Raw genomic sequence first — 144179 nt, forward strand, 5'->3', positions numbered from 1 at the left:
AGCAAAGACCTCACAAAAACAGAAGCAAAAATGGGTGGAAAATTTAAAAAAAACAACAGTGAAAACAAGACAACAGCAGCAACAATTTTTCTCTCCTTTTTACTATCTCCCTAATTCAAGGAATAGATTTCAGAATCATCTGAGTCTAGGTATACTTGCTGTCGTAATGAGGTTTTATCCCACTGCTTTCAAATTATTTTCAGATGATGTGCAAAGATGATAAAAGGTTGTAGTTTCATCAGTCCCATAGAAAGTGGTGGCATGACTGATGTAGGTTGTGTTTTTCCATGAGCACTTTTTGTTCAGTGTACTTGGACTTCCTGGTAAATCACTGAGAATGGGAACATTAAACGGGGAACACACTGTCACATCGTGGCCTCTGCAAGGCAGAAAGAAACCGAGTCTCTATGAAGTCATAATGCCAGTGGTAAATCTTTTGTTGATGGTTTATTAAACTTTCTGAAAACACAGAATATGCTCTTGAGAGATTCAAGAAAAAAATATCTTATAGACCAGTGGTTCCCAACCAGTGGTTCATGGACCACAGGTGGTCTGCAAGAACCAGAAAAGTGCTCCATGGGGGTCTTTCCCAGAAAAACTGTGTTGGCGTAGTGTGGCTGCTGAGGAAGTGGCCCCAGAGGTACAATTCCCCTCGCCCAAACACACCCCCTTCTCCTGCTGGCCCTCCCCTTCTCCTTCATCCCAGAGCCCTGGCTCCTGTTAGCATTCGGGCTTAGTGTTCCTCTCTCCTGGCCCAGCCAAAGGGAAGCGAGAGTGCCCACATGCTCGCTTCCATTGCTTCCTCACAAGGAGCCAGTGATGATGGAGTTATCCCTGGCCCCCATCTTCACTTCCTGAGTGCGTCAACTGCCTCCTCTTCCTTGCAATCCAGTCTATGAATGGGGCTTCCTTCCTTGCCACAAGACCAGGTAAGGAATTAAAAATACAACCCCCTCCCTTTGCTCAATGTTGTTTTCTTCCTGCCCTGCTCTCGAGGAGGCTGCTACTACCAGAGCCATGTTTGCAGTCTCCTTGCAACCCAGTCCCCTGCTATCTGGGCTTGCAAGGAAGGATCCGACATTGGGCAAAGGGAGGGGGGAAGAATGGAAGTGTTGGGTCCTTCCTTTCTTGCCTGGGCTTGAAACTGCTGTTGCCAGAGCCACATTTGCAGGACCAGGTGGCAGGGGGCTAGGTTACAAGGAGATTGCAAATGGGGCTCTGGCAGTAGTCTCCTCAAGCATAGGTAAAGAAGGGTCCAACACTGAGCAAAGGGAGGGAGCAGGAATGGTGATATTGAATCCTTCATTCCTTACTTGCTTTTGAAGCAAGGAAGGAAGCCCTGGATTGCAAGGAGGAGGAGGAGGAGGAGGAGGAGGAGGAGGAGGAGGAGGAGGCAAAGCCTGCAGTTCAGTGAAGGTGAGAGCAGAGAGAAGCTCCATCACTGGCTCCTCATGAGAAAGCAATGGAAAGGAAGCATGTGGACACACTTTCTCCCTTTGGCTGAGCCAGTGGAAGAGCTCTTGTGAGCCCATTCTCCCAGATCTTGGAGCCTAAGAACAGGAGCCTAACATTCGGGTTTCAGAAGCCAGTTTGGGAGTCTACTACTATCAAGATCAAGTCTACTATTACTCGATGCCATGACATGTGCATGGCATTGAGCAAGAGCATTGATCCAAGAATTCCCTGCCTCTTGAAAGAAATTCAAACTAAAAAATCACATTTTTTTTCATGAAGTCTCATGGTGTTTTGTCTTTATATCACAAAATTAAAAATGTATATGTGACTGTTAATATGATGAAGACATTCTGGTTATTTTAAAACTTCTTAAATTTATTTTTATCCAGGTGGTGGGGTGAAGGGTTGATTGATCTCAATAGTCCACGATGTATCCAATTTTTGTCTCAGTGCTTCACGGTCTCTAAAAGGTTGGGATCCACTGCTATAGATGAATGTATACACTATCAACCATGAGCAAAATTGAAAACAATGAAGCACTAGGTTTCTAAAGATTTCTGCCCTCTACTTAGCTAGGAAGATCACCTCATAAAATAAAAGGCAATGAACAGAAGGAATAATTTCTCGTGCACTTCTTTTGTCGGCAGTACTTGCAATTTCAAGTGGTTTGGGAGAATCTCTGTCAGTTTATTCTGCCATCTGTCACTGCAACGGATGTAGTGGGTGGACTAAAGGGCTTAATAACTTAATAATGAGTTGTATTCACCCAAATTAAAAATGTGAACTAGTAAGTAGAAGTGGTTGAAAGGAGAGGGTTCAGATGTACATTGGGGTATAGAAGAGCAGAAAATGTAAAGAAACTACTTGACAGTTAAAAAAAGTAAATCTACCAGTGATACTGGAAGAACTTTAGGCAGAGGCTGAAGGGACCTCTTCTTTGGCATGTACTATCCATGAATTGAATGTTGGACTGTGACTCTGGAGACCCAGGTTCACATCCCCATGCAGCTATGGAAGCCCACTGAATTATAGTATCCTGGGCAAGTCACACTCTCTCAACTTCAGAGGGAGGCAAAGGCAAGCCCCCTCTGAACAAGAAAACTCCATGATAGCATCACCATATGTTAGAAATGTGAGCCATCCGAGTCCCTTTTGGGAGAAGGTAGAAGGATATAAAGTTGTTGTTATTATTATTGGAAACCACTTGAAGACAACAATAATAGGATAGATTTCCTGCATCAAGGTGAAGATTTCCCCAAAATATCTGGGTGACCATTGTTAGAAAGATCTGTGTAATCCAATATTCTTTTTATAACTACTCCACTGTGGATCTTCTTTTGTCCTTTCCACAGATGTGGTAGAGAAGTGTAGATAAATGCTGAGCCTTTATAATTCTTTGCAGAGGGCAGCACAGGTATTCAATCTCATTCCAGGGAGAAGGGCAAAGTAACTTAAGCATTTGAAAAGAACCAACATCCAAAAGTAGAGAGAAAATTAAGCAGAAATGGTAGTAACAAAACATATATTAACAAGACACCTTGTTTATTTACAGAGGCACACACAGAAGTCTCAGAATCGATAAACAACCCTTCCTTAACCTGGTGATGTAGTTCAACCAGATTGGCAAGCATCATCATCGTCATCCACAGCTATTCTGGCTCAAGATGATGGCAGTTGTAGTTCAACACTGTTGTGTGTGCCACTTTGGAAAAACTGTTCTGAACTACTCAGAATATGTAACAGCAGTTACAGATAAATGTCAAAAAAGCTATCACATTTGATTAACTTCTTTGCACCTGTCACCCATGTAGGTTTGACTTGAAACTGAAAGTATGAAGAAATCAGTAGACAGTACCAAGTTTTAAGTACCTATCCAACAGAATGCAACATCTTTCCCTTTGCCTCAAAAAGTTAGATACAGGCTTGTAATTACTCAGCTCAGCACTGGTTACTTGTAGAGATGTAACTGTTGCTCAAAATTTTAAATAAGATTTATATGATGTGGTTATACATTTCATGTCTATTTGAATGTTTCTATATATCCCTATCTCCCTTCACGGCCCTAAAAAGCATGTCAAAGAAACAAGACACCATTTTTTTTAACTTATTCCATATTTCAGAGAAGAAAGGGATGCTTCCTATGCAGTCCACCTATGTCATATTTAAGATAAGGGACACTTACTATTTTGTCTTATTTGATCATAAAGCATGGCCGTTTGGCTTTCTGAATGTGCACTTAAAAGACAAGTCAGAAGGGGAAGAAACACAGACACAGAGGCGCATTGACAATTAGACTTGATAATAGCTTTATTTACTTGGTACAAATTTCCCTTCAGGCAGAATCTCCCAGTCCCATCTCCTTCCTGAAATAAAGCTGAACATAATTTTCTCCAAGAACCTGGCCCCTTGAACAACATCGAAACTAAGCATACTGCCATGATTCCATGTACCAGTCAGCTGCACATTCCCTCCTCTTAGGTTACATACTGTCCATATTCAAAGATCCAGATTAAAGCCACCACCCCCAATAAACCCCTACATTTAGCCTAAGAATCTCCTAGATCCCAGGGCACAAATCCCCACTTCCACTAGAAACACTGGATCTGTCAGGCTTCTGAGTTAAGTATCGAAGAAAAATATTTTAAAAACTAGGCTTGAAAGCGAGCATATTTTTACACTATAAAGTACATGAAAGCATTGCCTTAGCCAGTATTTATGTAAGCTCACAAGCCTCATAAGATGCAAGCAGAACATAAGTTTTTTTTGTTTTTGTGCAGACATGCTTGTTTGGGGAAAGGCTACAAAACTGATAATTGACCATTCAGGTGCCCCAAAGATTCATTCATGATGAAATCTCAGCTGACGAGATCATTGTATTATTATTCCCCCAAATGGCAAAGATCATATTTCATAATTAGCTTTTGACCATTTGATTAAATAAGCAATATTTGTAAATCTCAGGCCCCTTCTAGAAAGGGTGATTCATTAAAGTTTTGATGACTTTCTGGAGGAAGGAGAGGCATACTTGTAGCAGCAGCAGTACAGGTGGACAGGGCAAATGTAAATACCAGTTTTGAACCCAGAACATTTGAAAAAAGAATCATAGAGATAGATCTATATAGACATTAACAGAATTACTATTACAATGGTAATGCATTAGTGTCAAGCTATTCTACCAAAACCAAAATAAGTATTTCCTCGTTTTGTATCTATCCACTCAAAATTATGAAAAAGACTCAGACAGTAATTCTAGACACATTTACCTGGGAGTAAATCCCATTCAATTATGTGAGGCTTATTTCTGAGTAGACATACATGAGCTTGTTCTAACCTCTTTATTACACAAACATTAGAATTTTTATTACAAAATACTGTGTGGCTATTTCACCCAAGATTGAAACATCTCAACTTTCCTTCAGTGATTCTGAATTCTATGCTACTGTTTGATACGAAACAGAGGTTAGATTCACTGCAACAATACATTAATTTTGAACTTTCAGTTTTAGCTTTATTTTCAAAGCAGTGACTAACAACTGTGTGCAAATAATCACACATATTAATTTAACTGAACAGTTGTATTAAGATAGTTGTATACACATTTACTTGGTCTTAAGTTTTCTTCAGTTTGGAAGAAGCACTGGTTTCTGCCTCCATGGAAAAGACCATCCTGAATATTGTCCAGATTGATCTCTAGCACTACTCAAACTAAACCTTTAGCTATTGTGGAGTGTGTAAATCAATGCTACTCTGTGCAACAGCACACCTTTCTGAGTTAGGGGTTTCCCTTCAGTCCACCCTTCTAATGCTACCTTGCAGCTGTTGGATTACTACATCCATAACTTCTGGCCAACACAACTGCACTATAATGAATGAGGACAGTGGGAGCTGGAATCCCAGGGATCCGGAGGAGATCAGGTAGGGGAAGGCTTCTTTAATCTACTGTCCAACTACGTTTTGCATGATAAATAAGACAGGAACTTTTGTTTCCTCAGCTCAGTTATGAAAGACCTAAACTATCTTGAAAGCTCAACTAACTATACAGCTTGCTTGGATCCATTCGAGAGTTTAGACAATGGAGAATTCAAGACCCACCTTGAAATTGAAAACATTTCCATTCTAGCCTAATAATCTTCAGCAGAAGCACAACTAGAAAGCAGTTTTAATTGCACAAGTCACAGAAACTGGTATTTGAAATTTTTAGAAAATTACTACTCTCACATGGTTTGACAGCACAAGGAAGCTAAGGGAAAGGATGACTGCCTTCATATACAACAGTTCTCTCCGCTAGTAGCACCAATGGAATGTTAGTAATTAAGGGGTTGCATACAGAGGTACAGATTTGCAGCAGTAAGCCCACAGCAGAATTGTGACACACAAACATATTCTCTTCTTTTTCACATAGGGGTGCAGGGAGCCTATTTTAATAATCTGAGGCAAAGCGGGTTTTCCACAAGCGTATCATTCATGAAGGTATTTCTCTCTTCTGAGGGACAAGTCAGAAACCCTTGCCTCTTTTGTTTTTTTATTAGTTTTGAAGAGTAATACACAAAGGAACAAAAAATATTTTCAGAAATACCAAAGGGTCCAAGCAGATAAAGATGAAGGTACAAGAAAGCAATAAGGGGAGGTATAAAAGCAAACTGGATAGCCTGCCTGAAGCCAGCGGAGCAGGGGGCCTGGGGAGAACAGAGAGGCAACTGTTGATCCAGTGCATGTACCTGTGGTCAATAAAAGAGCAAAGGCCGCTGGGTAGGGGGTGCAGACCTCAGCCTGCAGCAAAACAACCCCCCTTGCCTGTTTTCAAGAATGTCTCTATGCATCTTGTGTTTATGCAGCCTATACAAAGAGAACCAAAGGTAATGCCAGAAAGACAGAAAGGGGGGGGGGGACAGGTGGCAGGTAGGAGGGGCAGGCACAATTAGGAAGAAAAAGACCTGCTAATGCCACTTGTCTGGGTGAACACTGGATTCTGGGTGGGTTCAGAAAGAAAGAAAGGGATTGTCTGGATGCACAAGGTTGCTTAGCAGGAAACCTCCATCGTCTGAGGGGTGCCATGGGCACCAGCGGGTTCAGGCATGCCATGTTTTGCCTCTCCGTGGTTGCTGCTCTGAGACCGTGTATGGCTGCTTTCTCCAGAGCCCACGCTCGAAGATGACTGGGTCCGGGAACGGATCAGCCTGGTCATGCTAGCAGATGGCACTGTAAGGAGAGAGACAGTGAATTTCGGAATAAAAACCATTTTGTTCATTCTCACAATCAACAGGCATGAAGCAGAAGAAAAAGAGAGGTGCTGCTAAAAAAACAAATAAAAGAGATTGCTTTCTTGGTATTGTCACAAGAAGGGATGAACATAGTCTCATAGATGTGGAGGTATCTGTACAGGAGTGACAGCAAGTGGAGCTGAAGGAATAACACATCTCTCTTTCCCCTCTGCATAGACAACCCTCTTCCAAGTGTATTTCCCTACTCGGTTTGACTTTGTTTGCATCTCTTCGACATGCAAGGGGTTTCCTTCCCTCCACATTTGCTGTAGGAAAACCCAGGGCCAAGAGCTCTGTGTTTTCCTGAATGTGTCATCCACTTCCATATGTGAAAATAAAAGTGTATATGGTCAAATGGCCTGAAGTGCACAGCTGCCAAACTCTTTGCAATGAAGTCATGTTTCTCATTTAACTTTTTAAGAAAGTTAGAAATTACAAGCTTCACTTTTGGATTACTACTGAATTGCAAACCATGCAACGGTCAACCGAATGCAGATGAAGCTACTAACGAAATTGTGGTGCAAAAAAGTACAACGGGGTGGCCTAGATTGCAGAATGTTACCAGGCCATACCATAAGCAATGTGGCACATCAGAAAAGAAAAATGTAATTCAGCCAAACTAAACACACACTTGTAGATACCTGACTCAGTGCTCAGATGACTGAGCTGCACATAAGGGACTGGAAACAGAGACAAGAGAGGGAATGGGAAACACAGTTAGTGCAGTCATGACATGCCAGAAACAACATACGGCTGGGACCACTGAGTGTGAACCTCTAAACATTTGCTGCATTCATGATCCTAAGCCTTCAGGGCCCATTAATTTGTCAGGTGACTTTAAAACATAATTTTTAGTCTTTGGGTTTTAACAGGTCCACTTTTTCTGACCCCTAATTTCTATGTCAGAGAAAGTATATTACTAGGTTAACTGTACTACTTTGTTTGCAATCATAGCTTACATTATAGCAATTAACAGCTTTCTCTCTGCAATTCTGCCAGCATCAACACCTCTAAAACTGCAAGAAATCAAATGAATTCATATCTGTCCAGGAGAGGCAAATTTAAAAACTAAGGACTTTATATTGTCTGTTGATTATCACATGGTGTTGTAACATGGGATGGCTCAGGACAATGGTGCCTATATGATAATAAACAGATATGTCTCCCTACACTTTAGACATGGGTGGGCAACTGTGCAGGGGGGCCAGGACCAATTGTCCACCTGGCCCCCCTCCTGTTGGGCCACGCCTCCCAATGTGCATAATAATAACTCTCATTAAATGATGCCAAGAAATGAAAGGGAAACTATATATTTATTCATAAGAAGGTATTTAAAAGAGGGCAGGTGATCTGGGACAGTGTGGGGTATTTAATGTGTTTGCATGCATTCAGGGGGGGATCTATGTGCAATGTTATGGCATTGAGAGTTTGCCATCTTTTGTTGGAAACTGCCCTGTGTCCCCCAGGGAGATAGGGTGGGTGGGTTATAAATAAAGTTGTTGTTGTTGTTGTTGTTGTTGTTGTTGTTGTTGTTGTTGTTATTATTTCTGGGTGATTTCCCCCCAAAAGTAATGCCTTTTTTTAAAAAAAACAGAATGTAGGGTTCAAGTACCTTGAGGGGCTGCTTGTGGGGTCCAAGAACTACACTTCCCACTGATATCTATGAAAGATGCTAGATAGCAGTAGATACTAGATAGTGGTAGGCTGAGTGGCATCTGAATGGAAAGGAACTTCCGTTCTACCACTTTCCAAAAAAAGACAGTATTGGCCTTACTTACTGTAGCCCATTCCTTGCACAAAGTACTTGAAGGCTTCAGTCAGTTTCCCAGGCTAGGAGGGAAAAAAAAAAAGAACTAAGTGTAGGTGGTGGCACATTTGTAACTATAAAATGTACAAGAACCAGGAGACAGTTAGAGCTCACCTGCACAACCTGTGGAAGTCCTCCACAATCTGCCATCTACAAGAGAAAACAATTTCAAACCAAGGTAAATGACATTCAGATTTTGAAAAAGCTAACTTACAAACCAACCCTAAAATTAGTCCATTTAGTGAAGGACTGCAGTGTTGCACAAACCATAACCTCTTTTCTCCCAGAACATATAGCTTTAGAACTGAACTTTTCTCAGGGAAATATTGTTTCTAGTATGCTGAGACAGAAAGCCAACACAGGCATTGGTGAAGTAAGAGAAAAATGTAAAGCAGGCAGGAGTCGGAAGCAACTGAACAAATAAAACAACAAATGCAAGCTTATATGAACTCCCATTTCTGGAGTTGGTTTCCTGAAATGGGAAAAAACCCCAAGGCTTGCAACTATGCATATTTCAAACTGCTGTGTACTAGGCTTGTGCATTTCATCTGAACCTCAAGCGGTTTTTGCCATCTGGATTTTGGGGGACCTGCATATATGTTTTTGCGTCCGCAGCCATATAATGCGGCTAGATCCCTCCTATTGGCAGCAGTGAGGGGGCTTCACAGGCTCCCCTTTCCTGTCATTTTTAGGACTATCAGGATGAAAATGGCCACACTTGGAGGACACATCTGCTACTGCTGGCCCACTAAGTTTCACCACTTTTGGGTCATCCCCTGATTTTTAGGAATTTATTTTCTTTCTAGAAATGAAATCTCCTTTAAAAATTCCCAAAAATGTATCCCACCGCTGGCCCTGCAGCAGGGCACCATTCTTTCCTACCAAATGCCAAAGATGCACTTCCACATCACACAACCTTGATTACACTTTCTTTACTAATTCAAAACAACAACTTCTTCCAAAGCTTTTGCATTTTTTTTCTCACAGTATTTTGGAAGAGGCCAGCAGCCCACCATCCATGTTCCCTTATTAGAAAAACACTCCTGGATGATCCACTGGGGGGGGGGGGGGGGAATCAAAATGTATTGTGGGAAATCTAGCCATGCTTGTAAAAAACTATGTTTTTGAACATATTATTATCAAAATGAAATAAAGAAGGCAGAGAGCACAGAGAGAAATATAATAAAACATCTGAGAGAACTTGTGATGAGAATGCAAAGGAAATAAATTATTAGGTATCGGTGGTAAGTTTAGGTAGATAAGTAGGTAGGTAATTTTTCTGAGAACGAGGCTTTGATGTTTGTTGGAATTTCTATGATTATTAACAATAATGTTTTAAAAGTACTAATTTCTGAAGTAGAAGTGGGAGGAGAAATAAGAGAGGAAGCTAAAGGCTTTAATAGAGGCTAAAAGGTGACTCAAAGCTCAGTCACCCTAAGAGAAAAGCACACTCAGCCACAAGTCCCCAAACGTCACCCACCCACCCACATGCACATTCCAACTACCAGTCCCACTATATAAAGAATCAAGAAAATAAAGGGAAATAAAGGAAAATAAAAAAGATTCAATGCTAGAGAGAGAGACCAAGCCAAGTCAAAAGCTAAAGCTGAGAGCACATGGCAAGGCAATAGGACTGAAACACCTCTCTCTAGAGCCAGGATGCAACTGAGCGATGCAGCTTGCCCCATTAAATAGACAAAGCTTAGGTAAGACACACCACAACTTTCTTCTATTCTGATTGCCCTAACAGACAGGGCTCACACAGGGAAACCCCATGCGAGCACCCAGCAGGGATTCAATCCCTGGTCTCCAGAGTCATAATCCAATGCTCAAACCACTACACCACACTGGCTCTACTTAATAAACTGCAACAATAAACAGGGAAGGAGAATGCAAAGTTTTGAAAAGATAAACTACTATTTCCAGAGTCTTTCAGGAAAGGCAATATACTGGTGGGAGAAAGACAAAAGAAAAAAATAACTCTCTTGATAATAACAAGCAATTGCTAGTCACAGAAATGGTTTGGTGGCCTGTCTGAAAATTTTATCTGCCTCTACATTAGAAAGAAACTATACAATACATAAAATACATACATTAAAATATATATAAAAATACATACTGCCTCTAATTTTCATTTACCTTCAAGAGTGTCGTATTCATTGGATCCAGCCGTGAATTACATTCAACCTAAAAAGGACACAGGATTATTTTAGATTTTCTCTATTATGCATGTAAATGTACAAGGTATAATTCAGAGTCCACATCAAGAATCCAGTGGGTATAGCAAAAAACTGTGTATGTTTGTAAAAACGCAACTGTGTATGTTTGTAAAAACGCAAGGGAATAAGAAATATAAATGCAGAAAATTTTGTGAATAACCTGTACAGATCCCATTCATTAATAATGACAAAATTCCTATTCTAGCTATGATATAGGCAGGATTTAAAAGTTTTCTTGAGCATCTTATTAAGCAAAGCAAAATTGCTTCTCTGAAGCAGAAAACATTCAGTTAAAGGATGAACACACTCACAGGCTCAATATTATAGTTTATGTTCACATTAAAGCTTGTTTATATGGTAAGGTATAAACATTCCCTCTCAGCCTTGAAGTTAAATAGTTAAATCACTATTTTACAACCTTATCTACTTCACAGGGTTCCTGCAAGGTTATATTAAAAGAATTCAATGTACACCACCCTGAGCTCCTTGAAGCAACAAAAGTATATGAATGTAATAAAAATCTTCAGCATAATCTTCAGGAAATATAACAGGTACAGCACATGCTGTACAAGTTACTGAATATGCAGGGCTGACCCTGAAAGTGGAAAAGGAGATTTCATTCATTTTAATGCTTTATCTGAATGTTTAAATTTTGTTTATGTCTTATGTTTAATGGTTTTAATTATTTTAATTCAAAGTTACATGTAGTAATTAGCTATTATGATATCTTTGTGTTACTGTATGTTGGCATTGCGTTTTTGCCATTAATATGTTGTAATCCGCCTTGAGTCCCCCCAGGGGTGAGAAAGGCAGTATATAAATATAGTAAATAAATAAATAAATTGCTAATTATAGCAGCAAGCGAAACCATATTAATGATAATGTATTTGATCTGGAAACAAACAACAGAGAATATGAGAGACAGAGAAGGAGAGGGAGAGGTCAGAGTAAAAAGGGTCATCCAAATCTCTCAGAGCTGTGGGCTCTTGCCTACTTGCACTGTAGGAAGAGCAGAAGAAAACGGATAGAGAAAAGGGGAAATCACTTCACATACATTGGCTACATGGCTCTGTTACCATCTAATCCACATCCTAACCTCTTGGATAATCAATTACAATTAAGATTTTATCCTCATTTACGGTTGAGGAGCATATCTCCTACTTGATAAGTACGACTTCAAGTGGAAATGTACGGAGTTGTTTTCATTGACATTTCACAGCATGCAACAAAAAGCAAAATGTATGTAACAGAGTACAGAGAACAATAACCTGGTACACTTACCACAGCTTCAACAGCAGGTGAGCTGTCTCCAACCACTAATAAGACAGGGCACCTATACAAAAGACACAAGATACACATTGTATTTATTATTATTTATTTATTAGATGCACTTATTGACCGCCATTCTCAGCCCTTACGGGCGACTCATGGCGGTGTACAGTACACATAAAAAGACAGTTACAGAGGCCAGTATCAACAACATATGACTATACAACAAATACAAACTACATAAAAATCCGCTTCGTCTCTTAGTAGAATCATAGCCAGTCTCATTTTCCTTATACCATTCCAGTTCTCATTACCGTAATGTTGTTGCTTAGCACTTAATTAAATGCCCTCTCGAACAGCCAGGTCTTAAGGCTTTTTCGAAAGGACATGAGGGAGGGCGCCTGTCTGATGTGTGCCGGGAGAGTGTTCCACAGCCGGGGGGCCACCACCGAGAAGGCCCTCTCCCTCGTCCCCGCCAGCCGTGCCTGTGATGCAGGCGGGATCGAGAGAAGAGCCTCCCCAGATGATCTCAAGGTCCTCGTGGGCTCGTAGGCCAAGATGCGGTCAGAAAGGTATTTTGGGCCGGAACCGTTTAGGGCTTTGTAGGCCAAGACCAGCACCTTGAATTGGGTCCGGTAGCAAATCGGCAGCCAGTGAAGCTGGGACAACAAGGGCGTTGTGTGCTCCCTGCTACCCGCTCCAGTTAGTAACATGGCTGCCGCACGCTGGACCAGCTGAAGCTTCCGGGCCGTCTTCAAGGGCAGCCCCACGTAGAGAGCGTTGCAGTAATCCAGGCGGGATGTGACAAGAGCGTGTACCACCGTGGCCAAGTCAGACTTCCCGAGATACGGGCGCAGCTGGCGCACGAGCCTAAGCTGTGCAAATGCTCCCCTGGTCACCGCTGAAACCTGGGGATCCAGGCTCAACGATGAGTCCAGGGTCACACCCAAGCTGCGAACCTGCGCCTTCAAGGGGAGTGCGACCCCGTCCAGCACAGGCTGTAACCCTATATCCCGTTCGGCCTTGCGACTGACCAGGAGTACCTCTGTCTTGTCTGGATTTAGTTTCAGTTTGTTCGCCCTCATCCAGACCGTTACAGCGGCCAGGCACCGGTTCAGGACCTCGACAGCCTCCTTAGTAGCAGGTGGGAAGGAGTGACAGAGTTGGACATCATCTGCGTACAGATGACACCGCACCCCGAAACTCCGGATGATCTCACCCAGCGGCTTCATGTAGATGTTAAACAGCATGGGGGATAGTATGGAACCCTGTGGCACCCCACAAGTCAAAGGTTGTGGTGCGGAACAGGAGTCCCCCAATGACACCTTCTGGGTGCGACCCTCCAGAAATGACCGGAGCCACCGCAAAGCAATGCCTCCAAGACCCATTTCCGCAAGGCGCCCCAGAAGGATACCGTGGTCGACGGTATCGAAGGCCGCTGAGAGGTCCAGGAGCACCAACAGGGACACACTCCCCCTGTCTAGCTCCCGGCGCAGATCATCCACTAAGGCGACCAAGACCGTCTCGGTACCATGCCCCGGTCTGAAACCAGACTGTGCCGGATCCAGATAATCCGTGTCTCTCAAGAATACCTGGAGTTGTGAGGCCACCACGCTTTCCATGACTTTGCCCAAAAAGGGGAGATTGGAAACAGGCCGAAAGTTGTCCAATTTAGTGGGGTCCAGTGATGGCTTCTTCAACAGCGGCTTTATAATAGCCTGTTTTAGGCTCGCTGGAATCTTGCCTTCCCGAAGGGAGGCATTCACCACCACTGTTACCCACTCGGCCAATCCCCCTCTGGCCTCTCTCAGAAGCCAGGATGGGCAGGGGTCTAGGATGGACGTGGTGGGCCTCATTCCTCCAAGTATCTTGTCCACATCCTCGGGTTTCACAAACTGAAAAGAATCCAACAAAATAGGACAAGCAGGTGCTCTCGTTACATCCACAGAGTCTGCATCTAACGCGGCGTCCAGCCCAGAACGGATCAAGGCGACTTTGTCTGCGAAGAACCGAGCAAATGCTTCACAGCGCGCGACCGAATTGTCAGGGCTCCCACCTGCAGAGGCGGGAGTTAAAAGACCTCTGACAATCCGAAACAGCTCCGCCGGACGGTTCTTTGCAGACGCAATAGTGGCCGCAAAGAAAGTTTTCTTTGCGGTCTTTATTGCCGCGGCATATGCCCTAAGAAAGGACACAAACCGTGCTCGGTTTGACTCGCTCGGTTCCGAACGCCACACGCTCTCTAGTTCCCTCTTCCTTCGCTTCATAGCTGCCAGCTCCTCAGTAAACCAAGGGGCTGGTTTAGCTCGGCTACTTGAGAGGGGACGTTCCGGAGCAATCATGTCAATAGCCCTGGTCATCTCCCCATTCCAGAGAGCCACCAAGGTTTCGACATGGTCACCTACCGAGGTGGCGGGAAAATCCCCAAGAGCCGTCAGGAATCCATTCGGATCCATCAGTCTCCTGGGGTGGACCATCTTAATGGGTCCTCCACCTTTGCAGAGGTTAGGGGGCGCAGTGAGCCTAAATCTGATCAGGAAGTGGTTGGTCCATGGCAACGGAGAGATGGACAACTCCTCCACACCGCCACCCTGTTCCCATCCCTGACAGAAAACCAAATCCAATGTGTGTCCAGCACAGTGGGTGGGGCCAGATATTTGTTGGGACAGCCCCATGGTTGCCATGGCAGACATGAAGTCCTGAGCCGCGCCTGTGAGGGTCGTCTCGGCATGGACGTTGAAGTCTCCCAGCACAAGAAGCCGTTGAGACTTCAATGCCAGGCTCGAGACCACCCCCGCTAGCTCAGGTAGGGAGACTGTAGTGCAGCGAGGTGGACGGTACACTACTAGAATCCCTATACTGTCCCGGTCACCCACCCTCAGGTAGACGCTTTCGAAATTTGCGGTCTGCGGGATGGGGCACCTGGTCAGATGGATGGAGTCCCTATAGACCACTGCGACCACTAATAAGACAGGGCACCTATACAAAAGACATAAGATACACATTGTAGTCTGCACACTTAATAGTGACTCCATATTCTTTTATCATTATTGCTGCTCAGTTTGAATCTTAAGAACACAATTGTTTTACCAGTAATTAAGGCCGCACAGCATTGCAATAAAGCAATTCTAAACCAAGCTCATGGACACATATGGTTATCCATCAAGGTCTTAATTTATTTCAGTGAGGACTTAAATCCTATATTTGTTTGTCTCATCTGACCCAATACTCTACCACAAGCCACATGACTATCTACAAGGTCTTCAAATATTTCATCATGCTGTAGCACTGTATTAGAGCACCACTATGTGATAGCAGCCTACATTCAAAGATATGCATGATTAGGGTTGAAGATGATGGGGAACACATTCACATTTTGTTCGTGTACAAATCTCTCTGAGGGAGGAACTATTTGTTCATGTTTTAGGACAGAGGCCAGGTTGACACTTCATTCTTTCTTTCATGGAAGGTTTGTGACACTGAACACCCATCTTCCAGTAGCAATTCTTCCACCTTTTAAAAGTTTATTTTCAAAAATTATGCAAGGGGATTGTGTGCAAATGTCCAAGGGAGGCAGCTTATAAAAATAAAGGTAACTGATTTGCCTAAAGAGTGTGGAGAATAGGAAGGTGGATGCAAGACTCAATTGCTGTTTGATATGATATGATACAGGCTTATGGTGCATGAGAAAAAGACGGATGACATCAATAGTTCCAGGTATGGGATTCCTGGGAAGCCTGTAAAAATAAGGTATTCTAAATCTACAAAAGGAATTCCTCAGTTTCCAGAAAGAACCCAACATTTAACTTACTTGAGTGTTTTTGCTGCCTCTCCATTCACACCCAGGACTGGCCTCTCAATGTCCAGGTCTCTGCGGCTAGGAGACAAATACAGAAGTGTGGTCAAACACTGGGAAGAACGTAGCTGGAAAACACACTTCTGGAGTTAGCATGCACACAAAGTATACAGCTCCATGGCTACTGGGTTTGAATTAATTTTTTAAAATTGACCGAGACAAATTAGATGTCTCCAAGTTCTGCTCTTATCAACATCTTTAGAGCCAACAGCTCAATAAAAGAACACAAATGTGGGATTTGACAAGTAATCAGTTCAGAGAATCCAGAAATCTGCTTTATGAAGTCAAGTGTGAGATAGGGCATAATGTATAGTAGTTTCTAGTTTTAAGAAAGCTGTGTCTGCACGCATGTACTTTTGTGGGTGAGTCATCTCTCTCTCTTTCTCTTAAAAAAAGAAGCTAAAAGTAAATCTGTTTATGAATCTCCTGCGTTACCCTCACTTTTGTCCTAACATCCTTGGATTGATATACAATTTCTTCCTGACTGTCCCTTCCTCAGCAGTGAATGCTAAGCCTAAGAGCTGGCGCTATCCACAGACACTTCCAAGATAATGTGACCAGCATGACTAAATTAAGCACCGTTAGCTTCCTGCCGGAGCGGTACCTATTGATCTACTCACATTTGGATGTTTCAAACTGCTAGGTTGGCAGAAGCTGGGGTTAACAGCAAGAGCTCACCCCGCTCCCCGGATGTGAACTGTGAACTGTCAACCTTACAGTCAGGAAGTTCAGTAGCTCAGTGGCTTAACCAGGGGGCTACTGTAACCACTACTTCCAAAAACTGAAAATGGGAAAATAATTAATCACAGGAGATGTTGATGAAACAAGTGAAAGGTCTGTCAAAAAGAACAACAGCAGTGGATCACAGGACAATAGATAGTAAAATTCTCTAAAGTGTCTTATACAAGAGAAGTTTTTTAGAAGTATATCTTAAATGGTATTTTATGGCACATTGATCTCTTTCAACATTTCTTACCATCTACTGCTGGATCACTAGTTAAACTTTCAAAGCTGGGGACTGGGGAAAGCAAACAGGTTTCTAGACCAAACAAATGCAATTATGTACCTGTTATAGGCAGTGACAAAGAGCTGAAGATTTTCCTGATTGATGTCTTGTGCAATATGAAGTCTGTATGTCTGAATCAGGTCCAGATTAGCTTGCAGTTCTTCCTAGAGTAGAAAAACAAATACTCTAATCAGCTGCCTCGCTAAACCATGCTATTTTGAAAACAATTTAACAGACATTGTAGAGAAAAAGGCAATGAACTCCTGAGTCTCTGGCAGGCCACACTATAGATACGATGAGACTTCATAACATAAAGTTATAAAAGCAGAGTTGGATGGAGTTTGTACAAAATGTTTGATGTGAAGAGAGAAGATCACTTGAAACTGTAGCTGCAACCTGTTCACACATAAATAGAATATCCTCTTGCTGGAATCTTTAACAGTATTTGAACATTATAGAAGATTCAGAGAGGAATAATGGCAACCTACTTCTTCTACACAACTCATCCATAAAAACTAAGAAAGGGACGATCTTGCAAACGGCGGAAGGCATGATCAACAGTAATTCATTGATATATTTCAGATTCTTTGCATTCATTAATTAGCATTTTCAGCATTAGATTTTGCAATGGACTTACATGACCAAAATGGTGTGCCAGAACAATGTCCACAATGTTGGATGTCCATCCTGAAAACTGAAAATAAAACCCTCCATTTCAGGTATTTACATTTACACAGATGGAAACTAAAACCTAAAAGGTAACACAATGAAACCCATGTGACATCTCTAAGTGCAAAAATGTATTGCAGCATGAGTTTTTTATGCTCATACTATAATATATAAACATAACACAATGTTGCAACACATACCTGTGTTATTGTAGGTTTTTCAGGTTGTGTGGCCATTTTCTAGAACAGGGGTCCTCAAACTTTTTAAACAGAGGGCTAGGTCACAGTCCCTCAAACTGTTAGAGGGCTGGATTATAATTTGAAAAAAATATGAATGAATTCCTATGCACACTGCACATATCTTATTTGTAGTGCAAAAAATATAATGAAAAATTAATGAAAATGAAGAATAATTTTTAACAAATATAAGCTTATTAGTATTTCAATGGGAAGTGTGGGCCTGCTTTTGGATGAAGAGATAGCATTATTGTTGTGTGTTTTCAAATTGTTTCAGATTTAGGTTGACCCTGAGTGAGGGCCGGGTAAATTACCTTGGAGGGCCGTATCCGGCCCCCGGGCAGTAGTTTGAGGACACCTGTTCTAGAACATGGCCATACAACCCGAAAAACCTACAACAACCCAGTGATTCCGGCCATGAAAACCTTTGACAATATATATATATGTGTTAGTTTATAGCAAAAATAAATATATCAAAATACTTAATTAGCATCTGATGAAGCAGATAATCTATGGAAGTTTATGCTTCAAACCTCTTTCTCTCAGTCTCAAAGGTGTTACAACATTCCTTTGCATCTACAATATAATTATATAGCTACAATTATATAATAGATATGCTCCAATCATGTTACATATATTATATTTAATATGAAGCAAAGCATAGTGAAGTAAACCCCTGACAATCTTGAAAACACTACTTAGCAGTAGTGCTTACAAGTTTAGTAAGCTTAGGGGAGCAGAGAATTCTTAATTCACTTAATGCAGGAAATTCAATTGCCTGTATTTGATGGGAGGGCTGACTAATCTCAACATGTTGTTCTTTTATTATCTTATTCATAAAATCTACACATGATCACTCAGTCTTCTACTGTTCTTCATTTTGCCTTTAAGAATGGGTCATAAATTGCAGCAATATGCTCATATACATTGTGACAATTTATGGCTCATGGATGAATATCTCATTATTTCATTCGACATGTTCACTGCCTGTTGCATCTATGTGTACTGCCATTTTGGAAAGCATATGTTTTGCTTTACTGTCAGCTTATGGATAGGGATCTTTAGTTACACTGTAAGAAATAAAAATGCATTTTAGCATACAATGTGCATCCTTAACAGTTGCCATTGGTTTCTGTTGGAGGGAAGCAAAGATAAGAATGCAATGCACTAACCAAAAGGTGTTGTTTTACAGAACTTCAAAATATTTCACACAAAATATTTGGAAGTAGTGCTATAATATAGATGAATTTTCATTTGAGTAATGGAAGAGTCACTCTCATCCTACCTTAGATGCTGCCCAGTCAATCCAACCTTTTGCACATGGGTCGATGTTAATAAGCACCAAGCCTTCAACTAAGTCAGGGTGGTTTAACTAAAAACAAAAGGGAAACATGTCGTATATTAAAAGATGGCCATATTTTTCTAAATATGTTATTTTAAAAGGTACATTAGTAGAATTCACTAGTATAAGATTACAGTAATTATAAAATGGCCAAAAACAGGCCAGTGTATTTGGCTTTTGTCTGAGACAAGTTCCTTAATGTCGCTTGGTAGACAGAATAACAATGGCAGATCAACAGACATATTTGGTACTTAATTAATTAATTAATTAACTATATTTGTATACTGCTCTTCTTAGCCCTCAGGCAACTCAGAGCAGTTAACAATAGCAAAATTAAATGCTCAAAACATCATAAAACTGTTAAAAACAATTAAAACAGTAGCATAATAAAGTCAATATAAATCAATAAAACATCTCATTAGCGTCTCATAGTTAAAATCAAGATCCAGTCTCATCATCCAATTGTTCCACATTCTTATGTTCATTACACTGCCTATTCAAATGCCTGCTCGAACAACCAGGTCTTCACTTTCCTCTGAAATGTTAACAGGGAAGGGGCCAATCTAATATCTGTAGGAAGGGTGTTCCACAGCCGAGGGGCCACCACTGAGAAGACCCTGTCTCTCGTCTCCGCCAAACGTACTTGTGACGCAGGCGGGACCGAGAGAAGGGCCTCCTCAGACAGTCTTAACACCCTAGTTGGTTCATAGGAGAAGATGTGTTCGGACAGGTAAGTTGGGCCAGAACTGTTTAGGCTTTATAGGCAAAAGCCAGCACTTTGAATTGTGCCCAGTAGCAATGAATATGCTAATTTCAACAGAGTGCATTCACTCCCAGAAATGGGAACCACAAAGATCTAATTCTATTAAATATACCTGTAACCAATGTCTAATGAAATTCTTTCTTGTTGGGGTATTTATCACTATTGCACTCCTCTGTTTTGTGAGGCCTATTACACAGAAGGACTTTATTTGTTAGAACAAAGGCAAACACTACTTACAGCAAACCTGCTAAGGATATAAGCACCAGCTCCAACTCCAATACCAATTATACTTTTCAGGCTGAAAGATAAAAGGTTCAGAATGAAAACATCTTACAGTGCTATTCTCATATACCAACCCATATGGCAGTTCCCTTCTAACAAATAGAACACAACATGTTTTGTGGTAAAGACCAAAAGATTAAAAGGAATCTAATCATAACCGGCCAATCACACTTCCTTCTGGGGAAGAACCAGCAGAAAGATGTCTAGAACTGGTAGCAAATAATTTAGGAGAACCCTGGATCACTCAGCATACTTACCTGAGGTGTGTAAGAACAGCGGGAAGCATTTCAGCAAGTTCATCAATGGTGGGATACTGGTACCTGAAAGCATAAGCAAGAAATGTTAGTTAAAACTGCGGCTGCCAGGAGCTAACATACACAAACCCTAACGCAAAAGCTGAATATTTTATTCCAAGGTCAAATAATCACAAAGATGTCAGCAAAATCATAACCATGAATGTATATATTTATTTTATTTTATTTTATTTATCTTCCAGCAGGATAGCCAATTCATTATGGCAGGCCTTAGTATCTGTTGGGATTTGATGTCAAAATCCATGGATGCCCAAGTCCCATTATATACAATAGTGTAGTAAAATGCTGTCCCTTGTGTAAAATAGGAAAATCAAGATTTGATTTTTGGAGATATATATATATTCAAATCATGGGTGGTTGAATCTGTGGATACAGAATCTGTGGATATGGAGGACTGACTGTATTTTGGCAAAAAAGTAGGTACTTGTACAACAGAAAGCATACAATTTACAGGCTTAAAGTGGCTCACAAAAGATTTGTGCTGTGCAATAATAACAACGTGTGCCTATTTGCATTCGCATCTCTCCTAGGTCATTAGAGACTTTCTGCAGAGGCAGATATGGCAAGAATTGCCTTTTCTAAATCACAGCAGAATTCTGAGACTGAGGAATCAGGCATAATTCTTATAACTTCCAGACCATATCACGCCATGTTTACAATGAATGCCATTCCTATTCAAACAGTCTGTATTTTTTACGAGCAGAGGGATGTGTGCGTATGTGGCCCCGATTGAACTGTCAACTGATGATAACCCCATAAACTTCATAGGCAAGGAATAGTTAATGCTGGTTTGCCAGTTCCTTTCTCTGAATTGTGGTCTACAAGCTCTTAGTATCCAAGTACAAACCAAGGCTGACTCTGCTTAGCTTCCAAAACCATAGATTGTAAGGTTGTAACCCTGAAGACAAGGAAGTGTGGGATGTTCTTTAACGAAGTGTCGTGTACAGTTATGGTGCTATATGATGATGTTAACAATAACGATAATAATAATACCACCTGACAGGATCTGTTGTCTGTGGGGCATTTCAGCTCACCAGAGGGATAAACTATACATACCCAGAAGGGAAAGGGGGAGCTCCCTCTTGTTGTCCTGGTGCATCAACATGACATACAGCAAAGTGTTGAGTGATCTCTTGCATATCTTCAAAGTTAAAGAAAGCATTGAAACAGGATTTATCTGTAAGAGAAATGCTGAGTATGACCAATTGATCCATTCCAGCACCTGAACATTAATTCCCATAGCTAAGAGAGCATTTTTTTTTTGTTTTAACCTGTATTTTGTTATTGATAGCTGCCTTATACATCTATTCAATGCAAAAATGGGGGAACTGAATAAACAAACACACATAAAAACACATAGATTTAAGCAGTCAGGAAAACTTACGGTTGAGGCCAATATCATGGTATGTGAGGATGACAGGCCTATTTCCCTTTGATGTGCCCCGCATAGTGACATGAACAACTCCACAAGCTGTCTCGATATCATGTTCCTGGAAAAGGCAAAGGCAACCTGACAGTTAGAGGAAACAATTCTTGAAGGGCAGCAATCACTCACTACTAGCAGATGTATTACTTAACAAGCAATTGGAGAAGCATTAATTAACAGACATGGCAAATGAAGGATGACTATCTAAAAACTATAAAAAATTAAGGGAGAGAATTACACATGGAAGGTATCTGAGCAGGAAAAAACACAGCATTGAATTATATATCATTGACACACAAATACGTCTTTTTACAGAGACCTTGGTCTTTAAGAAAACCCATTACCAATATCTTAATGAATGAGAAAACCCTATATATAGTGTTTAGTTATCTTAAATGGGTCACTCTTGGGTGGAGATGAGGAAGGAGGGAGTAGCTTACATCTGGAGGTGTGGCCTGTAAATAAGTTGTGACTCTTGGTACTGGAAATTGCCATTTTGCCATACAGACCAAAAACACAAATCAAAAACAGCAGTGGACAAAAGCAGTCTTCCATTTTCCCTTTTTTTAATCTGATAGTGATCAAATTAAAAGGTAAAGGTAAAGGTTTCCCCTGACATTAAGTCTAGTCATGCTTGAATCTGGGGGTGGTGCTCATCTCCATTTCTAAACCTAAGAGCTGGCATTGTCCATAGACACCTCCAAGGTCATGTGGCCAGCATGACTGCATGGAGCGCCATTACCTTCCCAGAAAAGCAATACCTTTTCATCTACTCACATTTGCACGTTTTCAAACTGCTAGGTTGGCAGAAACTGGGGCTAGCTGCAGGATCTCACCCCTGCTCTCCAGATTCAAACTGCCGACCTTTCAGTCAGCAAGTTCAGCAGCTCAGCAATGTAACCTGCTGTGCCACCAGGGGGCCCTAAATCAAATTAATGTACGCAATTGTATGACCAATCTGGAAAATGGAACAGTATGATTAATGGTTATTTTTAAGATTAAAGAAAAATAAGAAAGTTTTCAAGCTTCCTAGAATACTTCCTCAAAATCTTTATTAAGGGGAGTGAATGCTAGATGGAGGAAATGTTACTGCTGGTGTGGGACATAATAGAATCTCTCTGTCTGCAGTTCAGACAGCAGTTCAGAAAGCTACAGACAGCGTATCCTGTGCAAGAGACCTCAGGGTACAACAAAGAAATCAGAGGGAAAAGCAACAATGGGGAGTTTGAAACATAGTCTTAAGAAATGGCTGGCTTCTATCCCCAGCCTGTAATCTGTTACTGTAATCTTTAGCATAAAATTGTCTTAAACAAAACAGATACTGTATGTCTCTTTGATAAGGAAGATGATAGCTCATTTACTATAAATACTGGTGCAGAACAGATTGTGTTTGTTTGACTGGTTATCACTATATTTATGAAATCTATAGTTTGAACAGAGAAGCACTATTGTGATTCCAAGTTATAATGCAGTGTTCTTTCATGGCTACACTCATATCTTGCTGATTTAGTGAAAAACATTTCTGTGTAACAGATTAATGCACAAAGCCTGCTCTTCCCTCCAACAGCCATCTGGCCAGAATCTCTCAGCTACTGAGTGACTGCTATCAGCGATCATAGGGATAAATGTGCCAAACAAGTACCTCTGCAGGAGTCTACTGTATACCATGCAGCTGTGGACAAGTCTACATAGGGACCACCAAACACGAATCCAGGAACATGAAAGGCACTGCAGACTACTTCAACCACAGAAGTCAGCCATAGAAGAGCACCTGATGAACCAACCTGGACACAACATATTATTTGAGAACACAGAAATGCTGGATCATTCTAACAACTACCATGTCAGGCTACACAGAAAAGCCATTGAAATCCACAAGGATGTGGATAATTTCAACATAAAGGAAGAAACCATGAAAATGAACAAAATCTGGCTATCAGTATTAAAAAAAACCTCTAAACTTATAACAGTAAATAAAGAACAAAACTCAAATACAGGAGAATTCCAGACAAGAAACTATCAGGAACAGCTAATCACCTCTCAACAAAGGATTCTGCCAGGTAGTAACAAACCACACCTGAAAACTGCCAGGCCATCAAATGCTAATCAAGATGGCCAATTGAAACATTCACACCTGGCTCCAACAGACAAGAGTTCTTTCTCCCACCCTGGACAGATCTATAAACCCACTTCTCCTAGTTTCCAACAGACCTCACAACCTCTGAGGATGTCTGCCACAGATGCAGGCAAAACGTCAGGAGAGAATGCTTCTAGAACATGGCCATACAGCCCAAAAAAACCTACAACAACCCAGTGATTCCGGCCATGAAAGCCTTCGAAAATACAAGTACCGTATATATCAAGATACATTGTTGGGAGGGTATTTTGGCCTCACTTGTGCACACTGTGCTTCTCTGTGCAGCAGCAGATTCAGAGACATTAAGGAGAGATTGTGCACCAGAATACCACTTGTATGAGCAGACAGATGCCTTGGCTTTTACCAAGAGTTGAGTATGTGCTTCTTAAGCTAAGTGCACAGGACAGAATTTGTAATCTTTTGGTATACTGTCCACCATGCTGCCCAACAGTTCTCTTATACTAGGCCCAGACTTTCTATTATGACAGACACTGGTTGATCAAAATGCCTTCCTTTGGGACAAAGCCAGAGAAAATTTCGGTGCTAGAAAGGGATAAATTAAACAATAGCATGATATCTTTATCTGTGGGACCAGTAGCCATGGTTTCATTTACTCTGAAAATAAGTATCTTCTCTAGGGATCTCCTAGGTCTTCCTGCACAACTCTATGGTATGCTTTCACCAGAAGGTGACAAGAGAGTTGCACTAGAGGGTGTCATGATGCCAAGAGAGGTATTATAGGCATTTCTAAAGTTCTCCAGCACGAGTCCCATTATATGCTTCTGCCAGAAGTAGTTCATATAGTAGAGTTCCATATTATTTGCAATTTTCACTAACTATGGGAGGCCCTGGAACATATCCCCCACAGACACAAAGGTCATACTGTATTATATCGATAATGATAGTAGTGATGATGATGATGATGATGATAATAATAATAATAGCATTGCATAATGTGCTTGGTTATTTATTTATTTTTAATGGTGTGTTTTTAGTTTTATGGCAGTAATATTGAATTTATAATTTTTATATATACTGTTAATTTCTGACTGTTTGTTTTAAATCACCCGGAATCCCAATGGCGAAAAGGACGGGATATAAATAAATATCAACACAATATGATCTTCCATACCTACAGATTTTAGTTTTAGTACAAGTTGGTACTAGCACAGCTATATAATAATCACTATGCAGAGTTAACTGTGCTTGGTCATGAAATTAGCTCATGTTGTTTGTATTGTAGATAGCCACAACAATGGCGACCACATCATATTCAGAACCTCACTGGCTGGCTTCATGTTGCCTTATACAATGAAGTCCCTATTTAAACAGATTCATGATTTGTGCAGCTCATCCTATGATAGTAATGATTCACGAAATACATAGCTATCACGCTCAGTGCTTTCCCTGGAGGCCTTTTTTTGACTTAAATGAATGAGGCGGAAGGCAAAGAGCAGCTGTGGCTATTGCCATAGGGACACTGTACATATAGTTCACTGTATAGCTGTTTTAACATGGGATTTGAGATAACTGGATACAAGGATTTTTTCTTTACGGGATGTGTATAATGTATTTTGTTATTGTTATATCTTTAACTGACTTCAGACTTTTAAAAATCAATGATATTATAATAGGATACTTGTTTATTTGTGCTCTTTTTATTGTCACGTTTTAGCTCTTTTTTAAACCTTGTTGTCAGTCACTTTGGATCTTATGTTGGAAAAAATGGAAGGATATAAATAAACTTTTGATTTGTTTCCTAGTATCTGAGAAGTGCAGCTAAACAATACAGAAACAGTATGCATTTCCTGGAAAATGAAATCTAAAGAACTCCGGGGGGGGGGGGGGGGGGATAAAAGAAATGTATATACTTAAATAAATGAAAATTCACTGCCTCTACAAACATAGTTTACAAAGTTTCATTCAATTAAAGTAAATTATTGCAAACTCAAATTATTTAAATAAATGCACAATATACAACAGGATAACATCTTTATAAGTTCTGACATGTACTTGTCATTGAAATACACCAGAGCAGATTAAATAGCGTTTCCCAAAAACACAGTGTTTGTGCTGATGTCACCAAAATATTTATGACAAATATGTTAACAGGAACTTAATCAGATTGGGAGCGTATTTAAAACAGCAGATGGCACCAAACTCCCTTTTAACGCCTCCCTCTCCTTCTCTGTCTGGGAGACAAAAAACCTGCCCTAGAAGATTCATTAGGTGAATATGGTGTGAAGTCTGATTGTATTTTCAAGATCAGCCTGCCTTCGATGCCTCACATGCCTGCCACGTGAGGCCAGTGAGAGGCACCTCTGACGTCTGTAACAGATGACTGTGTTTCTTTCACACCCAAAGGATAATCAAAGGGGTGCTTGCTTACACAGAGGAAGATGGAAGAAGTTCAGTTTTCTGTAGGAACTGATATGACTTACAGATTGCCACATTTATATAACTTTTAAAAAAGATTTAATTAAGGAAGTTTTAAAAAGAAGATCAACAAGCATGCCAAATAACTGAAATACTGATATTTCTATCTGGAAATATACTAGACCAAGCTTGAAATGGTGTGAGAAAAATACAAGGGGATTAAATGAGAGAATTCAAATGGTAGGCATTCTATCTTGACAACGCAGGAAACCTACAAACTTCCATCCTTCTATAGTAAAGACTCTGCTAATAAGCTTTCCATAGAAAAGCACTGGAGTGGAGGGGTGGGGTTTAGTTATGTTGTGCATGGTAATTTAAGTGTGACCTTAATCAGCTTCTTTGGCATTACAGTACTATACAAGGACAAGCCAAATCACTCATGGCCACACTGAATGGCTGCATTTGTATAGTGTCTATCGTAGAACTAAAATTCCTATTTTTAAGATGTTTTCTTATGATGCCCCCTTTGGCCAAGGTGTTTTTCTTTTGTGCTATGCCAACTCTCTCCATACAAAATCTTCCTAGCTTTTCACAACAATGTCCCAGAGCTCATTAATTTCAGTAGTATGTATACACAGTTACAGTCCAATACCTCACTTGATTTCAGTGGTCCTAAAGCTCTCTTTCACCTGTTTGGCTTTAAAATCATGCAAAGAGGAAGCAGTCAACATGATATATCTTTGTCACCTCATCAGCAAATGAATGTTTCTAGTGCAACTAAAATCAACCACAATTAAAGAAGAAGAAACTGTGACATTGTACAGTCCCTTGATCAGCATACTAATCCAGCTTGGCAATGTATTCAGTTAATGAAGTAATTTTCAAAACCTAGGTGACCTCCAAACATTGGCAAAAATTACAGGGCATTAGTTGAATTCACCATATTGCCTCACATTTTTTTCTGAATAAAGCAGAGAGTGTTTGAGGACCAGGACATCTGTAGGGAAATCAAGATGCCTGTTTATAAAGCCATTATCCTCCCAACCCTGCTATATGTCTGCGAAACGTGGACTGTCTACAGACATCATGTGCAACTCCTGGAACGATTCCATCAGTGCTGCCTCCGAAAAATCCTGCATATTTCTTGGGAAGACAGGCAGACAAATGTCAGTGTGCTGGAAGAAGCAAAGACCACCAGCACTGAAGCGATGCTCCTCTGCCATCAACTCCGCTGGACTGGCCACATTGTCTGAATGCCCGATCACCGTCTCACAACTCTACTCCCAACTCAAGAATGGGGAACGTTGGTGGACAGGAAAAGAGATTTAAAGATGGGCTTAAAGCCAACTTTAAATACTGTGGAGTAGACACAGAGAACTGGGAAGCCCTCGTCCTTGAGAGCTCTAACTAGAGGTCAACTGTAACCAGCAGTGCTGCAGAATTCAAAGAGGCACGAATGGAAGGTGAAAGAGAGAAACATCCCAAGAGAAAGGTGCATCAAGCCAATCCTGACTGGGACCGCCTTCCGTCTGGAAGCCAATGTCCTCACTGTGGGAGAACATGAGGATCAAGATTAGGACTCCACATTCACCTACAGACCCACTGCCAAGACACCACATCTAGAAGACCATCATCCTTGAGCTATAAGGGATTGCCTAAGGAAAAGAAGGATCACCCCACACAAATCAGCATCCCAGGCTTTTATTCTACAGTAGCAATCTAGTACTCACAGGGCAAAATATACCTTCTCCAAAATCTTTTCTGAACAAACACAGCTTTGTGTTTCCTCTATGTCTTTCTTGATTTTTTCCTATTCCAAATTTCTTACCTTCTACCTTACCCCACCAATTCTGTCCTACCCACTGTAGACTCTGTTAAACGTGGATGCTCTTGGAAATATACTTTTATGGCTGCAGCTCCTTGCTAAGACCATAATGTTCAACACTGCTCAGCATGTAAACTGGTATCAGAACATGGACACTTTCCAAGCAAGAAGACTGCTTCACATGGTCTATGGTTTTTCAAATATTTTTGCTTCCAGATGGAATTGCTCCGCAGAAGCATTTCCAGTGCCATTCCCATGTCAATGGTAATAGTTCAGTAAACCTTCCTCTAAGCAAGGTATCTATAGCAGACCATATCCTATAAACTCTCTACTGATAATGAAAAGAATGGAAAGCTAACAATTCACTCTGTCTCTCTCCCCCCATAGCCAAAAAGATGTAAACCCATTATACCATTACTCTCATAGTTGGTTTCAGTCCCAAAAATTATGTTTTGAAAGAAAAAAAAATGAGGGAAGCTATCTGTTCGCTTATAAACAAGCACACTGATCTAATTTATTCAAACCCACACAGTGCAGACATATTAATAGAAGAACACCATGGTATGCCAGCAGGAACTGGTTTCTATGGTACTCTGTATAAATAGAATAAGGTGTAAATTAGGAGTGAGAGTTTGTGAAATTCAAGAATTATCGGTACATAAATATGCAAGCCAATGATGTAATGTCTTCAAAGATCTAGCATGCATCCAAGGACAGTCAGTCAGCAGTTTTGTCAGCATGTATACCTGCTTTCTGGTTTAATTTTGCCCGGTCCTCAAAACTGCATTTTACATCAATTTTAACTGTCACAGTAGACGGCTGAAATCGAAAAGATAAACCCATAATACACAACATGGGTTCATTGGTTTATGAAATCAAGAAATTACATCTTAGATGAAGTAGTTTTGAGTAGTCTGACACTGAGACTTTTCTGAGTATCAAGGGATCTATAATCAAGTAAATCTGAATGAATCTTAAATGCTGCACTCTTTCAATAAATATCCATTTCAAAGTCATTAAAACAATCAGCATGTTAATTTGAAAACAATGTAGCTAAAAGAATAAACTAAAACTAGGGCAACTAGGAGGGATGATTTTTTTTACTTTTATCAAAGTCAGGAGATCAAAGCTGAATCTGTTTTCTCTGGAAAGAGCACTGATTGGAAGACAAGAGAAGATGAGCCTCAAACATTGCTTATTTACACTCCAATCCTAAATAGGTCAACTTAGAATATCCCTCCCTATATTCAATAGAACTTACTGAATATAAGTAAATATACATCACAGTGATAAAAAAACACACTACCGAACATTGCTCTAATTTCAAGATCAGGTAAAGAACAGGTTTGCAAATATAAATGATTGGGAACCACAAGAATTCTAGAGAAAAAAATTGGCTTTTTGTGGAAACAAAGATTGATGGTAAAGCTGCAATGGAGACACCTTTTCCCCATGATAACTTTCAGGAGTGAATTTCCCTTCCTAGTGGTAGATATCTCTCACTTCCTATTGACTTACCCCTGATGAATAGTTTGTAAGTTGGATACTTGTAACTCAGGGACTGCCTGATATGAGAACCAAGCAGTGTAAAAATAATATAAGGAATAATAATGAGGAAAAAATGCTGATCATAATTATCTTGGTATGGTCCACCAACTACCAATAAACCCACCCAACAGTAGCACCTTTTCTTAGAATCATAGAATCATACAGTTGGAAGAGACCTTGTGGGCCATCCAGTATAACCCCCAGCCAAGAAGCATGAAAAATGCATTAAAAGCACCCCCGACAGATGGCCTTCCAGCCTCTGTTTAAAAGCCTCCAAAGAAGGAGCTTCCACCACACTCCGAGGAAGTGAGTTCCACTGCTGAACAGCTCTCATAGTTAGGAAGTTCTTCCTAATGTTCAGGTGGAATCTCCTTTCCTGTAGTCTGAAGCCATTGTTTCGTGTCCTAGTCTCCAGGGCAGCAAAAAACAAGCTTGCTCCCTCCTCCCTATGACTTCCCCTCACATATTGATTCATGGCCATCATGTCTCCTCTCAGCCTTCTTCTTGGCTTGTTCTCCAGAACCTTATCATTTTAGTCGCCCTCCTCTAGACACATTACAGGTTGTCAACATCTCCCTTCAATTGCGGTGCCCAGAATTGGACACAGCATTTCAGGTGTGGTTTGACCAATGTAGAATAGGGGGGTAGCATGACTTCCCTGGATCTAGACATTATACTCCTATTTATGCAGGCCAAAATCCCATTGGCTTTTTTTTTTTTGTCACCGCGTGACACTGTTGGCTCATGTTTAACTTATTGTCCATGAGGACTCCAAGATATTTTTTACATGTACTAGTATTGAGCCAGGCATCCCCCATTCTGTATCTTTGCATTTCATTTTTTCTGCCTAAGTGGAGTATCTTGTATTTGTCCCTGTTGAACTTCATTTTGTTAGTTTTGGCCCATCTCTCTAATCTGTTAGGACCATTATGTATTCTGGTCCTGTCTTCTGGGGTATTAGCTATCCTTCCCAATTTGGTGTCGTCTGCAAACTTGATGAACATGCCTTCTAACCCTTCATCTAAGTCATTAATAAAGAGGTTGAACAAGACCGGGCCCAGAATGGAACCCTGCAGCACTCCACTCCTCATTTCTTTCCAGGATGATGAGGAAGCACTGGTGAGCACCCTTTGGGTTTGTTCGCTTAATCAATTACAGATCCACCTAATAGATTTGCCTAGCCCACATCTGACTAGTTTGTTTGCCAGAAGGTCATGGGGGACCTTGTCGAAGGAAGGCCTTCCTGAAATCCAGATGCGCCACATCCACAGCATTCCTGGCATCTATCCAGCTTGTAACTCTATCAAAAAAAGAGATCAGATTAGTCTGGCATAACTTGTTTTTGACAAATCCGTGTTGATTAGCAATGACAGAATTCGTTTCTAAGTGTTTGCAGACAACTTTCATAACAATCTTTTCCAGAATCTTGCCTGGTATCAACGTGAAGCTGATTGGATGGTAATTGTCTGAGGCGTCCTTTTTTCCCTTCTTGAAGATAGGGACCACATTTGCCCATCTCCAATCTGCTGGGACTTGTCTGATTCTCCAAGAACTCTCGAATATGATTGCCAGTCGTTCTGAATTAACTTCTGCTAGTTCAACACTCTTGTATGTAGTTGATCTGGCCCTGGGGACTTGAATTCATTTAGAGTGGCCAGGTGTTCCTGGATTACTCTTTTCACTATTTGGGGTTGGATTTCCCCTAATCCTTCGTCCACTCTATGGTTGAGTCAAAGAAGGCATTAAGTAGTTATGCTTTTTCCCTATCCCCTGTCAGCATTACTCCATCTTCTCCTCGCAGAGGCCCTATCGCCTCCTTGTTCTTCCTTTCTCTGCTGACGTAAGCAAAGATGGCCTTTTTATTGTTTTTAATGTCCCTGGCAAGCCTTAGCTCGTTTTGCACTTAAGCCTTGCAAACTTTTTCCCTACAGGAGTTGGTTATTCGTTTGAATTCTTCTTTGGTGATTTCTCCCCTTTTCCACTTCTTGTGCATGTCCCTTTTGAGTCTTAGCCCAGTTAGAAGTTCCAACAGAATGTAATGTGGACATCATTGAAAATTTTGCTGAAATCAAGCTCCACTACATTCATAACATTTATTAAGATTGCACCACCATCAAAACAAGATGTAACTTTAATCTGGCATAATTTGTTTTTGAGAAATTAATTGTGGCTTCTGGTCAGCAGAACACAGTGGTCTAAATGCACATGAACTGACTTCTTATTGATTCTGCAAGCTTTCTTGATATTGATATTAAGCCAACATCAATTCTTACCTAGATTCCCTGTTACCACTCAGCAGTGCAGTGCCTTGGACCCCCTTGTGGATAGCAAAATTTGTAAATGCTCAATTACAATTATTTACAAAGGGGTAGTAAAATGGTGTTCTCTATATAAAATCAAGGGTTGCTTTTTGTATATTTTCGGGGATATTTTTAAGCCATGGATGGTTGCATCTGTGAATATGGAGAGCTGACTGTATTCCATTTTTGCTATTTTCCTTTTGGAAGAAGATGGATATTAATTTGGGTTCTGACAACTTTACTTTCTTATTGTTAACTATTAGCATTTTATCTTTTTCACATAAGGGTTTTCTTGTCTTTCTAATTCCCCTGAATACACACACACACACACACACACACATTCTTTCTAATATTTTTCACAAGCCTTGACATTCATTCAGTCTGATAGATGAGCCACATAGGACTATGTCTTTCCCACTTTAACAAATGACTACAGATGTTCATAGAGCAGCAGCTACTAAAGACATGACCATGGTGTCCTTGAGTTTCTAAAAACAGAACCCAGTAAATCTCTAGAAATATCAATTGCAATTTAGAAATAGTCATATTACCCTGCCCCAGTTTGTAGCTTTAGACATGTTTTTCAACTAACAGTTTCTGAATAACAGTTGTCACAATGTTACCACCAAATACCAATAGCAATTTGTAATTATTTTGAAACACTGAGGACAATGTTTCATAATGTAATCAATTGATATAAATGCTAGCAGAGTTTTCACAAATTCTTTTTTCACCTTTCTATGTATTTCTCCCTGTAAAATCAATTTCTGCAATGGCAAGGACACTGGACAGAAATTCAATTTATCAGTCTCAGACAGGACTATTTTAGTATAACCATAACAGTCTCCCTTCTCCTCAACTTGCCACATATACACACACACACAATCTCTTTCACATTAGAAGGGTTACAAAGTCAGATGTAAAAGATACTGCTCTCAGTCAAAGGACTGGTATTACACGTATTAGTCTAAGAAGCCACTGCAGGAAAAAAATAACCAATGTTTGTAAAAAAAAAATCCCATCAATTTGAGCAGTGTCTGGGGAATATAGAGCATCATTACAATTGATTAGAACCACAAAAACCCAATTCTTTACTCTGTATAATTGTCAGGTAGCGTAACCTTGTTTATGACTTTGAAGTAAATATGACAGATACATTGTTAAGGCTATAATCTTTATTTGAAGCCTCCGAAGTTGTGCATCCATGTGTTTAAATATATCAGGTTCTTATTATTCATTTAGTTTCCTTTCCTTTCCCTGCAAATCTACAACAATTGTTAGACACAGTCTAATCATCAGGAAGGTGTTAAAATTCTATTCAATTTAACAGAAGTTTAACAACACTGCTAAGCATTTCAAGGCTTGTAATGGATTCAGTACCCTTCAGACAGGTTTGGGGGTTCCTTAAGATAAAGTATCCTGCCACTCAAAGCCAGCACAACTGACTAGGAGTCACCCACAGCTTTACTGAAGCTTCTGACTTTGAATATTTGCACAAAAAAATAAACTTTTTTTGGTATGCAAGCAGATGGACTTGGAGGTCGCCAGGTTCATCTGCTAATCTATTGGTGTGTTTTACAAGGAACTCTCCAATCACTGTATTATGGGTGGGGAGTGGCTCTGACTGTTGTCTCACTGAACACCACATTTTTAAAGGCTTCAGACTGGTTTTAGCTATGATGACTCCTGCAGCTCCTGCATCTGCTCATTTGAAACTCCAGAACTAAGACTACTTCTATGTCATGTGCCATTTTCATACAAATCACCCCAGAAAATAAGAAAAGGGGAGAGGAAAACGGCTTCTTTGGCCCAAAACATCCCTTTGATAAGAAATGCTACACATGATACTTCAAAAGCTTTATGGGTCTATTATGTAGCCTCCCCACCCCATGCTGTCTCTTTTATAGCAATGATAAAAAGAGCATAAGGAAATTGAATCCAATTAAATACATGACAGGCGCAATCATGAAACAGATATAGAAGTCCAATGTAACATTAAACTCTTTGAGGGGTGAAAGGACAATAATATACATGCACTTATGATTCCCTAGCTTGTCAGTTACAGACACCATCTGCCATCTACAGACAAGCCCAAGAGATAGTTTAGAGACCATCTGTTCAAGAGATAAGACAAGTTGCTATATTTTCATATTTTGAGTGTAAAAAAGGATACAGAAAAGATATTTAAATGAGCATACATAGTGTAAACTGAATTAGGCTAACTAGAATCAAGTTTAAACTCATACAGATATACTCAAAAGCACATTCATTAATTAGATTAAGTAGCACGTGCCATCAAGATTAGTCAAAATGAGCCAATGAATTAGGAGGCATCAACAATGTTACTGATAATCCTAAAATTTGTGGCAAAATACACACATGCACAAAACAGAACAATGAGGACTGAGCATGCTCTGCAACTTCAAATATGAAGTGATGTTTTTTGGGAGAAGAACAGTACAAGAGAATGGAATGTCCCACTTGGAAAAATGCTTTTTGTTGTTGTGTATCTTGAAGCCGACACAGACCTATGGCAACCCTATAACGCAGTTTTCTTGGAAGGATTTAATCAAAGGAGGTTTGCCATAACCTTTCTCTTTTTGACTTGTCCAACGTCACCAGTAGGTTTCCATGGCTAAACAGGGATTTGAACCCTGGTCCTACTTCAATCCACAAACCCACCACACTACACTGGCTTTAAAAAATACATTAAATGATTTTGTTGCAGCATATATTCATATCACAATAAAATCTGTAAGTTGCACTTTTAGAATGACTTCAATTTGGGAATGTTCAATGGAAGAATGGGCACAATGCTGTGTAAAACCTAAGAGCACTTAGAAGTAAAAGCTACTTCAGATTATACAAAAAGATCTTAACAATTCATAGCTTACATCAAAACGACTACCCAAGTTAGATCTGTACTGAAATATGCTCCTCTACAGATTAAAATTCAGCAACTGTAGGGGGACAGGAGCCAACTTTCCCCTGCTCATGGCCACACTACTGGCAATATGTGTTAGGTTTTAGCCCAAACATGGGTAAACTTTGGCCCTGACATGGGTAAACTTCGACCCTAACATGGGTAAACTCCGGTGTTTTGGACTTCAACTCCCAGAAATCTCCGTCTGGTAAGCTGTTATGAATTGTGGGAGTTGAAGTCCAAAACACCTGAAAGGCTGAAGTTTTCCCTGCCTGATTTAGTCAATGCTAAGTATTTTGAGGGGGTGTTGCGAAGGCAAGAGAAAGAAACTACCATATTTGGCCGACTTTCAGGTACAAAATTGCCAGATAATCAGAAGGGAATAGTGTATTTTTTTCAAGTGTTAAAGAGGTGTTAGAGGGTGGTTAGAGGTCACAAAAAGTGGCTCAAAGGTCACATGTACCCTGTGGGCCACAACTGCCCCAACCTTGCAGTAGACCGAGGATTTCATAGTGAGCCCCCAGGCAAATGTGACTGTAATATTTGTTATTTTCTCTTGACCCAATCGGATTAGGCAGCAACAAAAATGCATCTGCTCTTTTTCCAGCCAGGCAACAAGCATGAGGATATAGTTCTTGATAGGCCATAAGATACAAAAAATCAATATAGTTTTTGGTGGCACAAATTCTGCCATCAATGTTCTGCATTTTGGAAAATGTAATGTATTTTACAATCTCAAAAGAGTCTAAAGGAACTGGCGCCCAGCCAACAATATAAGGATAAGAGGCAGGTTGTGTGGTAAAAGACGGAGAACACCATGAGCAATCACCCAAACAATCAACCTTAACATAATCTGTGTTAAGGTTGATTGTCTGGGGTGCAATTTGTGTATTTCATACTGTGTGTTCTCCTGGAACGCTTGGTCTAAGGACAGAGCTAGCCTCAACAAGTTCTACACAGCCGCTCCAAAAGTCTCTGGAGCTCAATGATCAGTAACTCAGCTAACAGGTGTTTGGAGTGTTTCACAGGGCAGTTTGAGAGGGAGGTCAAGAGTGATCTCATTGCTGCCTGTATAGGACTGAACATGCATGGTCAGGAAGCTGCTGAAGTAAGCCACTACAACTGAACCATGCCTGAAGACGAAAAGTTGAGCTCACACTAACTAAGATTCCAACAGGGATCCAAAATTACATTTGGATCAAAACAATGAAATGCTTAGATATTAGATAGGTGACCCCTGACTTGACAAGAGTATGTATGCAAAAAATGTAATGGTTTTAGTAGATCACAAGCTATACATGAGTCAACAATGTTCAGCAGAAGCCAAAACAGCCAACATAACTGAAGGCTGCATCAACATTTAGATCAAAGGAAATAAAACTACCAACCTATTCTGTTTTGGTAAGATAATACCTCATACAGTTCAAGAAGACTATGGACAAGCTGAAACAGTCACAAGAAGACAACCAAGATGGTAAAAAGTGAGGAACTCAAGCCCTGACAAACAGCTTAAGGAGCTTGTGTTTTTTTTAGTTTGGAGATGAGGTGATAGTCATCAGGGATGTTAAGTAAAAATATTGAGAAAGTTTGTTTTCAGCTGTTCCAGAAACTAGGACATGAACCAATATCTTCAAATTCTGAGAAAAAAAAGATTCCACTTAAACTTAAGGGAAGAAAATTTTTACAATAAAAGTCACCTGACAGTGGAATGGACTACATAAGACTATCTTCATGGGACATTTTTTAACAGAGGTTTAATAGAGGGTGCTTCAGCTGTAGCAGGTAGAAACAGTGCATAAATCTTTCTTGCTATGATGCCCTTCCTAACCTATATTATCTTAACATCCAGAAAGCAGCACTTTTATTGATGTTTTTCCCTGTGAGCATCTGTTTCCTGTAACACAAATATATTGTAAATCACAATATATTTCCAGATTCAGGTCAGAACTATCTTGGTGCACAGATTAACAGATAATGTCTGACCTTAATCCAATACAGCCATTCACTACAGTACAGAATAATCATATGTTCCATAGTTACTATTATCAATGAAAAGGCATCATTCTATAAAGTCTACTCACCCCCCCCCCCCCACTATATATACATACATTCACCCATATGGAACAGAATAAATAGTACTCTCACATGGTTCTTCATCTAGGTACTGACCACATGCAGAATAATTTATCTTCAAGGCTGAAACTGCCTCAGGTGTTTTCAAGACCACATTCTGGGACTGTGTCCTGTTTCCATGTTCACTTGTTGCCGAAAGGCAACTTCAGAGTGCTCCTTGCAAACTAAACTTAGTAGTGTCTTCAAAGCATACATGTTCAGCAGAAATAACAGGTGTTTCAAACAGGTGGCCAATATTACCAAAACATTTCTGCACAAAATTTAATAGACATAACTGCCTGGGAAGTTGGTACTATAAAACTGAAGTCCCTTTTAGATGTTTGCTGTGATTATTGATTCATATCTATGAGGAAGAGGATTCACTAGTTAGATTAGTATTAGATAGCGGAATGTGTTCTAACATAGTCCCAATGCTTGGTTCAGCTACCTTCTTCCGTCTTTTATTACTTTCTTTGTAAGTTATATGTAAACAATTTTAGTCATAGGAGTGTTTACTCAATAGTAATACTACACACTGAAGATCCTCTACTTCCATCAATAAAATTGACATTGAAAAATAGCTCCCAAAATAAATCTTTAAATAGCACTGTACTAATACCTTAGTCATATGAGAAGTAATACATTTCCTTTCACTCTAGTTTTTACTATATTATTCTTGTGGGGATCTGTCAATCTTTCAGAGTTTTTCAGCCACTGTCCAGCATTCCATCCCATCAGACTGTGAGCCTTACTTTTCTCTAATGAAAGTATGCTCACTTTGAGCTTTTGTCTTGGTACATTTCTCCCTTTTGCCCTTTATTCATGCTTCTTCAAAATCCATAGCGCTGTTGGTAACAACTGACCTCCTGTTAGAACATTTGAGGGTCAGGGCTTCTCAGTTCTTGGCGTTAATTTCACATTTTTTTAAGGTTAGCCTTAAGCCTGTCTTTAAATCTCTTTTGCTGTATATTGACATTCTGTTTTTTGTTTTTCACCTGAGAGTAAAGTACTTGCTTTGGGAGATTGTGATTGGGCATTTGGACATGGCCAGTCCAGTAAAGTTGAAGGTGGAAGATCATCGCTTCGATGCAAGTAGTACTTGCTTCTTCCAGAAAGCTAAACATTTTAGTTATGCACTACATATACATATTTATTACATAACTAAAACCACCCTAAATTCCTTCGGGGAGAGAGGTGTGGGCTAAAAATAAATAAATAAATAAATTTTACAGTAAGATAGGGAATGTGTGTTTTTGTTTGCTTCTCTCTTCACAAAACATCAAACAAACATTCTGGGAAAATGAATCTGTAAATTCAACAAATTTCTTCTCCATATTACACACTAACTGCTAAAAATCTGCTGACTTTTAATTAACTGTAGACATTCCCTTCATGTAAGCCAAGGAGTGTTGACAATTAGAATAATAGAATCATAGAGTTAGAAGAGATCTCATGGGCCATCCAGTCCAACCCCCTGCCAAGAAGCAGGAAATTGTTTTTTTTAAAGTGATAGTGTGGGGTATATAAAAGTAAACTGCACAGTGTGAAAATCACTTAAATTGAAATAATGGCAAAAAACATTTTGATTCCATTTCATTGTGTTATAAAGAAGATATATATCTGTTTTTTGAGTAAGGCATATTATAACTTATGTTATTTAGCTTCTCGGAAGCATCCTAGTCTGAAAGAAGTTAGAGTTATGGAAGTTCAGAAGCTTTTCTATGCCTACAGGTAAACTGAATAGTCTTCCAAAGCTGCCACAGGTATTTTACAAGGGTTCTTAATGATACAAAACAATTATTATTAATACAAAAGATTGCCACAGAATTTAGTGTTAAGAGCAAAAAAATTTAAAAGCTATATCCGGGAACATCCTGTTCATTGGTTGCTATGGACACATGTTCACTATTCAGTCTAAACTACTGAGAAGATGAAATGGCAAGCATCATCTGGTCTGTGCTCACTTCACCTCGCTTTTTTTTGGGGCATTTCTTAAAATATATCTACCTTGAGCAGGTGACCTATACTTTCGATTCTAATATGCATGTTCAATCTCTTTCTGTCAGTGTAGATACTTATATTGATTTATGCTAAGACAAATGCCTGTCCTTTGCAAGAGATAAAATGTGTGTGTGTGTGTATGAGAGAGAGAGAGAGGGGGGGAGGGAGGAAAGAAACAGAGCAAGATGAAATAGGTCCTATCAAATCCATTTTAAATTAAAGCCTCTTGCAAGATATGAATTAAATTCGTATTTGCATCACTTTGAACAGCACACCAGAGCCACACATTAGGAAAGGGGTGAGGAAATCTACAAGACAGGCAACAGAATTATCAGCTCTCCCAGCATACGACGCCTTATCCCCATAAATATACACAAGCTTTCTTTTTGCAAAATATGATTTGATTCAATACCTCTGCTACTCCACTTCTACTCCTGCTCATTAAGTGTGATAGCTTAGATATTTTAGTTGTGCTGAGAATCAGGGCCATGTTTATTATTTATTTATTTTATTTCTTGTATTTTACCTCACTTTATCTCAACCCCGAAGAGGACTCAAAGCAGCTTCCAAATTCAGAGCAGCTTCCAAACTGTTAGCAGGCCAGGCTCCCAAAGTTAGCAGTAACTGTTAAATGCCATTTCAGATTACTACATTCAGTTCTGATTAAAAGGGCTACACAGGAGCTCCCAAGGATCACACTTTAAATGCAGGCTACGCAATTTCTACTTCTTGTGTATGCCAAGATAGATGTGAATACAAATTCTTAACCACAGATAAGGCAGAAATTCTCATTTCTGAAGCAAAAGCAGCTGAAGCAAGATGGAATATTAGTCTATGCCACAGTCTGAAAACTGGCCTATAATGCATTACATTTTATGACAATGAAAACAACGCTTTACAATTGGAACATTTCGTTTCACTGATTTCTGAAACCTTAAACTTCAGTGTGGATTTGCAATTAACAACTACTACACTACTTGTAAGAATTTTAGCGTTTCAGTTTAAAAGTCTGCTCAAAACAATATTTTGTGATCTGGATACTGGCAGAGCAGACATGTGTTTTTGAAGATATGGAAAATCAGAAACAAGAGCTTTTTGCGATCTTCTTAACGAATTCTAATGAATTAAGATAGGCCCACTGCTGATTTTTATGAAAACTCTAACAATGTATACCTATTTCAAGCACTGGTTTCAAGCACTTACCTGACAGTCAAAGTCCTGAAAATTCCGAGCCGAATTCTGCCAAAATAAGAATAGAAGCCAATGAACAGCCCATTTTACAGAACAGTCTAATGAACTGTGCTCTGCAGTTGAGTTAACTGAAAATCTGCTTCAGCTTACTACCTATGAAACTACTGTTGGAACTGAAACTTTATATCCAGAACAAGGAAAAAAATGTGCACAGGAGTAATCAGAACAGAATAAACTCCCTCCTTCCTCAACCAGTGATTTGAATTGCAAGAACAGAAGAGGGACTAGAGCAGCAATTAGACATACAGAAACAGATAGCCTCCAAGCTAAGTAGGCCCCCAAAACAGTCTTTTTTAACTTATGGTAATCATGTTGGTGTTATTGGTGAGAGGAGGGATCTTCTGACTTCAAAAATCTATAAACATTCCAGTCTTCACCATGATTTGTGAATAATGCCTTTCATGCATAAATACAGCTATTTCTATGTACAACAGCCTGCCAACATTTTATCTTGTGCACATAAGTATTTGGTGATGTGGTTATTCAGAGGTGGACTACATGCATTCAAGTGATCTCAGATTCAATCCCTGACAGCTCCAGGAAGGCAACAAATGACAAAAAGTGGAAGATCCACTAAAAGGATGAGAATAATGAAACCAAACTGGATTGGACTGAAGAAGCTGATAATTGTGGTATATGGTCATAATTTAGATCTGTTGAAGAAGTGGAACATTGAAAGTCATAAAAAAGCAGGGGATGCCTGTACACATAGATGTGTATTTTTAGTTACCTTATTTGTTTAGGGTGAGATATAATCAACTAGTTCGTTATTGATTATATCTCACCCTAAACAAATAACTAAAAAAGTTAAACACCAATGTGCAAACAAAAATTACACACCTATGTATACAGGCATCCCCTGCTTTTCTACAACTTTTGATGTTCCACTGGTTCAACAGATCTAAATTATGGCCATGTACCACAATTTCAATCCCTAGTTTGCTCTTTTGACCATGCTTGGCTTTCCTTCAACCTTTTCAGTCTACTCAGCAGGCTATTTTTTCTCTCAGTCAACTCAGCACCATCTTTTGTTCAATCCTGCATTTGAAAAGAAACCAATAGGTTCTGCTTTTCAACCATTTATACTTTTTTTAAAACAGCACCCTGATCCCTAACCTGTTAAATAAGCAAGGGATGCCCATATCCACATAAAGTTCAGTCTCCTCACTTTAGTGCATTTGTTCACTTGATGTAGAGCAGTTAATCGGACAGGTTACAACATCTATGAAAAAATGCCTGTACTCCTTAAAAATCAATTTCTATACCAATCTTCAAATTCTGCTTTAAAAAGACTGAAAGCAAAGTGAAATACAAAAGTTGCCATCTTGTATAATGCAAGCTATTTATGCTACTCATAGGAAGGGGCAAGGAACAATATTATTTTTTAATCTGGCTTGTATTCCACCTTTTTTTTCTAGAACTGGGAGCTCTGGGGCATCAAAGCCTTGTACCCTTGCTTTGAACCTGAAATCCCATCCTCCGGTTTTGATTATCACTAGACATTGGCTCGACAATTTATAAACAATCCTTTCTGCTGTTATTTATTCAATCATTATAAATGAATTTATTACATGGATTCTAGTAGAAAACAGGGAATGCCATTTTGCCAGTTTTTAAAGTACTGCATCAATCTTTTACCATTACATATTATGCGTTAAAAAATAACAGATTACCAGGGACCTTTCCAAATAACTTGACATGCAGAAATACAGAACATAATCAGGAGTTATGCCTAGCTAACAGAGAGAATAAAATGGCTAGATTTCTGCTAATGCTTAAGCCACAGACAGGCTTGTAGCCGGGGGGTGGGGGGGGTGGGGGGCTTGAGCCCCCCTCCCTCAATTCTCAGGGTGGTCAGCAAGAAGCTCTTACTGGTACATTATTTAAACTGTTATGTTTATTCATATCATGATCTGATCACCATGCTCAATATATCCCATATGCATGGGGGTATTGGGATAACGATAGAAAAGGTTTGCTAGGGTAGATCCTCAGCCCTCTGGAATCAAACTCAGCCCCTCCCCCCCCCCCCCAAATCAAAATCCTGGCTACGGGCCTGACCACAGATATTACCTTATCATTCAGAAGTGGTTTGATTTCTGTCAACTGGACATCTTGCAATTCTTCCATGTCTACTGAGACCACTGAAGTTAACAGTCAATGCTCCTGTTGGAAAGCAAAAGAAACAAGGTCACAACTTTGCAAGAGATCCTATATCTACAGCATAGACTGAGGTGACTGACCAGGTATTCAAGTTTAGCCATAGGATAGGTTCCAGTTTCCTCAGCTCACAGTGCAGCACAAACAGTATTTATAACTGGCTGAATCATAAAGCTACAAATGAAAACATCCCTCCAAAAGAAACTTCACAGAATTAGGATTAGTGGCTTTATGGTGTAGCGATACTAAGAAAAAATTGTTCAAATGTACTTCATTTATGTGAAATATTTTTGTTTTATTACAGTTTTACTGTTTTTAATTACTACCTATAGTAATTTAACTTTTCAGGACACGTGTGTTTTTAGTGTAATTATGTTTTCTTTAAATATTAGTATTTTTCATTGTCATTTAATTTTTATTTTCTCTTGTTATTATAAGTTATTTATGCTATTTTGTATTGCTTTAATTTGTGTGTTTTTGTTGACTACAGCATTGAATGTTTGCCTTTTTGTATGTAAACTGCTCTGAGTCCCCTTGGGGAGAGAGGGTAGTCTATAAATAAAGTTACGATGATGATGATTACCTTTAATTGCTGTTAACTGTATTTATCCCATTGTAAGGATAAGATGCATTTTTTCTGTTTCTTATTAAGGGAGAACTATGGATGTTTTTTTTTCCAATGATTCAGTTGTTTTCATTTAAAAAATGAGAATTTCCAAATCTCTTTTCCCCACTATTGTCGCTTCCGGCCCTCATGTTACACCAAGGGAAGGCAGGGATGAAGGGAAGGGAACAACATTATATTATCCTGGCAATACAGTGCCATATTGGATTTAATTGGGAAGTAAATAAGCTACCTTTTCCCTGACTACCATAGGCATAAAGCACACCTTTCTAGAAAATGTACATCTGGTGGCTTTTCGGAAAATACTGCCATAGCTCCAAAATATTTTTCCTTTCTCTTCTTGGTTTGTGTGTGTGTGTGTGTGTGTGTGTGTGTGGTTGTAATGAGGGCATCTTTGCAGGCATCTGAAACTATAGGAGCCTATAAACAAGGAGGAAGAGAGAATGCAGGGATTTAATAATGCAAAAAAAAGATTTTTGTATATACAGAAAAACACTCAAAATATTCTGATTAAGAAGTCACTGACTGATCTCCAAAGATACACATTTATTGCTGTTCTATCAGTGTCATCTAGCCAATATACATAACTATTTATTAACCTTTCATAAATAAGTCACTAGAAGAATGAGTGAAATGTTTATATAATAGTTGGGGAGAGTAGAGTGGAAAGATAGAGATCAATGTCAACATTTAAGGGTATAAAATCCCATGTTTTAAAACATCTTTTCCCAATCTGAGAACTTCCCAACCAAATAATCTCCACCCAAGAAATATTATGGGATTTTCAGTAAATATGGAAAAAGTGTCAGAGTGAGAAAGCCAACTTTAAAATTATTTTTAAAAACATGTTTGAAAGAACCAATCAAAATTTGCCCTTAAGGGCAACAATGATGACTCCATGTTCTCTCTCAATTCCATGTCTTGTTCTAACAGCTTAAGTAATTTATTAACAGATATTTCACAATCACTTTCACTTATCAATCTGAATGACAACTAATTAATTACTCACTTCTAATATCCAACACTAACAAATTAGTTTTGAATCCTAATTTTACAAGCACTGTGTTTTACCTTGGCTGTCCCAGGCAGCAAAAATGTCCCGGGTCAGCCCTCTTAATACTGGAGCATATAAAAGCTGTAAATTCTCCCATAAATCAACAACACCCTCCATACTTCTCATGTATATACATGAGTAATGACAGACTGTTTTGCCTTTACAGGTATGATTAATACTTCCACAGTCTAATTGCTTTAAGGATCAAGGAAAGCTAGCAGCATTGAAGAAAGCAGTGTCCAGAAGGATACAAGCCTTATTTGTCACAACTGGTATACAGTCGGCTCATGTTTCCAAGGTAACTGTATGCATGCTCTCTGGATATGGAAAGGAAAATGGCCATAAGTATGACAAAGAAGATCTTCAACAAAAACTTAAACATCCCTTATTCTTGACTGGTATTTTTAATATTCACTATTAAATATCCAAATATATAACTGGGAAATGATACAAGGAGTTGGGCTGCAACTAAATACCACACTTACCTAGATCAGTAAGTCCTTGTATAACTTTTCTAGTTGTTACTTTTGTATAGTGTAATGAATTGTATAAACTTTCTAGTTGCTACATGGTAAAACAAAAGAAGTGTCATTTCCATAAAGAAGCGTTGTTTACTCTTAACGGTACATGAAGGAATTACCAGAAAATAACCCCACTGATCAAAAATTTCAGATTTCAAGACACACTGGATGTCACTGACACAGCACTACTAATGTCAAAAATGTAATCCAAAATGCAATAATTTAATTCCAAAACTTTGAGAAGTAAATGAGCATTATATTTAAGAAGGTTATTATCAGTCATAGTAATACATTTATATCTCAAATTACTAACACAGTTGGCCCTCTGTATCCATGTTGCTCGCCTCTCTTCCATCTCATTGGCTGAATGGCCAAAAGCAGGGCCAGAGCCCTCATTGGATCTCCTGCTGGCTTGCTGATGTCACAGGCAATCATAACAAAGCCAGCTTGGGGGGCGGGGCGGGGAATGGGAATTTTTTTAATCTGAAAGCTATATGTTTTGTATTTCTCTGCCCAGTGAGCATGTCGATTTTGTTGGCAGGCTACTGCAATCGTCATCCATTCCAGATGGAAAGAAATAAAACCTCAGTGGCTTTCTCTTCAACTTGGTGAAATTTATTCTGGAATACTGGCTTCTCTTTCTCACCAGGCAACCCACAATGGCTTGGGTCTCTCTATCCACAGCCATTCTAATTTGATCGACAACACATGGATTTGTAGAGTCATAGAGTTGGAAGAGACCACATGGTCATTGATCATCCACAGAGTTTGGTATCCACAAAGGTTTCTGGAACCAAACTCCAATAGATAACAAGGGCCCGCTGTACATTTGTTTGCATCTCCCTTTTTTTAATTTGAATTTTTATTTTGCATATTTTTAGAAGAATTACAGACTAGCCAATATTTAGTAGTAAAACAACAATTCATTTGTTTAAAGAATTACTGCTATAGCCTACTTCTCAGGGACAGTATTGCTACCTCTCACATCACATTTTTAAAATAGTGATAAATCTCTTTTAAGTTTAACAAGGAAATTAAATAAATACATTGTTTTTTGACATCAGGAAAGCTGAGTCGTAGTCCTAGTGTAGCAGGAATAACACAAGAGCCAATTTTTTGGAATGCAACTGAACTCTTTGGATGTCAAGATTATGAGAAAGTATGCAAAGAACACACAACTAAATAATTGGGGTTTGTGTAACAAATAATTAAAAAGAGCAGGTGGCTCTTAAACAGCATCAACTAAGGAACTGGATAAGATGAGGATAATATTGGAAGTAGATTTAAAAAGCTTCTTCTTTTCAGAGAACAAGCCTGCATCTGTTAAAAAGATTTGTGGGAGCAGCCCAGGTTAATCCTGTTTTCAGCTTGAAGCCCCATTATCAAGGATTGTAAACAACCGAGAACAAATGTAAAATGAAAGAATTGAAAACGGATGTGTCATCTATTAAATTATTATCATATTAGACACCAAAGTCTGAGAAAATGGGAAGCATTCCAATTTATAACCACTATTCTTGAGAAGGAAACATTTAAGAAATTTTAAAGTAACTTATCTTCAAACATAGAGGATGAGCATGAATCCAAATCATGATTCTAAGAATTGGATCTAATGTAAGCATGGGCAAACTTGGGCCTTCCCTTCAGGTGTTTTGGACTTCAACTACCACCATTCCTAACAGTCTCAGGCCCCTTCTTTAAGCGGTTGAGGGGGAAAAGGAAGGGACCTGATGCTGCTAGGAATGGTGGAAGCTGAAGTCCAAAACACCTGGAAGGCCCAAATTTGCCCATGCCTGATCTAAAGTGTTGGCATAAATGCATTTCTGCAAAAGAAATGGACACAGCTGACGTGTAGCCAATTCTGCAAAATGAAGGCAGGATGAGATTGATTGATACCTCCATATAAAAATTGAGGTATTTTCCAAAATTGTCTGAACTTCTCTGCGTATTTATTTCTCAGAATCATAGGAGAAAAATTACTGAGTTCACAAGCTGGAATAATGATGGAAATAATTACCAGTAAGTGTAACAAACCTTCTGTTTCAAAAAGTACTGTATAAAGGAAATTAATACAAACCTAGCATTTTTTCTTGGTTTGCTGGCATGTTTTTGCAAAAGCATGAAACAAAAATATCTGAAGTATTACTATAACAATGACCAAGATACAAAATGAGAAAATCAACAGTTGGTGCTGAAGCCCCTTCCCTGGATCATCAGTTGGGAGCCCCTCTCCCCAACAATAATATAGTAATATATAATACTAATACTGTGCTGTGCTAATATTATAATATATAGTATACATATATAATAGTGATAATAATATAATGTAATACAATATAATGCTAATAATGCAATAAAATAATTATATATTTTATATTGCATGTAATATTATTAATAAAATTACAGTATTGTGGTATAGTACAATATAGTAATATATAATAACATTGTGCTGTGCTAATAATATATTGTATACACATATAACATTGATAATATTATAATACTATATAATATTAATAAAATAGTTTTATATTTCATATTACATGTAACATTACTAATAATACAGTATAGTGGCATAGTACAATACAGTAATACATAATACTAATATTGTGCTATACTAATAACATATAGCATATACTCCTCTTGATGCACTTCTCCATATTCCCAGCTAGTTATTAAGCCCCATAGCTTGTCCCTCCTGTACCTCCCACCAGATAAATTGCTCCAGTTTTCTATCCCATCCTATGTCCACTGTTTTTGGATGAGGTCCCTCTATCAGCTCCAGCTCCTCATGCGGGGACATGAGAGAAGCCTCCCACAAGGATGATAAAAACATCAAATCATCCGGGCGTCCCCTGGGCAACATTCTTGCAGACGGCCAATTCTTTCATACCAGAAGAGACTTGCAGTTTCTCAAGTCGCTCCTGACACGATTAAAAAAAAAATCTGTGCATTTGGCCTAGACAATCCTGATTTACTCCTTGTCTGCAATTGTTATTTCACTTCATACCTGATGTTATATTTCACTGTGTTAACTTTCCTTTACTGTTTTTATGTTATTGGTCTTTTTAATTGTGGTATATTATTTTAATTTAATTTTAGCTATTATTTTGCTGTATGTATTTCATTTGTTTATTGTATTTGTTAAGCTTGGCCTCATGCTAGCTGCCCCGAGTACCTGACGGGAGAGGGTGGCGGGGGGATAAATAAAGTTTATTTATCCTCACTACCTCTGAGGATGCTTGCCATAGATGCAGGTGAAACGTCAGAAGAAAATGCCTCTAGACCATGGCCATATAGCCCGAAAAAACCTACAACAACCCAATAAAGTTTAATAATAATAATGTACATATAACTTGTAGGCCGCTCTGACTCTCCTTCAGGGTGAGAAGGACAGCATATAAATGCTGTAAACAAACAAACAAACAGGGCTCACACTATAATATTTCAACATCCTCAGGCTGCATCTACACTCTGGGCACCAGCACTCTTTCTCAGAGAAATTGCAAAACAAATTGCAAAACAAACCTCAGGATTCCATGGGAGTTAAGCAGTTAAAGCGATGCCAAACTGCTGTAAATCCAGTGTGTACACAACCCCTCCCCCCAATGTCAGCATAACAATAATAATAGCAGAGTTTAAACACCAAGACTATCTCTTGCCAGGAGTCTTGTTTTGTACAGACTCCCAAATTGCCTGGCTAAGGCCCTGAGCAGGAGAGAGGTACCCTTGGTTGCCAGGGCAACGGTGGCCTCGTTACATACCAAATGCACGCGGTAGGGGCGGGGGAGGGGGGGGGTCCCGTTGGCCGGTGCGCGCGCAACAGGCGCTTCCCCTTTGGGCGCGCGCTCTCTCTCTTCCGCAGCTTGCAATTTGCCAGCGCGAGATGTCGCCCTTTTCGGTGTTCTCGCGAGAACAGAGAAAAGGTTTGTTCATTGTCCCCAGCCAGTCTTGGCCTGGCTGCCGTTTGAGCAAGAGTGGTTGGTGTTGGTCCTGTGTTTTTTGTGTGGTAGTCAAGCCAGGCATTCACAAATAGGAAGATTCAATCAGGAGATGGGAAGTAAAATAGTTTTATGCATTGATTTAAGAAGAATCAAGCCATTCACTGTTCTATTCACTAGATTTATTCCTCTTCAGACAGTATTATTTCATTGTTATGTGGCTTCAACCGATAGGTAGTGTCTAAACAAGGCTAAATAATGTAATATATTGAATATACATATAATATTTATAATATTATAATGTAATACAATATAATAAGAGTAATAATACAATATTATTATAATTATATATTTTATATTACATGTAATATTACAATATAATGGTAGAGTACAAAATAATAATAACATAATACTGATATTGTCGAAGGCTTTCATTGCCGGAATCACTGGGTTGTTGTAGGTTTTCTCGGGCTATATGGCCATGTTCTAGAGGCATTCTCTCCTGACGTTTCGCCTCCATCTATGGCAAGCATCCTCAGAGACAAGAATTCTTTGTCTCACCCTGGTCATTCCACAGATAAATAATCCCTTTTTCCTAGTTCCAACAGACCTCACTACCTCTGAGGATGCTTGCCATAGATGCAGGCGAAACGCCAGGAGAGAATGCCTCTAGAACATGGCCATATAGCCCGAGAAAACCAACAACAACCCAATACTGATACTGTACTATGCTAATGATATATTGTATGTATATATATCTTGTAAGCCAATCTGAGTCCCCTTCGGGGTGAGAAGGGCGGCATATAAATGTCATAAATAAATAAATAAATAATGGCATGGGCAAACTTCGGCCCTCCAGATGTTTTGGACTCAAACTCCCACAATTTCTAACAGCCGGTAGGCTGTTAGGAATTGTGGGAGTTGGAGTCCAAAACACCTGGAGGGACGAAGTTTGCCCATGCCTGATCTACACTGTAACATCAATGCAGTTTGACACCACTTCAACTGCCATGGCTCAATGCTATTGTATCATGGGCGTTTTAGATTTAGGAAAAAGCCCATGCCAAACTACAAATTCCATAATTCCATGAAGTGGTGCCAAACTGCATTAATTCTACCATGTAGATGTACCCTCTGCTGTGTGCCTTCAAGCAATTTCTGACTTGGGGCCCTTCCAGACAAGCCTGATATTCCATGATCTGATCCTATGTTTTGTGCTTTAAACTGGATTATGTGAGTCCACACTGCTAGATAATCTGGGATAAACAGAAATCCTGGAATATAGGGCCTGTGAGGGACCCTAATGTGAACGTATCAGAGTTTTCTTGGCAAGATTTGTTCCGTGGGGGTTGTCTTTGCCTTTGAGAGTGGCTTGCCCAAAATCAAACAATGAGTTTCAATGGATGAGAAGATCTAAACCCAAGTCTTCTCGATCTAATACCAGACCTCACTGACTCCCTTTATTTTTAGAAGCAAATTTATTTTTATTATTACAAGCAGTCCCCAAGTTACAAACAAGATAGGTTATTTATTTGTTCAATTGCTTCCAACTCTTTGTGACCTCATGGACCAGTCCACGCCAGAGCTCCCTGTTGGCTGTGGCCACCAGCTCCTTCAAGGTCAAGCCAGTCACTTCAAGGATACCATCCATCTATCTTACCCTTGGGCGGCCTCTCTTCCTTTTTCCTTCCATTTTCCCCAGCATCATTGTCTTCTCTAAGCTTTCCTGTCTTCTCATTATGTGGCCAAAGTACTTCATCTTTGCTTTTAATATCCTTCCGTCCATTGAGCAGTCAGGCATTATTTCCTGGAGTGTGGACATGTTTGATATTCTTGCGTTCCAAGGCAATCTCAGAATTTTCCTCCAACACCACAGTTCAAAAGCATCTATCATCCTTCGCTCAGCTTTCCTTATGGTCCAGCTATCGCATTCATTCGTTATTACGGGGAATACAACTGCTTTAACTATGCCGACCTTTGTTGCGAACATGATGTCTCTACTGTTCACTATTTTAATAAGATTGATCATTGCTCTCCTCCCAATAAGTAAAAGTCTTCTGATTTCCTGGCTACACTCTGCATCTACAGTAATCTAAAAATACAAAGTCTGTCACTGCCTCCATGTTTTCTCCATCTATTTGCCAGTTATCAATCAGTCTGGTCGCCATAATCTTGATTTTTTGGATGTTTAACTGCAACCCAGCTTTTGCACTTTCTTCTTTCACTTTGGTTATAAGGCTCCTCAGCTCCTCCTCACTTCCAGCCATCAAAGTTGTATCATCTGCATATCTAGGTTTGTTAATGTTTCTTCCAGTAATTTTGACTCCAGCCTTGGATTCATCAAGCCCTGCATGTCACATGATGTGTTCTGCATACAAGTTGAACAGGTAGGATGTAGGTTTGTTCTTAAATTGAATTTGTATGTAACATGGAACAGGTACATTTAAGGTGTAACACCAGACAGACAGACAGATAAATAGATAGACAGATATGCAAGCTTTGTATAGCATAGAGAAGGATTAACACCTTTAGGTGTTTGTTTTGCTGTCTGCCCCTGTTCAGAAAACTTATCCTCACTTTCTGTCCCTGTGAGAATTGGATTTTGAAACGTTTGGTTTGTAGTGGAAATAAGGATTGGCGATAAAGCTTCAGTGGAGACACCTTTTTCCATGATTACTCTTTCAGGAGTGAATTACCCTTCTTAGGATTAGATTTCTCTCACTTCCTGTTATCTCACCCATGTTCTTAACTATGAGTCATTTGTAAGTCGAATGTTTGTAACTCAGGGACTGCCTGCATCTATATATATAAAAATGCTCTGTGCATAACGAGTACCTTAAAAACAAAAGAACCAATGAAGAAAATCACACCAAATTTGGCAACAAAACGTCTCACTACACAAGGAGTGACCATCACTTTAAAAAATATGATTTTGTCATTTGGGAGTTGTAGTTGCTGGGATTTATAGTTCACCTACAATCAAAGAGCATTCTGAAAGATGGAATTGAACCAAACTTGGCACACAGGCCTCCCATGACCAACAGAAAATACTAGCAGCATTTGGTGGGCACTGACCTTGGGTTTGGGAGTTGTAGTTCACCTACATCCATAGAGCACTGTGGACTCAAACAATGATGGATCTGGACCAAACTTGGCACAAGCACTCAATACGCCCAAATATCAACACAGATGGAGTTTGGGAGAAATAGACCTTGACATTTGGGACTTGTAGTCACTGGGATTCACAGTTCACCTACAATCAAAGAGCATTCTGAAGCCCACAAACGACAGAATCGATGCAAACTTCCCACACAGAACCCCCATGACCAACAGAAAATACTTAAGGCCACCCAATCCAACTCCCTTCATCAGGGCAAGAAAACGTAATCAAAGTCCTCCTGACAAAGTCCTCTTTAGCTATCCAGCCATAGAGATAGATAGATAGAGAGAGAGAGTTGTAGTTGCTGGGATTTATAGTTCACCTACAATGAAATGTCATGATAGAATTGACCCAACCAGGGCATGCAGGACCCCCTTGACCAACACAAAACACCAGAAGGGTTTGGTGAGCATTGACCTTGAATTTGGGAGTTGTCGTTCACCTACAACCAGAAACCAACACTTTCTCATTATTTTTCCAGATCACCAGACTGGGCCACAGCAACGCGTGGCAGGGGATGGCTAGTTATATATACAAATGTATTTATATCCCCCACTTTTTTTCTCAAAGGAGACTCAATGCAACTAACACTAAAAATTGAAACAATGTGTAAATGTTAGCACTTAAAGCATATAAACTGTTGTTTGCCTTCAGTTGTTTCCAATCCAGAGTTTTCTTGGCAAGAACTGTTCAGATTCTAAGGATGCATAATAAATAGGAAAGGCTTAAATAACCTAAATACACCAGATCCTATCAGAGTAAGGAACTGGATAAACTACTTCTGAGGGTTCCTTGCCTAAGAAAACCCTATAAAATTCATGGGACCGTCACAAGTCAACAAGACAACTTGGGAGGTGCATACAAACATGCAATGAGCTGGCAATTCATTCAAACTGGGACTGTTTGAAACAAATGCATATACTTTTATTTGAAAGAAATCCAGGCACCACTGGAAATCCTATTTGTTTGGCACGTATATTTTTAGACATATTTATATTATTGCTGGATTATTAGCTGAGGATACAGGTTCAAAGAAATAGTCAAAATATTTATACATATTTAAGTGACAACAAGACACCGGTTTTGGGGTGTCTGATCACAAATTGGAATGCAGGTTTCAGCACTCGGATGTAAACAATGTGTTTTATATGCTTATAAGATAACTTAAAGTACCACTTCTTAAAGCAAATCAATCAATTTGGTGATTATTAGCATAAATATTATATTTGTTTGTATCCTGCTTTCCTTCTAGAATCTGGAGCAAAAGTGGCTGACAGTTTAGGTAGTTTTCTCTGTATTTAAGACCCATGGATTGGAAATAGAAGTTCAAGGATGAGAAAGAAACAAATTTAAGAGAGATCAATGCCCTAATACAACAATAATCAATTTCATTTTTGTGTTGTCCAAGGCTTTCATGGTCAGAATCACTGGGTTGCTGTGAGTTTTCCGGGCTGTATGGCCATGTTCCAGAAGCATTCTCTCCTGACATTTAGCCTGCATCTATGGCAAGCATCCTCAGAGGTTGTGAGGTCTGTTGGAAACTAGGAAAATGGGGTTTATATATTTATATATATATAATGGCATATTTCGGACAGAATTTGAAGAGACACTATAGCCTGAAACAGCTCAGTTGGTATGGCATCTGATTTTGATAGTTTATTTCTTCCAAGAGTTTTGAGTGCCTTTTTCATCTTCACTTTTTAAAATTGTGGGTTCATTCTGAAAATGTTCCTTTTCAACAAAATCTGTTTTCTGGTTCTTCTTTTATACAGTTCTTCAGCGTATTGTTTCCATTGTCTTTTTGTTTTGTCCAAATTCTGTAAGTGTCATCTTGGCGATCATATGTCATCCCAGCTCTTGGTTTAAAATTCCCTTTGATTTTTCAGAACTTCTGGAAGAGTTCTCTTTTTCTTTTATGCTGATTGTTTTCTATTTATTTATACTGATTACTTTAATAATTCTACTCATATTTGTGCCAACATACAAGTTGCTGAACAGTATTTTGGTGCCTTTTGGTGTCTATTTGTTTGAAGAGATTTATCAGTCATCAAATAGATTTTCTTGTCTTTCTTCTTTCTCCCGCTGCCTTTTTTTCTACAGAAAATGTATTTTTGCATTTCTCCCTGACAATATCCCAGAACTTTTATGATTGTCTATTAGGCATAGGGCTACAAATATGGTCATCAGCCAATCTTGAAATTAGGATGTTGTCTAGATTATGTTCTGCCACCATGATGTACATTTATTTACACCCAGTAAGCTCCACTAATCTTGTGTGTGGGTACTTCTGAGTTGACATATTTAGGATTTGTCTGCAGAAAAACAGAGTTTTAGACCCATCGTTTCTTCTTTGTGTTATTTTCAGCAAAAGCAGATGGAGCTTTGATCTCCTGATAAAAGGAATAGATTCACACACTTATTTGCTCTAGTTCCAGTTTATTCTCATAGCAACACTGTTCAGATTAATTTGCTAATGATTTTAGTAGCATTAAATTTTATATTTTATGAAACAATATAGGATTGAAGACTTGATCAGCACGTGTTTGCATTAAATATGCCTTTTCATATTCCTGGCTTTTCATGAGAAATCAAAACAATACTTTTATTTAGTGTTTTTTGCATTTTCAATGTTTCAAGCCAAATGTGACAAAGAACTTTTAAAACAAACAAAAAACAGAAACACGCTGAACTTCATTAAAGTAACACAGAGCCATTTTTGCTGCAGATGTAATTATTGGCAGAAGATTTTGAACCCTCTTTTGAACTTGTATAAATACATACATGATCTTATACATTTCCATTAAAATCCCCCTCCAGGATTTATACTGTTCCAATGTGACACTCATTAAGCCTCCATTTTGATGAAAGACTACCATTGTTCAATACAGTAATCTGATTTTCTCACTCCTCCGCATATTTCCAATTCTTTCCTTTCAGTTGCAGTTAACAGGTAAAATATAGGATGCTTCTCCTTTGGTGATCATTTCCCCCATATACTGTATCTAAACAGCAAGAGCAGTAGGCATCTTTCTCTAAAGACCTGATGTGTGATATTGCCTATAATTTCCATAATCCCATCCCAAAATGTACGTACAATTGGATAATAATGCCACATAGAGGTAAGAGCACTACCTTCTCCACATCTGCACTAGCTCATTAGTGACATTCCTTTGCAAAATCTGGACATCATTGAAAGTCATAAATGTGACCTATAATGTTTTTGCACGTACATTCTGTTCTCAGGGCTGAAATGTACTTAAAAGGACACCTTAGCATTTTCCCATTCTTTATTTAGGATTTTGGTGCTTAGATCTCTTTCCTGTACATCTAGGTAGCAGGTCACAATAGCAGAATCTGCTCCGACTTTCACATACATTAAGAGATAAATCCTTCAAACCTTCACTAGGGGTCCCATTGGCATTTCACTATCTACATAACATTTGTCATCAAATCTAGCAAACAAAGGTCATTTGAGTTAATGAATAACACCATAAGTGTTTACTGGATGCTGCATTTAGCCTTATGGCTATTAACCATAAGGGCCCCAGTGTCACAGGTTCTAATGTTTACTGCATGGCCAAAAATGCATATGAATTGAAAACAACTCAAGATGTGTAAGTCTGCATTCTAGAGGTGCTTTTTTGGGGATGATGGAAAACCTGGCCTTGGGGTGGGCTTTCAAAGGCTCCACCAGCCTCTTCCATTTTGCCATGTGTGCCTTATCATATGAAATAAGAGTCACTGCCTCTTTCAAAGCTACACTGCGATTGATGGCCGCTGCAGCCTCTGCCAGCACCCGAGCACAAAGTACATACACCATATGGTTTGTAAGATGCCATCCGCACTCAGAACAGGCAGTTTGGACCAGGCCCAGGAAAACAGTGAAGCCAGCCAACCAGTTACTAAAAGAACAATTCGTTATCTGTTTCACCCCTGCTTCCTAGTTCCTCTAATTGAGGCAGATCTTCTGCCTTCCTTGCTTCAAAGGTTTCAGAAGCTGGAACACATGTAAGAACCATCTAATATATAATCCCTTCTTTGCAGGAAAGGTGAATCCTCAGGGGGGACCACCTGAATCTCAGAATTGAGCTGGTCAAGAAGGAGACTGCACCCCACCCCAAGCTTGCCCCTTTAGAGCCTAGGGGCATGCTAAACAGCTATCTAGTATATCTCTCTTTTGCAAGCCAACTCATCCATGGAAGAGCAGGATTCTATCGTTACAGCTGTGTTCCTATCTCTGCAATTACTTTAGCTGTTTCATGTGCTTGCCTCCCCTCTTTGCTAGCTTTCTCCTTTGGGGGGGGGGGGGGAGGCTTTCCTGGGATGAAAGTATTGGCAACCCCTGGGAGAGCTTGAAAATGAATCTCCTTTGGGATCTCCTGAATGCACTGACTGATTGGTTGCTTTTCAAGGGTTGCTTTTCAATCTTTTAGGATAATAATTCCTGCCGAAGGGCCTCAAACTACAGGAGTCTTGGTGGTCCAACTTTAGTGGACACAGTCCCCTGCCCTCTTCTCTGTTTCAGGGTCCACAGAGGGGGATGGAAGTCGGAATATGTTTATTCGCAATATTGTTAATAGTCCCTTCCTAATCGTTGACCCGTGTCATGCACAATCAATTTTTACTATTACAGCTATTTTAAAAACTTAATAGCTCTAGTTGTTACTCTGTTCCACTCACAGAGTGTAAACACAGTCCTTACAAGGGAATGGAGAGCACAGCACTGGATGGAAAATTCCATTTGACAACATAGTTCAGCTACATAAAAATGCAGTAGCGGTGGCCTTTATCCTACCCAGATCTGAAACTCGGCTTTAACCTTGAAACCTACAATAAGGCATCCTCTTTCAAATTGCTACCATTTAAATAAACTTAATAGCACCAATAGCGCAAGACTGCTTGAGTGAAGGGACAGGTCAATTTACACAGATTTAATCATGTAATATAACGTGATTCCATTATCTGAGTGGGCAATGTGTATTCCTTCAGATATTGTTAGACTACGCCTCTTATCCAATCTAGTCAGCATAGTTGGGAATGCGGGAAGGTGCAGCCCAACTACATTTAACGGTTGCACTTTAGTGTGCCCCTGCTATATATGTATGTATGTATGTATATATGCATGTGTGGATGTGTATATGTATGTATGTATCCTTACGTTCTACTGCAAAAAAGTGTTTTATACACATTATTTATCTGGCCAAACATAGTATGGCTTGAACTTAATTTTATGCCCTGAATCTGTGAAGAGGGAAGCCCATGACTATTTGAAAATACCCACAGTAAATGGAAAGCAATCTGTCCTTAGAATGCAAATTTCCACTATGTAGCTCAAGGAGATTATCTGCTTCCAGAAGGGGAGCTAAGCACACAGGTCTGTTCCCCAAGTGGGTGCATGTGATGCACTCCCTGGGGAACAAGGATTATGCTAATTTCTGACAGTGAACTCATGCATAACCATGGGAAACAGGAATTTAAAACTTCCTTGTTTAGGAAAACATCTGATAATCACTATCTCAGTCTGCTACACACCGGAAACAACACTTCTGGTCTTTTCTCTTGCATGCATTTCTTTACATGGGAGTCAGCATGTTATAGTGATTCAAGTCTCAGACTTTGACTTCTAGAGACCAAGGTTTGATTTCTCGCTCAACCATGGAAGCCATTGGGTGACCTTGGGCAAGTCACACTCAGCCACAGAGGAAGGCAAAGACAATGGCAATCTCCTTCTGAACAAATCTTGCCAAGAAAACCCTACGTTAGGTTTGCCTCAGGGTCACTGTAAGTCAGACGTGACTTGAAGAAATGTTAACAGAAAAGGTTAATGTGTTTATATTATAATTGTAAAACTAAAACATTGAATGTAATTGCATTTAGTGACTTAAGGTGGCTTACAAAAGTTAAAACATAGTTTTTTAAAAACCCATCAAACAACATATAAATATATATTTAATGCATCAATAAAATTAAGAGCAGTTAAAAGTAGACCATTAAAAGAAGAAATCTAAAGAACACAGTCCCTCCTGAGCAGTCGGTCCTCGAGGTCCTGCCAAAACAAAAGGCCCTTCAGCTGCCTACAAAAGGAGAGCAAGGAGGTTCTGTAATTTCCCTTGCACTGTTTAATATTCAACAAATATATGTTTTTCAAAACTAGAAGTGATTTCGGCTCCATCCTTTTTGTTTTTGTCTTTTGGCATTTTTGGCAATTCCCAAAGTCTTTGGAGAATCTCAGGGACAGAAAAATAGCCCCAAGAAATGTCGGTAAAAAAAAAAGCATACCATGGTTCCAAGAAAACAAACTAGGGATCAAGCAAAATTATAACGGAAATGTTAAAAGTCAGGATGTCAGTAAATGTAATAACAGCAACAGATGTAGTAATGGGTGATTTTTGTGAGCCTGAAATCAACATGATAAGACAAAATGCAGAGGGGAGAAGCAAGTACAGATCTGCTTGGAAGCTCCTTGGAACCTGGCAGAATTTAGTAAAAAGTCTATGATTCAACACACCTGATATATGTATTTATATTTTGCTCACTGGGGCTGCTACAGGAAGCAGACAACTCCCCTGTTGAAGCAGCTCCACTGGCTGCCAGTCTGTTACAGGGCACAATTCAAAGTGTTGGTTATGACCTTTAAAGCCCTAGATAAATGTTTCTCAAACTGTGCTCCTCCAGGTGTTTTGGACTTCAACTCCCAGAAATCCCAACCAGCTTGCCAACTGTTAGGAATTGTGGGAGCTGAAGTCAAAACATCTGGAGGAGCACAATTTGAGGTCCAGGCTATTTGACCGACCACATCCCCTTGAATGAACCTGCCCGGGTCCTGAGATCTTCAGGAGAGGCTCTTCTCTTGATCCCACCTCTATCTTAATTTCAACTGGTGGGAACAAGAGTGGCCACCCCTCAATTCTGGAACTCACTGTCTAGGGAAGCCAGAATGGCCCCCTTCTTGCTGTCCTTCAGGCATCAAGTCAAAATCTTTTTATTCAAGCAGGCTTTTAAAGAAGAAGCTTTTTAAGATTGTCAGAGGGTGCTGTGATTTTAAATTATTTCAATGATGTTCAATACTGTTTCAGTACTTGTATATTTATATATTTGAAGTTGCATTGCCATGCTTTAGTTGTGAGCCACTTTGTGTCTCCGTATGGAGAGAAAAAGTGGGATATAAGTAGCATAATAAAATAATAATCATAATTCTTGCTTGCTATGGCTGTTTAAGAAAAGCAGATCTGCCCAAGGGTTTTACATTATCCTGTTTTGGATATATAAAGTAGGTCAAAATTGCGACGAGGAGGGAGATTCTAACTACTCTTCAAGTTAGGTAAAAGCTATTAGGAATATATAATCCTTTTTTGTATATAGATAATGAGGTTCTAAGTCTCCCTTTCCTAAGAAAAACTGCTGGACTGGACTTTGTAATGCTATATTTTAATTAAATGTACTACAGTACATGGATTTCTGTGTATTTCCTACAGGCTTTCATTGATCCTTTTAATGTTAAATCCATTGCAAGTGTTCCAGTGGAGATTATATAATTGTATAGTGTCATTTTGAAATGTCACAACAGTAGATGTTTTGGATTAGGCAAACAACCAGCAGACTTTCGCCTTTTAATGGACAGGAACAGGACAAACCACCTGAGAGCAATGCAGACAGGACACATAATGACTTTCTTTCTAAGGGGGCCTTTTAACACAATGCCATGCTAACTGACTTAGGAACAAGGCCGACTGAGATTAGTGCACTAGCTTTTGAGTAAAAACATATAGAATCCAATTTTAAAACAGAGATTGGTATTTTATTTCTAGAAGATACAGCACAACAGGCTAGATCACATGTGTCAAACTCAAGACCTGTGGGCTGACTCTGGCCTGTCTTGCCATTTTATGTGGCCGTCCAGATGCTGATCTACAACTCTTGTATTCCCCATCATTAGGCAGCACGACTAGAGATGATGCGAGTTGCGATACAGTAACACCCAGAAGGCTGCAGTTTCTTCTGTTTAGTCAGGATAGTGGGGTTTGGATTTAGATACAAGGCTAGTGGATGTGATGTCTGGCTTTAAAACGTCCTTTAACCTTTCCTCAATCTCACAGCCACAAATGCTGTTGGATTGCAATTCCCATCACCCCCAGACTGCATGGTGGACAATCAAACGTCATGGGAGTTGTCGTTCAATAATATCTGGGGACAAAAATTGGGTAAATACTAAAGAGCACCGATTACTGTATAAAACAATTTTAGTTGGTGGGTTGCTGTAGGTTTTTTGGGCTATATGACCATGTTCTAGAAGCATTCTCTCCTGACGTTTCACCTGCATCTATGGCAGGCATCCTCAGAGGTTGTGAGGTCTGACCTCACAACCTCTGAGAATGCCTGCCATAGATGCAGGTGAAATGTCAGGTGAGGGGAGATCCTGTGGGGAGAGCCATACCTTAAAGCATAGAAACAAGTGGGTACAAATAAAATGAGCAGAAAATTACAGTTGTGAGTGGTCAGCCTAGACACCCAAGCCAGGCTGAAGAATTTAATGGTGCCTTCCTGGAATAAATGACAAAATATTCAAAGGAAAATTTAGTAGTTGGGGAACTGATATTTATTGGAAACCAAACTTTATCAAGAATGTAAGGTCCAATAAATTCCTCAATTGCCTTACAGATAATCCTATTGTTCAGAAGATGGAGGAGGCTATAATAAACTACTCTGGATTTAATCCTAACCAGCAGGGAAGAGTGGGTCAACAGAGTGGAAGTCATAGGATCCTTGGGCAGAGTAACAACATTCTCCTGTGCCAAATGTAATTAGACACAGGCTCTAGAGTTTTAAGTAAGCTGATTTCAGAAGGCTTAAGGGAATACCGGTTCAGATCCCATGGTCAGAAACATTCAAAGCAAAAGGGAGTTCATGATACATAGGATTTTTTTTAAAGGAGAGTCAGTGTGATGGAGTGGTTTGAGCATTGGACTTTAACTATGAAAATTAGGGTTTTTGATTTCCTCTCAGAAACTCATTGAATAACCTTGAGCAACTCACAATCCTTCAGCCTCCGAGGAAGGCAAAGTCAATCCCCTCTCAACAACAACAACAAAAATACCCTGTGATAAGTTAGCCTTAGGGTCGCCATAAGAAATCACTTGAAGACACAATAGCAATGAAGGTTCAATTGTGGGGAGGGGGGATCCAAAGTGGAAAAATTGTGATGCATCTAAAGCAATTACGGTGGAGATAAAAAGGATTTTTAGATGGGACGCACCCCAGAATTCATACGAAGATAGTACAGGTATATTTAACAATTCTAAATTAATCCAAATCTTCAGGGACAGATAAACTGCCTTCAAGGATATATTAAAAGAATTGGGAGATATAATTGCAGAACCTCTGTCAATGTTTTTTGAGAATTCTTGGAAAACAGGAGTTGTCCAACAGATGGAAAAGGGCAAATAGAAATATATCATACAAACTAAAGAAAACAATACAATTCTATTTTGCTTTGGTCATACCTCGCCTCGAATACTGTGCCCCAGTTTTGGGTGCCGACATTCAAAAAGACACTGACAAGCTGGGAAGTGTTCAGAAAAGGGTAATCAAGATGGTCAAAGGTCTCGGAACTAAGTCCTATGAGGAACAGCTTAGGCAGCTGGATAACTTGTGTTTGGAGATGAGAGCACAGAGATGATATGATAGTCATCTTTAAATATTTGAAGGAGTGTTATATAGAAAGCACAGTAATCTTGTTTTCTACGGCTTCAGATACTTGAACCAATTGAATCAAATTACACGAAAAGAGACTCCACCTAAATATTGTTTGATGGTGGAATTGGCTACCCCAAAAGGAAGTAGGCTTTCCATCTTTGAAAGTCTTTAAACAGAGGTTGGATGGTCATTTCTTGGAAATGCATGGCTGGTGATTGGCCTGCATGGCCCTTGCAGCCCCTTCCAAGTCAAAATCCCCTCAGACTAAGGATTCTGACTTAGAAATATTTGGATTGTTTCAACAGGAAGCATGCATGTGACATGATGTCTGTCCCATATAACAAAAACATTTCAAAGACTATTTCAGGATTTTTAAAATCTCAGTTGTTAACTGTTCAGACACATCACATCAAAGGCACAAAATGAAGAAAGAACCAACCTACAACACAGACATTACTATGATGCTTGTCTTCTTTACACTGTTTAACATTAATCTAAAGTGGATGGCTTTTTCAAAAAAATTGGTCCTATTTTCTTCCTGCCTTCAATTTAGAAATCCTCTTTTTAGTAAGTGAAATTCAACCAAGGTAAATCTTATCCAATTTTTAAGAGGATCTATGCAACAGAAAGGTTTGTTACAGGTTTATCTGCAGATAATCTGAGATAATGGACATTGTGAGATTAACCTAATCAAAGGTCTAAATGCATTTTGTGTGTCAGTAGTAAATAAGAAACAGGATTAATATCCTGAACCTCCGAAACCCTCCAACTGCCAAAAGGCAAGGTAAACAAGGGGTGCTATTTTGATCTGAACTACCAAAAGAAGCTGCAAAGTCACAGTCAGACCAGTCTTTTAGACAATGTTATAGATATTGTTTACTGCTAACATGACAAATAAATGATTCCAAGTGCAAATCAAGTCTGAACTCTCCCTAGAGGCCAAGAATTATTTATTTATCATATCAGAAACAAATCATGGGTACAGTTTGATTTTATTTTAAAAAATCACAAAGTTTAAAAACTGAGCATTATATTAAATGCCCTTTGACCAGGAGTTGGTCACTGGTGTTGCTATAAGGAGGTCCTCCATTGTGCATGTGGCAGGGCTCAGGCTGCATTGTAATAGGTGGTCTGTGGTTTGCTTTTTTCCACACACGCATGTCGTGGACTCCACTTCGTGGCCCCATTTCTTAAGGTTGGCTCTGCATCAGGTGGTGCCAAAGCACAGCCGGACTAGCGCCTTCCAAGTCACCCAGTCTTCTGTGTGCCCAGGGGGAAATCTCTCCTTCGGTATCAGCCATGGCCTGAGGTTCTGGGGTTTTGCCTGCCGCTGTTGGACTCTCACTTGCTGAGATGTTCCTGTGAGTATCTCTGTAGATCTTAGAAAACTATTTCTTGATTAAAGGTGTTGGCATGCTGACTAATATCCAAACATGGGATGGGCCAGAGATATCACTGCCTTGGTCCTTTCATTATTGGCTGCTACTTCCCGGCAGATGTCAGGTGGTACAATACCGGCTAAACAATATAATTTCTCCAGTGGTGTAGGACGTAGACATCCTGTGATGATGTGGCATGTCTCATTAAGAGCCACATCCACTATTTTAGCGTAGTGAGATGTATTCCACACAGGGCATGCACACTCAGCAGCAGAGTAGCAAAGCACAAGGGCAGATGTCTTCACTGTGTCTGGTTGTGATCCCCAGGTTGTGCCAGTCAGCTTTCATATGATATTGTTTTGGCATATCTTGTGAAGATGCAGCTCAGTTAGAGACAATAATGCTTGGTAAGGAAGAAGGCAGCAGCAAAAGGGAAAGGCTGCATCACAGATGGATAGACTCAGTCACGGAAACTATCCATCCCCCTGAGCCTGCAAGACTGAGCAGGGTGCTGATAGGGTGACTTGGAAGTCTCTCATTCATAGAGCTGCTATATGTCAAAGTCCACTTGACTGCAGTTGAAGCCTCATCCCAGAGGGGCGCCTTGGAAGGATACCATGGTTGATGGTATTTAAATCCCCTGGAAAGTCCAACAAAATCAACAGGGACACACTCCCCCTGTCCAATACTTTGCATAGGTCATTCACAAAGGTGACCAAAGCGGTTTCAGTCCATTGTAATATGTTTCATTATGTAAGATAAATTTCTAGTATCCTGTATTATCTTCGCCAACACAATTGAGGGCGGAGCGCAACACGGTCTAGTACAGCAATAGGAGCATGCCAAAGTCAGCATACTAGAGAACATGTTATGTCACTAAATAAGCAATATCCCATTGGGGACTGGCTGTACTCTTCCCAATCTGAAAGTAACATAACCAAAGCTGGAACTTAATATATGCTGGTAAAAAGATCAGCTAATACTATGGACTTAGAAAATTCCACCTGTAAAAGTTGTCTTGAAAAGGCAACAGTTTTGTTCTTGTATTTGCTCTTTTCAAGCTCACAACATACATGATGTTTACCAATTTACTTGACAGAAGGTTTTTGTTTCTTCATCTCTCTCACCTTCTCTGTCTGGTATAACACATAGAAAGACTTAAATTTATTATTATGTCAGTAATAAGAAGCCCCAAACAAGAAAGCAGAAGAGTCCCTCTCACCGGTACCTGAAGAAAAATGGATGGTAGTAGTTCTGAAACTACACTGTTGCGTCTGGCAATTCAAGAGGTAAGATGACAAATAACATAAATACCACACAAATATAGATTTAGTTTTATTCCTTGAATCTTGGCACACAATTCCAAAAATATGTGTACAGTGGGCCCTTGGTACCCACTGAGTTTGATTGCTCAAGTCCCATTAGATATAATAGTAAAATGCATTCTATTCTATATAAAAATATTTTCAAGTCATGGTTGCTTGTATCCATTGATATGGATAGCCAACAGTTTATGTGCCCTCAAGCTGTTTATCAATGTATGGCAATAACATGAATTTGAGAATGTTTCCTTAGGCAAAGACTATCCAAAGGTGGTTTTGCTGCTGATCTGCATACCTGGTAGGAGTTTTACTGTTTTATGTAGGCATTGTTATGTTGTGAGATGGAGACCAGAGGTGGGGTACTAAATAATTGTATACATTTTAAAAAGGAATACTGCATATACTCAAGTATAAGCCTAGTTTTTCATCCCTTTTTGTAGGCTGAAAAAATCCGCCTCAGCTTATACTTGAGTCAAGGTTATTTATTATTTTACTCTGTTGTTGTTGTTGTTGTTGTTTTTGTTGTTGTTATTATTATACATTTATTATTTTACGCTATTTATTATTATTATTACATTTATCATTTTACTCTTATTATTACATTTATTATTTTACTTTATTATTGTTATTATTACATTTATTATTTTATTCTATTATTATTATTTTTATTATGACATTTATGATTTTCCTCTCTTTATTATTATGCGTCGCCTTCAGGCTGATATGGGCAGGATACAAATGTTGTAAATAAATAAAATAAGTAATTGGAAAGATACTTAAGCACATTTACATCGAAGAAGCTTAGAATAATGGTTTAATCAGAGTTGGACTGTCTTATCTTAAATTTCAGTTTTATGTAAATATTAAAAAAACATTTAACCTCCTGATGTCTCAATTAATGTAATTTTATTTCTATTTTTATTTTGAAATTTACCCGTAGCTGCTGCATTTTCCACCCTCGGCTTACACTAGAGTCAATCAGTTTTCCCAGTTTTTTGTGGTAAAATTGGGTGCCTTGGCTTATATTTGGGTCGGCTTATACTCAAGTATATACGGTATATTGCTAGAAAACAAATACTCACGGGTAGCCATATTTGAAGGAAAATGCATAAATATCTATTTGGAAATTCCTATGAAGTCTATTTATGAAGCAACTCTCTAGTGAATGAACAGAAGAAGTAGTGATATAGTGAATTTGTGATTAGTACAGCTCTACAGAAATCTACTAAATGTTGTCAAATTTGCTTTTAAAGGTAGAAAACCACAAATAAAGGTGCAAAATGCAACTATGAGGAAGACCTGAAGAAAACACGAAGAGAAAGGAAAATGACTAATATGCTTCTATGACTAGTATCAAGGTCATACTAGGCGAAAGACCAATAGGGAAAAACTGCTCATGAGATTATCCTTTTCACAATAAAGAAAGTGTACTTTGGCTAAATAATTTACATTGAATCATCTCTGTAACATAGCATCTGAATAGCAAATTTCTAGTTCAAAAAATTTAGAACCATAATCTGTACACATCCTTGAGCTTACTAGAAAGAGTCAAATATAAAGAGATTATGGAACAGGGCTTTAAGTGTTCAGTGCAACAGTAATTATGAAAATTCCCCACTCAGCAAGAGGTAGGAAGAAAAAGCTCCTTAATTTGTACAGAATCCAGCTCAATTACCTAATGAAGTGTGATTATGTTCATGAATTGTTGTTTTAATTTCCCACAAAATTTTGCTTGAACAGCAGCCAGATGGCACCTGTTCCAAGTCCTATGCAAGCAATCAAATAAGATTGAAAGGTTTCATTGCTGTCCAGAAGTGAAACCCAACTTCCTACACCTAAAACACAAGCTGGCATGTGGGAACAAACAAATCTTACCAAAGGAATTCATTTTTACTGTCTAAAATTAGCATTCTGTATTTTTCCTTACCTAGTAGTAACAAATGTTTATAAGATGCCCAGAGGTAGGACAGTTTTCTCAACTAGGTATTACATTTCTAGTTTCTTTACATAGACTGTATACCTGTTTTTACCTATGAGAAACACCAATAGGATTTATTTTTGAACAGGTATACATTAGACTTTGTTGTTTGTATTTAAAAGCTCATTGCATCATCCCTTATTCTCGACAAGCATTCCGCTCAATTTGTTAACACCTCTAGGAACATTTTGTGCTAAAAATGAACTGCTGATCATCACAACATTGGATTATTTTTGTCTGTTCTCATGAACCTCAGTTCCTAAGAAAACCCTAACTAATTTTCTCCATCCCTTTCTATTACCAAGCCATCAGCATCCACGACAGAGCACTCACTAGTAATAATAACAATAACAATTTTATTTCTTACTTGCTTCTTCTTATGGCTTGAGACAGGTTACAACTTGTGTAAAGTTAAAAAAGACCTAAATATTGGTGAGATAAATATATACACTGATCCAAAATACTCTTTATACCACATTTGGGCAAATATCAGACGTTTGTGTACTTACTGACCCTGGAAAGGGACCTTGGAAGAGAACCTCCCCCCATTTCGTGTCTCCAAATGCTCCCTACCACCCTCTATGCCAGGCATGAGCAAACTTTGGCCCTCCATGTATTTTGGACAACTCCCACAATTCCTAACAGTCTACCAGCTGTTAGAAATTGTGGGAATTGAAATCCAAAACACCTGGAGGGCCAAAGTTTGCCCATGCCTGCTCTATGCACTGATACTGCTTTTATTTATTCCAGTAGGGATTTATTTCCAATGACATAGATGTAAGAGTATAACCAAGTATACACTATATAGCAGGCATGGGCAAACTTCAGCCCTCCAGGTGTTCTGGACTTCAACTCCCACCATTCCTAACTGTGGGAGTTGAAATCCAAAACACCTGGAGGGTCAAAGTTTGCCCATGCCTACTATATAGTGATGCAAAACAAGGCTAACTCTATAAGTCAATTTACTTACAATATGTGTGTGACAGGGATGTTACAATCAAACAGGCCCTTGGTCATCACCTTGTCCAACCTTCTGCTAAATTACACGATCAACAACATAAAATGCTACTACAACATCCCCGATGGATAACTGCCCAGTCACTACTGAGACACTGCCAGCGAAGGGCAGTCCACCATCTGTTGAGCCATGGAGAACGGTGGACAGATGTTGAGCCTAAATCTGATCCTCTACGATTTCCATCCTATGGATTTACTTCTGCCCTCTAAAGCGGGGCTTCTTAAAATTTTTCTGCTCGCAACCCCTTTCTGTCCGTGAAAACATTATGTGACCCCAGTACATATAATAATAATAATCTATATTTATATCCTGCCACCATCTCCCCAAAAGGGACTTGGAGTGGCTTACATGGACCTATATAAAATAGGTATAAAATTCAAATATTTACTGCAGTGATTCTCAGCATTTGGGTCCCCAGAAGTTTTGGCTTTCAACTCCTAGAAATCCTAACAGCTGGTAAACTGGCTGGGATTTCTGGGAGTTGTAGGCCAAAACACCTGGAGACCCACAGGTTGAGAACCAATGATTTATTAAACATAGAGCCCAATTTTCCTTTCTCCTTCATCTAGGGTCAGTGGTTCTCAACCTGGGGTCCACAGAGTTGTCCTACAACTCCTTGAAATCCTAACAGCTGGTAAACTAGCTGGGATTTCTGGGAGTTGTAGGCCAAAAACATCTGGGGACCCCAGGTTGAGAACCATTGGTGCACCACTTATCCTTTTCCTCAACCTGAAACCCAATTCCTCCTTTTTCTTTGTGAGCCCCACCACTCATTTTCCCATGACCCCATTTGGGGTCGCGACCCCATCTTTAAGAGGCTTTGCTCTAAAGCAAGAAACAACAGTCTTTCATATTCAAAAAAACACCATCGTGTTTCCCTTAATCTTATCTTAAGATAGATATACAGTAGAGTCTCGCTTATCCACCCTTTGCTCATCCAACGTTCTGTATTATCCAACGCAGTCTGGGTTTTAATTTAACTTAAGCCAAGGGGAAAATTGTTTCCTTTTTCTTTTTCACCTATCTGTATGGAAGCAATGCTTTCTACAATATGAAATATCTTCATTAACAAACCTAAACAAGACTGCATTTATTGATAGAATGTGCTTTTTGGGGGTTTGAGCTGAAAAGTGGTTTCAATTCTGGGTTCACAAAGAAAGCTGTTCTTAAAATCCACAATCACAACATCCACTTCACAGAATTGTAGAGTTGGAAGAGACCTTGTGGGCCATCCAGTCTAACCCCCTGCCAAGAAGCAGGAAAATCACATTCAAAGCACCCCCAACAGATGGCCATCCAGTCTCTGTTTAAAAGCCTCCAAAGAAGGAGCCTCCACCACATTCCGGGGCAGAGAGTTCCACTGCTGAACAGCTCCTTTTTAGTTAAATTACCTCTTTCTTACAAACACATAAATACACTAACACCGAGCAGCAGTCTTTTAAAAGTGCACTAAATTTGCTGATGGAGGACAATTGCAATAAATATGGGATATTATCAGCTGTCCTTCTGTAAGCTTCCAGTTAAAAACAGAGGTCTCTGTCACAACAGATTAGAGAACTCATTTCTGACATTAACCAGGTCTGATTTGGATGCAAAAAGTCCAACTGTAATAACAATCTACTTAACAGAGTTGATACTGATGCTATACTGCAGATTCAAACCACATTACATGACAGTGTATATGGGGCCCACAATGGTTGGGACCATAGATATTTTAGGTTTTGGATTACCTGTATTTGCAAAGCTGTCCTTGTTCTAGTCAACTATGTGGATGACTTCAGATCAGGCATGGGCAAACTTGGGCCTTCCCTCCAGGTGTTTTGGACTTCAGGTCCCACAATTCCTAACAGCCTCAGGCCCCTTCCTTTCCCCCCTCAGCCACTTAAGCCTGAGGCTGTTAGGAATTGTGGGGCCTGAAGTCCAAAACACCTGGAGGGAAGGCCCAAGTTTGCCCATGCTTGCTTTAGATTCTGGAGAACTGGAGTTGTCATTTTACAAGACCTTCACCACCCTCTACCAAAGTGTGTTGGTACCTCACTAAACTACAGATCCCTGGATTTCACAGCACTGACCACAGCAGTTAAAGTGGCGTAGAGCTGCATTTATTCTGCAGCCACAGACTCACTCTCTTCTCTGAAGGTAAGCCTTCCATAGGGAGCCTCTGCACCACCGTTTGCTCTATGCTTTAATTAACCAGTCACCGGATCTGCAAGTTGCCTTTTCCCTGCACTGGATTGTTTTTCTCTCCTGTTTCTCAGGCTGCGTACAAAGAGATCTCTTGGAGATGGCACTGAAGCCTAAACATGACATTCATGTATATTTCATATACCCCTCTGCCTGACAGTAATTTGAGGGCAAGAGGGCACATCTACACTGAAGAATGAATGCGGTTTGCATGGCTTTGATTGCCATGGCTCAAGGCCATGGAATCATGAGGTTGTCAAAGGGTCTTTGGCCCAAACTACAACTCCCAGGATTTGATAGCACTGAGCCGTGGCAGACAACAAGGTGTCAATGGGGTCTTTAGCCCAAACTACAACTCCCATGATTCGATAACATTGAGATGTGGCAGTCAAAGAGGTGTCAAAAGGGTCTTTGGCCCAAACTACAACTCCCAGGATTTGATAACACTGAGCCATGGCAGTCAAAGAGGTGTCAAAAGGGTCTTTGGCCCTAACTACAACTCTCAGAATTTGATAGCATTGAGCTATGGCAGTCAAAGAGGCGTCAAAGGGGTCTTTAGCCCAAACTACAACTCCCAGGATTCAATAACATTGAGCCGTGGCAGTCAAAGGGATTTCAAAAAGGTCTTTAGCCCAAACTACAACTCCCAGGATTCGATAGCATTGTGCCGTGGCAGTCAAAGGGGTGTCAAAGGGGTCTTGAGCCCAAACTACAATTCCAGGATTTAATAACATTGAGACGTGGCAGTCAAAGAGGTGTCAAAAGGGTCTTTAGCCCAAACTACAACTCCCAGGATTTAATAACACTGAGACATGGCTGTCAAAGAGGTGTCAATGGGGGCTTTAGCCCAAACTATAACTCCCAGGATTTATTTTATTTATTTATTTAATACATTTCTAACCCGCCCTTCTACCCACAAGGGGCTCAGGATTCGATAGCATTGAGTTGGGGCCGTCAAAGGGGTGTCAAACTGCATTAATGCTACAGTGCAGATGCACCCAGAGATATAACATTCCAGTAATATGATAGCCCTCAAAGGCATAAGGCCAGTCAAGGTGATGGAAGGAAGAAGGAAAACATCTCTCAAGGGTGTAAAGGAAATAGGATAAGCCTTAGGGTGCAGCCACACTGTAGAATTAATGCATTTTAACACCACTTTAACTGCTGTGACTCAATGCAATGCAATCATGGGAACTCATCGAAGGACAACTCTCAGGATTCCATAGCCTTGAGCCATGGCAGTTAAAGTGGTATCAAACCGCGTTAATTCTGTAGTGTAGATGCACCTTGCGACCTTCCCTCCTGCAGGGCTGTCTGGCAAGGAGGAGTGGAAATTCCCAAAATCTTCCGTGGCGACTCTATCTATCTATCTATCTATCTATCTATCTTGCTGGTGGAGGACAATCACAAGTATTATGGGATATATACACACATGCAAACACAACTCCTTGCCAAATGAAGCCCCAGGAAACCAACCTCATTGCGACAAGGAAATCAGGAAGGGCAGAGGGACAGAAGAGAAGGAGAAAAGGCAGCGGGCCCGCCCTCAATAGGCATCCTGGCCCGGGACGTACCTGATCCAAGGACACCGCCGCCCAGGTGAACCACCACCACGACCGCCGCTTTCTGGATGAGCAGCGTCCAGCATGTGCGGGGAAGGGACTGCGCATGCGCGCCGAGCCCAGCGGTGACTGCCTGAGCACCCGCGCATGCGCAGACCCTTGCAAACATCCAGGACTACTAATGGAAAGGTTGGGTTGGAAATTGAGTTTGGAGGATTGGGAAACAGAGCTTGATCTGTGGATGTCTGGACAGAGGAAGAAACACTTGCGTGTTTTTTGTTTTGGGATCTTGTGAATACTCAAGATATTGTATATATATTCTTAGTAATAATGGGATTCCAGGGGATAGCTGTGTTATGTGGGGCAAAAAGAACAGAAAGTGCATCTATACCAGTGTAGAGCAGGCATGGGCAAATTTGGACCCTCCAGGTGTTTTGGACTTCAACTCCCACCATTCCTAACAGCCTCAGGCCCTTTCCTTTTCCCCCTCAGCCGCTTGGAAAGGGCCTGAGGCTGTTAGGAATGGTGGGAGTTGAAGTCCAAAACACCTGGAGGGCCCAAATTTGCCCATGCCTGCTCTACACTGCATTATTTGGCAGTGTAGATCCAGCTTAAATGGGTCTTAATGCAAGCAGGCCTGAATTCTCCTTGGAAGAGGCTGTCATACCTTGAGTATATACATTGAGCATCACTTACCTGGAATTACAAAATCCGAAATACTCCAAAATCCCAAACTGATCACATAAGTAGCTAAGATAATTACATCTTTGCTTTCTGATGGTTTAATGTACACAAATACTTACTTTGCTCCTTCATCATAATAATATATAAAGTTGCCTTAAAGTGATGCATAAAATATATATCTTGAGTCCCAATAGGGAGAAAGACAGGATAAAAATAAAGTAAATAAATAATGAATGAATGAATGAATTAAAACTGGGCTGGGCTGTGGCACAGCTGGTTAGTAGCCAGCTGCATTAAATCACTACTGACCAAGAGGTCATGAGTTCGAAACCAGACCGGGTCGGAGTGAGCTCCTGGCCATTAATAGTCTAGCTTGCTGTTGACCTATGCAGCCCAAAAGACAGTTGCACCTGTCAAGTATTATTATTATTATTATTAACTTTATTTGTACCCCGCTAGCATCTCCCGAAGGACTCGATGCGGCTTACAAAGGCTAAGGCCTCAAAACATAACATAACAATACACAACCTAAAACAAATCAAAAACAGTTAAAGCAATATTAAAACAACAAGCAATAAAACAATTCACCAGGACACAATAAAATTGGGCCAGGCCAGAGTAATGGGTACAGATTAAAAGTGCTGATATGACAGGTGATATGTAGGATTATAGGGTAAGTGCAGTGTGCCGGCAATCTTAATTTCTACTAAAGTGCTTCTGGGACTTGTTGTTGGAATTTTCCTATTCTGGAAAGGCACATCGGAACAGCCATGTCTTCAATTTCTTCCTAAAGACTGCCAATGTAGGGGCCTGTCTAAGATCTTTGGGGAGGGTGTTCCAGAGTTGGGGGGCCACCACAGTAAAGGCCCTGTCTCGCGTCCCCACCAGAAGCGCCTGCGACGTAGGCGGAATCGCGAGCAGGGCCTCTTCGGATGAACGAAGTGAGTGCGTGGGTTCGTAGACGGAGATGCGGTCACGCAGGTAGGATGGTCCCAAATAATTTATGACACCATAAAACCTTCCAGCAGTGTGGATAAGAATGAGAAAGTACTCAATCGAGGATTCAATTTCACAAGTGGACGGTGAAGTGGCAGCTCCCCCTATGGTCGGAATCGAGCATACCCTCATGAATCCGGAAAACTGGAATGTTAAATTGCCTCTTTGTCTGTCTATATATGTTGTATGTCTATGGCATTGAATGTTTGTCATGTATATGTTCATTGTAATCCGCCCTGAGTCCTCTGCAAGGTGAGAAGAGCAGAATATAAATACTGTAAATAAACTAAATAAATAAATAAAACTTCGCACCTATTTCTATTAGGTGCCAATTTCAAGGTATTAATTTTAATCTGCATTTTAACAGTAGATTTTAACTCTTGTGTATCTTGCTGTATATTGTTTAATAGTTTTTTATGTGATGTTGTATCTTGCTTCAAGCTACAGGGAGAGGCAGGTAATAAATTCATTGTTGTTGTTATTATTGTTACACTACGTAACACACTTTGAAACAAATTCTGTTCCTGGTTTGAAAGTGTTCTTTCCGGTTTAATTTTGCAGTACTTTGAAAGTAGCTGTTATACGCCAGAAACTTCATTTTTGTGGCTGCCACAAACTATGTTGAATTGGTTGAGAATCTACTGAGATATTAATTGAAAAACTATAACAAAATGTGTTGCAGGATGTCCCGCAAGAGCAATGTTTTTGCAGTTTAATAAACTTTTTCCAGGTGTTTGTGATAGAACCAATTAGGAAATTACATTTATAAACCAGGAACAAAAATTGTGTTACAAAAATTGTGTTTACTATGTTGCTTATTATATTGGCTTTATATTTTATATATTTTATGTTTTGGTTTTATTATGCTTTTGTGTTCTGTTGTGTTTACTGTATTGATGGGTGCGGCCTCATGTAAGCTGCACCGAGTCCCCCTGGGGGAAATGGAGCAGGATATAAATAAAGTATTATTATTATTATTATTATTATTATTACATATAAGCGTCAATATAAGTGCAAATGCAGATCTTGCAAAATCTGAAATTCTGGTTCCAAGCATTTCAAATATAGGACACTTAGACTATATTGTGGGAAAATATGACTTTCTAGGAAAAACATTTGGCAAGATAGAAAACAGATTGTTGGACTCAGCTAAGGAAGCCACAGCCCTGAGTCTACAAGACCTGGTCGGGACTGTTGAGGACAGTATGAGCTGGAGGCCTCACATTCATAGGGTTGCCCAAAAGTTAAAGTGCACCTGAAGATAGATAACAAACACAACAAACAGTAAACCTTGGGCCAATCACACTTTCTTAGGGCCCTTCCAGACAGGCCCTATATCCCAGGATCTGATCCCAGGTTTTCTGTTTATCCCAGATTATCCGGCAGTGTGGAATCATATAATCCAGTTTAAAGCAGAACATCTGGGATCTGCGCCTGGGATATAGGGTCTGTCTGGAGGGACCCTTAGTTTCAGATGAAGACAAAAGTAAACCCCCTCTGAACAAATCCTGCCAGGAAAACCCTGAGACAGGTTCGCTGTAAATTGGAATCTACTTGTAGGCAGACTACAGCAACAACATTGTGCCGAGGAAGCCTCTGTTACTGCCTGACCTACAAAAAGAACCAGATTGTTTGTAAAGGATTAGTGGGTCAGAGCCTTTTGCTGTCACAAGCTGAGCTGCTGCAGTATTATTCAGAGTGATTACCATTAAAGATGGTTAAATTTAAAACCATGCACAGAGTAACATGACTACTGGAGCTCACTCACAAGCAAAGAGGCAACAGGACACTATTATGAAAACATGAAACCAAGACAATACAACTGTACTAAAGAGAGGTCAGAGGCCTGATGTTAACATTAAAAATATTTTGACTCCATGCTTTACATTATTACAAGAGAAGCTTAATATACAGTATTAACTATATGAGAAAAGAAGGTATTCCCCATCTCAATAGTATTTGGATAACAGAATAATTATATGGGATATAGTTGGTGTATGAAAAATAGTTTAGTCCTTCTCGAATTTGAATGCAAACAGTTAAATTCGTGAACAAACATTAACATGCCCAGCAGCACTACAAAAGAAAGCTGCTGCACCACATGTTTTGCTGTAAAAATTGATGGTCACCCAAACTCATAGCAACCAAATGCAAAACAAAACCAAGGGCAGGGGTTGCCTTAGGAGATAAATTTGTTGGTTCAGTGATTATATTGAATTTGGAACCAGTCATGTTTCAACTGACTTATTGAACAGTTAATGAACACAAAAGGGGGAGTGTTGCTTTTAATTAGAACGGAGCACTGTATGTGCTGTTGCACACGATGAATACTGAAAGTTGACTTCTGAAAGATCATAATTTTAATTTTAAATATATTTAATAGAAATTTGGTGCAGAGAAAAACAACAAGTTAATTCAAACTAATACATTCAGATTTATGGAATAGGCTGCTTTTAATTCTCAGCCTGCCTGCTCTGGGTTTGTTTGCCTGACTATTCACAGCACATTATTTCATACATGTAATGATTTGAGATATAAGTATTACTTTTCATTTTAAAAAGACTAAAACAGTTTATGATATTGCAAGTTGAAATCATAAAGTACAATAAAATCAGTTAATAGAGAATGAAGTGGAAATGAAGCCATGGAATTATCACTGATAAGAGTAATTACAATAAGGTAATTGACCAGGTACCAAAATGAACCATATAACAAGGAATGCCTGGACAGACAAACATGTAATTGGGAAACTACCTGATCTCAAGATCTTGTTCTACTATAGGAGCATCACAACAAAGAATAAGAATAATAATAAACTTTATTTATTGTTAATGTTATTTATTAGTTCAGTCGCTTCCAACTCTTCATGACCTTATGGACCAGCCCATGCCAGAGCACCTCCCTGTCAGTTGTGGCCACCCCAACTCCTTCAAGGTCAAGCCAGTCACTTCAAGAATACCATCCATCCATCTTGCCCTTGGTTGGTCCCTCTTCCTTTTCATTTCATTTTCCCCAGCATCATTGTCTGCTCCCAGCTTTCCTGTCTTCTCATTATATAGCCAAAGTACTTCATCTTTGCCTATAATATCCTTCCCTTCAATGAGCAGCCACCTGCTGCAATGCACCAACAAACCACTGACCACCTGCTGCAATGCACCCTGAGTCCTGCCACATGCACGATGGAGGACCTTCTTGCGGCAACCCCAGAGGCACTCCAAGTGGCCAGATACTGGTCAAAGGACATTTAACCAAATACCAAATTTACAACATCTGTGTGGTTTTTTTTTCTTTTTTTTTTTTTTTCTTTTTTTTTCTTTTTCATTTTAATCTCTGTGTTTGTTTTGCTCTGTTAGAATTGTAAAACAGTGGTTGCTGATGACACGATAAATAAATAAATAAATAAAAAAAATGAGCAGCCAGGCATTTCCTGGTGTATGGACTGTTTTGATCTTCTTGCGGTCCAAGGCACTCTCAGAATGTGCCTCTAGCACCAAAGTTCAAAAGCATCTATCTTCCTTTGCTCAGCCTTCCTTATGATCCATCTCTCGCATCCATAGGTTACTTATGGGGGATACCATTGCTTTAACTATGCGGATCTTCGTTGCCAGTGTGATGTCTCTACTCTTCACTAATTTATCGAGATTGGTCATTTCTCTCCTCCCAAGAAGTAAACGTCTTCTGATTTCCTGACTGTAGTCTGCGTCTGCAGTGATCTTCACACCTAGAAATACAAAGTCTGTCACTGCCTCCATATTTTCTCTCTCTATTTGCCAGTTATCAATCAATCTGGTTGCCATAATCGTGGGGTTTAAAAAAAAATCTTTAACTGTAGCCTTGCCCCATCTCCCCGGAGGGACTTGGGGCGGCATACAACTTCCTCCATTCCACAAATGAAGGAAAAAAGGCCTTCCTCCATTCTGCAAATTATTATGTAAATCTTAAACATTATTATTTTAGCTTTAAATAAACTAGAATACAAATATGCTTTGGGCTTTTGATATTATGCAAATTAGTAGCAAAGGCTATAATCTCAAACTGTATTTGCTCACAATAATAACGGTGTACGCATTAACATTTTTGCAGATTAGATTCTGTGGGAAAAAAGCAAAGGAGTTATCTGCTTCCATGCTGAAGAAAACTGAGAAACTCATGATGAAACAAGAAAAGCAATGCAACACCAATCTCAACCATCCTGAAAAACATTTCCTAGAGCTGGCTGAAGTGGAAAGTGGTGATGTACACATTAACCTAGTTTGGTAGCCTATTGTATAATTAGCACGCTGCCTATAGGACGATAGAAAAGTAATTAATTTTGAAAATAGATTTGAAAAGTGAGGCAATATACTGTAAGTAATTGTTATGTTATGAACTTTTCAGACTGAAACAAACACCTTAGAATTGCAGAAATTGTTTTAAAATGTCTTCCCAGTCCTCTGATAGTAAAAGCTCTAAATAGTTACACCATTTGAGAAGGTGAATATTAATAAAACAAGTATGTCTAATAAAACAAGGAAACTCGTGGACTTATACTTGTTGATGTTAGGGATCTGTGAAGGTTTCTTAAGCATGACTGGCTTTGCCAATGGCCAAAATCTTAATGGGACTTTTGACACTTCAGTTTCTCATTTGCTGATAGGTATTGTGTTTGATGTATTGTGTACAAGACTACAAAATATTGTTAGAGGGCTCAAGATGGACCCTGATAGAGTTGTCTAATTTTCAAGCATATTTTTGCATCTGTTTATCATGTGGAAAATTGTAAAAGTTGCATGCTGTTACATTCCATATTGTTGAAATTAGTTTATTACAGTCCAGTGCACAATTGATTTTTAAATCTCCGAGAGCTAGCAACCGATCAATGGAAAATTACAGAACACTTCCAGAACATCAGTTGTTGACTACAGTAGCAGTCAGTGGGGATGTGGGAAGAGAATCAGTGTCTTTGCCAATTGTAGAACTTGAGCATCTCCCTCTGACTGCTTTTAGCGTTTATCCTGCTACTTTCATAGGGTGCATCTACACTGTAGAATTAATGCAATTTGACACCATTCTAACTGCAATAGCTCAATGTTATGGAATTATACATTTCCCTTCATGTTCGTTGTTAATCGCCAATAGCAAGATTTTTCCACAGTGAGATAGTACAGAAGAAGCACATCGCTAAAAATAGTTTTTGAATCTTCCTTTTCATGTTTCACCTTTCTGTGTCACTCTGCACCTCTTGGAGGCTAAAATAAGCTAAAACTCTCATGTTAAAAGCACCCTGATTCAGCTCAAAATATAGCTTGGAAATATTACTTTTTGGGAGTAGAATGCTACAGCTTTGGTAGCTGTACAAAAAAGGGGTTTCAGAAGCTAGCACCTTTAAAAAGTTATGTTGTTCTTGTTTATTCATTCAGTCCTTTCCAATTCTTTGTCACCTCATGGACCAGCCCATACCAGAGCTCCCTGTTGGTTGTGGCCACCCCCAGCTCCTTCAGTCAAGCCAGTCACTTCAAGGATACCATCCATCCATCTCGCCTTTGGTTGGTCCGGCTTCCTTTTTCCTTCCATTTCCCCCAGAATCATAGTTTTCTCCAAGCTTTCCTATCTCCTCATTATGTGGCCAAAGTACTTCATCTTTGCCTCTAATATTATTCCCTCCAGTGAGCAGCCGGGCATTATTTCCTGGTGTATGGACTGGTAGGATCTTCTTGCGGTCCAAGGTACGCTCAGAATGTTCCTCCAGCACCACAGTTCAAAAGCGTCTATCTTCCTTCGCTCAGCCTTCCTTATGGTCCAGCTCTCACATCCATAGGTTGCTACTGGGAATACCATTGCTTTAACTATGTGGATCTTCGTTGCTAGTGTAATGTCTCTACTCTTCACTATTTTATCGAGATTGGTCATTGCTCTCCTCCCAAGGTCTTCTGATGTCCTGGCTACAGTCTGCATCTGCAGTAATCTTTGCGCCTAGAAATGCACATTTTCTCCCTCTATTTGCCAATTATCAATCAATCTGGTTGCCATAATGTTGGTTTTAAAAAAATGTTTAACTGCAACCCAGCTTTTGCACTTTCTTCTTTCACCTTGGTTATAAGGTTCTTAGATATAAGGCTTTTCAGCCCTTCCTAGCTTTCAGCCATCAAAGTGGTATCATCTGCATTTTACAATAAATGGTTGATACTTAATTCAATCTGAATTATGCAGTTAAATAATTTGCAAAGCTATATCCTACATTTCTAATCAGAAATATGTCAGAAGTCAAATTAATGCAGTGGGATTCAGAGTAGGCAGGCACATATAAGATCGCAACGTCTCAGACCCCTTCTACACAGCTGTATAAAATCCACATTATCTGTTTTGAACTGGATTATATGGCAGTGTAGACTAAGATAATCCAATTTAAGTCAGACTATGTGGATTTTCTGCTTTGATGATGTGGGTTAGATGACTGTGTAGAAGAGACCATGGTTACTCTTAGAGCATAATAGATTCCTTCAGGGACTTAAGCTTTTTAAATAATTAGAAGAAATCACTTCTAAAAACAAACCAGTGAAAGGAGAAAGAATGTCAGCTGTTATCACCAAATGGTTATACAATGTGGAATGTTCTTAACAGAATACTAACTTCTGGTTCTGCTTACCATATATTAAAAGTACAAAAGAGATGAGTGGCTGTCCTTTACAAGTAACTCTTTCAATTTAAAAATTCCAAAATGGTATCCATACGAATATTGTAGCAGCAAAACAAATCCAAGTCAGGTGGTACTTTAAATACTACTACAGGTACTTAAAATAAGCTTCAGTAACTTGGAGCTCACTTTGCAATATACATTAAAAGTAGTATTTAATTGACAGATGTATGACTATAGCTCAGGCTTGGGCAAACTTCAGCCCTTCAGGTGTTTTGGACAACTCCCACAATTCCTAACAGCCGGTTGAAGTCCAAAACATCTGAAGGGCCGAAGTTTGCCCATGCTTGCTATACCAGAAGAAGTAAGAATATACCAGTATAACCAAATTGTAGAATCCATGGATATGGCAGGCCAACTGTAGATAAATGGATATGGTTTTTAAGGGGGTGTCCTGGTTTTTAGCTTTTAATATGTTGTCATGGATTAATTATTATTATTAATAATACAAAGTAGGAAATCCAAGTCCGCGATATTATTTGTCCATGTGGGTGCTTAACCTGCAGACAGGTATAATCTCCACCATCTGATTTAGGGAGGCAGAGATTTTGAACCTGAAACACTAGCCAAAATCTAATTGTTAGTTTCCACTACAGTACGCCAAGTGAGTAGCTGAGAACTTGGCAAAGCCACATTATATGTACATTCTATTTACTGAGCAGTTTAACTTTTTTGGGGTGCTAGTTGCTTTTTTTCCGGCCAATGTTATGTTTATTTTGTGGGATAATCACAGGCAATAAAATCTTTACATGTAGGTTACAAGTTCAGGATTTGCATGTATCCTTTTTTTTTTCTGTTTCCTGTTTTCCACTTTCAAGTGACATGCCATGATTAAAAAGGAGAAAGGGAAAGGACAAAGAGGCTGGAGTCCAGCCACCATTTGGTTCCTAGTGCCATCTAGTGTTTAAAATAGAGAAAGACTGAAGTCACTACTCTGAATAATACCTATAGTGAAAAGCACAATATTCAGAGGAAGGCAAGTTCGTCTCCTGCCTTATATATGTCACTTTCTCTTCTTGTGATAACCTGTCACCCTCAAGTGTCCATGCACAATAACATACTGACCATCATTTTGCCAAAGTCACCACACTCAGATTTAATACTGAGAAATAAGTGAACTCTCAGAATTACATCTAGGAAAGGATTTTTACAGTTTATTTTCCAGCTCTCCAATGATCTTAAATAGGATTTTTAGTTATTATTATTAATACCACTGAAAGAAGCAGACACGCCAGTTAACGAAACAGGGTGGATGAGACTAGACAGAGGAATTCCTTCACTGGGTACAGTCCATTTCTGGGCAGAATTAAAAGTACTGATTAGGTCCTTTCAATCTTAATACAGACTATCTGAAAGGCCATCTCTTTGATACAGACTATCTGAAAGGCCATCTCTTTCTATACAAAGCTGCTTCAACTTCAAGTTTGGACAATACTTTCTCTGAGTCCACAGATATTTGTGAGGTCAGAAGAGCCTTCTTGGTGACTGCACCCAGGTTGCTTATTATTTATTTATTTACTTCATTTATATACCGCTTTTCTCACCCCTGGAGGGATTCAAAGCAGTTTCCAGCATATTCACGGCAAAATCAAATGCCTTACAAAACATTAAAACCTAACATTAAACAGTAATATAAAAATAATCAATTAAATCATAACTACATTTAAACATTAAAACAAGGGATGAAAAAACATATTAATATAAACATTAAAATCACATGATCCAAAAGCATGGTCCAGGCTGTTCCAGTATCAAATAAAAATTGTACACAATCTGTGTTTATTTTTTGCCCTGCTAACTGCCCAAATACTTGGTTCCACAGCCATGTTTTTGCTTTCCCCCCCTGAAGGCCAAGAGGGAGGGCGCTCATCTAACTTCAATCTACTTTGCTTTCTGACACCAGGCAAAGATCTTTTTATACACGCAGACCTTCGGCTATTACTTTAGCAAAGGGGATTTTATTGAGATTATACTTTTATCTTTTATATGTTAAACCATTTTAAATTTGTGTTTTAATAGAATCATAGAGCTGGAAGAGACCACAAGGGCCATCTAGTCCAACCCCATGCTGTCATGCAGGAACACACAATCAAAGCTCCCCTGACAGATGACCATCCAGCCTCTGCTTCAACACATCCAGAGAGGAGACTCCGCCACTCTGACATGCAGTATGTTCCTCTACCAATCATCTCTTACCGTCAGGAAGTTCTCCCTAAAGTTTAGGTGGAATCCCGTTTCCTGCACTTTGAATCCATTACTTCATATCCTAGTCTCCAGAGCAGAAGAAAACAAGTGTATCTCCTCTTCCGTGTGAATGGTTAGGCTTTTAAAACTCCTGCCTTTTAAAACTGTGTATATCTGCTTTTTGACTATACTATTAAATTGGCTATAAAGTGCTTTACACAAGGAAAAGAACTCAATATTTAATAAATAGGTAAACAGTAGGCAAAGAAATGAGGGAAGACACAAGAAGCAGTGTATGGACCTGCATAGCCACTCATAACAGGAAGCTTTTATAAGAGCTCATCCAACTCAGGCTTCAAAAACAGCCAAAAATCCACACTCTCCTAAGATGAGCTCTACCATGATTAGGTAGAACAGCTCTTTTAAGAGCTCCTTTAATGCCAGATCCAGCAGGAGACCAACTAAGGAATCAATTAAAGAAATTAAAGCCAGCTATTGTGGAACTCCTTCATTATTATTTTATTATTATTGAGTGAAGAGTAGTGCATGAACTTCGTTCTTTCTTACTTGCTTTGATTTTATTTTCTTTATACTACTCTCTGTATCTGAGTGAGAAAAGGGGGCGTAGGGGAATAAGGAAATGCAGAAGAGTCAAGGGATGCATCTACACTGTAGAATGAGTGCATCATTATAACTGCCATGACTCAATGCTATGGGATTCTCCGATCTGTAGTTTTTGGTGAGGTACCAACACTCTTTGGTAGAGACGCTTGTAAAATGGAGGATCCCATGATTCCACGGTATGGAATCATTATAGTTAAAGTGGTGCCAAACTACATTAATCTTACAGTGCAGATGCACCCTACATCTTCTACTCTTAAAGAAGATCTTCCTAATGACACTGATCGGTCTGTAAATTGTGCATTGGTTTCTCTTATAATCACAAAAAAATGATTTCTTCCCATTTTTGAACTTTTATTCCTAATTCAAGATCCATTGCTTATTGCTCATCAAGAAATACTGTAAAAGTCCTCTTAAAAATAAAAGATACTGAATAGAATTCCTTATTGGATGAAGTGGTGAATCGAATAAACAAACATATAGCATATTTGATCTCTAAGACCTCTTCCACGCAGCTGTATAAAATCCCACATTATCTGCTTTGAACTGTATTATATGGCAGTGTGGACTCAGAGACCCCAGTTCAAAGCAGATATTGTGATTGTCTGTCTTGATATTCTGGTTATAAGGCTGTGTGGAAGGACCTGAACTTAAAGTGCATCTACATTGCAGAATGAATGCAGTTTGATGCCACTTTAAACATGTGTGTTCATTCATTAATTCATTCACTTCAGACTCTTCATGACTTCATGGATCAACCCACGGCAAAGCTTCCTGTTGGCTATGGACACCCTCAGCTCCTTCAAGGTCAAGTCAGGGCCCTTCCACACAGCCATATAACCCAGAATATCAAGGCAGAAAATCCCACAATATCTGCTTTGAACTGAGGCCCCATCCACACAGCTGAATAAAATCCCACCTTTTCTGCTTTGAACTGGAATATATGGCAGTGTGGACTCAGAGAACCCAGTTCAAAGCAGATATTGTGGAATTTTCTGACTTGATATTCTGGGTTGTATGGCTGTGTGGAAGGGCTCATAGTCATTTCAAGGATAACATCTGTAATGTTAATTGGGTTGTTGTAGGTTTTCTGGGCTATATGGCCATGTTCTAGAGGCATTTTCTACTGACATTTTGCCTGCATCCATGGCAAGCATCCTCAGAGGTAGTAAGGGTGTTAATTGTTGAACCCTCAGTGGATAGACTTGCAACCCAACAGAGTCCAGTATCTTGTAAGGTATTAATTTATTTCATGCATAGGTTACCTCCAGAGTGTTTTCTGACAAGCTGCTTTTCAAACACTGCCTCAAGTATAAATACACTGCAGCTATATTCACAAGGGGATGTGTCTTAAAGGCACCTTACACCACAACATCCATCCATCTTGCTCTTGGTTGGCCCCTCTTCCATTTTCCTTCCATTTCCCTCAGCATCATTATCTTCTCCAAGGTATCCTGTCTCCTCATTATGTGGCCAAAGTACTTCATCTTTGCCTCTAATATCCTTCCCTTCAGTGAGCAGCCAGGCATTATTTCCTGGAGAATGGACTGGTTTGATTTTCTTGCGGTCCAAGACACTCTCAGAATTTTCCTCCAGCACCACAGTTCAAAAGCGTCCATCTTCCTTCGCTCAGCCTTCCTTACGGTCCAGCTCTCACATCCATAGGTTACTACGGGGAATACCATTCCTTTTACTATGCAGATCTTTGTTGCCAGTGTGATGTCTCTACTCTTCACTATTTTATCAAGATTGATTATTGCTCTTCTCCCAAGAAGTAAATGTCTTCTGAGTCCCTGTGTGCAGTCTGCATCTGCAGTGATCTTCGCATCTAGAAATACAAAGTCTATCACTGTCTCCACATTTTCTCCCTCTATTTGCCAGTTGTCAATCTGTCTCGTTGCCATAATCTTGGGGGGTTTTTTTTATGTTTAACTGTAAGCCCATCCCATCTCCCCGGAGGGACTTGGGGTGGCTTACAACTTCCTCCACTTTGCAAATGAAGGAGAGAAGGCCTACTTATTTCTTGAAGTATGGACTGGTTGGATCTTCTCACGGTCTAAGTAACTAAGTAACTCTCAGAACTTTCCTCCAAAACCACAGTTCAAAAGCGTCCATCTTCCTTTGCTCAGCCTTCTTTATGGTCCACCTCTCACATCCATAGGTTACTACAGGGAATACCATGGCTTTGACTAGGCGGATCTTTGTGGCCAGTGTGATGTCTCTACTCTTCACTATTTTATTGAGATTGATTATTGCTCTCCTCCCAAAAAGTAAATGTCTTCTGAGTCCCTGTGTGCAGTCTGAATCTGCAGTGATCTTCACGTCTAGAAATAGAAAGTCTGTCACTGCCTCCACATTTTCTCCCTCTATTTGCCAGTTGTCAATCAGTCTCATTGCCATAATCTTTTTTTTTTTTATGTTTAACTGTAAGCCCACCCCATCTCCCCGGAGGGACTTGGGGTGGCTTACAACTTTCTCCATTTTGCAAATGAAGGAGAGAAGGCCTACTTATTTCTTGAAGTATGGACTGGTTGGATCTTCTCACGGTCTAAGTAACTCTCAGAACTTTCCTCCAACACCACAGTTCAAAAACATCCATCTTCCTTCGCTCAGCCTTCCCTATGGTCCAGCTCTCACATCCGTAGGTGACTATGGGGAATACCATTGCTTTAACTATGTGGATCTTCGTTGCCAGCGGATCTGGTTGCCATAACCTTGGTTTTTTATGTTTAACTGCAACCCAGCTTTTGCACTTTCTTCTTTCACTTTGATTAGAAGGCTCTTCAACTCCTCCTCGCTTTCGGCCATCAAAGAGGTATCATCTGCATATCTACGGTTGTTAATGTTACTTCCAGCAATTTTTACCCCAGCCTTGCTGGGGTAAACCTTAGGCATCAAGGCAGAAAATCCCACAATTTCTGCTTTGAACTGGGTTATCTGAGTCCACACTGCCATATATTCCAGTTCAAAGCAGATAATGTGAGATTTTACTCAGCTGTGTGGAAGGGGCCTCAGATAACCCACTTCAAAGCAGATATTGTGGATTATTACCATGAGTAGAAGGCTCCTCACCTCCTCCTCGCTTTCGGCCATCAAAGTGGTGTCATCTGCATATCTAAGGTTAATGTTACTTCCAGCAATTTTATCCTGGTTATCAAGGCAGAAAATCCCACAATTTCTGCTTTGAACTGGGTTATCTGAGTCCACACTGCCATATATTCCAGTTCAAAGCAGATAATGTGGGATTTTATTCAGCTGTGTGGAAGGGGCCTCAGATGACCCACTTGAAAGCAAATACTGTGGATTTTCTGCCTTGATATCCTGGGTTATATGGCTGTGAGGAAGAGCCCTAACTTAGGATGCATCTACATTGCAGAGTGAGTGCAGTTTGATGCCACTCTATGGCTCTATTGAAGTTGAAGTCCAAAACATCTGGAGGGACGAAGTTTGTCAACAAACCACCCTCCCCGAGATTTGGGGAAAGGGGAGGGGAAAAGAGCTCATAATCTCGCGGGAGCCGAGATCCCAAAACCTCGCGGAGCTCGAGACCTTCGCCAAGCCTCGCGATGGCAGGCCCGCAGCCCTCGCGAGGTCAGGCGGCGGAGCAGGAAGAGCGGGCGTCTGCTGCGCTCGCCCAGGCGGACCCCGCGGCGTTTGAGTAGGTAACGGAGCGGAGGTGCTGCGGCTTCGGGCGGGGAGGCCGAGCCGAAGGGCTGCGGAGGGGGGTGTCCTTTTCGGGAGGCCTTTCCCGAGGGAAGGATTCGGGGGCGTCCCTGGCAACCCGGGCCCTCACAGCCTCAGGCCCCTTCCTTTCCCCCCTCAGCCGCTTCAGAGTGGTAGAACGTTGAGGCTGGCCAATCAGAAACCATATGCAAATTAGCAGGTTGAGCTAGCTCATGCATGGGCCAACTTGGGCCTTCTCTCCAGGTGTTTTGGACTTCAACTCCCAGCATTCCTAACAGCCTCAGGCCCTTTCCTTTTCCCCCTCAGCCGCTTAAGCGGCTGAGGGGGAAAAGGAAGGGGCCTGAGGCTGTTAGGAATGCTGGGAGTTGAAGTCCAAAACACCTGGAGGGAAAGACCCAAATTGACCCATGCCTGCTTGCTTCAGTTACTCTTAAAAAGAGTTTTATTATGCACATATTTTATTTGAATTGTTAGCATTATTTCTTCAATATTTTTGCCAGTTGCTTCAGAGTTGTGGTTGCTAGATTTTTTTGTGAAGGAAGAGTCAGCCTACTGTCTACCACTCCTTCTCACTTCTTTTTTGTTCCTCTTGTTTGTGGTTCCAGCTGTCCTGCAGTCTAGAGGCATTATGTACTCGGAGTGGAGGTCCCTCCATCTTGTCATCCAAAATGATAAGGGCCACACCAGTGTACTTCACAGCTACCCAGAGAGCGTGGGCAGGGAGGTGGCCAACGCTGTGGTCCGTCCCCTCGGCCAAGTCCTGATTGCCGGAGGAGAAAGTTCATTGAAAACTGACAAAGAAGTACGTATTTACCTGGCAGATTTCTCGTGCTTCTAATATTGGGTGGCCATCTGTCGACAGTGCTTTTGTTGTGTGTTCCTGCATGGCAGGGGATTGGACTGGATTCTATGACTTTATTCAGTTGTGATTGTCAATGGCTTAGGGTACATCTGTGTACCAGGCATGTTAAACTACGGCTTTCCAGGTGTTTTGGACTTCAACTCCCACAATTCCTAGGCTGTTAGGAATTGTGGAAGTCCAAAACACCTGGAGGGCCGAAGTTTGCCCATGCCTGCTCTATGCTGTAGAATAAATACAGTTTGATAATGGAGAAGGGTATGCAAATTGTACTATGTATAAATTATCACAGTTTGACATCACTTTAACTGCCAGACTCTCTGCTTTGGAATCCAAGAAGCTGTAGTTGTGAGACACTTGCACTCTTAACCCTGTTAAACTACGGCTCCCATAATTCCATAGTAGTTAACGTAATATCAAACACCAATTTGACAGTGTAAGTTCACCCTCATATATTGCATTTAATTGTTTATTTGCCATATTTATACCTCACCTTTCTCACCCCAAAAGGGACTCAAGTGTGACATATGAGAAAGGCTCTGCGTGATTAAATTGCAGCAAAAAGAGCAGACTTATTCCTTGATATTCATATGTCTGATTGAATTATTTATTTTAGCCCATTCAGTTTGATTGGATCTGTAAATGAATATTATTTTGGTGAAATATTACTTCCTTTGTATTGTAGAAAATCGTTCATTATTGCACTGTATATCCATTACTGTCAGGTTTTGATAGATAATGAGTATTCTCCTCTCAATTCTGGATCAGCAGCAACTTTGTCACAACTTGCAACTATATATACTGTATTACTGGTGTTAATTTGGAGGATGCAACCAAATGAGAGACTTGTTAATATGGTGGTTTTTATTTCAAAGGTAAAATGGACCATGGAGGTGGTTTGTTATGGACTGACCCTTCCTTTAGATGGAGAGACTGTAAAGCACTGTGTTGATGTATATACAGACTGGATTATGGCTCTCGTTTTACCCAAGGACTCCATTCCTCTACCTGTTATAAACGAACCAAATCTTTATGTTCAGAGCATTCTCAAACATCTACAAAATCTTTTTGTACCAAGGTAAGAAGATAGCTCCATGTAGGCAGTGTGACTTTTACCCAATAGTTTCAGACATAACTAGTATGTCACTAACTGTAACTAATTAATTTAGTTATTTTGAAATGCTATTAAGAGCTTGCTGTTAAATCAATATGGAATATAGATCATTTTCTGATCTAGAAGATAGATTTTGGTAGGTTAAACTAAGATTGTTTTATATATATAATTGAAGTTGCAAGGAAAATGGGCTTAAAGTGTTCAGTCTATGTTGAAAAGATTTTAAAGTTGAAAAAGAGCTCATTTTGAAATAATCTGAATGTTATGTGCCCATATCTTATTTGGTGGATTGTGTATTTCACAAAATGTTTAGCAGGGGTTTTTTTAAACAGAAAAATTCCTTTAAAAGACTATCACGATTAGCAGGAGTTTGCTAACATAGCAAGAAGCTGTCAGGCCTAGTAGAGTGTCTATCCAAAAAACATAGTATATTATATATCTCGTATTTTGTCCTTGGGACAGCCCCTGAAAAAATAAATCATTTAATACAATTCTGCTTTCTTAATATAACTAAGAATTGTGACAACCTGATAAAAAGCTGAAGAAACAGGACCTTTTTTCAAAACAATTGAAACTGTATATAGCGTTTGAAGAATTTATATACTTATAGATACATCAGTGTATTTCTGCCAAGGACAGTGAATACCAATATTATATATCAGACCTATGCTGGACCCACCATGAGACTGGTAGGCTGTGTTCTACCCAGCAGATCATAGATTGTCCGGACTTGGTCTACTTGTTAAAGTTTTTTCTCTCTCAATGAAATCCCATTAAAGATGTAAAATGTCTATAAGAATACCTCTAAACTAATATTTGCGATTACTTTTTGAAGATTATAATTGTGAACATGTAAGTACTTTTTTGTGAACAGGCAGGATCAAAGCTCCAATCAAATTAAATTGTGTTTGCAAGTTTTGAAAGCTGTACAGAAATTGGCTCGTGAATCAACCACTATGGCTAGAGAAACATGGGAGGTGCTATTATTGTTTCTGCTGCAAATTAATGATATTCTGCTGGCAGCTCCAACAGTACCAGGTTGGTCTCTTAGCATTCCCTCCCTCTTTATTGTCTGTAAATGTGATAAGCTTCTTCCTATAATGCTGCCCTACCACATTTTGTTCAGCTTAGGGACAGTATTGCATTTTTATTTTTAGACTCATATAAGTAGGGGCCCGTGTTCTCATCTTAATTTTGCTTTCAGAGGTCTTGGTACTCCTCTTACTCACTTTGTTTTAGCAGTGATTTCCAAGCTTCAAGCTTTTTGCTCACTGTGGCAAGTATATTGTCCTCTGGGGAATGTGACAAGTGTGGTCAGTCTTCCTTCCACCTTTGAACTTGTTGAACAGGTTGGAAAGTGTTTGATCACTACTCTAGCAAGCTCAGTTCCATCTAAAATTTGAGAACAACAGAGTCCGGGAAACATGGAGAGCTTGCAGGAGCAAACTGGTCTGGACATTGCCACATCTTTATACTGGCTAGTTCTGCTCTGCAGAAAAAAAAGGTGGGCATAAAGGGTTGAATATAGATGGATAAAGGTATTTGGCAATAATAACCACCCAACACATTTTTTCTTCCTGCCTTAACCTTGTGAAAGGCTGGTGGAGAGGGGTTTATTTAAAGATGAAGAGAAAAAAAAAAAGATGAAGAGATGAAGGGACTTTACAGGCAAGAGACTGAGCTGCAATTTTTTTCTAGCTCAATAACACTAGGAAAAAACTATAGATGTTTGGTTTCTGGTCTTTTTCTTAAAATTATGAATAATATGTATTATAGTAATAATTAGTGCTGTAATTTTGGATCAGAATGAAACAGCCCTGTTATATTAGACCAGTGGTTCTCAACATGTGGGTCCCCAGATATTTTGCTTTCAACTCCCAGAAATCCTAACAGCTGGTAAACTGGCTAGGATTTCTGAGAGTTCTATGCCAACACACTTGGGGACCTACAGGTTGAAAAACAATGTATCTTCTTGTTTCTGTTCTAGGTGGTATTGCTGAGAATCTGGCTGAGAAGTTGATTGGTGTGCTCTTTGAAGTTTGGTTACTGGCCTGTTCCCGTTGCTTCCCCACACCACCCTACTGGAAAACTGCCAAAGAGATGGTAGCAAACTGGAGGCATCATTCTGCAGTAGTAGAGCAGTGGAGCAAAGTCATCTGTGCCCTTACTGCTAGGTAGGTGAAAACGTACTATTCCTCCTAGCTTCAGCTAGACAGCATAAAGGGAAAATAGTGCAAGTTACTTCGAAAACTGTAAAAGTGTCCTGCAGTGTCTGAGGAGTGTAGGCATGCGAAGGCCAAGCTCACTCAAGACAAATCCAGGATCACATTATGGAAAAACAATAGAGCTAGATTATGAACTCTCCTCTCCTGCTGCCACTGAAACCATTCTTACATAATGAAAAGAATATGGCTAAAGATGGTCATCAGCTCAAACAGAATGATTAGGGAAGGAGGTTGCTAGTTGGAGAGCAACTAAGAGGCCAATCATAACTCTGAAGCTCAGTTAAGACCCTCGGTTGAGATGAGAAGCAACATCCATGGCACAGTAATCACCTAGACATTCCACAAAGCTGGGTTTTATGGAAAAGTTCCACCAAGAATGCCATTGTTGAAATAGACTGATATCAATAAACCCATTTAGCTTTTGCAAAAGAAGCACATGGGAAACACAGCAAATGTGTAATAATTTTCTTTGGTTGAATAACACCAAAACATTTTCTCTTCCTAGAAAGTGCAAAAACAAGCAGTGTTAATTGTCCTGAGAACATCTCCAAGCATTGTGGCAATACCATATGTCAGGACTGCCTTTTTTCAGTAAATATTAAGAAACTGGTCAGCACTGAGGAAAGAGATGTAGAGCCAGTACATGGGAATTCTAGAGAAAAACCCCAGTTTGCTAGAGACCTGAAACTAAAAGTTCATCTGCTAACAGGATAATGACCCTAAACACGCGGCCAAAGTAAGACGGAAGCGGTTTAATTAAAAAAACCACAACATCTTAGTCAAAGTCCAGACCTCTGTCCTGTTAAGAATGTGTGGCAAGACTTCAAAATCGTTGTTAACCAAAAGTCTCCATGCAATCTGTGACAAGAAAAATATTTATGAATCCTTTTTGGAATATCCTCTTTAGGAACATACTTGGTGTTAAAATACAAGAGTTTACACTGACTTTTTGAGGAATAGAAGGAAGGGTAAATGTGATATCTGCCATTTGATTAACTTCACATTTGTAAGGGAATGATTTAGCAAATGTTTCCATTAAAATATAGATGTGTTAAACCATATAAAACTACAAACTGCTAATTATCTGACTTGTTCTCCAGATTGTTACGTTTTACATATGGACCATCATTTCCACCTTTTAAAATACCTGATGAAGATGCAAGCCTGATACCTCCTGAAATGGATAACGAATGTGTTGCCCAAACCTGGTTTCGCTTTTTACATATGTTGAGGTACAGTGCACAAGAAAAAAAAATACAGTGTTGGTAGTATCTATATGCATATCCGCTGTATTCTCTTGAGCTATAACTTGCTTAAGTTCTCTTGAATTCAGATAATGATCTCAGTTAACAAGTATTCATTTATCAAAGCAGGATCAATACTCTCATATCTTCTTATATATTTCCTTCTTTTGGTGCACTGGGAATCCCAGTGTTCTTCATGTCCCTAGATGACTGCACTTTTTTCAGTCCTCCTTTAAAGGAGGCTTCATCAGTACCAATTTACTCTTTCCTTTGGAATGTTTGGTATATTATAAATTGATTCTTTAACATATATAAATACATTACAGTTTTTATTTTTTCCCTTCCTTTGCTATAGCAATCCTGTGGATTTGAGCAATCCAGCAATTATAAGTTCTACCCCCAAATTTCAGGAACAGTTTCTAAATGTGAGTGGAATGGCTCAGGAATTGAATCAGTATCCCTGCCTTAAACATCTGCCTCAAATATTCTTTCGTGCTATGCGTGGGATCAGCTGCTTAGTGGATGCATTCTTAGGTAACACTTTCCACTTGCATTATCATAAAAGAGTAACAGATGTTAACTTTCTATATTGGTATATTTTCTACTTGCAGAACTGGTTGTATTCTTCTCGGTTTTCTCTTTATCATTTTTTGTTTTTGATATGTGTTTGCATCAGATGGCTGTTGGTTGTTTCTTGATCAGATTGACTGCCCAGCCCTGGTGCTGCTTGCCCCTCCTGTATATCAAGTTCCAGAGTCAAAAGGCTGTCAGTAATGGAGTTTTTATAGCAATGGGACTTATAATAAGTTACCAGATTCTTGCCCACAAATCTCCCCTATTCTCTTTTTGACATGACCCAACAATGTCTAGGGCTCTCTAGTCTTTCCGATTGCTGTTGAACAGTTACGGTCAACAGAATGCATTGCAGTCAAATTCTTGTTTACTACTTCTAACAGAATTTTCTTTCAAGAATTGTCTGTTTAATTAAATTAATATTTTATGTGAAACTGTAAATGTTTTAATAACTACCACACATTATTTTGGTATAGTGTTTTCAATTGTGGCGCATAATATAGTAGCAATATAATGTTTTTCTTCTCTAGGAGTTGCTGTCTTTACAACCAGTGTGTGTGAAAGATTACCCAGATATGGTATTAAAGCTTGTTTCACTCTCCTGGGTGGCAAGAATCTGGAGAGATGGGTGATGATTTTAAAAGAGGTTGGGGTTAGAGACAAATTTTGGAAAGCTGCAGTATTCTGTCATGACAATAGCTATTAAAACAATCCCTTTTCTTTAAACTAAAACACTGCATTTAGACTCCTCTGTGTTTTTTTTAAATTCTCAGCATTCAAACTCCTTGGAAAAATGGGCTTGCTTGCAAAATTGTAGGTTGTATATTTTTAAAGGCACTTCTTCATTTAAAAAACCTATGACACAACTATAAAGGTTCTGATACTACATCTCTATGCAGGCCCTGCCTCATTTTTGTATAGCTCATAATTTCTTGCAATAACACCAGCACTCCCTTTTTTGTCCTGTCATTATGCTTGAAGAATCTGTAAACAGACACACACAAGAAAAGTATCATAAAAACAAATCACAGCAATACTCTTGAAACTTGAATCTCTTAATATTTTCAAGGTAAAGATTAAAAGAAGATGTCTGTTTTGTTCGTTGACAAGCAGAAAACAAGATATTTACCAGATGTAGTACATCTACCTTGTTTATAATTTCAAATAGATGCCAATTTCTGCATCATCTGCTGCCTTACTGTTCTGCTGTTTTATATTGCATTAGTCACCCAATTGACTCAAAAACAAACAAACATGAAGGAGATAGACTGTAATTGAAGCACAGTTTACTGAATCATGTGTTTCAAATATTTTAGCGATTGATATTTAACATTCGTTGCAGTAAGAGAGAACTATTAATAAAGCAGAAATTAAATAATTAACGTTAAAAAGTTAAACATATTCTTGCAAAGATGTTTCCTTATAACAGAATACTGCTTCTTTATATTTATGAAACAAATAGTGCAGTTCCTTTTCAATTGTGCTAATTGTTCCCTTTCAGTTGTGCTAACATATTAGATGGAATAGTCCTACCAATCACACACTTGTATACTGATTCTGTCCTTTGATTATCAATTGGTTAAGATTTTCTTCTTCCTGGTGTTTTGTCTGTTAATTGAGAACTCTTTAAATTACAGCATGCATCTGATAATTGAAATTGTAGGTGGTTTACTAAAAAGTTGAATTCCTGATATATCATGTTTAATATTCCCTTTGAAGATGATGTCGCACATTAAATATTGTGTCCAAAGAAATGTATGGAGAAAGGGGCAGGAAAAAGATGCTTCCATTTTTGTTGGTGGAAGGTGCTTCCTCATGTTGATGGTCACACCTTCTCTTCTATTGTCCTGACACCACAAGTTTCTCCCATCACATTTCCAATACTGGTGGAGCAAGGGCTCCTTAAGGGAGAACTTATTAGGTGCTGGATATGTAACTGGCCTCTTTCTCCAAAGGCGGAAATGGGCAGCTGACACCAAAATGTTTTTGTTTTTGGGTGATTTCTGTTCCAAGGAGGCTTAGCTTGTACAGTTTGCAGAATTAGTAGCACAAAACTTCAGTGGCTTTTACCTTGTTCTCATCTATTTTATAAGAGCTGTGTATTGCTTTTTTTTACATTACAATGGTTCTTGGATATCCATGAGATACTGGTTCCAGGATTCTTTGCAAAGAGCACACAAAACAGATGCTAGAGTCCTTATTAATAAAATAGCATTGGGCAGTAGCAGAGGAGTTGCAAGTCCCAGCTGCCAGGTACACATTTTCTAGGCTTCCCTGCCTTCAAGGAGCAGGCCAATGGCCTGCTTTTGACTTCAAGGCAGCAGTTGCAATGCTTCTGCTTATGTATTTGTAAGGCAGAAGCGGTTGACTGGCCATTTTTATTAATAAGAGGCTTATAAACAAGTTATATAACAGAGACATCATGTAATGTAGTTTGCATCTCATTACTCCTCTCTCCTTTTCACTCTGATGGGGGATGCCACTGCTTTGACACACGCATCTGCAAGGGTTCAGCACTTTCATCTACCTCCTTTCAGTATTTTTTCCACATGTACAGTATCAGCTAATGTAATCAATGCTATGTTTTTCTTAGCTTACGTTAGGATTATCAATGCCTTTAGCATGTTTTTCCAAGTCTTGAACTGAGTATGTATCTTGACTGAAGCCTATATTTGCTACATCAAAGTGAATGGAAAAATGGGTATTAATATGATTAAGAGAAAATATTTTCAAAATTCTTGTGATGTTTCCCTTACTCTCCCCATTTTTCAGATTCAAATATGCATTTTGCTCACCTTTCAAAGGTAACAAGTAATCTTATATGTAGTTACTTTGAATGCTTTCCTTCATCACTTTCCAATCTTAATAGAAAACTAATTCTGAAGCAAGATTTTTTTAACACTGGTGCTGGTATGGGGGAAATGGCTTTGTGAATATCTTGTTCAAATATCCACAATGCATTGGGGTCTGAAAGGGGCTTGATGCTGAGGTACTCCATATTTTTTTTCAGGTATTTCAAGGCCTCGAGCAGATAGTGCTCCACCCACACCAGTAAATAGACTGAGCATGCCACAAACTACTGCTGTCAACACAACACCACCTCACAACCGAAGGCATCGTGCTGTAACTGTGAATAAGGGAACAATGAAAAACAGCACAGTAAGCCTCTATGCTTAGTAAACAATAGAATTTTAATATAATACTGATGATATCTACATTACCTAATGCAATTAAAGACAATACTTATTTTTTGTTATCATCAGGTGGTAATTTTTCTCCTTACTCACACAGGCTAGCACTGGCCATGCTTCCAAAGTGCAACACCAGCCATCCTCCTCTTCTCCATTATCCAGCCCAAATCAGACCTGTTCTGAGCCTCGACCTCTCCCTGCTCCACACAGGCCAAAGGTTAACAGCATATTGAACCTCTTTGGATCATGGCTATTTGATGCAGCATTTGTTCATTGTAAGCTTCATAATGGACTGAACAGAGACAGCAGTATGACTGGTAAATATATCCTATCAAATTTGTATTCTCTCTTCTTTGTTTGCTGGCTTTTCCTAACTGCAAGATTAATGTGTGGCTAACAAAAAATAAAAATCTGATGACATAAGCATGATTGCTTAATAATAATTAATTAATAATAATTATGTCCATTTAATAACATGATTTTATCCTAAACATAAGGGACATATGCAAAGGCATATTTTAAGATTTTATAGAATAAGTGAGCATGGATTGAGTATTTAATCAGATATATGGAGTGAAGTGCTTATGTAAAAATGTTTGTGAGAATAGTAAGAGAAATACAACAATGTGTGGATAAGGTGGTGAAGTGGCAAGTTCAGTTTTAAGGTTTACTCTGAAACAAAGTTGGGAAGAAAGAATGCCTAAAGGCCAGATGAGTACATAACCATATGAATGGTGGATGGAGTTCTTGGAATGCAGTATGATCCTAGCTGGGAACCAGAAATATGTGATAAACTCTTTCAAGTGGGTCCTCATGAGGCTGGGGTAATAACAAGTGTATTGTGTCAGCACACCAGTGTCTCTGATCAATCCACAGTTAATGGACTGAAATTTGTGGATATGTCTCAATTCTTCAGCTTCTTGTTCTAATCTCTCTTTGACATTTTTCTGTTCAAGAACTGTTCTAAACTCTGAGATGAAGTGTTCTGCAATTGGTTTTTGGGTTTTTCCAATCCCAATGTGTTATTTATGTCCATTTGCCCTCTGGCACAGAGAACGACCCATTTGCCCAAAGTCTCTATCAACGCCCCACCTCCTGTATCTTGTTCATGCCTAGCATTATTTTTTAAACTTTAATTACATTTGGCCCAGCCATAGCTTTTAAATATGCACTGTATTCTGTTTAATGTTTATGCTTTTTGTGTATGAGATTTATTTCAATTGCTTTGCATTGTATTTGTTATTGCTTGTATTGCTTGTATTGTTGTATTGTGGGTTCAGCCTCATGTAAGCCGCACCGAGTCCTATGGGGAGATGGTAGCGGGGTATAAATAAAGATTATTATTATTATTATTATTATTATTATTATTATTAGAATGCTGATGGGCATTATGTACAGAGAATGGGAATATTATGGTAGTCAAATTACCTGTAATGTTGTGGGTTAAGTGATTAGGTCCTCTGATTATGTGTTTTTGAGTAGATGTGTTGGGAGATTTGGTGTGTTGATTTGTGGCAAGGTCTTGTACCTGTCTCCCCATCTAGATTGTGTATACTCCTGTAGGTAAATAGCTGTTTGAGATTGGAAAGTTATCTGTGGGCAAGTAAAGGTCAGCGTTATTGTCCAGAATAACGTGTAGTTCATAGATGGTTCGTATGAGTGGTCTTAACTAGAAGCTCTATATGACCACTTGTGAGGTTCTCCCATTTCATGTGTTTGGTCTGTTTTGCAATAGATTAGTCCTGGGTACAAGTCTTGCCTTTTTATGGTGGGTATTGTATTTCACTTCACTTCACTTTATTTCTTAATTAGTCGCTCTCCACCCAAGGTGCTCTGCGCGAGTTACAATCTAAAATAGCATTTACACAATATAAAAACATTCAACATTTGGGGAATGCTTGCTGTAATTCCATGAGTTTGGCATTCCTGTTCTGTTTGTTTGGACATTCCTTCAACTACAGTATCTGCCATATATGAAGTAAAAGAAAATCAACCAGGATTATTTTTTTAAAAACACCCAACTTTATCCCACAACTGTCATCCTGAAATAAAATTGTCACCTCATCAAATTTTCATTTCTATTGCTATTCACACAAACACCCTATTCATGGGTATAAATGTTTGTCCATAGGCACTTTACTCCATGCATCTGATGAAGTAGACTCAATCTATGAAAACTTCTGCTACATATTTCTTTCTCTCAGAGTGCATCAGGACTGTAGAAATGATGATGTTTGACACTACAGTACTTTAATTACCATATTAATTCTGTGGAAACTTGGGAGTTGTTGCTTTATAAGGTATTTTGCATTGTCTTCTGAAGATTGCTAGTGTCTCAAAGGAGTGTCAAACTACAAACCCCAGGGATCCACAGCATTGAACCATGTTAAAGTACCATAAAATGCATCAGTTCTACAGTGCAGATGCACCTTCAGTTAGTCTTAAATCTCCTATAATATCTCTTTGCATACTGATCCAGACTAACAGCTATTTCTTTGAATTATATGATAAGATGCATAATTGCGCAAATTAGGTCTGGGAAATGTGGTAAGGTGGTAGAATGTCTTTGTTATGTGTTTTAAAAATTATTTTTGAGTGCAAACCTCCTTCAAGGGTTCTGTAAACTTGTAGCTTTGTAATCTTGCTAATAGCCTCCCCAATTTTATGTTCCCTTTTAAAATTGTTTTCCTTGCTTCCATATTTCAAGCTAAAACTGCAGATATGGCAGAAATGATGCTTGTTTGGGATAAATGAGTTAACTGCAGTAAATGTGTATTGTGGTGACAGGCTTGGCATATTATGTCAGGGTTGATTCCTGACTGCAGGAATATATGCATTGTTTGTATCTGAATAAAACAATATATGACAGAAAGGGCTGGTGGCAGAGCTGGGACTGTTATATCAGCAAGTCCGGTTAGTGTCTGTTCAAGTTGTTTGGCCAGCTTATTTTTATATATGTAGAAAATACCCGTCGGTCCTGGTAAATGGTGTTTGTGAACCCAGAAAATTTATAGAATATTTTAGTGCTGCGTATGTATAAAGTATATATTTTTTACTTTATAGATTTTATAATATAAAATTTATGTATGTGTACAAACTATATTGACTTCAATTCTGTTGCTTGTCCCAATTGCAATATGATAAATTATGTAGTTTTCATTACTCCACTGGGTTTCTTCTAGTGATTGGATGTAGGTCACCACAGTCTTCAGATATCAGACAGGGCAGTATAAAAGTAGTTAAAGGTGATAAAGTGCAGTTACACAATAAAAAAAACCCAAATGATATCAGTATACTATATCTATCTATCTACACACGTAATAAAAGTGGAAATATGTATGTTTTTATGTGACTGGAGTGTTTACTTATACAGACAAGTTCCTGCCTCCATAAACAGCTATAGCTCTGACTACTCAGGAGACACCAATGGCCCTCTTTCCAATGACATTACAGGTTATAGTGAGTGCTATGAACATGTATAAGAGCCCTGCCAGTGTCCTCCACAAACACAATACTGCCCACCACCCAAGTGAAGGTTTTCGTATAGGGACAGTTCCATTCAAGATTTTATGTGTTTCCTCCACTACAGACATTTCAGTATTTCTTACTCTTTCCATTAGTGTGGCATTTGCATGAACCTGCCCACTGCCTCTCCCTTAACCCTTTCCTATTATTTTCAATGGCACACAGCAAACAGGGGAATTGATCAGCAACTGAACATACTAGAGAGATTTGGGCAGAATTCACCATGATTTATAGGAGTTGTAGGCACTGGGATTTATAGTTCATCTGCAATCTAAGAGCAATCTGAACTCCACCAATGGCCCTGGAACTAACTTGGAACACAGAGCCACCATGACCAGCAAAAAATACTGGAGGTCTTTGGGCAAAATTCACTTTGATTTGGAGGAGTTGTAGTTCACCTACATCCAGAGCACTGTGAACCCAAACACCGATGGATCTGGACCAAACTTGGCACATAGACCAGATATGCTAGAATTTGATTACTGGAGAGGTTTGATTGAAACTGGCTTTCTTTTCTGGGAGTTTTAATTCACCCACAACCAGAAAAACTGTGACCTCCACTAATGATAGACCTGGCTCACACTTGGCACACAGAACCCCCATGACTAACTCAACCTACTGGAGGGGTTTGAGGAGAATGACTCAACATAGTGGGAGTTGTAGTTTACCCTACATCCAGAGAGCACACTGAACCCCACCGATGATGCATCTAAAGCAGACTTGCCCAACATAACAAACTTTAAGTATGGATGGAGTTTCTCAGGGTTAACCTGCCATGATGGGAGTTGTAGCTCACCCACAACCTTATCCAGTTTGTACAATTAAGAATTGAGTTTTTCAAATAACCCAGGCAATGCCCGGAATCCAAGCTAGTATTACATAAAGGTGAAGAAGTGAATGTATGTGTGAATAGGCAGAGCTTTCTTATGTGGTTAAATACTGTCAAATTATAAGACTGAATTGCAAATTATGTGGAGCATGCAGAAGAAGAACAGGGTTACATCTTTTTGTATTAGCTTCTGAGGCAGGAGTCACTTCATTTTAAATTCTGAGAATTGACTACTCTCCTCCATCACTTGCCAGCAAGATATTCAATACTTTTTACTTCTATTAAAAATAATCTTCCTCTCTCTGAAAGAATCATGTAAATATTTCCTGCCTCATTTCTCTTCATTTTAAAAACAACAACTATGAATTGCATAGTCTAGTCTAGAAAAAAGTCTAGGCCTAATGTCAAAGACTTAGAAATTTAAATTTATACAGAATATAAATATAAGACTTATACAAAAATGTAAATTTACTAGATTGATTCCAGATTTAGCCATACTTAGAACTAACTGTAATTATTTGTTACCAAATTGTGTTCAACTTATAATGGGCCAATTGGAATCAATGTAATGTAAATTGGTAATGTCCCTTTTGGTTTCAATAGAATATGACTAAATCAGAGTCAATCCAATGTCTCTAATGACAGAACATAGGCACTTAGATTCTAAAGTTCTGTTATTTGTGAACTTAAGTTGAGCCAATAAATGAAAGATCTTCTTGAGTCCTGGTTATCAAGTGTGCTATTCACATCTTAAGATAATTATTGAAACAGTTCACCTGCAATTTCTTTCTCTTTTCTAACTGCTTTTAACTTTTCTCAACATTGTCATCGCATCCAGTGAGTCTTGTAATCTTACGATAACATATAGCCAGGGTCTCTCGTCCCCACCAACCATGTTTGCGACGGTGGTGGAATTGAGAGCAGGGCCTCTCCTGAAGATCTTAAACTTTGTGATGGTTTGTAACAGGAGATATGTTCAGACAGGTAGACTGGGCCAGAACCGTTCAATTGTGATGGTTTAAGAAGACCAATACAGCAATAGCATGACACTTGAAGTTGTCTTACTGAATTAATACATCATGCTGTAATTTATATCTGCAGGGCGCAGTATTTTTTAGCAACTTTTAATTCTTTCAAAAAAAAATCTTACATGCACCCTGCATTTTAACACACACACACTCACACACTTATATTTGAATAATTTGAGATTAAAATTCCGATCAGCAAATCAGAGTGTGTAAATATCACTAATAATAATAATAATAATAATAATAACAACAACAAATATTGTCATGTTACATTTCTTGTTCTACAAAGTCTAATGCTCCTCCACTTCCCAATTCATGCTTCAAACATTCCACACCCCATAATGTTTGGTGAGCTTCAGATTTTTCTTTTACCTTGAGCACATAGAATCATAGAGTTATAAGAGACCACATGGGCCATCATTCTTTTGACTTGCATCCAGCTCCCTCATTAGAAACGGGGCTGCCCATACTTGCCTTCTGCTCTTTCCCAGTTGCTCATTGAGTGTTCTCTGACCTTGGGGTTTCATTTTCTGGCACTGTCTTTTGTTTCATTTTGGACTGTTCCATCATAGGATTTGGAAGACTTAGGGAGTGGTTTACCATTGTCTTATTATGTGCAATACTAACAAGTATTAGCTATGATGCCACTGCCATTTTCTCTGAGAGCTCCTCCACCAGTGTGTACGTGCACACACTGACACACAGAATGCTGCCCAATACCTGTTTGGCACATTTAGTCTGACTCCTCAGCTAAAGCTTATCTGACATGGGAGACCACACCAGCAATACTGCTACTGTCAACATAGCCTCATAGGAACATCGTTTTACCACCATGGTAAATATCTGACCATATGTGCTTTAATGCAGCTACCAAGCTCCTGTAATTGGGATCCCTGATAAGACTTTTAAAAAGAAGTTGTAGGACTTGGAATGATACCTGGCATAAAATGATATTTGGAGACAGCTTACATGTGCTATACACAGAATTGAGAGTATCTTGTCTAATATGTATTCCAGGTCTTAGATAGGGAGCACAAGATACAATTTTGTAGTTACTGGGACCAACAAGATCCTTTCAGTTTATTAACTTGTGTGATGTTGACTGTTAAAAGGAGCAAAAGCCTAGAGCCTTTGAAGACTAACAAATCTCCTATGTTATAGGCATTTAAATGATGCAGTTTATTTCATTTGATATTTAAAGTGTTCCCAAACCCTATGCTATAGTAAATTAGTCTTCAGGTTGCTACAGTACTTTATTTTTGCTGCCATAAAATAGAACAGCAGACTGAAAAACTTCCTAAAGCACTTATTTTATACTGCATACTTAAATTTAACTCTCAGAAGACGTTCAAAATTGTGTTTATCTGTTTCAGTATAAAAGAGAAAGGAAAATGAGTCTTTTGGCACCTTTAAGACAAGCCAGTTTATTTCAGCATAAGAATTTGTGGAATACAAGCTTGCTTGCCAACCTCTTTACGTCTCAAAGATTGGCTTTTGAGATGCTTAGTCAGCTTTGTTTAATTCAGTCAATTAGCCAGAAATCTCCTTAAAGTTTCTTTTAATCCCCGGGAGTCAAACTATTGAATCCCTTTGTTCTCCCCCATCTTCTAAATTATCAGTTTTAGCATGGACAAATTCTCACAGGTCTAAGAATGTGCAGGAGTTTATCTGACTCTCAGCCTGTTCCTTGCAATGTTTTATAGAACTCCTAGAGCTTAGCCCATGTTTCCTGGACTAAAGTGTTTCTTATTCTCCTGCCTTTAATGACCTTGTTACTCTGTCCTTGGGCTTTGTTGCTTCTGAGCACTCACTGAAGCCTTGTAGGTGTCTTCCGTTCTGCAGCACAATCCATACTATGAGATCGCTTTTCATGTCTAGGACAGCCATGAGCCCTCATTCTGTATATGCAGCCTCTACTTTTGGACACTGATGTTTTATAGGTTCCTTGAAGTCTCGAGAGCCTGTACATTGCAGGAGATTGTGTCATGCCTTGAGTTGTTGATGTTTTGGGAGAACTTGGAAAAAATTAATTTTGGGAACATAGGTTCCAGAATTAGTTACCCAGCATTAGAGAATTTTGGAAGTTATATCCCAGAACAAGTAACCTTTAGACTCTCTTCCTTAAATCCCATGGTTTATATGTTTAGTGGTAAAGCTGAGAACCTTGAGCAGGGATGACAATTTCTACAGGTCTGGAGGATGCACGTGCCTTTACTAGATCTGCAAGGCCAGATCCTTCATGTACCATCCTATATTTTTTTAAAGAAAACTTGAAAAATACCTGTGTTCATTCCGGGAACTGATGGTCTACTCCTCCAGAATTCTTCCCTTTGTTTTAGGCTTAAGTGGAGATTTTTTTTTTTAAAGAATAGATTATCTGTTCTTGAAAGAATGCCTAGCTCAGTTCTAAGGGAAGGCAAAAATGTGATTTATCCCCATGCCCTTTCAATAACTTCCCAGCAATACTATGCTACTTTGAACAAAAGCTTTGAAGTCCAGGCTTGTACTCCTGGAAGTTCCAATTTCACCGTGGCCAATTAAGATGTAATTGTTTATATTCACTTTCTTCTGAAAACATTATATAAACTCTCCCTGACTTTATTTTTTCCTTGTGCTGTTCTAAATCTCTCTTCTGCCTCTACATGACCTGACCTTGTACAACTACAACATTCCTTTATCATGCTATTTCCTCAACACACTCCCTTTTCCTTTCTTTGGCAGCTCACAGAATTTGCCTCTATTTGTTCTTCTCTCTCAACTTTTAAAAATATGTTGGTCTCATGCTAAAGGTCTACTGCAATAATCTAGCCCTCTTCCTTTAAATGTTTAAGATTTTTTCAAAGAGTAGCTTTTCCCTGCTATAGATTCAAGTATAGCAGAAACTCCTGTATCCTCACTATACCCCTGCAAAATATGTTTTGTATCCTGTACTGTCATTTTGAAACCAGCTAAAACAATTCATAACAGTAATTGGCCAAACATAGTAATACAAAAACAACTTTTAAAGCCACAGTAACAGTTTAGAAACTGTTAGAAAGGCAACTTAGAAATATGGCTTTTGTTTCTCTTCCTGAATGTTGAGAAGTGAGTGCCAACTAAAAAGGGAATGCATTCCCAAGCTGGTGCGACACGGAGAACTCTTATGAGTGTGAAAAAGGGGGTATCTTCATAAGGGACTGTCCTGCTAATTTTTAATAACATAGTAGATTCATGCTAAGAAAAAGAGTGATAGATCGCCAGGCATAATCTTGAGTAGATCCCAGAACATAGTTGCCTAGCACCACAGTTTTTGGACAGGCAAATTAGAAATATTTGACTTACAAATTAGAAACATTCAACTTACAAACAACTCATAGTTAAGAATGGGGATGAGACAACAGAAAGTGAGAAAAATCTACCCCTTGGAAGAGTTATCAACTTAAGCTTTATTACCAATCCTTGTTTCCACAACAAGCCACATTTTCAAAATCTAATAATCACAGGGACAGAAAGAGAGGTGAAAACTTCTGAACAGGGGCACAGACAGCAAAACTAACATCACAGAGGTGTTGACTCTTCCCTATGCTCTCAAAAGCTTATATATGTTTGACTGGAGTTACACTTTAAAATGTACCTGTTCTGACTTACATATATATTCAACTTAAGAACAAACCTGCAAAACCTATCTTGTTCATAACTTGGGGACTTCCTGTATTATGGTGATTTGGTCATGGATTAGCATTCTAGCTGCTGCATTTTCTACCAGTTGAAACTTCTGGACATTCTTCAAGGAAAGCTCAATATAGGACACATTGCAATAGCTTCTGTGTTGTCAGATTCATTAAGATCACGTTGAAGTTCACAACCTAAACCATACTTTTTGCTGACCAACATCATCTCCATTTTCTCTGCATTTTATTTTAGCGCGTTTACCTTTATTCAACCCATTGCTGAGCTCAGGCAACACTCAAGGATGCTAGTTGCTTCCTTGGAAGTAGGTAGCAAAGTGCTTCAGAGCTGAGATCAGCATGTTGATGATATCTTACTTGAATGCTGTGGATTACCTTTTATATGTGACAGGGATGGGTGAAATATGTTGCTGTATAGCTGGAACTGATGAGAGGACCCCCCCTTGATCACCTGTGTAACATTTAATACATGCAGAACAAACTACTGTGGAACACACTTTCACTTTGGTCGGTTTTGTTTTTATTAGTAGACAGCTAGTAAATAGACCACATTATGAGTTTGGAAGCAATTCTTGGACATCAGCAAGCTCCTGGATTACTGTGGAGTGTTAGAAGTAACTTAACTCTATATTCCCATAAGATGAATTGGCATTAGTTTGTGTGCAGTAGTATCTTCCTTCTGTCTTAAAACTGAAACTGTATGTTGTTCCGATAGTTTAACTTAGTGAGAAGAGTTGAGTTTTACTTCTGCTAAGCTATCCAGGAAAACTTCCCCCACTCTGTTTATAGAAAATAGTCCAGTATTTCATCACTTTGCTATGTTGTCTAATTGTCTGCATGTACTTTTTCCTTAATGGACCAATACTTATGACAGAAATAGATTGGAAAATTACCAGCCTTATTTTATGTTTTGGAAAGCAGATAGATATCGATAGATACACACACAGAGATATACACGTATACATATACATACACACACACACATACATATACACACCTGTAGCTTTTGCCAATCTGCAAAGAAGGCTGTAAATGAAAAATTGATTTTTTCTGTAAAATGTGTAGCAAGCCACTTAAAAAAGATCTCTCAAGGAAAATATGGAATGTACTGAATAACCTTCCTATAGCAGCTACAGGTTTCAGAACCCTTGAAGTGTATCCTTGCCTCAGTTACTTTTGTTTCTAGGTACTTACCTGGAGGGTTATAGGTAACTCTTTTGGTAGAATACAGATAGGGACTTCCATTTCACACATTATGCAAGTGGTGTGGTTGCTGCAATGGTAACAAAATCTACGGAAGGCAGTTACATGGGAAGTTTTGTGTAGTAGATCCCAACATGTTTGGGGTTCATTTTAACACCATAGTGGTTGATTTGAGCAGTTCCCTGATCCATGTGGAAACTGTTGTGTGCACGTGAACTCTTCATGTCTGGGGTCAACTTAAATTTAAAACCCTGTACTTCTGCACAGGTTGGTATTTTTCATATCTGTGAAAATATATGCTATATAATGGGGTATTCCTTGGTGCCAAACCGGACGCCTAGCTGTATTCTAACTTCAGCAGAATTATTTATCCAGTTCCTCCTTTGGCTCTGTTAGTTTCCAAAATTATTTTCATTCCTCCACTTTGCACTTCTCAACAAAACGATGGCAAACCTGAGTTAAGATTTGTCCACCAATGGTTACATTTCTACCTACATCTCCCTAACTAAGAATGAGAGGTTGGGCCATCTTTTACTTTCTTTTAGAGAAACTGCAAATAAACAGACAAATACAGGATATGTGATAAGATTGTTACTAGGGCATTTCATGTTTAGCCACCCCCTAGATTGACAGCTGATGGTTGTTGCTGTATCTTCAAGTAGTTTCTAATGTATGGCAACCCTAAGCTAAACCTATCATGTAGTGGGTTTGCCTTTGCCTCCCTCTGAATCCCACAGAGTATGACATGTTTAAGGTCACCCAATGGGTTTCCATGGTTAAATGAAGATTTGAACCCCAATTTCCAGAGCCATAATCCAATGTTCATATCACTATACTCTTCTGGCTCCCAACTGATGGTACATTAAATAAAGTAAATTTCTACTCAAACTGGGAAGAGGCAATATTTCTAAAACTCTGAATGTACTATATTTTCAAACCTAACCCTATGGCAGTACATTTTTCTAACTTTTGTTCATAGTTCTGCATGAAATCCTAATTTTTGGACCCTACTGCCAGTTTCCTGTGTGTTTAGCAAACCGGCTAGTTCATAAGCTTTTAATCTGTTTTTCAAAAACCTAAAAGCTGCTTAACTTGTTATTACAGTTTCACCATCTTTAAAGTATTTTATAACTACTGCTGTCCTTTGATTTGTTTCCATTTTATTTCTATTATCTTGCAGCATCTTTTATCCAAATTCTTCTTTCTTATAAATCTTGTAAGTAGGAACTAGTAGCTTCTCTTTAATTGCAGTCATGTTTTTTTTCCTTTTTTGCATAATTCCATTTTTTAATTTGTATCATCACCATCCTTTGTAGCTTTTGCTTTTTACATGGGAAGGAAAAGTAACTGTGTGTGGCTTCTTTAATGGGGAAGATTGTTGGCAAAAGCAAGTTAATCTGCCTGAATCAATCCCATCATTTTCTGTACTCTAGTCTGTGATCATGTCATGAATTTAAGGACTTTGCACTAACCGTGTTTTTTTCTTAAAGCTTATTTTATACAAAACTAGTGTTTTGATTTGTATGCATTTTGCATGTAGTATTTTTCCTAATTTCCTAATTTTGCCGGATAGCTTATTCAGGACAAAAATGGCTCATGGGAAAACACATAAAGATTTGGGTTTAATTGCTTATTCTGTGAAAAAAATCAGTAAAGAAATTGTTTTAAAAATATGATTGACCTTGACTTAATTCTTCTAAATTGTAAAACCATCCAATTTGCAAAGAACATTCAAAACGTAAACAGAGCTTCTGTTTGTAAGACTGTAGTTGTTTAGACTTCAATCCTATGTGCACTTATTTAGGGTAAATTTTATTGAATTTAATGAGACTCCTGAATAAGAATGCTTAGGATGAGTCTACAAATGATCTTTCCCCTTTGTTTACAGAGTTATATCACAGACTTTAGTTGATTTAGTAATGACAGAAAGAGGTGATACTTTTTGTGAACATCTTTCTGTATTATAATCCTAAACTGTTCACCTTTTCCTAGAAATGTGATATCACCTCAGTGCTTTCTTTTGGAAATTTTCCAAAACTTCTAGGGAAATTGCATTCTTATTCTTAATATCCTCTTATTGATTGAGAGAGGTGGAAGAAATGAAGCAAATGTATGTTTGTACAGACTGACAACACAGAATTACAGGAAGAGCATCCCTAATCTGGAAATCCAAAATGCCCTCAAATCTGAATCTTTTTTGCCAGCTGCCCTCTTCCACCTGTGGGGTGGTATATTTGCTCACAAAGCAGAAATGAGTGGCCAGTGGGCTCTACAGACATCTCCTGTACCAAATGTACAGTCAGCCCCTCAACACACACATTCTCATGCGTCTCTTTCACATATTTAATTATTTACAAGTTTGTAACTGCTGCCCAATCTACTTGACCTCCTTGCCCCCCCCCCTTCTGCTGCCCCTCTATTACAGCATGTCACCACAAAGCCTCATCTAGATTTTGAATCCCTTCCTTCCTGGATGAGGCACTTTGTGGTGTGGAAGGGAATGAGAGGCTGGTGCTGTTTGCAGGATAGCAGCAGAGAGGTGGAGGGGCAACAAATGAAGTGGGGCGAGGTTGAACAGAGGGAAATGCTTTTGAAATGGGCTGGGCCTGTAGGCAGGACCCCCACGAATGTGTAGAGGCTGATTGTATTGTATTTCCCCCTTCAAATCAGGCTCCTTATATCCTCAGTCTCTCTCCAGCCTTGTGTCTCATTAACAAGTAGTGAACAGAGAAGATGCGAGGTTTGAGAAAGGACCAATGAAACAGTGGGAGAGGAGACCTCATGCTGAACACTGTGCTTGAATTCCTGCCCTTTCACAGATATTCCTAAATCCCACCCCAGTTCCAAAATCCAAAACACTTTAGGTCTCAAGCATTTCAGGTAAGGGATATTTGATCTGTATAAATACATACAACTTGGCTGGTGTTGAGAGAAATAAAGACAAAGAAAGAGCCAACCCAGTTAGCTTCTTGGTGTATTTAATAAATTATCAGATCTTGTCCTTAACCCGTGACAACCAGGATATACAGGGCAAGATTCCACATGCATACAGGAAGTGTTACCTTCCAGCTTCCCTCCCATCACTCTTGTTTCTTATAAATGCCATTCCAGGTTGTAGGCCTAAGAAATGGCTTCACAGATGTGGAGTCCTTGAATATTTATTTTCTTTATCTATAGATCCCCATCCATTTTCTTGCAGAATGCTTAATCCTTATCCCAAGTTGTTCCTTTTAGATGTTTTGAAGCAGGGTTAATGAAAAAAAGTCTAAAGACCATCCCAATAAGAAATTCTAATCACCTTACTACTCGGTGCTTCCCCTAAACCCACTTTCCATTGTCATCTGATATTTTCCTGTTTCCAGAGCTTGTATAACTACTTTTAGCTTCAGGAGGATAGAAATAATAGACTGATTTCACAACAGTAACAAGATAAAGGGCAATAATTGTGGAATTAATAGAAACTTGTATGATTTAAATGACAGAAATCTGTTTTTGAGGCTCATTAGGAATTTGTAGGGATAGCTAGGAAAAGCAAAGACGTGGTAAAGGGTTTTAGGTATTTAATTGAGGAACCTCTTGCTGATGCACACTGCTGTAAATTTTAATGAACCAGAGACCTCTGCTTGAGCAGCATGGGATGTTGCAGCATAGAGCTGTGAGGGAGACAATTATATACTTGTGTGTAGATAATAAAGACATATAATTTCTCATTAATTACAAAACATACTTATATTCCCTAAATGCATTATAAACAGAGGCAGCAATCCAAATGTAATGAATTAATGGCTTTCATGATGACTAAATTTGACTTGATCTTTGTGTCTAGGATCCCATGAGCCTATTCAATACATTGACAAACGTAATGAAACTCTGTGCTTCTCATTCTTTATTTTAGCTATAGCAACACAAGCTAGTGTGGAGTTTCGCCGGAAAGGATCGCAAATGTCCGCTGACACTATGGCCTCCAATCCCATGTTTGATGCAGGCGAATTTTCAGACAACTATGAAGCAGGCAGAGCAGAAGCCTGTGGAACCCTTTGTAGGATATTTTGTAGCAAGAAGACTGGAGAAGATATATTGCCAGCCTATTTATCCCGGTACTGACTTGATTTTTAATGGTGTAATATTAGAAGGATTAGCAGTTGAATATCTGTAGAAGGGACTCTTCTGTTCTCCAATATGCAGCATCATGTTGTGTTGACATAACATTGTGAAGTTTCCGTGTTTCACAATGCTGTCTGCTATAGCTAGGATAACATGTAACGTGATTACCTATTGACCGCAGTGGTATTGCTTCATGATACTAAGAGGGGAGGAAAACTCTGCTTTATTGTACCATTTTAGTGGTATATGCCTTACTTGTAATGTGTCATTTCACACTTGAAACTAATTAGGAGAAGCCTATTTAACAGGGACATGCAATAATGTTTTACCAGCTACCACATGCTTCCAAATCAGTTTTTCCTATCTTTTTTCATGTAAATATGTTTTTTTTCAAATGTTCAGTACTTCTCTACTGTATGTGTATATGTTCCTTCAAGTCACCTGTCACCATATGATGAGCTTAGAGCAGTGGTTCTCAACCTGTGGGTCCCCAGATGTTTTGGTCTTTAACTCCCAGAAATCCTACAGCTGGTAAATTGGTTGGGATTTCTAGGAGTTGTTGGCCAAAACACCTGGGGATCCACAGGTTGAGAACCACTGGCCTAGAGCATCTGGTTAAGCAAGGAATACTTAAAGGTGGTTGTACCAGTTTTTCCTCTGAAAAACCACCTACAGCACCTAGTATTCATTGCTAGTCTCCCATCCAATTGCTAAACAGGACTAACCCTGCTTAGCTTCCATTCTCAGATAGGATCTATTGCTATTAGCTTATTTAGGCCACTCTTCCTTACTACTGGTCTGTACACTTTTTCAACTAGTGTATTTGCTACTGATGCAAATAAAACTGTAGCTTCAGTCAAAACAAAAGCATATCAAGAGATCTAATCAGTTCTGTGATTCTACAACACGCCCTCGGAGAGCTCAATATTACAGTCTGTTTTGTGGATTGTTTGTGCATAGCCCAAATGGAGCACATTCCTTTGTGTTTGAAGCTCTAAAACACTGTTTTAAAAAGTTGTTTGAAGAATTAGTATCTTGCCTCTGGGATAGAGTGAGCATTTTTTGTTCACAAAACTAATCAAAGTGGCTGCAGGACTAAAAACGACCATGCTGTCTGACCTATAGCTTTTTCTTTAAGTCAAAAACATGATAGACCCTTACATGGCTATTGTATTTAAATGTAAATGCTGATAAATATTGGATTCTGATGTTTCTTTCTCATAACTCACTAAATTTGTCTTTCTTTGCCAGATTTTATATGCTTTTAATTCAGGGTTTGCAGATAGCAGATTCCATTTGCCACCCAGTTCTCGCTAGTATTATTCTGAACTCCCCTGCGTTGTTCTGCTGTGACTTGAAAGGGATTGATGTCTTAGTTCCTTATTTCATTTCAGCACTTGAAACTATTTTGCCTGACAGGTAAATATATATGTGCTTATATTTATTTTAGTTTTTAAAAAAGAAATCTACTTTCTACTCCATATTTAAGAATTACAAAATTAAAACTATAGACCAAGTTGGTAACTTACATAACAAGTAACTTGGAGCAGCAAACTATGTTTGAAAGAAGGGAAGGAAAACAATGTCAATATGCTTCTTTAGTGGTGAACTTCCTTTGTCGCCTAGATGTCATGCAGTGTACAAATTTCATTGTATGAATGCTTGTCCGAAGCCTAGATTTATCTGTATGGAAGGGAATTGAAGATAGGTGCCTTAGACTGACTTGAAAGAGCATTATGGTGCCAGGTTTTGTTCCACAATCTGTTCAGGATTAAAGTTACAGGAGATATGTGCCTGGCACCCCTAGTGTTGGCACATTGAAGGTCTTACTTTTTGGCTATCAGTGTAAAGATGCAGGTACTATAAATCTTAAAGCAGAATAATGATTCCATTGTTGTCTGCTTGCAAACATGAAGTTAATGCTTTGGTACACTCTTGCATCAGAATAACCTAGCACGCACATTGGAAACCAGGTTTGGCAAAAGTAGTTTTCTTTTTAAAATAGGTTTGGTTTTTAAAAATAGAAATAGTTGATTGCAAAATAATGATTTAAAATCTGATTTTTACTTGCAGGGAACTCTCAAAATTTAAAACATATGTAAATCCCACAGAACTAAGAAGGGCCTCCATCAATATTTTACTCTCCTTGTTGCCTCTTCCTCATCATTTTGGAATAATAAAATCAGAGGTAATTGACATCAGTGTTTTCAGATAACCATTTGTACAATTTTAACTTAAGTCTCTTACTTGTACTTTCCAGTCAGCAGTTAAGATACATCACTTGTGTAAAATAGAAATACGAAATAAAATTCAGCATAGCAAAGAGGAACTTTGATTCATAGAACATAGTATAGTATTATTACTGATCCCGTTACTTTAATACTGCTAACAAATCAGTTTATATTGGTACACCAGTTTATGCATATTTAAGATAGAACATACCAATAATGGGAAAATCACCTGCCATACAGTTTGCATACTTCATGAGACTAGATAATTTGTATATTTCTCTTGTGTGGAAAGTGGCAGTGCAGACTTTGTAACTGCAAGTTTTAAAAGCCTAAATATCTGTGGTATTAATTGGTTTGCTTTATATTAAGTGGGAAGATAGTTAAACATCATTGAATTGCTGTTTTTATTTAGCTGGAGTTGCATGAAGGGCAGTTTTCTGTTCTGTTTGTTGACATCATTTAATTCTTTTTTTGTGTCAATTTTTTCTTGAGTCGGTAAGAGTTAATAAGCTAGAAAAATGGTACAAACACATTTCAGGTATCTGTTACACCCGTGGAACAAATATATGCTGGTCCTACTAGTTTCTTCTTCTATTACCATAGATGATGAAAGCTGTTTATTTTTCAGGTTGTTCTGGAAGGAAAATTCAGCAATGATGACAGTTCATCATATGATAAGCCAGTAACTTTCCTGTCCTTGAAGCTGAGGCTTGTGAATATACTAATAGGAGCGCTGCAAACAGAAACAGATCCCAACAACACACAGATGATACTAGGTTGCATTTTCTGTTTATCTCACTTTTGAAACTGCTTGCCCTTGGTAATTCAGGGTTCACAATAACTTGGAGAAGTACCTAAATTGTGGCAGCTCTGTTTCCCAGATTAGGACAGACTGCAGGTGGCTGTAGATGTGGGTTATGGCACAAACAAACCTGAAGCTATAAGTACCAGAGAAATAGCTTAACAGAGAGAGAATGGACCTGATGAAGAAGCAGATACAGGATGCAACAGGCAGCTAGAAGGAAGTCAATGAATAGTTTTGATGCAGGCAGGCAGTTGATTGCTTATCTGCATCAGAGGAGTTACCCAGATTGAGAGAGTGCTGTATGGCACCAGCACTTAGTGCTATGTGATACTCTTAGCATATTGTTGTGAGTCAAAATTCACGATACGATGACTCTTTCCAAGAGGAGTGGGTACAATGTGGCCCTCCAGATATAGTTGCAGTGCTGCTCTCATTGTCTTAACTAATTAGGGCTTATGGAAGTTGCAATCCAGCAACATCTGGAGGTCCCATCCATGCTATAATGTGTTTATATATATGTGTGTGATAGAATCATATAATAATAAAACAATAGTTAGAAGAAACCACATGGCCCATCTTGTCAAACCCCCTGTCATGCAGGAAAAGCACTATCAAAGCAGGCCCAACAGGTGGCCATCCAGCTTCTGTTTAAAAGCTTCCAAGGAAGGAGTTTCCACCACACTCCAAGGCAGAGAGTTCCACTGCTGAATAGCTCTGGAACTCTGTCAGGAAGTTCTTCTTAATGTTCAGCTGTAATCTCCTTTCCTGTCATTTGAACCCATTGTTCTGAGTTGTCGTTTCCAGGGCAGCAGACAACAAGCCTGCTCCCTCTTCCTTATGATATCTTTTCACATATTTATACATGGCTATCTTGCCTCCTCTCATGGCTGTAGCAACATTAACACTGTGCTGTGCAGTTTGAAAGTCTCTCTGCATTCTCCCCCAATCATTGTTAATGAGGAAATTTATGCAAAGTCCTGTTTTGTTTCTATATTTTCAAACTCAGATAAATCAATTGGTCATTATTAACAAAATGGACTTCGGAAGCATAATACATAGGGTATAAGCTTAATTCCATTTGTTTATCAAGATGGTCTTATTCCCTAAAACAGTGGTTCTCAACCTTTGGTCCTCCATTTTCTTTGGACTTCAACTCTCAGAAACCCCAGCTAGTTTACCAGCTGTTAGGAATTGTGGGAGCTGAAGTCAAAACACTGGAGGACCAAAGGCTGGGAAACAAGGATTTCAGCAACAGTACTGCTATTTGACATGTTAGAGAAGAGGAAACTGTAAAGAGCTATAGAGGTGGTGGGGTTCTGCATTCTTGCAAAATATAGTATCTTAGCATTTTGTAAAACAACTTTACAAACATTCTAGCTGTCAGGAAACAGTTTGGATCATTGCCACTATTCTTGATACACATATTCAATATGGTGACAAGATAAAAAAGTTCCTAAGCAAAAAAAAATAAAAATACCTCAGCTTCCTGTTCTAAGGCTCCTCTGTTTTCCTCTAATAAAAGTTCTTTTTCTGACACTTCTGTAAACATTTTGGCTGGCAATAAGAAAGTTGGATTTTGCTGTGTAAGGTGTTCATTTAAGAAATGCCAATCTGTTAAATCCAAAGTGTACAAATAGCATGCACCCTCTTATTTATTTGTTTATTTATTTAAATCATTTATATTCTGCCCTTCTCACCCCGAAGGGGTCTCATGGTGGAGCACAGCATTTATATGGCAAACATTCAATGCCGGGACAAGAATTCATTATATGCATGCATAAACATTAAAAACATTTATCTCAGCATTAAAATACACTGTTTAAAACTGTCTCGATCATCCGCATTAAAATCTAATTGGCCTGGTAAGGCTTCCTCTTCTGGTTCTTATGTACTAATGTTCGATGCTTATCAAGCAAAACAAAGCATCAACATAAAAGGATGGGAAAACCCCAAAGTTAACAAAAAAAATCATCCCCAAAATAGCAAAAGTAGCAGTGGATTGCTGGCCAATTGCTGGTAGATTAAAGTGACAAACTGGGGAGAAATGATAGTAAAAGACAGTAAAAATGTCCAAAAAGAGGATATGTGTTTGGCTGGAATTTTAGACAGGTATACACTATTCTGTGTTGCAAGTCCCACTGGTTTTCCTAGAAGCTTGGTTATTTTCCTCATGTAAAAGTTTGCATAGGATTCAGTACATTAATGATCTTTTGGAGTGTGTGCTTTCCTCACAAACTGTTTTTAGCATCCCTCCCACATCTTCAAATGAGGGCCATTCAGACATAAAAGGAATTTGTCACTTTTAGCAGCTGAAGCATATTTTAGTCAGAATAAAATATCTAGGATATTTATCCCAATTTTTGCTATCTGCACTTATAACACATTCCTGAGAATTATTTGTCATATATCTTTTTACACAACACATTTCAGATGTAAAGTCTATGTATTTTTAATTCTGCAGGTGCAATGTTGAACATTGTTCAAGACTCGGCACTTCTAGAAGTCACTGGTTGCCAGATGGAGACAGTAAGTTTATTTCCTTGTTTTGAGAAATCATGTTGTCATTTTTGATCATAGCAGATTATGCCAGGGATACTTGTCTCAGAGGTGTCAGAGAACACATCTTCCAGCATCATTCTGTCCTTTTCTCTAACTTAACAGAATGGAGGTGAGAATGTGGTCTCAAAAAGCCACAGCCGCACCAACAGTGGCATTAGTACAGCAAGTGGAGGCAGCACTGAGCCCACTACGCCTGACAGTGAGAGACCAGCACAGGCTCTCCTACGGGATTATGGTAAGCAATTGGACTTCTTAAATATTTACAGAAGTGCCCTATGTCACAATCTCAATTTTTTAAATAAAAGACATTTCAGCTGTAAGATTTTGGAATATATGTAGATCTCAGTATAAAAATTAAGAAGGCACAATGTTTTCATTTTGTAATAAATCAAATCACCACTATGATGATGGTGACTATTGAAGACCCTGGCAGTGATCAAAGCTGGTGAAGACTAGGAAGCATCAGTTGGTACAAATAGGAAAACCAGCACACTCACAAGTTCTGCAATTCTTCAAAACAGCCAGATGCTGGATCAGGACATGACAAACCCGGTAGTAGCTAATCAGACCTAGCAATTAAGAGACAGGAAGGAAAAGGATTGACAATGGTGTTGAAATACAGAGGATTATTAAGAACATATGGGAAGTAGTTTTAAATGATCCAAAGGAGAGAAACTGAAAAGTAGCTGGCATGCTGGCTCAAATGAGAGAGTGGGAACAGCCACTATCCTATGAATGTAGAAGAATAGGGAGGAGAAGTATGGATGGCAGCAATAGTGGACACTGTCTGACCTGCAGAACAGAGGTGCTCCAAATATTGCTAGTATCACATGGTGTTCTTATTAGAGAGGTCTGTGCAGAGCCCATCATTTCCCCAAAACAACCAGCCACAAGGCATATGCAGCCAGGACACCTGCCTTCAACATTCTAGTGTCTTGTGGGTTCTCACAAGATGAGCACAGCAGCTACTCACTATTGTTTACTTTCTGTGCAGGAAAGATATTGTCCTTGGTTTAGCTACCAGGGCTAGCAGGTTTTATTTCTGAGAGGATACAGTCCTTGGTTTAGATTAAGTCCTTCCTAAAATGGGAATCGGTTACATGTACTTAATTTCACCCTTGAAGCCTTCTGGAGCTGTTTATTTGCCAAACATCCAGCAGGCTTCAGGGGTGAAATTAAGTACATGTAACCGAGTTGTTTATGTTCTCCCTCCAGAGTGAAGGGAGAAAGGGAAGGAGAGGAGATCTAGGGTTGTGGTTGCTCTGTTGGGAAAGCTGTAGTCCTTTCAGTAGTATATAGTTTGGTTTCATGGGATGGTATTACTTTCATCCTCTTTTCAGCTGCTCCAGTGTCAAAGTACTTCAGCCCTATTTCATCTGAGAGGGAGGATAATATGCTTCATCTGGGAGGGAGGATCATATGCTTGTTTTTTCCCCAGTTCCTTGTTTTTGTCTTCGAGTTTCATGTGTTTCATATGCTTATATTGTTATGGAGGCTAATAAAGTATTAACTGAATCTGTTCCATGTTCTAGTTTTGATCTGAAAAATCTAGAATTTTGTAAACTGTTTGTCATTCTGTTGCCAACATTAACTGATATTAATCTAATGTTCCTGAAATTTGGTGTGTGTTATGTGCTGCAAATGTATTTAAAAAGCAATGTGCTGCATGAGTATTAGAATATTTAGAATTACCTTCTGGAATTGGCGAATGTACTGTTTCCTTTGCAGCAATATATATATATATTTCTTTAATAATAATAATAATAATAATAATAATAATTTTAGCATCTAAATTTAACTTGGAATGTCCTTGTTCACTAGAAATACTTTTGTTTTCTGTACTTTTCAAATGTGTACTGAGTTGTTATAGCTTTATGGTATCTCATATATTGTTTGGGGTGCATCATGACTGCTCTCTTGTAGACCTCTGAGTCTATTAAACCAAAGAGCACAGAACATGATAATTAGAAGCAGTTTAATTGAACAAAGGTTGGATGCCCCAAATGATATTCTGTCACATGGGGGGGGGGGGCACAATACAAGCCTATAATTAAAGTATATAACTAAAAAAAATCTCCTGAAAACAAGCAAACATTTGCCACCATTTCACCTTTCATCTGGTGAACATTGCAGTTCAGTGCACAATTGAAATGACGCTTCGGTATATCTTGGAAAGTTAAAGAAAAAATATTACTTTTCTATAAATATTCATGTACACATTTTAGGAGATAAATGCATTTAAATTCACAAAAAGAGGTTTTCATAAGAAATCTGAGTTACCAAACTGAGTACAGAAGTATTTTCTTAAAACTAAAGAAGATTGCTAGTAATCAAGTACGAAATTCTGTCTTCCACACTGAAAAATGTTCCCTCACAAACCGCAAAAGTCTTACAATAGTTTAACTGGCAAAACCTGCCTGATTAACATTGAAAAACAATTTTGGGGACAACAGGTCCATATATTATGTGTAGAGGTCAGCCTGAGGCATGGAAAACTTCTGTGTTCCCAGGTTCTATGACAACATGAATATCAGTAACTAAAAACAAGTTTTTCTTACTGAAAAGATTAAATAGCTTTAACTAGTATCATGCTGTTTCTGCAAAACAGTTAAATGGGGAGGAAGCTCTTAAAGGAATTCATAACATTTAAAAAGAGTCAGTTTTGAAAGATTGGAAGTTTTGCAGATGTGAGTGGGCAGAACTAATTTATAATTCAAATTTGAATCTAGATACAAAACTTGTGGATATCGGATGACTGGCTTTAAAATGTCCATTAATGTTTTCCCAAATTGGGATGGAACTAAAACGCACCGACCAATATGTTAAAAAATTAAAATCTGTTTCCATGGATTCTCTGTCATGGATTCAGTAGTTTTTTGAAGGCAACCATAAAGCTGATGTGGCCCGCAATGAAAATGAGTTTGACTTCCCTGCCCATCTCTATAAGTGGAAACCTTAGGATAGTACCCAGTTGTGCTTTCCAAATGACCTTAAAGGCTAAATGGAACTACAAGGAGAAAGTGTCTCAGATAATCAGAATTTAAACTTGTCTTGCTAGCAAGTAAGCCGACAGTGAGGTTCTTTCAACAGAGTTTATGTGCTGGTGGTATGTTCTCCCGCTTAAGGAGGCATTCTGCACCCATTCCATTTCCTGGACCAGCCCTTCATAGAGTGTTCTGTAAATAGCTCAGCCTTGGCTTTACTCATTTCTTGGAAGAATATAGTCAAGCTGCCATCGGCCATTGAAGTCATAGCAGGCATACTAGCAAAACCTAAGTCACTTCAATCTACTAACATCTCTTTGGCCTCCAATGGCAAAGATGGATCCAGAAGTATCCCCAGGCTTCAGATTTATCATTTAAATGGAGTATCACTCTGCCCAGAAGAGGGATTCTGCCCCAGAAATGGGGTTCACTCACTCTCAAGCTATTTTCTTTCCATGTTTCAGCTCCAGTTTATCATCCTGTTACCATAGTTGATGGTATCAAAAGACGTTGAAAGATCAAGCAAGAGAAATAGTTGTTCTCCCCGGTCTCTCTCTCAATAAATGTAATCAGACTCATGAAAGCCAGACCCATTCTGAAATCAGAACAGAACTTAAACTGAAATGATTGTAGCCAGTTTTTCTTGAGCTATTTGACAGGCAATTTCCCCCAAATATGCACTCTTTGGCTGCAGATTTTTCTTTCTTTGAAGTTCTCCTGGGACCAGCAGGATATGGCTCAGAGGCTGGCACTGGTCTCCAGATAATTACTTTTAGTATGGGTTTGCAATTTCTCAAGTCGCGTCTGGCATGAAAAAAAAAGCATGGGTGCATAGAAATCAGTATTGATTTAATAATGCAAAAGTGTAGCAGTGGCATTGCTACATTTCTCACAGTAACCTTGAAAAAGTAATGTGTGCAAGTGGACACTGACAGGGATCCTGGGGTACAAAGTGGGATGTATCAGGAGAAATCACATTGTCTCTTTAAGAACAACAACGATCTCTTTTACTATGTTCACGTTCTCTCCCACCTTGAGACTCAATGTGGCTAATAGTATGGACAAGAAGAAAGTGCTGTGTGTTTTTTTAAAAAAAAACTAATGGCAGAGTTTAAAAATCAAGTTTAAAAATTATTCAATGGGCTTATTATTAATTTGAAAGAATTAAAACATTAAGAACATAGTCAGAAGAGAAAACGGACAGCAGACTCCATAAAAAATTATTCTGCTTCAACCCATTGACAGCCAAAGGCCATTGAAAACACTCTTCTAGATATGTCTTTGACTATGGCAGGACCAGGAAAATATAGTTCCCCAAGTAAAAACCTGGGGTCCTTCCACACAGGCATATTAACTAGAGTATCAAGGCAGAAAATCCCCTAATATCTGCTTTGAACTGGGTTATCTGAGTCCACACTGCCATATATTTCAGTTCAAAGCAGAAAATGTGGGATTTTATTCAGCTGTATGGAAGGGGCCTTGGTCTACATTACGATCATAAACAGTGGTATAGCCACTCTCTTCAAGGCATACAGTCTAAAACACAGAGCTATAATTGATTGGAACATCTGAAAATCAACATTTGGAAAACATTTCCTAGTGCATTCATACTAAGTTCTACTGAAATCACTTCGATCAGTACATAAATTCTCAGATATCAATGTGCCATTGGTTTGTGTCCAGTGTTTGGCTGCTCTAAGGCAACCCTGTCATGGAATTTCTTGGCAACATTTGTACAGAAGGGGGTTGCTAGTACCTTCCAGTGGTTGAGAATGTGTGACTTGCTCAAACTCAAACACTGGATTCTTATAGCTGAGTAGAGATTTGAACCCTGGTCTACTGAGCATAAGGGTATATCTATACTGTAGAATTAATGCAGTCTGACCCCACCTTAATTGCCATGACTCAATGCTATAGAATCTTAGGGTGTTTAATTTAGTGATGCACCAGCACTCGGGCAGAGAATCCTAAAGACTTTGTAAAACTATAACTCCCATGATTTCATAGTATTAAGCATAACAGTTACATTGTGTCAAATAACTTTACAATGCAGATGTATCCATACTTTAACACTAAAAGCACTATATGATAGCCAACACTAGTCCCATACTCAAACCACTTTATGACACAGGTTCTCGAACCCCCAGTCTTTTATTATTTACTTGACGTATGTGAGACGTTGAACATGTCGCTTCCCAAACATGCGTATTTTGTTTTCTGTGTGTATTGTGGCCGCTTTAGCTTCTGCCTGATGAACTGCTTTGCTGATTGTTACTAATGCTTAGTTGTTTTCCCTCCCCCTTGGTGTGTGGTATTGGGGTTTATATCCTAGCTCTTCATACAGATACAGCAGCTGGGCTCCTGATCCGCAGCATTCATTTGGTAACACAAAGAGTCAACACTCAGTGGAAACAGGAAATGAGCATATCACTGGCTGCATTAGAGCTTCTGTCTGGTTTGGCAAAGGTGAGTATCAGCCAGGTTCCCTTCCAGAGACTGTTTCTGTTAGATTGTGGGATTTGGGCTCATGCTTTCAATCCTTTACAGCCAGAATTTCATGCCTGATGATATCATGGAGAGCTTTTATTCTCGAGGAATATCTGACTCAGCTGGAAAAATAATTTGTTTTGTGCTAAGGGACCATCACTACCCTGACGAGTATGATACACCCCCCCCCTTCTTGTAAAGGCATATTTGCTTCTCTGTTTGGTAAAGGAAATTATATTGGTTGAACAATCCATATGGAGTAGCATATTTATGGAGGCAACATAAATGGATAAAAGTCAAGAAGACTTTTCATACCAAATAGGTAAAGTAAATGGAAGAGGGCCAAAATTAATAATTCCTTTATGTTGCACATCATGTAACATTCCCATAATTTACATTCTTTTTTCTTAAACTAAGCTGACAACGAAACTAACAGGGATGGTGTGACTTTCTGAAAAGGTTTAAGCTGAATATCGGTCTGTAATATTCATTTCAGGTGAAGGTTGGTGTTGATTCTTCTGACAGAAAGAGAGCAATTAGTTCTGTGTGCTCTTACATTGTGTACCAGTGTAGTCGCCCAGCCCCTCTCCATTCCAGAGATCTTCACTCCATGATAGTGGCAGCATTTCAGTGCCTCTGTGTCTGGCTTACTGAACATCCAGACATGCTTGATGAAAAGGTGAGTGAAACACTGTCCTCTGCCTCTTAGAAACTGAATTATTTTCCCATTAATCATTTAAAATTGTACTGTGACAAGCAATTTCATTAGATTGTAAGGTGTTCCCACGTTTTTCAAAGCCACATTTTGAAACCTGAACAGCAGAAATATAAAATCCAACTTAGAGAACCAGCTTTCATCATCCAGTAGAAACAATTTCCGTAACCAACCACTGAAAAATGCCAATTGAACAGCACATCTTTAGTTCTGTTTTTCTTAATAAAATTGTAGCATGGAGTTTAGAAATAGTTTCGGTGACAGACTATATGTTCTTAATGTTTTTATATACACAATGTCCTTTGCTGTATCCAGTCGCAATGCAGTTCTATTCCCCAGAAGCTAATGAACTCATCAGTGGTTTCTTCTGGCGTGCAAATCCAACTTAACAACAATTTAAGTTGTTTTTAAGTTGGATTTGTATGTAAGTCAGAACAGGTACATTTTTAAGTGTAACTCTGGCCGTTTTAAAAAAAGTTTTGGATGGCATAGGGAATGTTTTTTTGCTGTCTGTTCAGACGATTTCACCTTCTGTCCCTGTGACAACTGGATTTTGAAAAATTTGGGTTGTTGTGAAAACAAGGATTGGTGCTAAAGCTTCCGTGGATACGCTTTTTGCCCATGATAACCCTTACAGGAGTGAATTTCCCTTCCTGGGGTAATTCTCTCACTTCCTGTTGTCTCACCCCTGTTTGTAGCAAGTCGTATGCAATTCAGATGTTTGTAACTCGGGGACTGCCTTTTATGGGCTGGACCTTTTAGTCTTAAGCTCTGTAGGCATAGGATAGAAGAATTAAAAAATGGGCAGTTGGAGGGAAAAGGCCCAGAATAAGAGATAAATGGTTAACTGCCAAAGAGGAAGAAGGAGGCTGGGGAATACCAAGTTTAGAAGCATATCATGGTGCATTTCAAATCTAAGGATTGTTAGAAATACAGTACACTAGGGAAAAAATATGTAAAAAATAATAACATTAAAGAAAAAGAAATAATATTAAAGGAATGGAATAGAAGAAATGTATTACATGCAAGATACCAGGAGTTTATAATGTGCAAAAGGAAAGAGTGGTTGACAAATTAATAGCATGTGCGCAAATTGTTTTAGTGAGGGATTGGAAAGATAGAACAAAGTAGACTCTGACAAATTGGTATAATTATATAGTAAATATGTTAAATGTGGAAATAACAAATTGTAAATTGAACAATATAGACAAAATAGAAAATGTTAGAATAATTAAGAGTATGTGGGGTCCATTAGGAATTATTTAGAGACTGTATTAAGATGTGGAGTGGAAAATTCAAATGTAATTTCTGTAGTTTATTGTATAAATTGTGTGTCCAGGGGGAGTGGGGGGATGACATTAAAATAAAATAAAAACAACCCCCCCAAAACTATATAAAATGTGTTCAAATGGACTCAACTAAAATGTAACAAGATGGCTTTCTGTGAATGAAAAAATAAAAAGATCATCAGGCATTAGCTCTCAAAGGAGTTTGTAAGGAGCCTTTGATTGTGTAGATGACGAAAAACTATGGATCGATTCCTCTTAAAGAAATGGATGTCCTCATTCTTTGGTTATCCTAATATATAACCTGTACTGAGGACAAGAGACCACACTGTTTGGACAGGATGTGGAGAAGCGGAATGGCTTCCAATTGGCAAGGATCAGACAAAGCTTCATTTTATCACCCTGTCTATTTAATTTATATGCTGAACATATAATACACAAAGATGGATTAAACTCTGAAAAAGGGGTCATATAAATTGGAGAAAGGAACACCAACAATTAAAATACACAGATAACACCATACTACTAGCAGAATGTAGCAAATACATGGAATGTTTACTGAAGAAAGTCAAGGAAAAACATGCAAAAGCAGGTTCACAGCTGAACATTAAGAAAACAACAATGATGACCACAGGTGATTTTTATTACTTTAGGGTAGACAATGAAGATATTGACATAATTAAGGATTTCCCATACCTTAACGCAGCCATTAATCAAAATGGGGACTGCAGTCAGGAAATCATAAGACTACAACTTGGAAGGACAGCAATGAAGGAATCAGACAGTGTAAAGATATATAATTGAATGCTTAAAGTCAGTACGATCCATACCATCCTGACTTTAAACATTCAATTATATATTTTTACACTGTTTCCAATTTTTATGTATGGTAATGAAAGTTGGATAGTAAAGAAGCTGAAGAAAATCAACTCTTTTGAAATATGATCCTGGAAAAGAGTTCTGCAGACACCCTGGACTGCAAGAAAGACAAATGTGGGTTCTAGAGCAAATTAAGCCTGAATTCTTCCTAGAAGGCAAGGTGACTAAACTGAGGCTGTTGTACCTTGGACATACCATGATAAGAATGAGTCACAAGGAAAGACCACTATGCTTGGAGAAAGCAGTACAAGATGAGGACAACCCCACACAAGATGGATAAATTCAATCAAGGAAGCCACATTGCTGAGTCTGTAAGACCTGAGCAGGGTTGCTGATGATTGGTTGACTGAAAAGACTGTCAATCATAGGATCACCATTACTCAAAGTAGACTTGACAGTAGTTAACAGCAACAACCATCCAAACAATGTGTGTTTGCAAATAGCATGAGCTATGTTGCATTACACCAGGTCAGGCCTGATAAAGTTTCAGATCCTTATATCTGATGCCGCTATTGTACTCTGTAATCTCTTCTTTCCTCTGGAGCTTTGTTGCAAATGTGCCTTGAATCACTGTAGTTTTTAACACTGCATTTTTTCCCCTTTGGATGTTCATGTTCTATTAGAAGTTATATTAGTGAACCATTGTCTCAGCCCTTGATTATACAATGGCTCTGCTCTTTTAAGTGAATAAGAAGCAGCATATTCCAAATAAATGTTAAGTTTTCAGTGGAAAGATAGTCTGAGGGAATTGTGGTTATTAGTGATAGAGGCTGGTTACAATGTGGAAACATAACTGGTGAAGCTTGCACAAAAGTTGCACACAGAGACTTTAGTCTTTTTTGTTTTATTAATTGCTTTATGCTGTACTTGTATGTAGTTGTAGGGAATTGACAGCTGATTGGTATGGTTCCTTATCTCTAGGACTGTTTAAAAGAAGTGTTGGAGATTGTGGAATTGGGCATCTCAGGAAGTAAATCCAGAAATAGTGAACAAGAGATCAAGTACAAAGGAGACAAGGAGCCAAATCCTGCTTCTATGAGGGTAAAGGATGCAGCTGAAGCTACCCTCACGTGGTATGGAAAGTTACTGACGATAATTCAGCTGTCTTGCTAGTGAATAGATGGTAAAATGTTTAGGTCAGAGTAGTGATAGCCATTAGCCAGTTTTTGTTACTCTAGCACACGCCTGCACAACAACATGCCGCATGCAGCCCGTAATGCAACTGATGTGGCTGGCCTAGTGCCTCTGCCCCAGCCCCTTTTCCTTGTCCCTGTAACCCTAGCTGCCCCTAGAAAGGAAGGAAGGGGAGAACAGAAGGAAGAGGAGAGAGGAGAGGAAGAAAGTAAGAAAGAGGAGGAAGGGAAAAAGGAGAGGGAAGAAGAGGGGAGGGAGAAAAGGAAGGTGGGTAGGTAAAAGAGGGAATGAATTCAGCATTCAGAAAGCGTGGTGTAATGCTTTGAACCTTGGACTATGACTGAACACACTGGGTAACTAACCAAGTCAGAAACTCTCAGCCTCAGAGAAAAACAAAGGCAAATCCTCACAAGAAAACTGTGTGATAGGGTGACCTTAGGGTTCCCCTTAGTCTGAAATGAAGGCACACAGCAACAATAAAAACAATCCTAATTAATCATTAATTATACCTTACCTTTGGAAAGTGAGGTGCTAAAAACCTTTTTATGGCCCCAAGAGGTGTAGCCTATCTAATTTTGGCCTCTTCCTACTCACAAGTATTGCAGGTCTAATCTAACAGTTCAGATTCTCTTTAGCCAAGTTGCTCAGCATGCTGATTTGCTTAAGGCTTAATAGTATTAAGAACTTTTCTTTGAAAAATTAATGTTTATGTGTGTTTTTTTCAAATACTTTACATCTAAGCCAGGCTCCTGTTTTTTCCATTTTTATAAACTCTCATTTGTTTGCTTATGTGTATTAGGAACTGTAGATTTAACTACTTACAATACTAGCTTATGTGACAAGTTGCCCTAAAGCTAACTCTTCCTATCCTCAGCACTGTAATAATGGATTTTTCTGCTATGCGTATTTTGACTAAGCTAATATTATTTTGGTTTGTAGCATCATGCAAATACTTGGAGCTTTTCCTTCGCCCAGTGGTCCTGCCTCCCCTTGTAGCTTAGTGAATGAGATCACCTTAATCAAATATTCCCGTCTGCCTTCTATAAACAAATTCAGCTTTCGCTACTTTGTCCTGGACAACAGTGTCATCCTTGCAATGTTGGAGCAGCCTCTCGGGAATGAGCAAAGTGAGTAAATCCATTTTCTACTTTCTCTGATGTCTGTATGTCAGATATCAGGACAGCTGTAGTTTTTATATGCTGCATTTTACAGAACTTTAAAGTGGTACGAAACTCTTTTGTAGAAACCATTAGTCCAGTGAACACAATCCTATCTTGATCTGAATTATTTAGATATCCTGACTTGTTCTCAAACTGACAACTGTAACTTTTGATTCCAGCGACTTCTTGATTTCCTGATTAGTGGGATTCTCTGAATTTGTTTGTATGTTTATTTACGGTATTTATACCCGCCCTTCTCAAACCTGAAGGGGATTCAGAGTGGCCTTACAAAGGCAACAATTCAATGTCATATTTACAACAGACATAAAATAAACATATACATTAAAAATGAATTTAAAATCTTTTAAAGGAAAGATAATTAAACAATGATATGATTACCTGAATCCATCCAGGGACTACTTGTACAGAGTCCTGTCAGATATTTGTCCATACTGCATGGGATTTCTAAACGTGTGTTAAAACATTCCTGTTGTTTCCAGATGGAATTCTGTTAATAGTGGAATCTTTGGTATTGCTACTCTGTAGATTAATATCTAGTTAGATGGTTGTTCTTTTGATTTATTTGGTTTAAAATATGTATATATTTACTTCTCAGGAACTGGAAGGCAGTTTTCAACGCAAATGTTAAAATATTAAAATAGTATAAACCAATGCTGTACTAAACAGTAATTAAAACTTAATTCAGGACCAACAAAAAACACTAGTAAATACAATGACGACTCATGAGTCAAATAAATCATTAAAGCCTGACAGGACAAAATGAGTCTCTAGAAAGAGCATTCCTCAATTAAAATGTAAAGAAATCTGAATATACAGTGTGTGTTTATATAATTGGGAGAACCACTGAAAAATTTCAAATGCATGTTTTAGCGTTGTTTTTCTTTTGAAAGTAAAAGCTGGAATGATGTTATAGTGAATGTTGGCAACTACATCTCTTTATTTTAAATCAAGCTCTCCGTAGAATAAACTTTCCATGTTTCCTTTTACAGTCAGAATAAGTGATACAAGCAAGACATGTTTTGTTATTACTCTGACTGCAGCTTTTGTAGTCATACTACTCCTTCTTAGTCTTCTGGTCACAAACCATAGAATCCTAGAGTTGGAAGGGGCCACGTGGGCCATCTAGTCCAACCCTTTGCCATGCAGGAAAAGTAGCTCTGGCAGATTTCCTTCCAGCCTCTGTTTAAAAAGCCTCCAAGGAAGAGGTCCATGTCCTACTTCTGACCAACATGAAGAACAGGCTTATGCTCCTAACTTGCAGATTCAACTACTTTAATGACTTTGTAGATCTGTTGGTAATAGAATATACATTTTTCCCTTCTCAATATCGATATGTTATTTAATTTCTCAGTATGTTAAAAGATGGTTCATGCAGTTGTATTTCTTCTTCAGATGATTTCTTCCCTTCAGTCACAATTCTGATTCGTGGGATGTCTGGAAGGCATGCATGGGCCCAGCAGCTCTGCCTTTTGCCAAGAGGAGCCAAAGCAAACCAAAAGGTCTTTATCTCAGCATGAAAACGGCTTGCAATGTTAAACGTGCATGTCCAAACAACTCTCTGATGTCCAGAGTTGTGGAAATATTATATCCTCCTTGACGCAATGAGTTGTTCCTTTATTTCTTATAGTACTCCTATAGTACAGACTTTGTGCAGCATTGACAATTCCAGTCCTAATTCTTTCCATAATGGGCAATAAAGATGGCTAATTTTACTCACTGAAAAGGGCAGAATAAAGATTCTTTTTTTTTTTTTGGTTTTTTCTGATGCTGTAGTTTTTATATATTGCTTTTCTACAAACATCACTGAAGTGGTGTACAACAATAACTCCACTAACAGCATGAACTGGATTTTTTGTGTAATAATTGCCATATTGTGCCAAAAAAATATCAAGCGGGTGCAGACTAAAGCAAAATGTTCCTCATTGGCTTAGCTTTTCTATTACTAATATTCAGTTGCATATGGGAGCACCACCCATCCTTGTTCCAAAAGGTTTCTTAATATGCAGTAAACTGTCAATATTTGTTGCTGATATAATTTTGGAAGAACTAATTTCAGTTGGACCTCTACATTTGTGGGTTCAGCTTTTGCTGCAGATTTGATTAAGATGTTCTTTCTGGGAATCTCTACATCCTCCAAGGTGATTTTGTGGTCAAATTCTGCTGGAAGTTGATAATAATCACCCTGGAGGACCCTAGAGGTTCTTAGAGAGGTAAAAGAAATGTTTTTAAATTCTAGCTTTTTCCACTTTTGTGGGGGACTTATGCCCTTATGGCCTGCAAAAGTGGAAGGCTTATTGTATACTGCTGTAAAACAAGGGTGTAAACCAAGCTGCCATAGGATTTTTTAGAGTTCCTTTCATGTGGTTTAGAATTAGAAGTTGCACCCTTTCAAGTTAACATCTGTGTTGGAAAGTGTATACAAATGTAAGAATACCCATGCATATGTTGGACAAGTGGGCTTATTAACAAAAGACTCTCATAAATGTACAGCAGAGTAACTTATTAGCAGCAGCATGACCCAGCACCAGTAGCCCAAAGTGATAAAAAGAACAAAATCACACAGGCCAATGTTATCCCTTCCATAGGAGGCTTTTCTTTATAGCAATAATATGGTTGTATATTTACAAGAATAACGTTCCCTAACACAAATAAAGTTCTTTATACCCCCTTCTTTGCTTCCACGCTGGGCTTCTTTCTCATGCAGATAAACAGCTTCACTCTCACAGAGCCTCTTCTCAGACTGAATTTACACAGGAGCTTCACACAGTAGCGTTTTACACGCAGCCGCTGTCACACACAATGGCCTTCAATCTGGAGCTTCTCTCTCTGAAGCTTCTCACACCAGGTGTACTCACACTGAGGCCTTTCTTCCACTGAGGCCTTCTCACATTGAGGGCTCTCTCCGACTGATGACTCTCACATACTGAGGCAAACGAACACTGACGCCTTCTCATACTGAGACCTACTAACACACTGAGGCCCTCTTCCTACAGAGACCTCTCACAGACTGAGACAACTAAGCTACAGGCACACCTGCTTATTTTGAACTACTTTTGCACAGTCATGCATCTATTTAACCCTTTCAGTGTTTGACTCACATTTTTATAATTAAAAATACCTAGTTAATTTTTAATATTTTTCATCATATACTTTTATGTGTTTGCCCTGAAAAAGCATTGTGAGACTGAGGTTGGTACAAAACACATCAGTTTGGTTGCTGATAGAAACTAACAACCAAATTAAAAGTAGGATCTTTAATTTGGGCTGAAATAAACCAATAAGGAAACAGCTATCAATGATTCTTAAAGTATTGGTTCAGTAATAGCTTTGAGGAATTGCTGTGTCTTGGTCAATCACTGCAACTCTACCCTACCTTGGGATCTGCTTCAACATTAAATTATTACATTTGCATTACTGTGTAACATTTTCCATTCACAATACTTATTTTCAATTTCTTAAAACAGACATTCGTTCCAGAGCCTCGTCCTGCACCTAAGAATGATGTTGGTCTGAAATATAGTGTGAAACACCGTCCATTTCCAGAGGAAGTAGACAAGATTCCTTTTGTGAAAGCAGACTTGAGCATCCCAGACTTGCACGAAATCATTACTGAGGAGGTAAGAGGTTTCTGGTATTTTGGTTTATTATTTGTGTTTTATGCAAAAAAACAAACAAAACACCACGTTTCAATGAGAGATAGGGACATTGATTTTTAGCCACTTTTATTGTTTTTGCATCTCAGAAAAAGAAGGCACCTGATGCACTGTGTGTGTTTGAGAAATCTCATCTATTGACATTCCCTGCATGCTAGACATTCAGATGAAGCTGAACATTGCTGGAGCAGATGTTTTACAGGAAATTAATGCCAGATTGCAGTAGAGTATGCTATTGTTCTTGTTCCTGCCATATCCTCTGTAGGTGAAAGGTCGGCTGGTCAGTCTGTGCAGTTAACATTCCTTGCAGCTGTTCATTGGTGTCAGGCATAGACTTTGGGATGCCACAGTGCAGGTGTGGAACAGCAGGTGGCTTAAATCTCTTGTAATCTAGTAGTTGTATTAGGTAAAAAGCTGGAACAAAAAAGCAGCAACATTTTCTGGCACTCAAATTTGCTGCCGTTTAGCTTATCAGAGTTGCTGCTACCATTCTTCCGCAGCTGGGATTGCATTCAACATGTCTGAAATGAAGCTGTTCTATACATTTTAGCTGGAGGCAAAGCATGAGAAACTGAGAAATGGTATGGATCAGCAAGTTCTTTATGAGAAGTCTATAGATCAGCAGATGGAAGAAGACTGGAGAAAGAAGAACTTCCCTGATCCTGTCACGGAATGTAAGCCGCCGTCTCCTGCGCAGGAGTTCCAGACGGCCCGCCTCTTCCTCTCCCACTTCGGATTTCTGTCACTAGAAGCACTGAAGGTGACTCAACTTCATTTGATATTATACACATGACTGAAATCAGGGCGACTGTTATTGAATATTAGTTCCAACGCTTACAGTCTGCAGTAGGCAGGGCTTTATGATAAAAACACAATAATACCAGAGTTATGTAAGTTAGTTTCATAAAGAGTTTGCCCTTTTTGTACCATTTGTGGATATATGTTTTAGTATAAATGCTTTCTGAAAAATGGATTCGTATGTGGCAGAGGGGTGAGACATTAGATTTTAAAGCAAGGTCCTTTTCATTTTTCTATGTTGTGTGTTTCTTACTTTCACTATGTTAGTGCAGTAGCTGTTTCGATGAATCACTTTTTTGAACAGAGCTGTGTAGGCATAGTTGGGCACTTGCTGCAGGCTAACCATTGGCAAGCCTTGGTTCTCTTCTTATAGCTTATTTGTTCCTTCAGCTTTGACCTACTGTTTGCTCAGTAGTTCTTTGCTTTGTAAGCAGGCAGATGGGAACAATAAGGAACAATACCACTACTGAAATACTAATAAAAACTGCAAATGCATTTTTGAATCTATTACAGTGAATTTTAGTTTTGTATATAATTTAATGGATTTTAAATATTGTTATGTTTAATTCTGTTTTGGTGTTTGCATATTTGTATATTTTAAATTATGTGGTCATACTTTTAATTGTAAGCTGCTTTGAGCCTCCTTTAAGAGAGAGAAATGGTATAAATAAACATAATAAATAAATAAATAAATAAATAATAGAATGACAGAATTATTATGGCATCACTAATATCATGAAAGTACCAGATCTGGTCTGATCTTGCAAACTAAGCAAGGTCAGCCTTCATGAGAACTTGTTTGAGAGACTGCCAAAGAATACAATGTGCTGCAAGTTATATTTCAGGGGGAGGGGTCTAAGTACCTTGCCTAAGGAAACACTTCAAAATTTGGAGTCGCCATAAGTCTACAGGTGACTTAAAGATACATATGTTAGGGAAAACTACCCTAAAATATAGCGGAGCATCCAAAAATCAAACAGGATTCAAGAGTTGAGCATCAACTCACAAGATGCAGAGTGTGAAGTGCCGTGTGATGTGGCTGTAAAGAATTCAGAGCTTAGGCAGGCAAAGTTGCAATGTTTAAGTCCAATCTTAAACATCATAAAAAGGTTTATTTACAATAACAAATAGGTACAGTCCAACTGTCATTCAGGAATTGGGGGGAGGATTCCCTCAGCCTATTCCTAAGCTATCCAACTGTTTCTCATTGAGGACTGCAGACTTGAGCAGTGTGGGGTTGAATTCCAACAACAGACACACATAAATGCTGCTGCTGCAGCAGCAACGTTCCCCCCTCCTTTTTGGGTTGTTACTGATTTTGTATAACTATTATACTCAAGTTCTGAAAGAATACTTTTTCTGGTACATAAACTATCATTCCTCTCCAATTTCATAGTGCTTTGGCATGACTCCCCCCCCCCCCCCCAGGGGTGAGAAAGGCGGTATATAAATACTGGAAATAAAAAAATAAAAAAATACATTCTTACTAGCCTAATTTATATTTGTTTTTTGTTTACTTGTTTACCTCCCATCTTTTTATAGCATGGGACCAAAAGCAGTTTACAATAATTTACAATGAAATTCGGCTAAAATCTTGTGTTACAAATGTTGGTTATTAATTAAACAATTCTGTTAAAAAGAGGCCCCATTAAAACAGCCCATCTATGTTAGCCTAATCTGCCTGGATGCAACCAGAGAAACACTGACCTTTATGTTCTTTGTGATTTATTTACTTGCTCATCAGCTATGTTCATTATTCTTCCATCATACAATTCAAGGCAATATATAATAATAGGATTTCCACCTAGTTTCTCATTCAGGGACTGACCAGATCCAGATCCACTTAGTTTCAGGACGATTTCCACACCATACTCTTGCAATCAGCTAGTGTTAATACATGTGCCTGATTTATCGAGTACATTGTATATTAATAAACCTAACTAGCTCATCACACTATAAATAGAGATTGTATAAAATATGTAATACATTTGAATACAAATGTAACATTCATATGTCTTCTTTGTTTGCTTAGGAACCTGCTAACAGCAGACTACCTCCTCACCTGATTGCACTTGATTCTTCTTTGCCTGGTTTTTTTGATGACATTGGTTACTTGGATTTGTTGCCATGTCGTCCTTTCGATACAGTTTTCATTTTCTATATGAAGGCAGGCCAAAAAACAAGCCAAGAAGTAAGTGGTGTGCTCATTCACAATTGGTATTATTCTTGCTTAAGTTACTCTCTCCCAATTATGCTAAGAGTAATGAGATATAAAAAACCCTCAAGCCTTGTTGATGACGGTGTCCCAGAACTCTCTTGGCCTCTAAAGTTCCACCAGGTTCTTCTCTCTCTTAGTTATATGTTTATTACTATAACAGCGAGACGTTTCTTTCATAAGAATGCTTTTAAAAAATTAAACCCAGCAACACATTAATTCAGTTCAGTTGAAACTATTTCTGTGCTCATTTACTCCCTCTTCCTTCATGTGCCTGACTTTAGGAATAATACTATGTTCTTGTTAAACCAGTCTTTCACATGGTGTCTAAACTGGGAAACTAGTTTGAGTCCGCTTGGAAACAAATGGTGCCGGGGGGGCGGAGTTACCATGGCCGGTTGAACAGACGTCTTTCCTCCAGCTCTTGTGGAAATATAAGCAAACAAGCAGTGAAAATGGATGGATAATTGTCCTTTCTGGATCAAAAGGGAGGCGAAAGTCTGGTGCATGTGGAAAAGCCTAAGAAGGTAATTTATTACCAATTAATTGCTTTGATTTATGAGCTTTGGCAGAAGTTGCCTGATAGCGAAAGTTGCTCGGAAGCTGCTGATGAAAGTGAAACCAACTTGCTAATTATAACTGCGCACTGACTTGGAGAAGATAAAACAGCTTGCAATTTAAATACAATATTAAAATACTAGAAATATTGGACTTAGTGACTTAATGATCCAGGAAGGCAAAATAAAGATTAGAGGCAGATTCCTCCCTTGAAGAAGGATCGAGCTAGTCTCGTCATATTAAAGGCGAACCCTCTTGGCATTGCAAGGCATATTTGAGTGGGACTTTCTTGTACTGTGTGCTGTGTAGAACGGGAAAATTAAGTAAGTAATCAAAAAATTGATGAAAGCAGGAGGAGTAAAGCTGAGGTTGAATGAGAAGAAATAAACAGTCAGGATACCTCAAAGCCAAAGCCAAAACCTCTTTGGTTGCGTTCCAAACCTTCGGACAGATCGCTTTCAAGATTAGAAAGACTGGAAAGGGCCCCTGAGGAAATGAGCACTGTCAGGAGAAGTCCTCCCCTCCTCACAATTAAGGGAAACCAGCTAAAACGAACACCCCCCCCAAACCCCCCCTCAAATGGAAGGGGGGGCAAAAGGGGGAGGAACTATTTCTACCTCGCTGCCATGTTTAACAGCAGAGCCAAAAGAAAGCAGGATGAGCAGTGAGAGTGAAGAATTGGGGATGGGCAGTAGTCAAATGCTAAGTAAAATAGCAGAAATGATTAAAGGAACGGCTGAAAGACAAATAAAGGAAATGAACTTGAATTTGAACCTGATGTTTGATAAAGAAAGAGAAATAAGGAAGGGCGAAATTCAGGCATTGAAGCAAGAAATTCTGACCAGCAATAAAGAAATGAGAGAAGAGTTGGACGCGGAACGAAAAAGCTCAGATGGAAAATTTCAGACAATAAGAGAAGCCCTGGAGATTGCACAGGGAGAAATACGAAAAAACAAAGCAGAAATTGAAAGAAGCACACAGGAACAACTGGTACTCAAACAACAAACGCAAAAAAATGAAAATAGGCTCTCTGATGTGGAAAGAAAGTTTGTGTACATGCAAGACAACCAAAGAAGAAACAACGTAATCATAAAAAATTATCCAGAAGGAAACAAGAAAGAAGATCTGAAATCTGAGATCTTGAAATGGTTGCAAAAGATTTCGCCAACACTAAGCTGGTCAGAACTGGATATTGAGAGAGTTCATCGCCTTCCGGCTGGAAGAAATAGAATAATTCCTAGGAACATAATAATTCGATTTCACAATTTCGCAAAGAAAGAAGATTTGATGAAAATATTAAAGAAAAATCCAGATCTCCTAAAGATGGGCGACTCAAAATTGGAAATATTTAATGACTACTGTCCTGAAACTAAGAATTGGAGATACTCAATGAAGCCTATTACGACGCAGTTAATGAAAGCTGGAATTGTGTACACCTGGGGATACCCTATCTTTCTTAAATTTCAATGGAAAGGCAAGAAATATAGAATCGACACACTGGAACAAGGTTATCAACTACTGGAGGAGCTTGGCATAGTAAGAAGACAAGAGAGAGATCGAAAGGAAGAGGAGGTGAAGGATCCGGATGGAGGAGAATTGGAGGAATTAATCGGTGCCGTTGGAGGAATCGAGATGTAAGAAGAAACTATACACTGCAATCAAGCTTTTTATTGATTTAAAATGAGCACTCGGGGGGAGGGAGACTCTGGGCCACGGGATGACTTCGCCCCCCCCTCCCCAATTGGGAAGGCCGGGGGCCATGATTGGGACGAGCAGTCCCGAAGATTGGAAGGGGAGGAAGGGGGGAACGAGGGAAGTGGGGGGATTGGGGGGGAGGGGGGAATGGGGAGTAAGGGTAGGGGAGGGAAAGGGACAAGGGTTCACGTTGTTTCAAGCCACAAAAAAGCTTTTAAAGGGAAATGGAAATGATGTCCCATAAATTAAGAATCTCAACACTTAACACGAGAGGGTTGGGGACGGTAATTAAGAGAAGGCGGATTGAATCTTTACTGAAGAAGGACGCAGCGGACCTCATCTTCCTACAGGAAACACATCAAAATAGGCGTGGCTCAAACGAGCTAAAGTCAAGCTGGATAAGGAACTATGAAACACCTTTTGGGTCATCAAAGTCAAGAGGAGTAGCAATAATAATAGCTAAGAAATGTAATTTTGTCACAAACAAGGTATTGAAAGATGAAGAGGGAAGATATATAATAATATATGGGGAGGAGATTGGTAAAAGGGAATGAAAGTAGATATACATATTATTCATCGGTACATAAGGTATATACAAGAATTGATTATATTTTTGTCTCCAAAAATATGACAAGTAAAGTACTAAATGCTGATATAGGTATGATTAAGATTTCGGATCATGCTTTGGTTTCAATTGAGATTGTGTTGAAATGTGATTATGACAAAATGAAAAGGTGGAGGTTAAATACAAGAATACTAAATCACAAAGAGATAGTAGATAAAGTGCAAGCAGAATGGCAAGAAATATGGGGCTTTAATGAAAAGGGGGTGACAAAGGGAGTTCTATGGGACACTATGAAAGCAGTGACCAGAGGGTTATGTATAAAAGAGACAATTAACTTAAAAAGAAGGCAAGAAGAAAGGAAAAGGAATTTAGAAAGAGAAATAGAAGAGATTGAAAAAGCATATGTAATAAAGAGAGATATACGAATTTATGCTAGGTTAAGAGCAAAAAAAGAGGAATTGGATAAAATGGAAATAGACGAAGTTCAAGAAAATTTAATTTATTTAAGGAGGGAATATTTTGAGTTTAGTGATAGGAATTCAAAGATGCTAGCCAAATCAACCCAGAAAAAGAAAATGGAAGGAATGATAAATACGATAAAAGATAAAACAGGTAAATTATGTAGAGCTATGAAAGAAAAATTGAAAGTATTTGAAGAATTTTATAAAGAACTATATCAAACCAAAGCAAGCCCCATAGAGGCAATAAGGAAATATGTGGAGGAAAATTGGGAGAGTAAGCTGGAGGAGAAAGATAAAGAGTTACTGGAACAACCTATTAAGAAAAAAGAAATAGAGGAAGTTATTAAGAAATTAAAAGTAGGGAAAGCTCCGGGCTTGGATGGTCTAGGGACAGAATATTATAAAAGCTTTAGAGAAGTTTTAACCCCAAAATTATTAGAATTGTACAATGGAATAATGAAGGGAGATAAAATACCCGAATCATGGAGGAAATCATTAATAATATTAATACCTAAACCTGATAAAGACTTAACAGACCCAGGGTCATATAGGCCCATATCATTAATTAATCAGGATGCAAAGATATTGTCCGCGATAATAGCCAATAGAATGAATAAATGTATGTATAAGTACATAAAAGAAGATCAGTGCGGGTTTATAAAAGGAAGACAAATGTCAAATTTGATAGGGAGAGTATTAAATAAAATTCATTGGGCTAAAGAGGGGAAAGAAAAAGCAGGGATATTATCGTTAGATATTTTTAAAGCGTTCGACTGTGTGGAATGGGAGACATTAAGGGAAATATTGAATAAATTTGGAATGGGAAATAGAATAAAAGGAGTACTAAAACAATTTTACTCAAGGAACTCAGCAGTGGTAACTATAAATGACGGAGTCACAAACGAAATAAAAGTGACTAGAGGAACCAGACAAGGGTGTCCTTTGTCTCCGATACTATTTGCCATGGTGATAGAACTGTTTGCTAATAACATAAGGAATGATAAAAATTTAGAAGGGTTAGGAAAAAAGGAGAAACAGAAGGTGAGTTTATTCGCTGACGATACATTGTTATTTATAGAAAATATAGTGGAGAAAATGGATAGAATAAAAGAACATTTGGAGATATTTGGGAAAGCAACAGGTTTACAAGTTAATTGGAACAAGTCAGAAATGATGCTACTTAATTATACAAGAGAAGAAGAAAAAGATTTTATAGAACAGAGCAAAATGGGAATAAGAATTAAGAACAAACTAAAATACTTGGGAGTAATAATAACTAAGGATTTAAAAGAGATAGAGGAAGTAAATGTAGTAACATTAAGGAAAGAAGTCCAGAAAAAATTAATAGAGTACGAAGGTATACACTTATACTGGTTTGGAAGAATAGCATTAGTAAAAATGAAAATACTTCCAAAAATAAATTTTATATTTAGGATGCTACCACTTCAAATTACAGAAGAAGAACTAACTAGATGGCAACAAATGATTAATAAGTACTGTAATGGAAGTAAAAGAAACAGACTAAATAAACAATTATGGTACAGATCGCAAAAGGAGGGTGGACTGGCGTTACCTAATATAAAAAAATATTATGAAGCAAGTAGATTAAGTTTGGTTATAGAAGGAATGGTCAAAAAAGAGGGAATAGATTGGCTTAGCAATGATTCAGGAAAAGTGGAAGATGAAACTTGGAATATATTCTTTAAACAGTTTACTAGAAAAGAAATGAGGGAAATTAGAAACCCAATGCTGAGCAACATACTGAAAGTATGGAATAAATATAAGGGGAGGTTAATAAAGGAGGGATCAATTATAACCCCAATAGTGATGGAAAAGAAGTTCCCAAAAAATTTAAAAAAAGTAATGGATAAAAAGGTAAGGGAAATAAACTTAGATAGGATAGGGGATTGGATGAAGGTGGAAATGAAGAGGGAAATGATGTTGGAAGAGTTTAAAGAAATAAAATTGTCATGGTTTCATTGTATACAATTAGAACAATGGTTAATAAACTGGAAAAAAAATAATAGAAGTGGAAGCCAACTCAATCAATTCGAACAAATAATACAGAAGGGAAGGGCTGTAGAAGAACATGAAAATTTGAGAGGTATAATTAGCAAAATTTATAAGATACTAATTGAAATGAAGGATGAAAAAACAAAAAAGTGCACCCTTAAAGAGATTTGGGAAGAGGATTTAGGGATAAAAATAAGTGAAATAGAGTGGCAACAATTATGGGGACAAAGACATTTAAAAAATTTATCGATACGAGTTAAAGAAAACTATTACAAGTTAATATGGAAGTGGTACTTGACACCGGTAAGAATAGCATATATGAATAAAAATAACTCAATAAATTGTTGGAGAGGGTGTCAAGAACCAGGAACATACATACACATGTGGTGGCAATGTAAATATGTAAATAATTTTTGGGAGAAAGTATTTAGAGAAATAGAAACTATAATGAATATAAAATTAGATAAAAGTCCTAGTATAGCCTTACTATCATTATATAACGATAAGCAATTGAAAAAGGAGGATAAAGAAGCGATAATAAACTTACTAACTATAGCAAGACTGCTTATAGCAAGGAATTGGAAAAAAGAAATGAATATACAAATAGAGGAGTGGTATAAAGAAGCATGGAAAATAGCAATAAATGATAAATTGACATGTATATTAAAGGTCAAAAAAGGTATATGGAAACAAAGCGATTTTGATGCTGTATGGGGAAGATTTGTGGTAAATGGATTAAAAAATAAGGAAGGAAAATTACCGTCACAAGAAGAAATGAAATTTTGGACAGATGAAATGTAAGAATGGTGGCTTGAGACGGGTGGAGGGGAGCACTGTGGTGAAAAAAGGAAGAAAAAAAAAAGAGAAAAGGGGGGGAAATGTCAGAGCAAAACAAAAAAACAACATGTTAAAGAGGTTGATGTACAAAATGTAATACTATGTAATAAATGTGATAAATCAATAAAAAATTATTAAAAAAAAAAAAAGGAAACAAATGGTGCCATGTTAGGATTTTTTCAGTTGCTTTCGCTGTGGCATTTTTAAGGTTTACAAGAGTTTTCTGGCATATGTTTACGCAGGCTGAAGTCTACTTTGTCAGATGCAGACCAGAAGCTGATCCGAGCTGGTGTGCAAAGATTAAATAATAGTTTACTAGTTGATTATGAGAATATTTAAATAAATTATTATATCTGTGCAGAAACAGGGCAAAGAACGAGTGAAAAAGCAGAAGGCTCATTTTTGGTCTGATAAGCCATGGTCCAGCATCACATGGCTATCATATCTTCTCTTCGCCATCAGTTTTTTTTTTTTCATTCCTGTCCTTGCAACTTGATGTAGTTAAAGCTCTTTCTGGCCTTGTTTTTAAGAGATACATTCATTATTACTCTCACAAAAGAATTCATTATAAACTCTTTGTATTACACAGTTCTCTTCCTTTCTTGTGCTAACTATAAAGCTTGGTACATCAGGACAGCATTTATGAACACCTTCAAGGTTTTTGAAATGTAAAATTATTAATATAAATTCCATTTCTTTCTGCAATGCTTGTCTTCTTCCTGCTTGGCTGCCTTTCTTCCTTCCTTCCTTCCTTCCTTTCAGATTTTGAAGAATGTAGAGTCTTCCAGAAATGTTCAGCCGCACTTCCTAGAGTTCTTGCTCTCACTTGGATGGTCAGTTGATGTGGGAAAGCACCCTGGTTGGACAGGGCATGTTTCAACTAGCTGGTCCATTAACAGCTTCTGCGATGATGAGGGATCTGAGCAAGGTGCGAAGCTGTGGTGCAGAGTTTTTTCTGCTTTAATGCTTTCTGTCATTTACATGGTTTTGATTTTCATGTTTCAGAGGAGGATAAAATTGAGAGTTAGCTCATGCAGATCCTCCAGTATTAGAGCACATCCTCTGTTCAAGATCTCAGTGGTTAAAATGCCCCTTGAAGTGAACACTTGCTGCATTGGAAGAGATGAGAAGACTGTACATTTGCTGCTACCATCATTTCAGTGTAATTTTGAAAGGAGGACCTTCACATTGTTGCTTTTCTTCTTGTAGTCAAGACTCCTTCAGGAGTGAAGTGGGAGCGTGAGGGGTATTCTTGGGTTATTGTAGTCATTGGAGATGCTTCGGTCACTACCTGTTGTAAAAGAGAACTCTCTTGGGAATCGGAAGACCATCTTCCAACATGGTTGAAATTACTTTTTTTTTTTTTGCAGAATTGTGTGTATGTATGGGGATTTTGCTTTCCAAAGTCCTTTGAGAGATTATATTACTATATTTAAAGTATTTCTGTATCTCCTTCCAACCCATAAGGTCTCCAAAAGCAATGAACAAATAAAAATCAAGTAAAACAATACAAAGATTTAAAAAACATTTTAAAACATATCAAAATCACTTTTTAAAAAAACCTGTAAAAGAAATGTAGCCACCTTGTCTCCAGCTGTTGTCCATTCCTGTTTTAATGCTTTGCTTTGCATGGATTTTGATCTCTCTATGATTTATCATGGTTTTAGGATGTTGGCCTAGAAGTTAATAGTAAGTTTGAAAATGAGAAAAATATAGCTCCTGTTGCAGACCTTGGAAGCAATGTTTTACGAGTAACAAGACTGCCTGTCGCATTTTACTTCGACAGTTTCCCAGTTTACTTCTTAGAACAATAACATTATAATTTTATTTTTTATTTATTTACTTCATTTTTACCCAGCTTTTCTCACCCTGCAAAGGACTCAAGGCGGCTTACAAACGCCAGCAAAATTCAATGCCACATGGACATAACAATAAAACATGCCCCATCAAATTATAAAATTGTTAAAACATATGAATAATCAAAACAATTCAACAATAAAACAGATTAAAAACCATATAAAGTGCTGACTCTTGATCTCATACTTTTCCATAGTCATTTTCTAAAGTCCATAGTCATTATTCAGGTTGTTGAAGTCCAATTCTGTAATATCCTATTCGCTAACGCCTGTGTACAAAGCCAGGTCTTAAGCTTTTTTCTAAAGGCCAGGAGGGATGGGGCCTGCCTAATGTCACTATGGAGGGAGTTCCACAGCCGAGGGGCCACCACTGAGAAGGCCCTGTCTCTTGTCCCCACCAATCACAGTTGCGAAGAGGGTTGGATTGAGAGCAGGGCCTCCCTAGACAATCTTCAAGCTCTTGTTGGCCCATAAAAGGAGACAAGTTTGTTATGACAGTGTGTTTTGCAAATATTTTTATCTCATGCCATGAGTAATATTTTCTTATTACTTTTTCACTATTTTGGTGGAGGCAAAAACGTCATAGGAGGCATTTTGAGGAGACATTTTCAAATGTTTGTTTCCTGAAAAGGGACTATGAGAAGTAAGGGACATATACAGAAGTTTTTAAAACAGTTATGTTTCTTTTGCAGCAGGTGGGTTTCATAATAAGTTACACAGTATAATTTCTGTAAACCGTAACTTTCCAAACTTATGCTTAAACGTCATGAACATCTTCCCATTTATTTTTTGTTTCCTTCATTTTTAGATGAAATCATCTCTTCAGAAGATGTTGGAGCCAGTCTCTTTAATGGGCAGAAGAAAGCACTCTATTATGCAGATGCTCTTACAGAGATAGCTTTTGTAGTCCCTTCCCCTGTGGAGTCCTTAAGTAAGTATGCTGTGTTTGTGTCTGTTGAGTCTATGACCAATATAAAGATTTCAGTGTTTACCTTAGGAATACATCATGATTTGCAACAGTTTGTGTACAATTTAGTGTGTATCTAATTCTGTTTTGCAGTATATCACCCTTTCCACACATACATGTATGTGTGGGAAGGGTGATATACTGCAAAACAGAATTAGATACACACTAAGTCTTCAGAGATGTGTTGTAGAGAACCCAAATTGGTTTGAGCTTTCTCTGCATGTTTCTGCTGTCTATGCTTTATCAAAATAGTTTGCATTTAAGTGTTAAGTGATTGCCTGTTATGTACTTAATATTTATCCACTTTTACTTTAAAGTGACATGGCCCTATAAGGATTTTCCAAAGTCTTGGAGCGATTTCAAATCCTGTATTTATTCAAATCTAACGCTCACCCTTTTTGGCTAAATTATCTCGCCAAAATATGGTAATACGGTAATCTTAGTGCTGATTCAAAGCAATAGGGGAAGCTGCTTCAGGAGCACCTGGAGCTCCTATTTGGGGGGTGTCACCCATAATATTGTCATAACTCAATGCTATGTAATCCTGGAATTTGTAGTTTGGTGAGGCATTTACACTCTTTGGTAGAGAAGACTCAAAGCCTTGTAAAACTACAGCCCCCATGACTCCATAGTACTGAACTGAGATAGTTTCATTCTACAGCATAGATGCATCCCAAGGTTTACTATCCCATTGCTGAAAGGTTTGGTGATCTAACATTTCTAAGAGTGCACCTTTTGCTGCTGCACATTCCATTTGTCAGCAAATTTGGTTTCAAGGTTTTGAAAACTGAGGTACACATTAGATCCGATGGTGCATTAGACTTGAGTAAATGTAGGTATAAACTTTTAAGGTACCTGGAAAAACACTGAATCCCTAACATTATTAGTTAAAAGGAAGATGCAGAAAAAGAAAGAACCTAAATACCTGCTGCTGATTATGGTTGATGTAATGAAGATAGATGCTAGCTGTGGTATAATAAATTCTGCTTATAAGTTTTATATTGGCATTAAAAATGTATTGATACAATGCAACCAGATGTGATTGGTAAATATATTTGGTATGGAACTGCGAAGATTGAATGATCCTAACTGCAATGATCATTCAGTCTTCGCAGTTGATTACTTCCTGCTGGTAGAAAAATGTTGGCGTAAGAACAGAGCAAGTGTCTTATTGAGGTGGACCAGTGGTCCATCTAGTTCGTTATTATAGATGCCTAAATGACAATAGCTTTTTGAAGTTTCAGGCAAGAGTTTAGCCGGCAGTACTGGAACTCCCAGAGATTGAATATGAGACCTTCTGCCTTCTGCAAACCAAGTGTTGCAAGTATTTCCTGACAGAAACATCTCCCTTTTGTCTTTTAGCAGATTCACTGGAAAGCAATGCCTCAGACCAGGAAAGTGACACCAGTATGGATCTCCTACCTGGAATACTAAAGCAGCCAGCGCTGACACTTGAGCTCTTCCCCAATCATACAGACAATCTTAGCTCTTCTCAGAGGGCAAGTGTATCCTGTATTTATAAAGGGAGGACTGTAGTTTATATGCAAGTAGTGGTCTCGTTTATCCATTAATTTTATTTCTAACATTTGTATGCTGCCCTATGCATAAAATTGTCTGAGCTGCTTACAGTAAAAAAAAAAAAAATCAGAATAGTCAGCCCCTGCAATTAAATAATATGGATTGTGTGACAGATTGTGAAAATATTTAACTCAGAATTCAGAATGCTTTTTAGGACCACATATTTTATTATCTGCAGTAACTAAGGACTTTCTCATGAGGTTTTTAAGCCCAATACAGACATGCTGTTCCTGTCCTTCACCCAAGGTTGTTTTTCTGAGGTTTTATGGCAAAATTGTCTCATTTGCAATCCAATGCCAGATTTTTCCCTGGGGCAATAGGAAGCTCCAGCAGATTTAGGAGGAGAGGAAGCTCCCTTTTCCCAACACTGTGCCTTGTTTACCCCTCAAAAAGACTTTCTCCAAAGGGCTGAGAAACCCTTTGGATCCTGTTTTCATGATGGCTATAGTGGAGGAGGAGAATAACAACATGCCCCATCACATTAGCCCTGCATACCATTTTAGATTTGAGTTGAAAGTACACAATTTAGGCTTTGAGGAACCTTCTCTAACAAAGGGAGATCGGAAAAATGTAAATGTAATGATTTCATGTATATTATGCATGTGGAACAAAGATAAAGAAATCTAATCCTATGGGAAATGTTCAAGCTTGGGCCTGCCACAATGCAATATTTATTTTTTTTCTACAATGAGTTGTTGATTTGCTTTGAAATGTTTGTGCAGTGCAGACTGAATGCACACCGTTACTTTATCATTTAGCAAATGCTTGTTCTTGGGATATTTTGTCAACAGCTCAGCCCAACTTCCAGATCAAAGAAGTTGCCGCAAGGCCGAGCTGTTCCTCCTCTGGGACCTGAAACCAAGGTGTATGTGGTTTGGGTTGAACGTTATGATGATATAGGTATGTGAAGCATTTTTGCTGTTGGATAGATTGGATGAGAACAAGTGGCTTTGTGTCCAATTATGTTATGCTTAGACTTAAATATCAGTAATTTAATTTGTTTCCAGTTAAGTTTTCTAACAACTGTTCTTGGTGTCTCAAAAGGAAACACACTTGGCAATTAAACCTATGTTGAATGTCATTATGTTGCAGAGAACTTCCCTCTGTCTGACTTGGTTTCAGAGACAAGTACTGGAGTAGAAACCACAACAAATAGCAGCACTTCATTAAGGTATGGCTTTCCCTTTTTTTCCCATTGTACTGCTTGTAGGTCACTTCTACATGTGGATTACACATTACCTTTTGTTATTTCCTTTACTCCTGGAAGCAATACACCGACACACTACATGTAAGCTTACTTGCTTGTAGATTTTAGCTCCAGCAGCTGTGAGAGTGTATTGGCACT

The 144179-nt window shown here is 38.8% G+C and overlaps 2 protein-coding genes across 9 annotated transcripts in view; one reads left to right on the forward strand and one right to left on the reverse strand.

Annotated features, from left to right (window-relative positions):
- Positions 1-3737: 3737 nt before the first annotated feature.
- Positions 3738-71092, reverse strand: NDRG3 (NDRG family member 3). 3 transcript variants are annotated; one of them, XM_060772393.2, is made up of 17 exons: positions 70985-71092; positions 42452-42544; positions 40331-40366; positions 21864-21969; positions 21536-21656; positions 20423-20485; positions 20121-20181; positions 19064-19150; positions 17511-17567; positions 16934-17037; positions 15823-15888; positions 12024-12075; positions 10663-10710; positions 8638-8673; positions 8495-8546; positions 7358-7396; positions 3738-6654 (listed from the first exon to the last, which is right to left on the reverse strand). In XM_060772393.2, exons 2-17 carry the CDS (start codon positions 42506-42508, stop codon positions 6476-6478), a joined length of 1164 nt encoding a protein of 387 aa, XP_060628376.1. In that variant the 5' UTR covers positions 42509-42544; positions 70985-71092; the 3' UTR covers positions 3738-6475. The 3 variants fall into 3 exon arrangements, with proteins under 3 accessions (XP_060628376.1, XP_060628377.1, XP_060628378.1); XM_060772394.2 differs by lacking the exon at positions 70985-71092 and adding an exon at positions 48500-48580; XM_060772395.2 differs by lacking the exon at positions 7358-7396.
- A 14589-nt stretch (positions 71093-85681) lies between these two features.
- RALGAPB (Ral GTPase activating protein non-catalytic subunit beta) overlaps positions 85682-144179 on the forward strand; it is a 63745-nt gene continuing 5247 nt past the window's right edge. Inside the window, exons 1-29 of one of the 6 annotated variants that reach the window (XM_060772385.2) lie at positions 85682-85788; positions 86420-86616; positions 87549-87751; positions 88662-88825; positions 89775-89961; positions 91113-91244; positions 91612-91790; positions 94840-94988; positions 95121-95337; positions 106454-106489; positions 109169-109370; positions 110629-110796; positions 111451-111565; positions 112237-112384; positions 114875-114939; positions 115075-115207; positions 120289-120422; positions 120940-121122; positions 124245-124396; positions 125397-125584; positions 127031-127137; positions 129103-129255; positions 129842-130051; positions 132122-132280; positions 139196-139361; positions 141098-141220; positions 142619-142755; positions 143626-143734; positions 143927-144005. In XM_060772385.2, coding sequence (XP_060628368.2) covers positions 86443-86616; positions 87549-87751; positions 88662-88825; positions 89775-89961; positions 91113-91244; positions 91612-91790; positions 94840-94988; positions 95121-95337; positions 106454-106489; positions 109169-109370; positions 110629-110796; positions 111451-111565; positions 112237-112384; positions 114875-114939; positions 115075-115207; positions 120289-120422; positions 120940-121122; positions 124245-124396; positions 125397-125584; positions 127031-127137; positions 129103-129255; positions 129842-130051; positions 132122-132280; positions 139196-139361; positions 141098-141220; positions 142619-142755; positions 143626-143734; positions 143927-144005 — 4172 coding nt within the window. In that variant the 5' untranslated portion in view covers positions 85682-85788; positions 86420-86442. Of the gene's footprint in view, positions 85793-86419; positions 86617-87548; positions 87752-88661; positions 88826-89774; positions 89962-91112; positions 91245-91611; positions 91791-94839; positions 94989-95120; positions 95338-106453; positions 106490-109168; positions 109371-110628; positions 110797-111450; positions 111566-112236; positions 112385-114874; positions 114940-115074; positions 115208-120288; positions 120423-120939; positions 121123-124244; positions 124397-125396; positions 125585-127030; positions 127138-129102; positions 129256-129841; positions 130052-132121; positions 132281-139195; positions 139362-141097; positions 141221-142618; positions 142756-143625; positions 143735-143926; positions 144006-144179 lie in introns of all 6 variants that reach the window. The other 5 variants (XM_060772386.2, XM_060772387.2, XM_060772388.2 and 2 more) reach the window with 5 other exon arrangements.

The sequence above is a fragment of the Anolis sagrei genome, chromosome 4, assembly GCF_037176765.1.
Source record: "Anolis sagrei isolate rAnoSag1 chromosome 4, rAnoSag1.mat, whole genome shotgun sequence".
Classification (NCBI taxonomy): domain Eukaryota; kingdom Metazoa; phylum Chordata; class Lepidosauria; order Squamata; family Dactyloidae; genus Anolis; species Anolis sagrei.

Excerpts from the sequence above, each read along its gene's own strand:
- NDRG3 (XM_060772393.2), bottom strand. The coding sequence starts at position 42,508 with ATGGAAGAATTGCAAGATGTCCAGTTGACAGAAATCAAACCACTTCTG. Across the intron at positions 21,970-40,330 it reads TTCAGGACTTTGACTGTCAG|GAACATGATATCGAGACAGC; the intron begins GTAAGTGCTTGA and ends TGCCTTTTCCAG. Across the intron at positions 19,151-20,120 it reads ATATCCTTAGCAGGTTTGCT|TTAAACCACCCTGACTTAGT; the intron begins GTAAGTAGTGTT and ends TTTTGTTTTTAG.